The 142,656-nt window shown below is 50.0% G+C and overlaps 2 long non-coding RNA genes across 2 annotated transcripts; one reads left to right on the forward strand and one right to left on the reverse strand.

The window, feature by feature from the left end:
• The first annotated feature begins 48,067 nt into the window (after positions 1–48,067).
• Positions 48,068–100,805, forward strand: LOC137205716 (uncharacterized). The gene is made up of 4 exons (XR_010934272.1): positions 48,068–48,206; positions 66,842–66,943; positions 96,634–96,774; positions 100,703–100,805. It is a non-coding gene; the product is annotated as an uncharacterized lncRNA (long non-coding RNA).
• A 17,463-nt stretch (positions 100,806–118,268) lies between these two features.
• On the reverse strand, positions 118,269–119,994 carry LOC137205717 (uncharacterized). The gene is made up of 3 exons (XR_010934273.1): positions 119,782–119,994; positions 119,326–119,409; positions 118,269–118,651 (listed from the first exon to the last, which is right to left on the reverse strand). It is a non-coding gene; the product is annotated as an uncharacterized lncRNA (long non-coding RNA).
• Positions 119,995–142,656: the final 22,662 nt, after the last annotated feature.

Genomic DNA, 142,656 nt, shown 5'->3' on the forward strand with positions numbered 1-142,656 from the left:
GAGCAGGAGGCGGAGGATTTGGCCAGGTTACGGGCCGTGGGGTACGGGGAGGCCAGAGTGACTTTTCTCCGGTTGTTATAGGAAGGGAAGAGCTGGAACTGCTCTACACACTTGTTCCTTTGTGGATCTGGGGCTGCTGGAGATCCGTCTGGAAATGTGCTCTAATCGGCTTCTCTTAGAGGCTTGAAAGGGGGGACTGGGGGTAATATAATAGCCAGCCCCATGCCAGCATCAGGGTCCTAAATTCTCAGACCCCCACAACCGAACCTTGTAGATGGGGGAGCTGAGACCCAGGGGACGGGGATAAGCGAAGGTCACACTGCGGGTGGCAGTAGAGTGGGCGCTGGGGTTTAGAGTCTGGGTCACCCCTTTCTGCTTTCTGTGCTTCATCTCCCTCTCTTCTTCATCTGCACCCCAAACTGTGCCAGTCTCCGCAGTCCGTGCTTCCCCTCCTCTCAGCCTCATGCCTGCTTCCGCCTCCTGGTGTGCCCTGGCCTCCCTTGGTCCCTGGGACACCCCTTCATCCTCTGCTCCCAGGTTTGCTGCTCTCTGGGGCTGCCCCACCGCCAACTTCGACACCTCTCCCCCAGGGCTCACCTTCCTGCAGGTACGAGGAAGAGTCTCTTCTTAGACTGTGAGGGCCTTGCAGGCAGGCCCTGGGTCTTATTTGTCTCTCTATTCCTGGGGTGCACAGGGTGCCCCGTGAGTGTACTGGATAAACAAGTGAGTGCAACTGTCCTGGCCACGTGCCCTGTGTCCTGGCTTTGGTCTTCTTCTGGCCATGTCCTTCCCCAGAAGACAAGGGTTCAAAGCAATGCTCCCAACAGGAGCCTGGTGCCAGGAACCCTTCCCCCCAGCCACTGATGCCAGGGACCCTGCAACCTCTGACCAAACAGCCCTGAGACCTGCTCCCAAGCCCCAGTATGGGCAGCCCTGGGCCTGGGGCCTCACGAAGTCCCTCGCTGTAGGATGGAGCAGAGCCGGGATGGGGGAGGAGCGTGGGCCACAGGCTTTCACTTGTTCCCTTGCCCCAGGCCCTGTCCGTGTCAGAGGCGGGCTGAACGAGTGGCTTCGTTCTGAGTGGAGCTGCATATGTTGAGGACCTGAGGGCCAGGCTGAGGCCTGGAGGGGGTTTCAGGACAGTTGGGGACAAAACGGCAGAAAATGGTATGGACTGGGGCAGACGTGCCTTAGCCTTCTAGTGTATTGAATCTTTGGATCTAATCATACTCATACGAATAGGTAGACTTTAATGAGCACCAACTGTGGACCCGACCCCATGTTGAGAGTTTTGAGGCATTTATATGTTTGCATCTTCGCAACAGTTCTTGTGGTGGTGCCTAATACTGTTCCCAACTTACAGGAGAAGAGACTGAGGTTCAGAGTTACACAGCAAGGACTCAGGCTCCCATCTGTGACTCTGTCTGAGCTCTTGACCACCCTGCGCATCGCCCTTCAGAGGGAGGCCTGCCGTGGGTGTGCTTGGCATCGGGGTACCTCTGAGCCCAGCACCTGCCCTTGAGCAGGGAAGCTGCCGCTTACGTGGGTTCCAGGGGGTCGCTCGGCTCCCAGGGGGACAGTTGGAGGAGCCCGGAGGAGGGGGGCTCTGGCCGGGGCCAGGGGCTGAGGGCAGGAGGCCAGGCCTTACGTGGATCTGTGTCCTGGGCCTGTGGGGAGCTGAGAGCTCTCTACCTGTTCAGAGCATCTCACCGGGGAAGTCCTCACTAGAATGAAGCATCCTGCCTTCCCCTCAGTGTGAGTTGGGACCTCAGTATCAGGTTTTGGATTCTGTCTACAGGGGAATATCCAAAAGCCCAGTGTTTTTGCTGCACCAAGGAAGACTTCATAGTAACGATAGCATAATATTAGTATTATTATATTATCCTGATCCTTACCTTTGCAGTGGCCGCTGGGCCTGAATTAGCCCCACTTCCAGGTGTACCCAGGCTGTACAGATGTTATTCTGGTGATTTCCGAAAGTTAGAGCCATTTCCACAGTCTCTGCACTTTGGGAGCTCACTCCTGTTAGGTATCAGGTATTTATTGAGGTCAAGAAGAATGAGGGGCAGGAAAATGACAGGAGTGTGGCCTTTAGAAGTGGATGTGGATGCGTGAATCTGCCACTCACCATCTCACTGCGGATGCTGCCTGGGACTGGGCACTCAGTCTGCCAGAGCCTCAGTGTTCTCATCTGTTAAATGGGAATTCTTCCTGGAGGGGTTATTGTCGGACTTAAGTGGTGGCACATGAGTGATGTTTAGTGGTAACTTACAGTTATCATCATTCTCACTTTCCGGAACAGTTTCTTGGGCTGTTAAGGGGAAATTGTCCTTAGAAGTCAAGCCACCTTCTCCCACGTGGGGTCTGGGTTTTCTTTCCCAGCGGCACGGACACGTGGGGAACAGAACAGGACGATTTCTGCCCCCCGGCCTGTGTCCTGTGCTCATCTCACGAAGGAGAAGGGGGCTTCCCAAGGCAGTGGCTGGAGGCCTTGTCGGAAAGCCTGCGTTTCATCTGTGGGAAGGAGAGTGGCGAGTAGCACCACACTTCCCTAATAATCTGCAGATCGATCGTGGAGATTGTTACCCATTAGGCCTCTTTTTTTCCCTCACGGAGGGAAGGAACGCTGGGCAAGCCGGAGCACTGTCACGGCAGGCGGAGATTCATTGCCCTCTCTGCTTTCTGGGTTTCCTCCTGTCCTCAGCCAGCCTTGGAGAGGAGCGTGGGGCTGCAGAGCTGCCCACAGCTGGCTGGGTTGGAAAGGATGGAGGCAACCCTTTTGGCTTTGGGGCAGGCATAGCCTGAGTGTTTTGGACCATCTTTTCCACAAGCTCTGTTTAAATATCCACCAAGCTCAGCTTCCTGACACTCGGAACCTGCCATTGTGTCCTTGGTGACTCACTTGCACCAAACTCCCCTGGAAATTCTGGATAAAGTGGGTTCCAGGGACATTTTCAATTTTATTCCAGTGGTAAAGCATTTGGTGTTGGTCTCATGGTTCCCTCAAATCCCTGGCTCACCGGTGGAAACGGTTTTCTGCTGGCCAGGTGTGGGGTGGATAGCACGCTGCATTCCCTTCCCTGACTCTCCCACCACCCCAGACTAGGAGTTCCCCAAGGACTGGCAGGGTCCCACTCATCTCCGGGTCGCGGCACCCACGAGGTGCTCAGTGACCAGATGGGACTTTAACAGAGAAGAGTCAAGGCATGGCCGAGTGAACCCCAGAGCTCCTCCCATATCCTCCTGGCTGGACCCCGGAGGAAGGACAAAGCGGACAAGTTTCTCAGGCAGGTGTGGGGCAAAGGAGAGCAGAATGGGGGAGGGGGTTGCCCGGGGGCGGAGAAAACAGAGGATGCAGGGGATCCAGGGAACACCAGGACCCCGTCTCCTGTCCCTGGAGTGTTTGCCATCTTCTCTGCGCGACATCTCATTGGGTTCCCAAAACTTGGGAGAAGAGAGCAGCTGAAGCCAGCGCCAGGCTTGCTGCTGGCCTCCTGCGGGGAGCCTGCTTGGCTGGCCCTTCCTTCTCTCTCACTGGTTTAACCCCAGCAGCCACAGGGTCCTCTGGTTACTGGGTCTGTGCTGCTCTCAGAATCTGAGTCCGTCTTGGGTATCTGCTCCAGCTCCCCCACTAGTCCGAGAGCTCCTCCAGCGCAGGGCCATCAACTCCTCCCTCCCCAACCGCTCCCTCTGCAAGATTTTTCCTTTATTTCAGACCCCTTTTTGCTAAATAAGGCCCTGGGGAGAAAGGAGGTTATGAGGTGAGGACAAAGTTGGGTGGACCAGCGAGGGGGCGGGGAAGGAAGCCACCTGCTATGTTGGTGACTCTGACAGGTAGAAAGTTCTTCCTTTTACTTCGCAGATGTCTGACTGCAGGAAGCACCCACTGGCTCTGTCCTGTGAGGCTCTGAACAGGTACCATCCATCACTTTACCCAAGCAACCATCGACCGGGGCTCCAGTTCCCAGGGAGGGGGCGCGGCCAGTATGATCACTTTGCTCTTGGGGGTCTGGGGCTGACGCAGCCTCCGCTTCTTGGTTTCTTACCAGCTTGGGATCTGCTTGTTTTGTAAGCTGGGAACGTGTAAGCTCCGGAACTGCCTTCCTGGGCCGGTGGCAGATAACCCCTCTGAGTGCGATTGGACGCGGCCTCCAGAGCGGGAGCGCCTCCTGGCTGGGCCCAGGCAGGGCTCTCTTCTTGCTGCCCAGGTGATCTTCCGGAGAGTAGGGTTTGAAGACCGAGGGGCCTAGCCCCAGACCCCAGCTTCCAGCCTCTCACCGCTGTTCATCCTTCTCTCCCTCCCACCTCATTTGTATAACAGTCTTATGAACTGAGGACACCTCGGCCCAGGGCAGGGACGGTCGGTCTAAGACCACAGAGGAGACCACAGAGGCAGAGAGATTGGACCTCTGCTCCCTGGATTCCCAGCCTGAGGTGCTTTCTTTCTTCCTTCCCGCGATGACCTCACTTACTCCCCTGCCCCGGTTTCTCACCCCTGGAGGCCCTAGAAGCCCTTGCTGCCAGCCTGGGGTGAGGGCCCTTCCCTGACCACATGTCTACGTGAACAAGGCAGACGCGTCTGCTTTCACCCTCGGCTTCTCTTCTCACTGAGCTTCCTTTCTGATCCTCTTTTAATTTTGGTTTCCTGTTTGCCCCTCCAGCACCACTCCATCAGGTTTCAAAGTTGCAGAGTGAAACTCAGTTACCAGGTTGTTTGAAAGTGCTGTAGGACGCGCCGGGGCTGCAGCCCCAGGCCCTCCTCCCGGCCTGTACTTAAATCAGCGTGCATGTAGGGCGGCATCTTCTGTGACCTTGCCGGAGTCCCGGGGAAGGCACATCCCGGGGACTGGTGGCTGAGAGCTCCCGCCCTCCCCAGAGTCCTCTGTCTTGGGTCAGTCTGTCCTCCCTAAGCCCCTTCTTCCCGGGAAGCTCCTATTAATACGTTCCATTTCTTGTATCAAGCAACAGTCTTGCAAACAGCCTTGTTGGTAATTCGTAGGAATGGCTGTTATTTTTGGAGGCTGGCGCCTGCAAAGACCAGCCTAACACCGGCGACTGCTTTTTTTTTTCTTTTTCAGCTTTCCTCATATTATTGTAGAAATTACAGAAAAATATTTGGCTCGTCATATTCAACAATATATATGGCTGATTCCCTGTCATTGTGTTAATCCTAGAAAAATAAACCTCTTGGCATCCGGCAGATTTTTCCCGGGTGGAGAGCAATGCGGGTTCCCATGTGTATTGAAAGCTGTTAAATGTCTCTCTATGTAGCATTGTGCCTAGGAAGATACAGGCGTGATGAATTGGACAGGGTCCGTGTTACACGTTGTCATGTTTCAGTTGCGGCTGGGTGTTGGGGTGTGTTGACACTGTATACAGTCCTCCGGGGTTGGACGCTGGGACAGCTGAAGGCCCACATTCGGAGCTGGTTACGGGGGAATCAGGCAAGGCCAGGAGCGCAGCTGCATTTATTGGAGCAGGAAGACGGTGATCTGGCTTGCTATATACCAGAGAAGACTCAGGAATGTCAATGATAACAAGATCCCTTGGGGGCAGTTCTCCTGTTCCGGGACGTGCTATCAAGTGGTTTTTGCTGAAACCTTGAGGCTGTCTCACATTCTTTCCTGCTGCTGAGATAAGCAGGGCAGATACGCTTATGTCCATTTTATGGATGAGAAAATGGAGAATGACTTGCGTAAAGCCACGTAGGAACTTTGCGGTCAAGCAGAGACTTGAATGGGAGCCTCGTGATTCTGAGGGCAGCCTTCCATGCTTCTCACGTGGCCGCCCTTTCATTCCACTATCTCTTATCTGTATGACTGACCATTCCTTCCTCGGTGCTCTGCCCCGTTTTCTCTGCTCTTCTAGAGGCACCAGCGGACAGCTGTGTCCTGGTTCCGTTGACTTTCCCAGCAGGAACCGCTCTCTTCTCAGTGTCTGCTCTGCCCACGAATGAACTCTTGTCTTCCTTATGTGACAGATGCCCACCGTCACCAGAGCCTGGGTCATCCCCAGCCACCCCTGGACTTGGGGGGAGCTTGGCCTCTCAAAGCCTGCAGCCCAGATTTCCCCTAGCTCAGCCGGAAACATAACTCTTGTTTCCTGGCTCCAAGCTCTGTCCCTTTGAAGGCAAAATTGCTGTTTTCCTCTTTGAGAATCATCTGAACCCAAGCTATATTTCAGTTTATTGACTTGGCTTGAACATAAAACCGCAGGTGGGGAAAATACAACCTTCCCAGCTCAGGGCCCTTTCCTTTGGGAAAATGGGGAAGGAAAAACTGGTTGTTTCATGGCCACTGTCCTTCTGCCATGAAGGAAGGTGTTGCCAGGTCTGAAAGTTGAACCAGACTTTCCTTGGAGCCATTTGTGGCTCACAAAATTGCAAGAGTTTCCTTCAATTGGTTGAAATGTTCCTTGGAATTTACAGTCTGGGATGTTCCCCAGAGCACTGTTCTCTCGCAGGATCCCCACATGTGATCCCCACATAGACCAGGGGAGCAGGGCCAATAAGAGGCAAAAATGGGCACTCTGGTCCTCTCCCCAGTTTCCTGTGGGATCGTGTAGGGGTCAGCACTGTGTGTTCTCAAGGCTCTGGAAGTTTTGAACTTGGCTTCCAATTCAGCCCATCATTCCCAAATTATTTTTGTTTTTGTGGCAGCAGGCAGAGCTCATTCACTGAGTTAGGATGAAGCTTGATGGCGGGGGAGGGAGAGCTGATGAGTGTTTGGGGAACATCTATTTATTTTTAACCTGTCTCTTTGTCATTTATGTATTTATATCATTTATGTATGAATTAATTCTATCTCATCCATGTTTCCCCCTTCCCCTCTCCCTCCCTTCCTTCCTTCCTTCCTTCCTTCCATCTATCCATCCATCCATCCATCCATCCACATCTCCATCTTTAAGACCAGCTGGTACAGATACACTCTAGTTCATGAACTACATGTACTCAACAATGGCTAGTATTTAAACAGCTTCCAAAATGTGACCTGCATTTTCTTACTTCTCAGGTCTCATTTTTCTGGAGCGTACATTTGAACCCAGAAATGAGTTGACCATGGAGTGCTTTGTAGTTAAGAAGACCATTTTGTCTTTTAGCAGTGCCTCACACATGGGTCTCTGCTGACAGAGTCATTTCTTGTTTGGTTTACTGGTGTTTTTTTACTTCTTTCTGAATTATGAGCGTGGTTGCAAGGCCTTGGCCTCACTCTCCAGTTTGATGGCTATCAGTTCCCTACACACATGCCAAGCGTTGGTCATTATGCCCTGGTTATGGTGCACAGAACCCGACCTCCTCTTCCTTGCTTCCATACCTTTACGCATGCTGTTCCTGCTGCCTGGAGGGCCCTCATTCATCTGATTCACCTGAGGAGTTCCTTTACCACCTTTCAAAAATCATCTGGGTCCCACCTCCAATGTGCATCTTTCCCTGCTACCTCCAGACAGTGTTAGGGTCACCTTTGTGTGCTTATAGCTCCTAACACGTTACATTCTCTTATCTACGAGCTCCTTGAGGGTAGGAAGTGGGACTTGGGCATCTTTATCTCTCCCACCAAGAATCAACCTGTACCGACTAAAAACAAGTCAGTCCTATTGGAGACAGAGAAGATAACAGGTTTCAGTAAAAATGTTACATTTAAATCCCAAACCATGCCGTGTGCAGTATGTCACCCTGGGTCATGACGTTACCTGGCATGTGTAGTGAGTGTGAGGGTGCTCACCTGTGGCTCTTGGGAAGGCTCCAAGGCCAAGGTCTCTCTCTCTTTAGTCCTCAAGGAATTTGCTGCCAGGGGAGTGAGGCGGTGGCTCGCAGGAATGCGGGTACTTATAGATTGTGTCCAATTATTTAAATGAACAGTACTAAGAGCAGCACGTAAAATGCCCAGGCTCAGGCTTCCCTGGTGGCGCAGTGGTTGAGAGTCCGCCTGCCGATGCAGGGGACACGGGTTCGTGCCCCGGTCCGGGAAGATCCCACATGCCGTGGAGTGGCTGGGCCCATGAGCCATGGCCGCTGGGCCTGCGCATCTGTAGCCTGTGCTCCGCGACGGGAGAGGCCACAGCAGTGGGAGGCCCGCGTACAGCAAAAAAATAAAAAAAAAAAGTCCAGGCTCTGATGGTGAGAAAAGCCACAGAAGTAGCCCTGGCTTACCCCGCACTTCCTTCTACTGAGGTCAGCACCTCTGCCCTACATGGCTTTGAATGAGTTGGGGTCCTGGCAGGAAACAGATGGAGGTAGCAGGGGAGAGTTTAATGAAGGGACTACTGAAAAAGTGTGAGAAGGACAAGGTCCACGAAAGGGGTGACAAAGTGGCCTGGGCAAGGGGCAGTGGGGAGCAAGGAGCAGGGGGGAGCAGCTGAAGGTATAGACCTGCCCTCTGCTCTGGTGCTAGCACCTTCCACAGGCCAAACCCAGCTGGAAGCCAGAGGAAAAGGGAGCCTGTTTTTGCAGCCTCAGGCCAGCCTCCAGGGCACAGAGCAGGGTGTAGGGTGGGTCTGGAGGGGCAAACCCAATACCCAGCATGGGCTCGCTGCATCTGGGCAGCACCTGGCCACCTGCATGTTGGTAGGCCTGTCTGCCGATGTGCAGGTGTACTCCCAAGGACCAGCTGTGTCCCTGCAGGCGCCTTTCTGCAGAAGGCTTTGCTTTGTGCCCAGGTGGGTTCGTGTAGCGATCTGAGGAGTGGAGTCTTGTACAGTTCAGTAGAGGTCAGTAATTTCCCAAGAGGATGCGACGCCTGCCCAGATGGCAGTGCCTCTTTCACCTTCTGCCTCTTCCCAGTAGTTGCAGCTGGGGGCTTTGACCTCAGGGGTTGGGAAGGGCAGGAGTGGTGCGAGCAGACAGCCTGGCCACAGAGATGGAGGAGGCCAGGGATTCTGCCTAGTGGAACACCTTGGCACACCTGTAGGCGTGTGTGAACTGCAGGAGAACGGGCTGCTCTCTACCTGGACACAGAGTGTGGTGTAGTCAAGGCGTGGAAGCTTTGGGAACTGAGCCTGAATCCTGGCTCTAACACTTAACTTTAGGGTAGTTGCTTAAACTCTCTGAGCCTCAGTTTCCATGACTGTAAAATGTGGGTAATAATTCCGACTTTTTAAGCTTACTGTGTATTAAGTACTCATCAGAGTGCATCTGGCCACCGGACCTTGTCCTTACTTTGGTCCGTGGCCCCTTGGAAACATTTTCACCTTGCACGTCCCCTGGATGAACGACGTTGGAAGAAACAAAGGCAACTCAAAAGTTACGAAAATGTTCAGGCCCTAAGATGGACTTGTTTTTCACTTTCCCACAAGGCATGCTTCTTAGGAAAAGTTGAGGAAAATTCGATGCTCAGTTTACAGTCCCAAGAACATGAAAAAGCTCCTTTGCCAGTTTAAAAAAAAAAAAAAGATGGTTGTTGTTTCTGGGAGAAGGAATGTCCTACAGTGGCTCAGGCAGGAGATGGTGAGTCAGATGTGCTGAGAGCTGGGCCCCTCAGGCACCCCCGTGAGTCAGTGCTGCCTGCGAGGCCAGGCGGGCAGTGGGCCCAGCAGGCCGCAGAGCCAGGTGTGACCTCGTCCTCCTGGGAGCCGCCCCTGCACCTCGCAGAACGCCTTCTGCTGCTGGTGTTGTCAGCTACGGCCCGCTTGGGAGTTTGCTGACGTGGTCGCGCCCCTCTCCCCTTTTTTCCTGTAAAGTTTATCTGCTTCTAGATGAACGCTTCAACCTTCTTGTCCCGCTCCCCCTGTTCCTCTCCGGGGAATCTGCTGCTGGAGTGGTTGGTCTGGCTGAGCTAGAAGGCAATGTTCTAGGTGGGGGGCTTTGAACAGTGAGTTTCTCTGGAGCTAGAGGACTGTCCCCTCCAGCTGCCCCAGAGGGATCCAGGCTGCAGAAGATCAGGACGCGGGAAACCAGACATTTAAGTCCCGAGAGGCAGAAAGCCTCCACGGGTGACGAGAGGTTTGGGCAGCCTTGACCGGAAGCTTGTCCCGGGGAGGTGGATGGAGCCAGGACGGCAAGGTCCATTTAGGAGATCTGGTTCCAGACCAGCCTCCAGCCCTTACTTGAAGAAAGATTTACCTCTGATCCTATTTCTCCTCATCTGCGAAATGAAGAGCCAGCTCCTGTCTCACAGGGGTTTGTGAGAATTAAATCAAGATGGTTGATGTAAAGGTGTGTTGTGATCTACACGTTTAAAAAACAGAGGGTGTTACCACGTATTATGAGACACGGAAAGGAAGGATCAGAGAGGTCAAGTGCCTTGCCTGAGGTCACACAGCTAGTATGACCAGGACCCCAACACCAGTCTCCTCTTTCCATTGTGTTTTAATTAGTTGATCGTTTTAAGCTCAGGGTGCGGGTTCTTTGCGGGTTTGCTGGGCCCTTGGCCTCTCTGGCAGGTATGTCCCCTGTGCAGCCCATCACAGGCAGAGGGCGCTGTGGTTCTCAGGGGAGCCGTGGCCCCAGGGGTGGATTTCAGCCGTGGGTGCCGCTTCCGCCTTGTAGTTCCTGCCCCGGCTCCTCTGCGGCAGTTTGCCTGTCTGCTCCCTTGTCCCTAGCACCGCCGTTCCCTTCCGTCACGGCATGCGCCACGCTCTGCTGGGCTTCTTGGGTCTTGTCTGCTCGCCTCCTCAGCCCGCGAGCTCCAAGGGGGCCGGGCCAGGTCTTCCCCGTCTTGTCCTCCCCCTGCTGTGGGGAAACCCCTGACCTCGGGCCCGGCCTGCGGGACGTGCTGAAGCAGCTGGCTGAGCCGCGTAGAGGGTTTGCCCAGGTGAGAAGGGCTGCTTTCCGGGTAGATGTCCTGGGCTGGGTGCAGGTGGCAACCTTGCTTGGTGCAGAAAACATCTGCAATTGTGCATACCTTATGCATTTTCTGGGAGGGTGTAGGTGTGGGAGGGACTTCATTCGTGCCAGTTGGGGTTAGCTGGGTGGGTCAAAGAGGCCCAGTTGACATCCCCTACTCCGCTGTGAAAATACCTCCTCCTTGGAGCTGAGCTGATGACCAGCGCCTGGGTCATGTATGATCACAGCCGTCATGGGCAGAGCAGAAGCTGGCTGGTCCTTTGTCCTTAGAACCTTCAGAGGAAGGGAGGGGGCTGTGTGGTGTGGTCACCAGCCCTCCCCCAACCCCTGTTTCAAAGAGGACACCTCTGGTTTGTACTGGGAGTTGAGGCTCCAGGTGACCGTTTGAAGGCAGAGATCCATGAAACCACAAGTCAGAAAGAGATGGAACCAGTATGAGAAAATTCATGGAAAATTAGCACAGAGCCAGGGCTAGACTCCAGGTTCCTGTTGTCCAGCTCAAATACTATCTATCATCTCTTCGTTTCTCCCACCCGTTCATCCCTGAGGTTCCCTTCCTAGCGAGTCTGGGTTTGATGGGTCGACGTCCGGGTGGACAGATGCATGAGGGGTTTCCAGGTGACGCAGGCTGGGAGTCAAGCAGGCCCAGGTGTGGAGAGACAGAGCGATCCCCGTGGACCACAGATGGGGACCCCCGTTTTCTATCCTCACAGTGTTTTACTTTGGTTCCAGGAACTATGAAGGGGGGCAGGGCAGGAGCATGGAGCCAGGGAAGTAAAGACAAGTGGCTGGACTTGTGTTTGAGAAGCATCGCCCACACGGAGCCGGTGGTTGGAGCAGTGCGGAGGGAGGGGTCTGGTGGGGAAGATACAGCTGGGTTGGTTGCTCAAGCGCTGTCTGGGTGCTGCTGGCCAGCTCCCCGGGTGGTGAGAGGCTCAGCCAGACCGGCCTGCGCTGGCCATCAGGGAGGGACTTCCTTGGCCTGGTTTCCAGAGCCAAGGCACAGCCAAGGCCAACATGCTGTTACCAGCTGGGATCTTGGCATTGTTGTCCTTGGACCTCAGCGGGGCTGTCGGCCTTTCCCACAGCCTCCTTTCCTGCCTGGACGGAGCTTGGTCTGCAGTGATTGCTCCATTCCACCAAGAGATAGGCATGGAGCACCACCCTGGTCCCCAGAGAGGACAGCGGTGTCCTGGGAACAGAGTTTCCGCATAGGGAGCGAGTGGCCAGTGACAGATCCCAGATCCACTTTTACCCCAATGGACCGAAAGACCTCGAGTCCAGTTTCCTTACCTATGAAACTCAGTTCTTGATTCAGTTACGGGGCAGGCTGGCCCCTGGACGGGGCCATGATGGGAAAAGGGGCTGCCTCTGCCCTCAGAGAGTTTTTGGTCTGATGGGGCGGATTTGAAGAGGACACTGGTTTCTGGGGCACGAGGCAGAATTGCTTTAGGGGTAGGAAGGTGGCATTATCGATTCTCAGAGAGGGGAGGCGACCACACCTTGTCCTGCTAACCAAGGAAGCCTTCGCATGGCAGAAGGCATCAGAAGACGGCTTGATTCCAGTAGACAGAGGGCCTGTGGTTTAGGTAGAGTGTCCTGCATGAACGTAAGTTGGATCATGTGTGTGTGGGTGAGACAGGGTGTGGATGCCCCTTCAGCTCCCTGATCTCAAGCTACCGTTTATGAAGTAGCTGCAGTTTATCTCGCGCTTCCTGGGACCGAGGAACGGGCTCAACGTTATCTCGGTGGCTGCCCACGACACCCCATGGGGTATTCGTAGCATTACCTCTATTCTGCGGACAAGGAAACTGAGGTTCAACTAGCTTAACTTGCTCAACATCCCACGACCGCTAATCGGCAAAACTTGGATTCTTACCCAGGTTGATTTGATCCAAGTCTATCTTCTTAACCACTCTGCTTAAAGTCCTTTGTAGTTTTAAAACGCCTCCTTCTTTTTCTCTTCCTATGTCCAAGGACCTTTGAAACCTGTTCCTCGCCAGCTTTCTAAGACGCCTTCCTTTGCTTTGCTGCGTACACACTCTGTTCTTGGACTGCATGGTGACCCTCTCTTCAGGTTTCTGCACATCCCTGGGGCAAAACACATGGACGTGAGAAAGAGCAGGCATCAAAGGGACACATGTCCCTGCATTGTCCCTGCATTGTGTTTTGGCTGGATGTTCAGCTCCTGCAGGACGGCTGGGCTCTGTGCTGCTTTGCCAGCTCCCTAGCCTTCAGCCAGGTTGGAAATCTACTCAGCGCTCTATAGATCATTGCATGTGGATGGGTTCGAGATGCCACTTCTCTCAGTGGTGTTCTGGTCATTTCTATGGTTCCCATCCTGACCCAAGGCTGGGAACACAGTATGTGCTCAGTTGATAAGTGGGTGAATGAATGATGGGGTACCTTGACTGTCCACAATTGCTGCTTTCAGCAGAGTTATTGTACTGGAAATACATAAGATATGCACAATGGTAGATGTTTTCTGCACCAGATAGACAAGTCTTATTTCTGCTGGCTTTCTGCACAGCCAAGTTCTAAGTATCTTGTTGGACTCAGATTTCCTAGAACAGCTGGGGTCCCCCTAAGGTGACACTCTTTTTCAGTAATGAAGTTTAATTAATTAATCATCCAATTCATCCAATAGGTATTTATTGACATGCACCACATGCCCATCCCTCTTTTTAGGTATAGCAGATAGAGCAGTGGACAAAACCACATCCCTGTCCTCTTGGAGCTTACATTCCAGTAAAGTTAGGACCTGTCGAGCAGCTCCAAGTGTCCATAAATATCTGCTGGCTGATGTATCCTTCTGTAACGTGTTAATTTAGAAAATAGTTAAAGCTCTATTGTACTCATAATCTTTCGGCTATCAGGTTACTGCTCCATTTTTAGGGAAAACATTTCCCCAACTACAAAATCAGCAAAACTCTGCAGGGACACTTTTCTTATTCAGAAATACTCCCATAACATCTGCGATTCATACTGCTTATTTCATGTAAAGCAGGGGTTCCTGCTGAAGATTGAAAGCGGGTTAGATTTGGAACCAACTGAAGTACAAGTTGGGGCTGAAACCTCAATACTGCAAGGCCATAGCAGGGAAAATCCATTAGCATATTCACGACTCCCCCGTCTTCTGTTTATAGGTCGATTGTCAAAGCGAACGATTTTTCACTTTTGCGAGACCTATGTAGTTGAGGGTTCCTGCTGTAAAGTATGTCTGAAATCTACACACATCCTCATGGGTCTCACGTACTAACGTCTTCAGAAAAGGTAGGCCTTCTTACAATGGGGAAAAGACTGCTGGGACACAGAAACCCCGGTTCACGAATCTGCTCGTGGCTCTTCCCTACTTTACACAACTGCTAGCGTTGGGTCCTTCCCCATGGAGTCCAGAGGTGTGACTGTGAAATCACGATTCTGCTTTTCACGTGTGGCGTGGGTAAACGTCCTCCCGATGTAAAGTCATTATATTTTTAATTTAGTTGTTCCCCTGCCAGGCAGCTAAGATGGGGAAAGGCATCCAAGTTTCACTTTTGGCCTTGCGTGCTGGAGGTGTGACCTGCTTTGGGCTGTGGTAGCCGGGAAGTGTCCAAACATCTCAGTGCTTTCCACTTCTTGATTTGAGCAGTGAAATATTTCATGAGGCTTTATAGTTAACATTGGGGGTACTTTTTTGAAAAGAATAAAACAATCCCCTCCTCCCCCCCTCATTTTACTAGTTTGATTTTGCCTGTGAGTTTCACATGCCCACCCAGGAGCTGGGTAGCTAGCTTGCTCAGAGTGGGGTCTCCGCTCCCACCTCCTGGCTGTCAGCTTAAAGCATATGTGGGCTTCTTGCTCTTGGAGCTCGAGTGGGGCTCCAACATTTTGCAGCTTATGTGTTTGGAGCAAAAATGTTTACAGGCCCAGAGGAACAATAGCAACATTGCAAATGCTTTTTATTAAGACTAAAAATGGAGCTGAATTATAACAGTGTGAATAAAAGCGTGTGAGAGTCTTTTATCCTTATGGTCTTGAGGACTCAGATCTTTCTGTTCTGCTGTCTATGTGGCTGGAAGCTGGAGCTTAGATCCTAACTAGGGAAATTGCTGATGTTAATACAACTTGATGTTTATTGAGCATCAGAGCCATAAGACAGATTCAGAAGACATTCTTTGGGAGTTTTGAGAAGATAATAATCACTCATCGGGAGACGCAGAAGACTTCCTAGAGGAAGCTTCTGATGAGCCTGGAGGATGAGTGAGAGCTCAGCCATCAGCTAAGGGAGATGCTTGTGATGGAGGAAGAAAACTCCTGGCAGAAGAGCAAGGAAGGAAAGCCTGGTGTGACTGTAGCACAGAGTAAATGACGGGGAGCAGACAGGACACAGGCTGAAAAAGTGAGTTGAGCTGAGATTGTAGAAAGATTTACAAATGAACGTACGTGGTATCTGTAATGGTGACGGAGAGCCTTTAGCGTTTTGTAGGAGTCTATGCTTTGAGAGGAAAATTTGTTGGCTGTTTTTAGAAGCTGCTGCCGTGCGGCTTAGCTGTCTGTCAGGATGTGGAGAACAAAGTGCACATCAGGGGCTTCCCTGGTGGCGCAGTGGTTGAGAGTCCGCCTGCCGATGCAGGGGACACGGGTTCGTGCCCCGGTCCGGGAAGATCCCACGTGCCGCGGAGCAGCTGGGCCCGTGAGCCATGGCCGCTGAGCCTGCACGTCCGGAGCCTGTGCTCCGCAACGGGAGAAGCCACAACAGTGCAAGGCCCGCGTACCGCAAAAAAAAAAAAAAAAAAAAAGTGCACATCAGTCCTGCCAGACTCAGCATTAAGGGTCCCTGTTGGGACCGAGGTGGGGCCCACGTGGTCTGCTGAGTCCTCCTACATTGAGGAGTTCCTACCATGACAACATCTGAATGGTATTCTTCACTGTGTGACTTCCGGCAAGCTCCCCAAAGGATGAGCTAGTAGCCAGACCAAGCCAGTCCCGTGGGTGGAACGTATTCAGAGTCATTCAACAATGACGTTATCATCTTTGTAGTTTCCCGCGATGTGCAGGTACTGTGTGTACCACAGAGGTGGCTGCAAACCCTCCCAGCCTAGGGGGTCTGGAAGCTGAGCCTCCACCTTTGCTTGCGTGCTCTCTTCCAGACTTGCCACATCTTGGAGTGTGAGTCTGCCACACCACTGGCTGGAGTCATTCACTGACCTCATCTACTTTTCTCTGCATCTTCTCTAGTCTTGCTCTTCCATCATAGTTGGGTGAATGCAGGAAGTAGCAGAAAGGCTTGTAGGACAGACAGACAGATGTGCTGGCCATCTGGAGACTCACGGGAAAGCCTCTCGGCTTCAGCTGCCTGAAGGACCCCTGGGGCCCATGCGACGTCCCCGGAGGGATGCCGCCTCCTCTGCCAGTGACCCTGCTGACCCCGCCCCTGGTCCCAAAAGCTCGGGGGCTGCTTGTTGTGAGACTAAGTCAGTGGGCTGCAACCCCTTCACTCCAGGCCGCAAGCACTCTGCAGACGCGTCGTTTGCATTCCCACATCAATAGCAGTTATACCACTGAGCCATAATCCCAACGTGTAAGGTTTATCTTACGGATTCCAGGCCCACGTCTGGCCTTGGGCTGTGCACGGAGAAGGGGGAGCCGTGGATGGTCTGGGTATGACGTTCAACGTGGTGCTTATTCCAACCTGGGTTTTGTTTGGTTTGGTTAAATTCTGAGATGCGTGGTGATTAAATCAGAAACAGTTCATGGTACTATTTGTACGGGAAAAGTGCCTGTGTGGGAATTTTATGTTCTAACCTACTTGTAACAGAAAGATCAGTGTTCTCTCCATGATGCCATCAGCTATGACATAGTGGAAAGATTGCTAGAGCAGAGGTCCAGACTCCTGGGTTCCTGTCCCACCGTCACTCACTTGCTCTGTGACCTTGGATGCGTCTCATCGGAACAGGTTTCCGTTTTCACATTTGTATCATGAGGTAGTTGGATTAGGTGAGCTCTGAGGTCCCCTCCACCTGTGGGAGGTGGAGTGTGACAACACAGAATTTTCTTAGATAAACTCGGAAACGGCAGGAGGACATCTTAGAAAATGGATGTAAAACGTCCCTTTTAGAAAACTCTCCTACACAGACCTCATAATTAAATGTTTGACCAAACTGGTTTTGGGTGCGCTGAGGGTCAGTGAATCAGAAACAGAAACTTGAATTTGTCCTGGGAATTCTTGGTTGTCGGGCTTAAATGCCCACCTGAGTCCCTTCAGCCTGGCCTGAAGAAGAGAAGAGCAAAGATCAGAGAGGCTGAGGGACAGACTTTGTAGGACAATTCGGCATTTCTTTAGGGAGCACGTGCTGCGCGCCCAGCCCTCTGACAGGCAGCCGAAGACGGGCCAGACCTCATGGGTTGGGGACAAGTCGTGGTGCCCCATGACGAGGCCGAGGTGGCCGGGGGGTGTTGGGAGACTGGGCGGCCCAGAGAGCAGTGCCTCTGCCGGCTCTGGCGTGTGTTTCCATGGCAGCCGTGAGGGTTGCTCCATGTCTGAACGTCAGAGGACCCTTCTGCGGCCAGGGTGACCAACCATCCCGTTTGCTTGGCAGTAAGTGTTTTCCTGGGACATGAGACTTTCAGTATTAAAACCAGAGAGTCCCGGGCAAACCGGGATGGTCGGTCACCCTACCTGCCACTGATCTGGCTTAGAGGAAGCTGTGATTGACGGGCCTGCGGTAGCATTCACTTCATCCATGACCTCCCCTGGGGCTTGTTCGTCCGTGGGAAGAAGCTGGAAATCATACTGGCGTGGGTTTCTGGGTTCTTGACCCAAAAGCAATCCCTGTGGCAAATGCCTGTAAGTAAACAGACTCTCAGATAGTTTCCTGCGCCAGCTGGTAGTGACCTTGAAGCATGGTTGATTGCGTGGAGCTCAGTGGCCCCCTGCCATTGAGAAGTGTTTCATTATCCCACCTGGAGAGGGGGTTGGGCTCTGGTTGCCAGAGGGGGACAAATATCTGTGCTGCTGTCACATACAGTGATTCCATGGACCTCAACCCATTGAGGATCAAGCATCCCTGAGTTGACTGCCTGTCAAAGGATGTGCCAGGATTGGGCCAGAACTGGGGAGCTGCCCTGAGTAGGAGCTGGAGGAGACTGGGTTCAGACGGCTCCTACATTTAGGAGGTGCTCTACACAGTCAGGGGGAGCACAGCGCTACGGGAGGCAGGGGAGGGGGCTACTTCCTCTGGCTGCTCTCACCATCTTCTCCCCGTTTGAGATTTTCTCTTCTTGATTTTTGTTCACCGAACCACTGTGCCCCTAGGCATCCAGGCTAAATCCTGGGCATTGTCTTTGACTGCCTTCTCTCCATTGCTCCCCTTTTCTAGAATGCAGCTCTAGCTGATCAATTCTACCACCACAAGTTCTCTCTCCTACCTGTTTCTGCTGCTGCCATCCTAGCTCAGACCCCACCAGGACCACCCCAAAGCTCTCCCTGCCTCTGGCTTCCTCCCTTCTACCCATCCTCTACCAGATTGGTCTTCTCAAGGACCATCTTTGGCTTTGGCTTTGATCAATAACTGTTTGTTGGCATCCTCCAGATGAAAGCCAACCTCTGGACCCCTTGGCCTCCGGCCTCCAGCCTCCAGCCCCCTTTCCCCACCTCCTCTCACAAGCCAGGCTCACCCCGCCTTGCTTGCCTTCCTGGTCTCCCACTCTTGCTAATGCTGGTGCCTCTTACAGAATCACCTTTGCTGGAGAAATATTCAGGCTGCCCTCCTTGCTTCCCTGCAAGAAATGCTGCCTCCCTGCTCTAGGCCCCTCCCCTGCACGGTTGGTCCTAATTTCCAGGCTCTTCCTTGCACCCAGTCCTTTATGTACTAGCTTCCCCTCTGCATAGGGACTCCTTGCGGGCAGGACTGAGCCCAAATCCAGGCATCGACACAGGCTGGACACTCAGCTTAGGGACGGTGGGTCCATGAGGGAATCAGATCTTATCAATCCTGCAGTGGTACTTCTTGAAATACTTAGGCTTTCTGGGGGTACAGCCTTGTCAAATGTGGGCCTTTGAAAATGGCCAACACCATCTGGGTGGCTTGAGATGAGTTTTGTGCTCTGTCCATTGTTATGTGTTTTCCTTATGAGGCCCGTCCTATGGAGGCCCCGGAGAGTTCATGCACTGGCCAGTGAGACCTGTAAGAAGGTCCAGGCTCCTGTCCTGACCTCAGCCAACCCTGAGAGTCCGCACTCAGGTTAAGAAGGGGCGGGTCCAGTCACCGACTGGATGGGGTTGGGCTATGGCTCAGGAGACAGCAGACAACAGACTGTCTGCCTCAGGGGAGCTGTGCCCCAAACAGACCCATGACTATCTTGGCAGAATGATTTCATAAGCTGGGAGTATCCTTAAGAAGCAGCAGGCCTTCATTCAGCCAGAAACAAACAACACTAACCACAGCAGAGATAAACCCTTGCTTCTCATTGGAGCGTTCCTTCCCGTCTATGGCAGGTAGAGCACTTTCAGCCCATTTCCCAGATGAGGAGACTGAGGCTGGGAGGTGTACAAGGCCTTGCCCAGGGAATCATAGGTGACTGAGAGACCCTGGATCTGTCCTTCCCAGGACATCATGGAGAAGTAATCCTGGCCTAAGTGGTACCTTGGGATTAGAGGGTGGATTCTGTAGCAGGCATTGAAGCTCCTGGGCTCTCAGAGGAGACATGAGTGTGTGAAGGAAGAGGAGGGAGAGAAGAAGGGGTCCCTCTGGGACGTTTTGAGGATTGAATGGCACCATGTGGGCATCATTCATTCCTTGGGAGAACCAAGGAGCGTTTACTGAGTGCCCACTGTGTGCCAGGTGTAACAGGAAGGGGACGATTGATTTAAGGAAATGGGCCTTATTTTTCTCAGTTAAACAAGAAGCCCAGAGGCAGAGTCCAGGGCCGCTGCAAGGGTGTTGATACCACCCGTGTTCCAGGCACCTGCCCCGCGTACATAGAGCGTGACTTTCATCCTCAGGGTTCTTTCACGGTCAGAAAGTGGCAGCTGCAGCCCGACCTCCCATCCATGTCACAGGCAGGAAGATGCCTAAGGAAGCTTGTGGAGAAGCAGGCAGCTCGTGTGTCAGGAAAGGAAACTTTTTTTTTGCAGTACACGGGCCTCTCACTGTTGTGGCCTCTCCCGTTGCGGAGCACAGGCTCTGGATGCGCAGGCCCAGCGGCCATGGCTCACGGGCCCAGCCGCTCCGCGGCATGTGGGATCTTCCCGGACCGGGGCACGAACCCGTGTCCCCTGCATCGGCAGGCGGACTCTCAACCACTGCGCCACCAGGGAAGCTCAGGAAAGGAAACTTTGTGCACAGATGGCAAATGGCCTCCACTAAGGTCTCCTGGCCAGAGCTACGTCCCATGGCCCCTGAGCAGTAGGGGAGGCTGGGAAGGCAGGCTCCCTACGCTGAGCACCACAGAGTTTCTTAGGTAAGGAAGAGGGGAGAATGGATATTGGGTCGGCAATGAGTGGGGTCTGCCACTCCAGGCCTGGCTAGGCTAGGCTAGGGTTGCGGGTGTGAGGGGGGAGAAATTAAATGGTCACAGAGGCTGAGTTTCAGGGGCCTTGATTCTGGCAGTGTGTGTGTGTGTGTGTGTGTGTGTGTGTGTGTGTATGTACACATGCGAGTGCGTGTGTGTATATATACACCTCTTGCCTTCTCAGAGCTCACGTTTGATCGCAGAGACAAGACAATTACCCAGAAAGCTGAGCAATGATCGTTTAAACTGCAAGGCCAGGCCTGGACTCTGAGGCGCAGGTAATCCGGCCTGCTCTTTGCTGGAGATGCAGCAGTGGCTCCGGTGGTGGCACAGGGAGAAAGAGGGGCTGCACTGCTGGGTGACTTTCTCCTTCAGGAGCTGGAAAGATGCCTCAGAGGTTTGGAACAGAGAAGGGAGGATCCACCCATGAGCTGTGTAAATAGTTTTGGGGTGGGTCATAGCCTACTCTCAATCAACTTCATCGTCATCATCATCTCCTTTGTTTGTTCAATATTTTAATATTCCCACATACTTTCATATTTCATCTCATCTGCTTTTTCCCTCAGATCTGTGAGGTAGGCAGGCTGGGATATTATTCCCATTTTAGAGAATAGGAAATTGAGGCCCGGGGGAGGAACCTTACCCAGCACGGTGAGTTGCCAGGAGGCCTCTCTCCAGACACAGAGCCCAGATTCCCTGAGGCTCTTTTACTCAAGTGCAGGATGGGAAACTCCAGTTTCTGGGAGCTCTGCTTGGGTTTGCCTAAATCTGCCTTTGTGTTTGGAGCGAGGGGCACTCTACCCGCCAAGTCCTGGGGACCATGGGGGCTGATTTCCTGGGCTCTGACATCACCAGTGGGCGGGCCGGCACTAACAGAGGACTGCGGGAGGCCAAATTCTGGCCCCTCGGTCTCCCCGGATGCTCCCAAGGGTTTTCTCACTCTGGGAAGCTGCGTTAGCCCGGTTGTAACCCACTGTCCTTCCTGACTTCCGGATCCCACGTTGACCCCAAATCTCACTCCACACGTGGCCTTGTCATAACTCACCTGTCACCTCCTGCTCTGTGACTCTTGTCTTACCTTCCCCACCTGTCCTGCTAACAGACCCGGCCCTTAATCTGACCCCAAGTGTCAGGCTTAAGCTCTACCTCAGATATGCAAGCACTGCCCTGCCTATTGGTTGTGTTTTCTCACTCACTCACTCCTGCACACAGACACACACACACGCCTGTGCACGTTGACACGGACACACACATGTGCGCGCGTGCACACACACACACACACACACTCATTCATCCATTCTTGAGAGCTGTACCCTGAGCAGGTTTGGGGAAAGAGGGGAATCAAGGATCAGGCTGACACAGTCCTTGCCCTCCAGGGCCTCCCAGTCAAGGCTGATTTTGCCTGCACCTAAGCGTGAGTTCCCCCAGGATCTGGTCTCAGGCGTGAGCTCTGGTCTGGTCAGGAATGGGGCGAGACGGCCGCTGCAGAACTTCGAGGAAGATGAAGGTGTTCCTTGTCACTGGGAGCAAACCAGCCGCTCGGGATAAAGGACAGGTCATAATAGGAATCCTGGGCAGGGCAGAAGTGCCCCAGAGGGCTGGAATGACCTTTCCTTGTCCTTGGAGACCAGGGACAAAGGAAGAAGACATCAGTTTAACACTGAGGACCAGCTTATTTTGCTTGGTGAGAAAGATCATCGTGACTCAGCCCATGAGAGGCACTCCCAGCTCAGGAAGTACCAAGCCATCCCGACCAAGGGAGGAAGTGCCTCTTCCCTCTCTGCCAAACTCTTACCCATGCGTCTCGGCCCACTCAAATACGCCCTTCTCTATGAAGCTTATTTTCACTCCACAGGTAGACTGAATCTCTTCCATTTCTGTGCTTTCACAGCACTTCTGAAAATAATACCTTCATTGTAACTCTTTGTCTTATAAAACAATTGGGTTTGCTTGCTGGTATGTCCTCCCACCAGTCTCCTTGAGGTCAACGCTGGCTGTGTCTTTCTCATCTCAGTGTCCCTAGGGCCTAGCTCGGGCTTGGCACAGCAGAGGTGCTCGGTGAAAGATGTGGCCTGTAGCAAGATCTCCTGTTACTGCCAGAGTCTGTTACCTCTTCCTTCACCTGCAGCCCCCGGGGGCTGCACTGCAGCTGGTAGCTACCCTGACCACTTCCCCGCTCATTGCTTAGAGCCTGGACAGACTATCACCCCAGCGCAAAGCTCTGAGTTGCTAATAGCCCTGCCCCCAGCAGGGCCATTAGTAGATGCCCTTGGGGGTGGAGGGCCAGGAGCCCAGCTCCAGAGGCCTGACGGTACCATTACTGAGCAGGGATGTGTTTACCCACCCTCCGTAACCCACATGTGCTGTTCCCAGCTGCCCTCTGTGTGAACCTGGCACAGCGTTTTAGTGTGTCCTGTAGAATAATATTGAGAGAACGAACAAATCAGTGGCAGAACCTTCTGAGATTTGCCTAATTGCAACTCAAATTGTTCCCATATTGGAAATTACATGGCGAAGATGCCTTTTGGGGAGCTGAATATTAGGAGCCCAGGAAGGTCAGCCAACAATGAGTTGCTAGGTTTTTTTTTTTTTTCCCCTCCATGAACTCTTACTGAGACATTTTCCTGCAATGAGACATGTATAGGTTGACTCAAAACAGATTTCACAATCGCTTTATCCAATTTTGGACGACTTAATTCGGCAATTCACGTAACCCTCCTTAATCAGCCTCACGTCCAGGGGCCGTTGTGGTCTCAGACACTCTGACGTAGATGTCACTCAATGCAGCCCCCGAGTACAGAGGCTGTGGTCAGTCCCTGCTGTGCCGCTGGGAGCTGGGACGGTGTTTAGGACTCTTAGGGGCCCCGGATCTCTGCGAGGGCCCCGGCAAAGCAGGAGCTCTGTGATTCTGGTTTCTGGACGTGCACGTGCCTCACGCCCCATGCAGGGCTATGTCCAGGGACGGTGGAAGTAAAAGTGATTTGTGCGCCAAGACTGTTCTAGTTTTGACACTGTTGTGAAGAGTGTGGAGGTCTTTGAATTTTTTCCTCTGACATTAAGTAAAAATATTTGGCTGCATGCCTAGCTCAGAGTCCTGAGGGGGAAAGTCATTTCCTTTCCTTCCGTCTCTTTGCGGCACTGGGGGAACCGTATCCCTGGAATTAGATGGGGAAGTAGGTCCAGTTGGTGGCATCCACACTGTCAACTCTCAGGGGTTGAGGAAAGGGCAACGTCTCTCCTAGACTGCTATTTGTCTGGTACTTTCATTTGCAAGCCCTTAGTTGTTGATTCACACCCATCCTGTGAGGGGCTCTGGGGAAAGATGATCCACATTTGACAGATGGGGCAGCTGAGGGCTGGAACACTAAGTGATTTGTCCAGGGTCATTCAGGGAGTTAACGGCAGAGCCAGCTTAGAGCCAATCTCGTACTCCCGGCCCCGGAGTTTGTTTCGTTGTGTGTTTTGTTAGGGAATCTGCCTCTCTGTTGCTTCCGTAAAATACTGTTGAGCAGTTGGGGCCGTGCTGGCTCTGGTGTGGGAAGCATGGACGCAGGGGCGGGTGGCGGTGTCCGCGCACTGTCCGCAAGCCACCCCCGCGTTCAGGCAGCTTGTTCCTGGGAGTTTTCTCAGCTCCCCCGAAGGTGGCTGTTTATTCATTCTCTGCCCAAAGCCCTGCAGGCACTTGTTGTTCCTCTGGCTGATCGGTGCCAGACCAGGTGTGTTCAGGGCCTTGGTGGGGAGAAGGAAGGACCCTGTGTGCCAGGTTCCCGCCCAGGTGTTTTGCACGTATCATTTTATTTAGATGGCAGCAGAGTCAGTGCCGAGCAATTTCAGGGAAAGTGGAAATCGGTGCTGCCTGGATGGCGGGAAGTGAGTGAGTGTGTGTGTGTGTGTGTGTGTGTGTATTATGTATGGTGTGTTTAACGTATGGTGTGTTGTAGTGCGTATATGGTGTGTGTTGTGTGTATTGTGTGGGTGTGTCTGTGTGCACTGTGTGTGTTGTGTGTGTACTTGTGGTATGTCTGTTGTGTGTATAGTGCGTGTGGGGTGTTCATCTCTAGTGCGTGTATGTGTGCATGTGTGTGCTCGGAGGGCAGTGGTCAGGGAAGGCTTCCTGGGGAGGCCAGTGGCCAGAGCTGTGTCTCAGCTGGAGGTTGGGGGAGCATTTCCAGGAGGGCTGTGGGCAGGGAGAAAGGCAGGTGGTGGGTGGGCAGAGAAGGCAGGGGACAGGGCTGCCACGGTTGGCACTAAGGGGGCATGACAGGAGACCGAGTCAGAGAGGCGAGCTGCTGCTGTCCAGGCCCTGGGCTCCCCATTTTAGCCCATGGAGGCCTTTAAGCAGAGGAATAATGTGAGGAAAGAAAAGGATGTTGGCTGAAAGCAAGGGCACTGTGCCTTCTTACCTCCAGGGGTCGCTGTGAGGCTCAGGTGCTGTGAGGTGGGCAGGTGCCCAGAAAGTTTGACCACTCCTGCCCCAGTCCAACCATGTGCCGGCAACTCCCCAAATCTTATCAGTTTTCTCAACTCGAGCCTCACACACAATTGCCTCCTTGGTATCTCCACTTGGAAGTCCCACAGACTCTGACTTAAAACGCATCCCAGGCAGAGAACTCGAATATTCTCTCTCACTCCTGCTCCACCTCAATACATGGCCTCAATAAATGGCCCCTCCAACTACCCAGTTACTCCACTTGGAAGACAAGGCGTCCTCCTTCCCCGCCCCCTTGCTCATCCCCTCACTCATCTCCAGTTCCGTAGGTTCTATCTTCAGATCTTTTTCAAACGTATCCATTGCTTCACTGTGGACTCTGTCCTAGTCTAGCTGCCATCATCTCTCCCTTGAACTTCTCTGCAGTTCACGGATCCCATTGTTGCCAGAGCCTCGTCCAATCCACTGTCCCCAGGCAGCCAGACTGCTCTTCATCAAAATTAATCGGAGCATGGTGCCTCGCTGTGCACGGCCCCTCGTTGGCTTCCCTTTGCACTGAGACAGGATGTGCAGTCCTTTGGGGGCCTCCAAGGCCTCGTACAGGCCCGCCTGCGTCCCCCTCAACCTCACCCCGGCTGCTGTGCCTCTGCTCACCGCGCGTCCTGCTGGGGCTTGGCGCCCCGCCGCCTTGTCCAAGGCCTTTGCCCGACCACCCTTTCTCCCACACCGGCCCTGCTTACCTTCCACGTCAGGTCAGGTACGTTTCCGCCGGGTGCACCCACGACCCTCCAGTGCAGGGCAGCCTCTCCCCGCCCCCGCCCCTGCCCTCCCCGCAGAGGCCTCTCTTTCCCTTGGAAGTCCTCACCACACCTTGTAATTCCTACGGCTTCCTTGTTTGCTGCCTGTCGGCCCCACTAGCGTGTAAGCTCCCTGAGGGCAGGGGCTGTGTGTGTCTTGCTCACCTGACTGTGCTCAGTGCCTGACAAAGTACCTGACGTGTGGAGGTGTCTGATGACTGTTGAAGGACTGAATAAAGGATCCCTGGGGCTTCCCTGGTGGTCCAGTGGTTAAGACTCCATGCTTCCACTACACGGGTTCGATCCCTGGTCGGGAACTAAGATCCCGCATGCCGCGTGGGAATAGAAGAACAAAATAAAGGATCCCTGCTCTGCTCTTGGTCTGTGATCACGCTCTCCTTCCCTCATCTTCCAGAAATTTGTGGGCAGGGCAAGGAGGAACCAAGGGCTCCGGGGACAGTGCTCACAAGTGCCTGGCCCCTGCTCTGCAGGTAGGGCTGGGGCTGTGACCCACACAGGCCCCTGGAGACCCCACTGGTGACCTGGGATGGAGCCAGTAGCCAGGGACTTTCACCCCAAACCCTCCTCATCCCCCAAATCCCCTGAGTGACTCAGAGGTTCACTCCTAGTGTCTTACGGAGAACTGGATCCACCAGGGCTCATGGGTTTTCAAACAGCAATTCCCGTCTTTGGGTCAGAAAATAAGGTCACAGGAGGCTGATCCGGGACTGCAAAAGGAGTAGCCCATCGCCTAGGCTTTTTCTTTCTCTTATAACTTGAGATTCTGTCAGCTTCGCAACCCATGCACACAAACAAGGTCACATTAAGAGCGATAATCTGAACGTGTTACTCCTTTCCCGCGACAGTTTATAGGGTCGCAACTCCCTCGCGAGGTTCCCACCAAATATTTCTGGATCTTCCGGCATGTCTGGCGTGTGCTCATGAGCCTGTCTGGCTGCTACTTTGTGCCTCTACTTCTTCTAGGAACTGAGGCCCCTCTCCCTGTGTGTCCCTCTCACCACAGGGCCCTGGCATGCTGCCTGAGTGTGGCTTCTGACTCCTGTCACCTGTGGGTCACCACAGCCTGCTGCTGGTCACTCCTGCTGCCCTGGCCTCTCCCATCAGGAACTGTGTTCCCACCAGCCACGCAAGGCATTGGCGGGCAGGGTCCTCACGGTGTGGAAGCCGAGCCCTGGTCTGTGCCCTTTTTGGCCAACAGCTTGTCCTAAAGCATTTAAAGACTATAGACATGAATCCACAGGACTAGACAGGGGAGGGACACAACCATGCAGACCCCTCCTTTGCTAAGGTGTGGAGTCCTTACATCCAGGTCTACATTGTTGAGTTTTGCTTTAGGACAAACTCTCTACCTTAAAGCGGTTCAGTCTCTTATGCTCTTAGATTTCTGGGAAGTTTGCCCCAAGCGTGTCTGGATCCCCAGTAGGCTTGAGCTGGGACCCCTGCTATTTACCACTGTGGTCTGGGAGGAGCTGAACTCAGGGATCCCGGGGCACTGAAAGCAATATCCGTGCTATAGGCCAAGAAACTGGTCCCGCTTGCCTGCTGTCTGGGGGAAAGACACCAGGTGGACGAGGCAAACACTGGCTCCTCTGTAAATCTCTCTGCACTTGGCTTGTGCTGCTGGAACCCTTTCTGAGGAGTGGGATTCCACAATCCTTGTTTCTTCCCTTTGCAAATAGATGTTTTGCATTTTTGCAGGTCCGGTCGCCTTGTGGCTTACCTCACGGATTTCTCACCTGGACACACAACGTGCAGGAAAATCAAACACCCAAAGTTCAGGTTGCAGTGCCCCCTGGAAGCTGCAGGATTCCAAGGAGATGTCATGGATTTTCATCTTAAGTAGATTACAGCCTGAGAGCCCTCCAAGCTGTCTCTGGAACTTGAGTTATAAACATCTCTGAACAAGACGCATACAGCTCGACATCTGTAGGGGAGCCCAAGACTGGAGTCATGATTGGCATAAAGCTTTGGGGTTGGTGGAAACCTGGTTGGGGTTGGTGGGATCTGGTTGCTTGAGTCAAATGGGGAGACTTTGTTTCTGTAGTTGGTTCACTAGGCAGTGGCTTGGCCGTGACTAGGTGTGCGGTCATGCCTGAGGGTGAATCACCTGCTGCAGCTGGCACTGGGTCCCCCAGTCCCTCCCATAGGCTGGGGGCACCTTTGCTTGGCTCGCTTTCAATGGCCAAGCTGATGCACATGGAATGTTTCTTTCAGAGTTAAAGGCTGTTATCTCGCTAGGAGAGAGCCAAGAGTTTTCTCTGGGTTTCTAGCTCATGAGGGGGAGCTCTTCAAGGCGTCGCTCCCATGCTGTTGAGATCATACTGGGCTGTGGCTAGTAATGCAATTCAATATGCATGGAACTTCCTCCTCTGTGCCGGACTCCAAAGAAAATGATGGAGAAACAGAGGTTGTTCAGACAGGGTTCCTGCCCACAAGGTCGTCTTGGTCAGAACGCAGAGTGGTGGTGCAGAAAAATCATGCTGGCGGCACGGTAGACAGTGTCTATCCACTTTTGTGGGACCATAAATTGACTGAGATTCCGATGGAAGTAGTGGATCCACTTGTACAAATGTACAAATACCCTCCTCCCCACCATGTCTTATTGCTAGTCCCTTATTGCTAGACCCTTAGCAGGTGGCAGGGCTGGGTCCAGCAATCCAAAATCCTGAGCTAAAACTGTCCTCACCCCCCAAATGCTCTTCCCAGGGATCAGGCCATGGTCTCAGGCTCCACCAACTAGGCTGAAGCAACAGATAGTTTTGCAGATGAAGTCTTCCGATCTGCTTTCAGTTCTTCTCTGGAGGGCTTAGGGGATGCATGGCCTCCTTCTCAGGTGGTTGTGATGGGAAAACAGTACACAGACGTTTTCCTGGAAGACGCCATACCAGGAAGTAGGGACTGAGTTGGCTCTTTTCATGGCCGCAGAGGACACTTGGGCCCCATCATGGCTCTTGGTATGCTCAGAGCCCTCAGATTCTTCACTGAAGTCCTCATCAGAGCCAGTCCGTTCTGCTTTGGACCAAGGCAGCCAGGGTTGCCAGAGGGACCAGTCTCCAGAGGGACCCTTTCTTTCCTGCTCATGGCTTAGCTTGGCCACAAAACCAGGGCTGCCAATGCCCAGGTAGGCTCCTCTGGGGCTAGGAGGTGAGGGCTGCTGGGGACAGGAGTGTTGGCCTTCAGGTGAGGCTGTTGGGTACAGATGACACTCAGAGGGCCTGTGAGCACGGCCTCATGCTCTGGTGGGTCCTCTCAAGGGGGTTTCCTGAGCTGACCCAGTGCATATGGCTGGGACCACCCGCCTGGCCCTCAAGGGCAGCCTGCAGTGCACACCCTGTTATCAGGCTTCTGAAGTGGGAGGGTTGCTCTGTGACATTTACAGGTGGTGTTTGCCTCCTTTTCAGCTTTCCTCCCCTATAAGGGAAGGGAGAATTATGTAATTGTGTAAATAGCATGACTATATAGAAAAACCCTGATGAGGCATCTCTTAATAAGGAGAAGGGATTTCTCGGTGAGGGAGGAGGAAAACAATTCTGGAGAAATGGGATTCTGGATGGTGTGAGAGGGTGTTTTAGGCCATGGGATCCCCAGAAGCTTTTCTTGCAGGGGCACGAGTAGAGCGAGTCTGCGCCGGAGGAGAGCCACGCCTGCAGATTCCTAGCTTGGTGCGGACTGGGTCAGCAGTGGTCAGTACCTGGCTGCAGACTCCTGGACCCATCGAGACGCAGTACATCAGGCGGGGTAGGTGGGGCCAAAAGGTTCTGCGCTTTCAAAACCGAACTCAGTTCAGTGACAGGTGGGCTGAGGATTCAGTCCAATAATTATATCAGTCGTGATACAGCGAAGGGACCAGACTGGGTTTGTGCAGCCAGACATGCGGACCAGCATGAGACAGAGCAGAGAGGCACCGGGACCTGCGTGGCAGCAGAGGGGATAGGGGAGGCCAAAGATGGCGGAGGAGCAGCAGGCTGGGGAGACACAGGGGGGCACCTCCGCCCTCACTGGCCTTGGCTTTTACTTGTGCCCTAGGGAGGGGGGGGTTGGTGATTGATGCCAGAACCAGCTGGGATTACAGCATGCCCTTGTAGATTTAACAGTTACAGTGTTGACTAGAGGTCCAAGGCATGTGGTCATTTATAATCTTTTGGAGACAAGAGTTTGAATGGGACTCACCGCGAGGCTGGAGTGGACCTTGAGCCATTGGAACCATACAGTCAGACACAGTCATCCACATCTCCATGCAGTGCGGACTCTGCTCTCACAACACTGTGACCCTGGAGGAAGAGTATAAAAATGTGTGTGTGTGTATGAGAGAGAGACAGACAGAGATAGTGACAAAGAGACAAAGGTCACTCATGTTGCATTCTAACTGAATGGGCCCCGTAGAACTGTGCAGTGCAAAAACCTGCCCAGCTGAGCATATCAGCTCTGACTTAGCCAAAAAGCGGAATTTTGAAAAAATTTGAAGAGTAGACTGTTGAGCTTAGCACTGGCTCAGCTCTGTGATGTGGAAGAGTCCATCACACACTTGATCTGGGCCAATGGAGAAGGAATTTGGGAGGCTCTTGCAAATAGTTCTCCAACTGGTGTGCAAATCTGTCTCTCATCAAGTGAGAGATGAAAACTCCAGTGAAAGTCGAAAAGGCTATTCACCAGGATTTGAAGAGAGGGCATCAAGGTTATGGGCTCTTCTCAGAAACGTAACCCAGGCGAGAGCCAGGAGCCTGTTCAAACGTGTCTGCTGTCACGTATTCGTGGGTTGCTGAAGGTCTCTGGGAGCGTATTGTAATTTATTGACAAAGTCCTACTGTGTATGATATGTACAGACATGAGATAGGAACAAATTCACTTGGTGTCTCAAATTGTATGTGGAGAACTCTCCTTTTGTATGCATGTATGGTACACACTGACTTTAGAAATTGATCTTAAGATGCAACTTCACTGTTGCCTTCAGACTTTACCACACAAACAAATCTATTGATGCCCATCAAGGTTCTTGTTAGAAGCTTCCTATAGGGACAGAATGTCAGGAACCATTTAGAAAAGCAGATGCTCACTATACAAATTCCAGTGACCTGTAGGAATGTGACGGTAGATTGCACTGGGTAACAATGACATCGAAACAATATTAAGTCTTCCAATTCATGAACGCAGATGTCTTAACATTTATTTGTCTCCTTTCATTTCCTTCAGCAAAGTTTTATAGTTTCCTGTGTTCAAGTCTTTTACTTCCTTTGTTAACTTTATTCCTAGGTATTTTATTCTTTTGGATGATATTGTAAATGGAATTGTTTTCTTAATTTTCTTTTTTATTGTTCGTTGCTGGTGTGTTGGAACCAACTGTTTTTTGCGTATGCTGATCTTGTTTTCTGCGTATGCTGATCTTGTTTTCTGCAACTTTGCTGAATTTATTTATTAGCCCTAATAGCTTTTTTTGTGAAATCTTTGGGACTTTCTACATATAAGATCTTGCAATTTGTGATTAAAGATAGTTTTACTTCTTCCCAGTTTGGATGCCTTTTCTTTCTTTTTCATGCCTAATTGCTCTAGATAGAACTTCCAGTAAGTACAAAACCATAATATAACAAGCCTCATGGGATACTATGAAGGCATCGCTTAGAGGGAAATTCATAGCAGCAGATACCTACATTAAAAAAGAAAAAATGTCCTGGATGAATAATCTAACCTCAAGGAAATAGAAGAAGAAGAACAAACTAAAAGCAAAGCTATTGGAAGGAAAGAAACAGTAAAGATTAGAGCAGATATAAGGGAAACATAAAACAGAGAAACAATAGAATCAATTAAAGCAAAAGTTGTTTCTTTGAAAATACCAACAAATTGACAGACCGATAAAAAAAAGAGAGAAGATGCAAATAAATAAAGTCGGAAATGGATGTGAGGACATTACTACCGACCTTAACAAAATGAAAAGGATTTATAAGAGAATACAATGAACGATTTCATGTCAACAAGTTAGATAACCTAGATGAAATGGAGGAGTCTCTAGAAACACACAAATTACCAAAATTGACTTAAGAAAAAATGGAAAATCTGAACAGACCTATAACAAGGGGCGATTTAATCAGTAATTAAAAATCATCCAACAAAGAAAATTCTAGGACCAGATGGATTCACTGGTGAATTCTACCAAACATTTAAAGTGAAATTAACATCAATCCTTCTCAGACTTTTCCAAAAATAGAAGAGGATGGAATACTTCCTAACTCATTCTATGAGGCCAGCATTACCTGATACCAATGCCAGAGAAAGACATCACAAGAAAAGAAAATTACAGGCCAATATCCTTTATGAAAAAAGATGCAAAAACCTCAACAAAATGCTAGTGAACTGAACATAACAGCATATTAAAAGGATTATACACCATGACCAAGTGAGATTTATCCCAGGAAAGCAAAAGTGGTTCAACATAAGAAAATCAATGTGATACACCACGTTAACAGAACAAAAGGGAAAAAAACCACAGAGTCATCTCAATTGATGAAGAAACAGCATTTGATAAAATCTAACACCCTTTAATGCTGAAAAACACTCAGAGAACTAAAACTAGAAGGGAACTTCCTCAACATGATAAAGGGCACTTGTGAAAAATCCACTGCTAACATCATACTCAGTGGCAAAAGACTGAAAGCTTCCCCCTTTGATCAGCAAGAGAAGGATGACCACGTTCACCCTTGCTAGTCAACTTTTTTTTTCATATACCTGTTAGCCATATGTATGTCTTCTTTGGAAAAATATCTATTCAGGTCCTTTACCCATTTAAAAATTGGGCGATTATTATTATTACTATTTAGTTGTAAGAGTTCCTTATATATTTTGAGTAATATTCTCTTACCTGATAAATGGTCTGCAAATATTTTCTTTCATTCCATAGGTTTCCTGTATATTTTTGGATTGTTTTATTTGCTCTGCAAAAATTTTTTACTTTGATGTAGTCCCACTTTTGTTTCCTGTGCTTTTGGTGTCAGAGCCAAAGAATCATTCCCAAGACCAATGTCAAGGAGATTTTCCCCTATGTTTTCTTCTAGGAGCTTCAGAGTTTCAAGTCTTAAGTTTAAGCCTTTAATCCATTTTGAGTTGAGTTTTTGGTGTGGAGTAAGGTAGGGATTTTCTTACCATTTTCAAGTTGCCTTTTTCCTGATTCAGTGTTTGCTTGATTGCCGTAAGGCTTTGACTATTTCTCAGAGTTCTGACAAAGTTGGTCCTAACAGGTTCTGGTTTCTGTGAAGAGACAGGTGTTGGGAGCCTGCTACTCTGCCATGTTGCTTATGTCACTAACCACTTTCTTTATGAAGCTGTTCTGAACGCAACCAGAGAAACTTTCAACCTTCCTCTGGTCCTCTAGTGACATCTTGTATTTTTCTAAGGATTTTCAATTTGCATTATAGATAGATGACATTCTCATGATCTCTAGTAGGATGTCAGTGACTTTATAGATAGCTCTCATTTTTTTTGAAGAGCCTCCCACCGAGCCCTGTTTCTGGGAGACATCTGGAAATGTTGACCAGGTAAACAGACTCATCCTTATCCTTGGGGCTTGGTCTTCCCCGGATACTTGGCAGTGCCTGGCTTTGCCCCCATATTGGCCTGGACACAGTTTCCTTGCAGGGCCATGGAGCTTGAGGAAGGAACCTTGGTCTTGCATCATAAGAGGAAGCAGGACAGAGGCTGCAGGAGAGCTTTGTAATGGCCTCCTTGTCCCCTTTCCCTGTCCTGTTCTGTTTCTCCTGCCAGAGCCTTCCTTTCCAGAGAAATGTGACTCAGAATGGCTGGGTGCTGGCCTCTGGCTAGACCTGAAGCCCCTCCACTTCCACAGTGATTCCAGCAGCACTTACGCTGGCTTGGTGTCTACTCCAGTCATTTGTTCAATGCACAAAAAGCATAATGACTTTAATTAGGTTTTAGTGTAAATAATGAACATAATTACAGAACAGGCCCTTTTGTCACCCTCATGGAATTTATGATTGTTTGAAAAGTCAACACCCACTTCTAGCCACTCTTGTCCTTACTTCTTGGTCAATCCAGCATCCCATTAATCAATGGCATTGGCTTTTAATGCCTGAGTGGAAAGTCTGAGCTGGTCGTTCCTAACTTGGAATGGCAGCTCACCCTTCCTCACCTCCATGTCTACCTAGGCCTCCAGTCTCAGCCCGGATGCCCACCCCTGAGGGCCTGTGCTTTGAGAAAACACTGGGTAGATGTGACTCTAGGGCCAGGGATGTTGGAGGTGGTAGCTGCTGCCATGGAAGAAAGGATGGAGAGTTGTGGCCACCCATGCAGCGTCAGTTCCACCATGTCCTGAGCATCTATTATATGCCAAGTACTTTGTGGAGCACAGAGGCTCTAAAGCCTAGGGGATTTCACAGCAAGCCAGGCCAGACCCACCCCAGCAAAGCCAAGGAGGATGCAAGCCAGAAGCCAGCACGTGAGTAAGGTCTGGTGTGGGCCAGCAGCCTAGGGCCTTCCACAGGCCACAGCAGAATCCACAACCATTTGGGCGATGGCTGTGAGGTGGGCCTTGTGGGCTGAGCCACTTCAACTCCAGAGCACGAAAGGAGGAGCTTTGGGTTGCCCTTTGGGTTACCAAGTCTTCTCCATTCTCCAAGGGCTGAGAGGGCAGCTTCCATGGTGTGTCAAGGTCTCTTGCCTCCTAAAGTGGCTCTCATTCCCTTGTTGTCAACATCTCATTTGCTAACCTGGCATCTCCACCTTCAAAACGGTCCCTCCCCTGATCTCCCATCCCGTGGCCAGGCCCCTCGTGGCATAGAATTGCCAAGAAAGGGCACAGCATCCCCTTTCTTTCATCGACCATGGTGTGGATTTCCCTCTTCAGCTCTGATGGAGGCATCCTGAGGGTGGGGGACCCACATTTTCTCCTGGACCTCTCAGGCACTGAGGGGTGATGACCAAGTCCCCCTTCCCTAAGTACAGCCTTCACTGTCACCATGAGAGAGCCACTCATTTCCCTGAGCCTCTCATGGTGGTGCTTGAAACAATTAGAGCTGCCCAGCTTTCCTGGACAGTAGTGTAAGGAGGGCTTCTTTCTACCCGTGGACCTGAGGGCCTGGTTTCCAGATCCCAGAAGGAATCTTTTCTTGGGAGGAAAAGCCATGTTCTGATGAACTCCTTGCCCCTCTTCCCCGCTGTCACCAGACTGGCCCTGCATGTGGGACTGGCTAGGCTCGGGCTACCTTGCACGGCCCGTCCCCGCTGGAGCTGTGCTTTGGACAGGCTGGGGTGCGTGCGATGGAGGGGCAGGCAGCGCCCAGTGTACTCAGAGGATGGTAGGAGCCTAGGCCGCCCGAGGCCTCACTGTGGTGCAGCAGCCTGGAGGTCATCACGATCTCCCAGTTATTTATTGTCATAACATTAATCATGCTGAACTCACTTGGCATTAATGAGGACGTAATGTGTACTTGGAGGGGAATTTTTATTGTAGTGCAGCATTAACTAACTGGCCTATTATTTAAAGTGTTACCAGACCTGGTATGTACAAATGGTTTACTTTGCAGTCTCCAAGTGTTGAAACTTTGTATGGTTTGTGTCAAGAAAATATGAATATGGAACACAAAGGAGGCAGGGCTGAAATGATGTGGGCCCGTCCCCTGGCTGGCAGGGAGACAGCACACGCTGGACAGCCTGGGCAGCCTACCTCTGCCCGGGCCCATGCTCGTCTCACTTCTGTGTCTGAGCCAGGATGCGAAAAACTTAGAATGGTTTTTAAGGGCTTTGTGAGTCACTGTCTTGGGGACAAAAAGACACAGGATTTAGAGGTGGCAAAAAAGCCACAGCCCATGCTGAAGATCTTGTCTCCAGGCTCTTGTCTCCATTATGAGTCAAGGGCAGCTGCAGCGCTTGCCCCCCTGCACCTGTCCACCTGGGGGATCCACCCTTCCCTACTATCGGCCTACCCTGGTCCTCCTCGCCCTCGCCGAGTGTTGTCCCCTGAGCTTCCGGGCCTTTGCACGTGCTCATCACTTGTTTGCTTCATGTCTCTGCAGCTTTTGAGACTCAAGCCAAGCAACACATCCTTCCTGAAGCCTCCTAGCTTCCCCCACTCCCAAGGTGTTTGTCGATGCCCTTTCTCTGTGAACCCCTGTTACAGGCTGTGCACGCTAGCTTCTAGGGGAAATCACTAAGATGAGTGTGACATAGTTCTTGCCAGCTGGTGTGGAAGGCAAGCCACACACACACACACACACACACACACACACACACACACACACACCACCTCAGTTAGCCAACAGGGTTTGAGAGATCCAGCTGTGCAATGCCAATAAGCTAGAGAGAGAAGTAAACAAATGGACCATTAGGACAACAGTTACACAGAAGAGGGAGAAATTAGTCTCTGCTGGGCCTTGAAGAAGAGATGGGAGACAGAAGTAGCTGTGAGGACGTGGATAGGGGCACACCAAGACTGGGAGTGGCCTAAGGAGACCCCTACACTGTCCCAGCATGTCTGCTTCAGAGTTTACAGAGAACGTCCTCTTCATCTACTCTGATCGCCAGACAACACCACTAAGCATACAAGGGATACACTCGTGTCCCCATTTTACAAATGAAAGCATAACGTAACACATCACAAAAATGAAAGCTCACATAGGTTAGCTGATTGGCCATGGTCCCCAACTCGTAAGTGAAAGAGCTGCTACTTGAACGAGAACCGAGACTTCCTGCCACCACACAGGGATTGCTGGTGGCTGTACTGAGTTAAGATTGATTTTCGAATGCCAGTGCTTTGCTTGCAACTGTTTGCTCCACGTGGACTCAGGATGCTGTGCCCATGGATGCTGTTGGTGGAGCCCCGGGAGGGGCTGAGGACCATGCTAGTTTGATGTGTGGTGAATGAACAGAGTCCTTTAGAAGGACACAAACGCCATTTGAGATAGCCTTTGCACAGTGGTATGCACAGTAGCTGTTCAAACACTCTCCAGCATCCGTGGGGCAGGGAAAAGTCACAGGAGTAGAAGATCCAGTCATTGGGTGCATATAAAGTGTGAGGTACAAGGGCGGACAAGGATTTTAAAGAAGAATCCACGTGTCCTAAGGTTTCCCACTTGCTGCGTTCTCCAATTCATGCTGGTCCTCAGACCAACCATATATGAACAACTAAGGCTAATTAGAAGTAATAAAAAAGAGCTTTAAAAACACTTGTGCTGGAGAGAGAAGGGAAGGAAGTGTATAAACTTACAGTGAAACACACCTGGGACTCAATTAACCACGCCCCCTGGCGATGTGCACCGACTCCATGGTGTTGCTGCATTCCTGTGTGTGCGATGAATGTGTCCACGCCTCTGCTTCACGATCACAACCTGTGCTTCCACGATCTAACATTATAACATGTGGCCTTGGCGTTTTTTCCTTTTGACTTGGACTGATTTGGGATCAAGCTTTCTTTTCATTACTTCCTGCTGCCTCTTATGAGCAAAGGCACAGATTGTCACTGTAACCCAGGAGTCAGCTAAGCCCACAATGTGTGGAGCTGGGGTGGGGGGGCGGTGGCGATACAGCAGCTTGTCCTTGGGCACACTGCTCTTGGGTTAACAGGAGATATGATGTCACGTCAGGAGGCTCTGTCCCAATGGCAAAAGGACTGTTGGCAGTGGTCTCTCCAGACCTCACAGAGACGTTTCCAGGAGCTAGACAGAAAGTCAAAGCTCCATCAGAACTGGGAGTCAGACAGAACAGGACTCCAGTCCTTGTGAAGTCTTCTCAGGAAACCAGGAGTAAGGCCTAGGCATGTTAGTTAGCGTAAGTAATATTAACGCTTGTAACAAACACATCCCCAAATCTCAGTGGCTTACTATAGTAGAAGGCTTATTTCTCATCACACAAAAGTCCAACACGATGTTCCTGGGATCTCTCCAAAGTGGCATCAGATATGTTCATTTAGAGACATTACTTCCCCTGTCCTGTGATTTTGTCTTCCCCGAGGACTGTGGATGGCTCTGCTGGGTTTTCTGTATCTGGTGGACAGATGGGGGAAAGAGGGAGGATTACACACGGAAGGTTTTAACGTGCCAGGCCTAGAAGTGGAGCAGAGCACTTCTGCCCACGTTCCACAGGCCAGAACTCAAACGTGGCCACGCCTAACTGCAGAGGAGTCTGGGGAGTAGAGTCTGTGCGCCTAGGGGAAAAGGAACAGGTTTTAGTACGTCAATCTCTGCCATGCCTGGCATAGACTGTAAACAGGCACAACTATCACACCGTGAGCCCCACTGTGTGCCAAGCACTGTGCTGGCCCCTGTAGATACATTATTTGTATCCTGGTGCACATTTGACCAGACCAATTGGATACTGCGCATAGGACAGAATGGCCTCACCTTCTGTGGGGTAGAGGGACCTCATACATGCCCAGTCTGTTTCTCATCAATTCCGGGCCTGGGCATGGTCAACCAGAAGCGGCTGAATCTAAGGACAGGTGCCAGTGGACTTATAGGGTCTAAGTGGGGGAGATGGGGGTTGGTGGATCTGATGTTGCTGGTCTTGAAACATTGCTGCTGGGCCTGCTTCTCACCAAGGCCCTCCCTCCAGGTTTACTGGTCCAGCTGGGATGGGGTGGGTTTGGGATTTCACTGGAGAGAGCCACTGGCTGAACTTCAGACACCCAGGTTATCACTGTGTGACAGTTTCTGAAGTCTTTTAGATGCTATCTTTCCTCCCTCTGCTTCTCTGTTCCTTTTTTCTCACTGTTTCTCCTGTGGCCATCTTTTATTTTCCTCCTAATTAGCTTCGTGGACAAGGTCCACTGGTAAGTTAAAAGGGTTTATCCAAGTTGACGCTCTGTTTCTAATTTATAATTTACATTCCAACTTTCGCAAGGTCCTTCCATTTCTTGACTGTGGCCAGTGTGTTCTCTCTGCGTGCTTGGCGTTGGATTGTAGAGTGAGGAGGGCAAAGGTCAGGCCTTCAGTTGCCAGGATGCTGACGAAACCAGCGTCTGAATGTGACAGATGTGTGGACACCATGTGAGGATGTTTACTCGTCACCGCAAGTAGCAACAGCTTCATGATGTTCTGGAAATTCCCGTGCCCAGGGGTTTGGGGCATGCAGGATTAGCGAGCTGGGCGATTTTCCCCACACAGTCATGCACAGACCCCTGATGATGAACAGCCCCTTCTTTTATCCTTAATCTTGCCTTTGTTTACAATGTCTCCAAACTGTGATGGGGCTGGGGGCTGGAGTGCACACACAGCATTCTCTTCCAAGCTTTGTGCAACCTTGAGTAAGTCAGTTTTCCCCCTTTGACCTCAGGTTCATGAACTGTGTGGTAAGGAGATTGGGAAAGGTTATTTATTTCAGCTCTGACATACGGATCCTAATTTTCATTACCTTTAATAATCTCCATCGCTCTCCTCTCACACTGGAAGGCAGCCTGGGGGAGGAGAAAGAGTACGTTCTCTGAGCCTCAGTTTTCTCATCTTTAAAATGGGGATAAGATCCATTACTTTGTAGGGGTTTGTGAGGATCAAATGAAACAGTATGCATGAAGTGTTTAACATGGTACACGGCTCATGGGTGCTAACAAAGGATATGTCTTTTGTGCCTTTCACCCCAGAATTAAGTATGATCCACGCTCTCTGGGGAAGCCCAGCCTATCTCCGTGTGGACAGAGAACCCACATGTAGTAGATGGTTGGTCAGGCATGTGGGGCAGCAGTCCTAATTCTGGGACCTGGGACTATGTTAGACCTGGAACTATGTTAAACCAAGGGCCCTGGGAGGAGAGACATTCTCTCTGGAACCAGCACCTGGCTTTGCCCTTTGGAGCACAGGAGAAAACCCACATAGGCCACAGAGAGGGCAGGGTCTCTTCGTGGAAATACATGCAAATGTGTTTGTCATTAGGCCTTCCACGCCAATAATCCATATCTTCTTCTCTTTCCTTTGTTGCGTTTTTCTCTGGTGGCCAGAAGCCAGAGAAAACACACTGTCTCATCAGCTTCAACAGCCTACTCTGCCCCTCCAAGCTGAGTGGGGGCCGTGGGCACCCTGCCGGCTCTGTGTCTCCTCCTGAGGGCTCCGGCAGTTGACGTGCTTGGCAAAGCCAAGCTGGGGCTTCTGGCTGCTCCCTGAGACCTGGCCAGCTGTCCCTTCTGGGTATCTCTACCCCCAGCACATCACAGTCCAGGGACACTCCAAAGTACCAGCGGTCAGACCTGGGCAAGGGGAGCAAACAGAGCGAGGACAGGGCAGCCCTCAGATGCCGGAAGCCCAGGCAGGCAATTGGTTTTCTGAGGACAGAGCCTCAGACTTAGATCCATCCCACTTAGCTTGGCCCTGACAACCTCCCCTGGGAGGCCCCTTCTCCCTTCTCCCCACTCTTCCTCGTGGTTCCCTTATTCAAAATACCCGACCCCCTCGCCCCAGCACCTGATACCTGCCCACTCTGGGTCTTTGCACACACCATCCCCAGCCCTAGAACGTGGAGTCACCAGTTCCTTCCAAGCACCCATCCAGCTCCAGGCCTTTGCTAGTTACTTCATTAAGAAAGATGTCAATCCATCCTCCCCCTTCCTTCTCCACTTATCCAAGTCCCGTCCTTCTGTTGGATAAGGCTCAGCTCCAGCTGTGCCTGGCCATGTTTCTCCCGGCTCTCCCGCCCAGAGAGGCCTGCTCTGACCCCTGCTCCATCGCCTTCTCACAAGACCACTTGATATTGTTTTTCATCACCTTATATACAAGTACCTGGTTTACTGAAAAGTCTCCACTCATTCAGCTTTCCTTCAATAACGGTTTTTATTTTATGTTTTCTAGTCATGACTTTCAATGGAACCATCTGGAATCTCCTTTTCGCACAAGGTTGTGGCTCCTTTAACAAGATCTAGTCCAGATGCCATAACTTTTCAGTTACGCTTGGTTATCAGAAGAATCTCATTTTGTGAGTTAAGATTTATTCCTAATAATTAATAAGAAAAAGGAAACCCTTCAGTCTCAAACTTGACTCACAGCTCTTCCCTTTCTACCCAGCAGTGTTCAGTCCCACCATCTGGCTCCAGTGAAAGAGAATGTGTATGTGTGTGAGCGCGTGTGTGCGTGCATGTGTGTGTGCTCGCGCACGCACACATAGCTAACATTTAGTCCCTTGGATGTCTTGGGAGGGGATGAAGAGACCCTGGGAGGACCCCTACCTGGGGGAGGTGTGGTCTTCTAGGTCGGCTGTAACTGCTCTTCTAGCTCATGAACTGTGAGTGGCTCCAGTGAGCCCTGCTGACAAAGGCTCATTCCTGTGAGACCCTATGAGGCCCTGGAGGTCCCTTTGAGATTTGGCCCCGCACTTCTGATCCATCCCCAGGTGGCAGTATTTAGACTACAGGCCATCGATTGTGTATTTTTCTTCTTCCTACATTGGGTGTTTCTCAAACTCATGTACCTCCTGCAGCCAACCCCAGGGCAGCAGGCATCTTCTGTACCCCTTGGAACCCGGGAAATCAGGCAGACACTTCTGCCGCTCTCCTTTCCTCCTGCCATCTTCCTGCCATACAGCTCTCTCCAGTTTTCTTTCTTCTGCTTAGGTAGCGAAGGGGTAGGTCAATAAGTCTAAAGCCAAAGTGAATTAAACAAATGAATGAGATGCAAGTCTCCTGTTCTTGCAGACACCTCTGCATTAGATTCCCAGGGTGGCCCTAAGAAAGCACCACAAACCAGCTGTCTTAGAACATCAGAAGTATTTCGTCTCACAGCTCTGGAGGCCAGAAATCCAAAATCAGGGTGCTGGCGGTACGCTCCTTCTGAAGGTGTCAGGGAAGGATATGTTCCGGGCGTCTCTCCTACCTTCTGGTAATTCCCTGGCTTGTGGCAGTATAACTCCAGCCTCCACGTGGCATTCTCCCTGTGTGTGTCTGTTTCTCTTCACGTTGTGTTCCTTATATGAGGATACCAGTCACATTCAACTAGGAACCATCCTACTCCAGTATGACCTCATTGTAACTAATTTTATCTGCAATGACCCTATTTCCTAAGAAGGTCACATTTTGAGGTACTGGGCGTTAGTACTTCAACATATGAAGTTTTGGGGGTTTGGGGGCACAATTCAACCCTTAACAACTTCCAACCTTTACAAGTGATTCTTGGAGACTTTCTCTTCCCTTGCTTTGGCAGGAGGGCGTGGCATTTCTCCCTGAGCACTGCACTTTAAATATGTAGGCCACCCCATTTGTCTCTCCAATTCTCTTTGTGTTGACTGAGGCTGGTGGTTTGTGGTGGTAAAACTGGTTCTGGTACCTTGAAGCAAACGGTGAGGGGAGACGGTGCGTCTCTGAATTTAGAATATGGGCTGCTCGGCACCTTTCGTCCATCACTTTGGGCCTTAGCCACAATCCTGAGACAGCAGGTGAAGTCCCACACCCCAGCCTGGTAATGCATATTTTGTTTTCTTAACAAAATTGTGACTCTTTCGAGGTGAAAATAGTACCTAATGGAATACAGAGGTGAGAGACCTGATCTCTGCCATGCAACTGCCCATGGTTTTGTGGGGACAAAGAGACATGTTTAAAAAAACCCAACAAGATGAGAGTAGGGAACACACTGAGGCACAGTGTGGAGTCTGAAGAAATAGCACCAATACAGCTGATGTGGGAAACGCCCAGTTCCAGCCCCAGTTCAAGCATTAAAGACACTAGGATTCATCCTTCAGCATTTACACACACTAGCGACCAGTGTTCTTTCAGGAAGGGGTTAGAGGAAAAGCGCACCCAGGGCCTTAGGCAGCAAAAGACCCTGAATACAGTGTAGCTGATGCTGGCAAAGGTTTTTTGGAATTCATCATGGTAGTGGGGAGAGCTCATTGCCCAGAGTGAGCACTGAAAAGTGTAGCCAGGGCTTCCCTTGTGGCGCAGTGGTTAAGAATCCGCCTGCCAATACAGGGGACACAGGTTTGGGCCCTGGTCCGGGATGATCCCACATGCCGTGGAGCAACTAAGCCCGTGCGCCACAACTACTGAGCCCATGTGCCACATCTGCTGAAGCTCACGCACCTAGAGCCCATGCCGCAACAAGAGAAACCACCACAATGAGAAGCCCGTGCACCGCAATGAAGAGTAGCTCCGGTTCGCTGCAACTAGAGAAAGCCCGCGCGCAGCAACGAAGACCCAACGCAGCCAAAAATAATAAATAAATAAAAATAAATAAATGTATTTAAAAAAAAAGTGTAGTCAGAGCCACAGGCTCCCTGACAGTGTTGCCCAGGGGTGCCCTGTGCCACCTCATTCACCTGATCAGCCCCATGATGGTGAGCGTGCTTTGAACAGAAAGAGGGAGGAGCGGGGCATCAGAGGTCTGGGTCCTGGTGGGAGTGGTCTTTCCACAGAGCTCCCCTAGGAAAGGCCACATACTGTCCTGAACTTTCCGCCTGAGTAGCATTTTGGGCAACGAAGACAACCCAGACTCCCCCAGGTTCAGTGTTCACAGATGAACAGAGCTCTAACTTATGGGAACATCATGTGAAGTGGCCCCCTGGAGAGCTCAGGGCAGGAATTCGTTGTGTGGTCCCACTCTCCATCTCAAGTGCCCGCTCCTCAGAAAATAGTCCTGGGTCCCTTCAGGCATTACATATCTCTTTAACATAAGATTGCTTTTTTAAATCTCCTCTCAGGAACTGGAATATAAGTCTGTGATCTCCCATAACTAAGTGCTACCTGTCATTCACTTCAGCGTCTCCACTTCTGCTCTTTGAAATCATCTTAAGAGATTCTTGGACACTCATAAGACTTTAGGGTGTGTTCACAGTGGCTTGTGCCTGAAGAGCCTTGTTGCAGCAGTGCCTCCTCGGCTGGCTTCACCCTGGCTTTTGGCAGCCCCGTTGCGGGGCTGCATCTTCTGAACACACATGCTCAGAGAAGGCACATAACATCCGGTATCTTAACCATCAGGAAGTTTCAGAATTTGTTGTCAGCAACATCCCAGAATGTATAGCTTCCAGACAAGAGAGATTATGGAGTAGAAGGAAATACATTAAACAAATGTAAGAATTATTTTTAGCTTCGTTTTGTAAATGAGGTAATGGAAGCTTAAAGGAGTTGTATTGGACTGAATTGTCCCCCTCCCCAAATTCACTGAAGCTCCAATCCCAACTTGATGGTATAGGGAGATAGGGCCTTTGGGAGGTGATTAGGTCATGAGGGCAGGGCCCTTGTCTGATGGGATTAGTGCCCCTATGGAAGAGACACCAGAGAGCTTGAGTTTTCTCTCTCTGTGTGCCTGCACTCAGGAAAGGCCATGAGAGCACCCAGTGAGAAGGTGGCCCTGTGCAAACCAGGAAGAAAGCTCTCACCAGAACCTGACCATGAGGGCCCCTGATCTCAGACTTCCAGCTTCCAGAGCTATGAGAAAATTCATTTCTGTTGTTTATAAGTCACATAGTTTATGGTATTTTGTTATAGCAGCCCAAATTGACTAAGACATAAGTATTCTCCAAGGTTGCAAGTTTAGTAGAAAAGGCCAAGCTAGGAATAAAAATCCATTTCTATCTAAGCCTAGTGCATTTTCCTGACATGGTGTTTGTTCATTTAACTTGCCTTCTCAAATATTTGTTGAGCACTTGCTACATGTAAGGACTTATGTTCTCTTCTGCATTCTCCTCCTTTCCCCTCTTTTATTTGTAGCTCTGGTCCTTCTTCCTTCTATCTTCCCTTTCTAACAACACCAGTGTGACAGCTATTATAGCTGCTATGAGTTAAATTCCCATGAACATTCCTTAAGAGCACACATAAGAAGTGTTGCATTATTATGAACATGTAGTGTCTATTGCACATTGCTGGTGAGTGGTTCAGGAGGGGCTGCAGTAGGAAAAGTGGTTGCACTTTGTTCTATCACAGCTTATACGTTCCAGGAGGGGTTGAGGACTTTGGGGCACATGAATACGTTCCGTTCCCCCAACCACTTCAGAGCAGTCTTAAAAGGATCCTATCCCTATAATAATAACATCAGCTCTCCTTTACTGAGCTCCTTTATTAAACACAGGCAGTGCTTTCCATTTATTTATTTTGATTCTCCTGAGAATTTGTGAGGCGGGTATGTTTCTCTGCAATGCTCTAGCTGTCCCACCATCACCGTTGGGTTACTTTGGGCACCCATGGAGCCTGTTGTATTTTCCACATCCTCAGAGAGCCACATCCTAGATGGTTTGACAGGGTTTATGGTTTAGCTGAATTGTTCCAGCTTCACTGGAGCCAGTTAAACCTTAAAAGGAGCTGGTCAGTTTGGAAGGATTAAGGAATTACATGTGATTAAAAAAAGGTTCCGAAACCAGAAGCCCCCAAATGACACTGTCTGAGAAACAGGAGCCAACGACCAGTTTCTATTCATTTTTCAAGCTGAGATGAAGACAAGACTTATATTGGCTTTTAATTTGATACCACTGTGGTCTCCCATGCCAATCAAGGCTTCCCTGCTCGTGACCCGGGAGGGCTTCTGATTGGAGAGGCAATTCTGAGCGGTGCTGAGGGATTTGGTCAAACATACGGGGTTATAGCATCAGCCCCTTTCTTGAGAAAGGTAGCTCTGGCTTTGCCCTGGTCCTCTAACGTGTTGTATAAACCGTGTGTGTGAGAGTGTGTGAACGTGAGTGTGAGTGTGTGTGTGTGTAATCCTGTACTACCATATGTGTTTACCTAGGAGGATGTCCTTTTAATCTGGAGTAAAATTGCCTTTCTCGGATGATGCAAATGATACGTGGTGATAAAAGGGACGAGGTTGAGGCTATTTTTTCCCAGCAGAAATTCTCTCCTGAGCCTTTTTGGCATCTGTCTGCCCCACCGGGCCTTGTGTGTGACCCCAGGGCCCGCTTGTTTTGCCTCGTTCGGGCCTCTCCGGGTCTCCAGGAATTACTCAGGATCCACGCTCTCCGTCAGCTCTGGAGCGGAGCCAGTCTCATGCCTTCCTCTCTGCTGTCTTCATTAATACTGGGCTCACGTCCCAGCATTCCTGAGAAATTGATAGAGACAGAACATCAATTGTAGTTTAGCTCTACAACGGGGAAACTCACGGTGACAGGCTGGGGGATTTTTTTGCCAGAGAAGTCGATGGGCCCTTTCCTGGAGCAGCCCAGTGTTGAGACGCTCTGGGCCTTTGTGAGGTCATAGTGTGGGACACAGGACAAGAGCAACAAGCCGCTAATCTGCTAATTGCCGCCTGGCTAAGTGATGTTACCTTTGTGCTTGGCTTTCCTGGACTTGATGAATGGCTGTGTGTGTGGAAGGGAACAAACAAGGCGTCTCCTCTCAGGCCAGGGGAGAGCAGCGGTGTGCGATTTTGAACTCACGAGACCCGGTTTGGGGCAGCTGTGGCTGGACCCGGAACTCCCCTCTGAGGGAGGCTGCAGGATCGGGGCCAGAGAGGGTCACCAGGGAAGTGTTGGGACTCGGTGGGCCCACTCCATGGCCGCCAGATTCCTCCATTGTTTTCTCATAGCATTTGAGAAAAATACGTAGCTGCTTTTTCCTGTTTAGACCTCGCTGGTCCCCTTCTGTCCAGTGTCTTCCGAGGGCTGGGTGCGGTGCCAAGATGGGAACACATGAGCCTTACATAACCTTCAGGGGAGAGAGACAGGTGCATCTCTCCCAAATTCGCCTGCTCTTCCTCTGTGTTCCCCACCTTGGCAAATGCCACCACCTGCCCCCTGGCTTCCCAATTCGGAGAACTTGGAGTTGCCCAATACACCCACCTTTCCGCTCCGCATCAGGAGATGGCAACTCCTTTTCTCTTTCATATCTCTTGAAGTCGTGTCCACCTCTTCTTTCCCACCAGAATCTCCCTTATCCAGGCCACCATCATCTTTCCCACATGGACCACAGTCATAAACTCCCACTGGCCTCTCCTTCCAGTCTTGCCTCTTAATCATTGACTTATCCTTCAGCCGTAGCTCATCTTTCTAAAGTGCAAATCTGGCCTTGTCAGTATCCTGCTTGAAGCCTTCAATGGTTCCCCACTGTCTCCTGGATCAAGTCCAGACCTCTTTGCCTGACAGATGAGGTGGGCCTGGCCCAGCCTCCCGACCGGCTTTCCTGCCCCATCCAGCCTGCCCTGTCCATAACAGCCACTGGGAACCTCTTGTGATGCCCGGAACGTGCCAAGCTCTCTCTTGCTTCTAGGACATGGTGTGTGCTTTGCCTCTGCTTCTGCCCCTTGCCCTCTTCTCTTGGCTAATTCTACCCTTTTTCCTGGTCTCGGCTTAGATGTCGCTTCCCTTGGGATATCTTTTCCGTGTCCTCAATGTAAGCCTGTCCTCCTCTGCACCCTCATAGCATTCAGGACATTCCCACACCGTCGTCTGATCACACTCCGTAGTGAATGCATATCTGTGCAGAGGAAGGCATTTGTTCTTCATAAACGGTACAGAATTTCTCTCGAGGAAGGAATTGAATTTGTTGAGGAAAATATCCTGACAAGCCACTTGGTTTAGAAGGTGGAACTCTGGGGACCTGGATGAGCAGGAGGCAAGGACACGGAAGAGATCGCTAAACTGTTGTGTATAAGAACCATGTGTCAATACAGGTGTCAGTTTGGGGGAATCAGGCGGGAGAGGGTGGATGATCAACGTGATGGTCTGGCCAAGAATTTTCAAGACCAGCGTAACTCAGGTTCAAAGTTATGGGCATTTCTGAGATATAAGCCTCCCTCGCCTCCCCAGACCTCCTGTAAAACGTACACGACGCCCTAAGCACTTGTGTGGGTGTGTGGTTTAAATCCAGAGATGGAGGTGGGTTCGTGTCTGGGTCTCTTCCACGGTGGAAATAAACGAACAGCCATAACACACAGAGGGAAGAACAAGAATTCAGAGGAGGGAGAACGTCACAGGTGGATGAACTAACGCGAGGGTGTTTGTTTTCCTCGGAATACACAGGAACTTCAGAGAAGCCACTGAACTTTACAGAACGGGTGGGTCAGTTGGGTGTGTGCCCACTTTACTTCGATTTACAAGGAAGGAGACCCAGTCCATACCTGGGTTCAATTCCTTGTCTGTTTCCTTACTGGGGTAAACTTATGAAGGAGGCAGGTGTCCATGACTCTGTTCCCACACTGAATTTAAGAAAGGGCTGTGGAATAAAATAAGGGAGGGAAAAATAATGAAAAATCAGAAGTAGTAGGTCTGATTTGCAGGAGTTGTTTAAGCTTTCAGGAATATCCTGAGAAAAACTGAGGTCTCCGATCAAAAGGTCCCTGCAGGAGGTTGGAATGAAGAGGCTTAGGGGTCCGCTGCTGGCCCAGTTCCCTCCTGGTGCAGGAATTGCAGTTCCTCCTCTCTGCAAACACATGCCATCCCACCTGAAAATACAACCGTCTCCACAGGCACCAGGATGTTGGCACCAGGAGGAAGACCTGGGGGCCAGGCAGAAGGCCTGGCAGAAGAAGCAGGGCTTGTCGAGTGTGTCTGTGTGATCCGTCTATCTGAGCTTCCAGGTCGGGACTAGATGGCTGGAAACCCACATTGACTCATTTTTCCACATGACCCCTGCTCTCAAAGTACTTACTGTCCCTCTGGGAAGCAGGGCACAGATGTGTGACCAGAGAAGGAGCCACACAGGCTAGCGAGTGGGACTTCTGGAGCTCAGACAAGGGGCTGATTCTTTCGGATCCCATCGGAGCTGCTTGTCACGGCATCTGCTGGAGCTGATGATGGAGCTGAGCCGGGACCTGGCAACCACACGCCCTTGAGGCGTCCACTTTCCCTGGTGAGTTAGTCTTGGTTTTATATCTGCTGTTCTTTCATTTCTCCTAATTATTCGTATTTTGCCCATATTTTATATCTTCCGTCAAAAAATAAGGTTATCCTCCCAAATATTAGATTTTATAAATACTTAGGTATCAGAGATACAGATAAACCTGCTTTTGCTTTTCCGTGTGTGAAATTGGTGGGGTTTCCTCACTTTCCCTCTAAATTCAATACATGCTCTACGGTGGTCTTAATGAATTACATTTCACCATCTCTGGATATTTTTTCCCTGTTTTAAAAAAAGGGTCTGCCAGTGGAACAACCTAAATGAACTGAAACGTTCCTGCCAAGTGCACTGGCCCTGAGGACAACCTCGTAGTTGATAGACTTTAATCAGATCCCTCCTCTATGTTCCCTGGAAATCTTCCTGCAGTTACTTCTAACCCTGATCCCTGGGGGCTTCACCCCCTCGTAAGGCCAGCGGGGGAGTAGATCTTTGGAAAGCTGGACAGGGAACAGTTTGGTGAAGAGTGTTTGTCTTTTCCTCTCCAAGAAAGGTCATAGGAAAACCTTTGCTAAGAATAAGCTTTCTGGAAGGATTCTTGCGTGCTTGGGCCTGAGCCCTTCAGTGGGGACTGCACCCTCCAGGGGAGCTGGGGTGTCAGCAGCAGCAGCAAACCCAGCCTTTGGGGGCCCAATGCCACTCCACCTGGCTCCCCTCCCCCATTAAGGGATGCCCACCTTCCTTTGGCTCAGGTGTGGGCTTCTCTTCCTTAGGAATAGATCCGGCACTGGGGAAGACTCCCTTGCTCCCCCATCTCCCTCCTTCCAACATATCTCTACTGTTCAGCAGGGCAGCCCTCAGCATTGGCTTCCCTCCAGCAGCCCTGACCTGTCTCTAGGTCATTCTGCACTTCTCATGGTTCCTGGACACCTTGCCTTTGCACATACTGTTCCCTTGACCTGGAATGTCCTTTTCTCCCTGTTCCCCAGCTGACTTCCCCTCTCCCTTTAAGACTCAATTCAGTTAGCAGCTTTTGGGGAACACTTCCTTGGCCCCCAGGTTGAGTTAGATGCCTCCTCTGAGCTTCCATCATGTCCTGTACATACCCCTGTCCTACCTCTGATTGTGTTCTATTGAAATGGAATTTGTATTGCTTGTCTTCTTTACTAGATCCTTGAGTACAGAGGTGGCGTCTGATTCATCGCTGAATTCCAAATCTCAGCACAATACCAGTAGACTGGGTACTTAGTAAATATTTTTGTGTATGTTAGAGAGTGCGGGTGACTGATTTATTGATTTTGGAGGGCAGCTGTAGGGAATGGGGTATGATCTCCATGTTATACTCCAATTCACTGCTTGCAGACCCTCTTCATGTCCTTCTTTTTAAGAACTTAGTCCAGCCCCTATTTCTAGAAATTCTGCATTTCTACAGCTCCTCTGCCCGAAAGTTGCCTTCGCCTCTGAATTTTGGTGGTTCTAACTCTGACCTTCCATACTGTCTCTTAACATTCCCAATTTGTCATTGACAGATGTCCCCCCTTGGGGTCCTGTATCCCCAGGAGAACAGCAAGTGAATCGCTAGTCCAAGACCCAAGTGTGTCCCCCTGACTCCTCAACCTGGTTCCTGGCAAGTGCTTAGGGGATATTTGGAGTCTTTTCTTCCTTGGACTGGTCATCATGAGAGGCTGCTCAGGGAAAGTTGGGCCCAGAGCTGCACAGAGAACAGGAATGGGGGTTCCCAGAAGTGGAGTAGGTGGGCACTGATATGGGGTGATTTTAGGAACCTTCCATCCAATACCATATACCCCATCTGGAGTGTCACCATCAGTGAATCTTTCTTCCCACCGACAAGGAGGAGTAGCCTAAAATAGAGGGTCCTGCTATTCTTTGGGGCTTGTCTATGGCTAGGAGAACCCCTGCTATGCTAGCAGGTAACAGGTTAGGAGCTGCAACGAAAAGAGAAGGCACAGAGAGACCTTCCTCTCCTGACTTCTCCACTTCTGTGAGCTGGTCCAACTGCAGTTGGCTGGCAGGGAAAATTCAGAGGGGACCAGGCCTCCCTCCGCCTCTGCTGATGGAACTGGGATCACCCTTTGCAATCTGGAGAGGGCTTTGCAAATGAAGTGCTTATTCGGAAAGGTCCCCTGGAACCATCCTTGTGGGATCAAGATGCAGAAGATAGTTTAATGAGGACGTCCACCTGCAGGTGCACCTGTGCTAATTCTGACAAAGGCACTTACCTGACAGCTCAGAGAGCAAGGGGCCATTAAGTCTCTTTTGGGAAACATCAATCCTGCAGGGCAGACAGAAGCACCTCACTGAGGCAGGAGGCAGATGGTGAAGACATCCTTAGGACTCTGTCCCAGCAGCCCGCCCGTTAGTCTGCCCCCAGGACAGGTTTGCAGCATCTTTGGAACTTAGCAGCTGTTCCTCAGCAAACCAGGGCAGCAGGGAACCATGCAGGGTGGCGAGGTAACACCCAGAGCGTGCAGAGTGGGGAGACCCGGATAGAAAACTCAGACGCCGGGTGGAGAGTCTAACACAACGGCTTTTAGAGGTTTTTGACTGTGACTCACATTAAGAAGTATGCTTAAAATCATATCCCATTGCATCCTATGTGAGCATGCATGTACATCGATGTTTACACACGTATAACTGAAGCAAAAGTGTCATGAGACAATGCTTACCCCTACTAGGTAGGATGCACTTGGAACATTCTATTCTATTCTTTCATTTAAAAGTGCTTCTTGGGACCCACTATATTTATTTCATAAGTCCGCTAATGAGTTGCTTCTCACAGTTTAAAAAATGTGGTTCAGACACTTGTGGGCGTGAAAAAGTTGGAATGGGGAGCAGGCAAGGCTGTGGCACGGCCTTTCTCTCTCATCTGCTCAGTGGGAAAATAGTCAGACCCTCCTCGTTGGTTTGCTGTAAAATTTAAATGAGATAATCTGTGTAAGGTGCTTAGCACAGGGCTTGACATACAGGAACATCGATAACCATGAGAGATGACGATGACGACGCTGATGATGACATTGATTTCTGTCTTCCTAGACTGTATGTGCACACTGCCGTCCTCTGTGGCTCTAGCCTCCTTTCTTACAGCCATCTCTGCTGGTGTTAAGGCCGTCAGCAACTTTTACACCGATTTAAAAGCTGCAGCTCCTCAAAGCAGTGAGATGCACATTGAAAAATGGCAGGTGTGGAATCGGAGCTTTGCAAGGAGGCCAAGGTTGAGACTGTGATGTCATCTGATGTATTTGCAGCATGGGAAGGTTCTCGTGCACTTCCCATAATAGATACGTGGATGGAGACAAGAGATAGCAACACAGAGAGGCAGAAAAGACTGTAGTCAGAAATGGCCTACACTTGGAAGAGGCCACCTGGAAAGTAATGGGGGGGCGGAAGTCGGAGCAGGTAGCCACCGGATTGCTGCGTGTTTTGGGCAAATCTTTTTTCATGCTCATTTTCGGGTTCTTTTGTGCAATGGGGCACTCTGGGTCTCCCCTCTCCACCCCGGACCTGTCTCTCTCAGCTCTGACATCCTGCGGCTCTCATGGGAGGGGAGGAGAGGGCAAGGGAAGGGTACACTTTGGGAGTGCCCGGTCCTGCGCAGTGGCCAGAAGTGGAGAAGCCCAGGCCCGCTGCCTGGAAAGGGGCCCCTCAGGCCTGCAGGAGAGAGGCTGGTACCTGGCTCAGGGCTGAGCGTCCACAGCCATCCTGGACACAGCCAAGAGAACTCCTCCCTGGAGCCCTTTGGTTTGCACGTTCGGTCGCATGTTGTGGATTTTACGCGTTGTCAGGACAACTGGCTCCTCTGTCTTGTCCCCTCTTCTGTTCCATGTTGCACAGATGCTTCTGACTTCGCTCTTTTCCCTAAAGTGAGCCTGGGGTGTTGATGTGGGAGTGGAGCAAGGCCAGCTGAGTTGGAGAGAAGGGGGCCAGGCAAGGAGAGGTCTGGGCCTCTGCGTGGACTAGGCCTTCAGACCTGGCCCAGTAAGCTGCTGGGAGTGAGTCCGGAGGGTACCCAGCTCAGTACTGGTACAGATCTTCCTCGGTTTACGATGGGTCATGTCCCAATAAACGCATCATAAGTTGAAAGTATCATAAGTCGAAGAGGCGTTTAATCCACCTAACCCAGCAAACATCACTGGGCCTTGACTACCTTCAATGTGCTCCGAACACTTAACGTCAGCCTTCAGTTGGACAAAGTCATATGACGTAAAGCCTATTTTAGAATAAAGTGTTGAATAGCTCATCAAAGGTATTTATTGAAAGTGTACTGAAAGTGAAAAACAGAAGGGTTGTTTGGGTACAGAAGGGTTGTAAGCTTATTGGTTGTCTACCCTCATGATCGCAAGGCTGCCTGGGAAAATCGTTAAGTCGAGCCATCGTCAGTCGGGGACCACCTGTACGAGTGTAGCCAGCGATGCTGAGAGGGCAGTCAGGGCACAGGTAACCGTCCCATGGTTCTCCTGCTCCCTGGGGTTCGGTGGCCCTGCTTTTCCATCCTCCGGGGCATCACGATGACAGCTCCTCTGGGCTGGGAGACTGGCCGTGGCTGGGCCGGTGTCTGCACAGCTGGCTGGACAGTGCATCGTGCCGCCGACATGCAGGCCCTGACGGTACGAGTAACATGGTGCAGTGCGGAAGCCCAGGGAGTTTTTCTTTTGTGAGGTTTGAGTATTTGCCTGAGATCTCCCTCTTTGCCACTCTGACAAAATCCTCCTAGAACAGTTGCTCGTTCACTGCTCAAGTGCAGCGCCCTGCTCTGCGGACAAGCGTCCGGAGCAGCACTAACTTCACCAGGTGGAAATCGGTCCTGGGTTTTCTCATTCCCTCCATCTCTCTCCGCAGACCCCTGCCGTTTCTAACTGGAAGCAGCCAATGAGTAGTGCTGGCATGTGCTGGTCGTCCAAGGCAGCGGGGCAGGGGGAAAAGGGGTGCAGGACTGTGGGATTGCGCACTGGGACCGCGGACACGGGCAGTCCGGGGACCATGAACGGTCTTGGAAAGCCCCCGTCTTCCCCCCAGGGTGGAAACTGTGTCTTTGGGGCACCTCGGCACCTGGGTAAATTCTGCTTTGTCAATCATCTCCTCTCCGTCCTGCCCGTGCTGTGCCCGCTGTGTGGGGAGCCTGTAGTGTCTTGAGGAGATGCCTTGGGGAAGGGGCTCCTCTTGCTGGGGCTTTCAGGGGGGATTTGCTGGAAGGGGCAACCTGGCGCGGGTCCTTGTGGTGAGGGCGTCACCAGGGTGGGAAGTAGAGGGGTGTGTTGGGTGTGCCTGGCCGAGCAGGCAGAAAGGCTGAGAGCCCCAGATGGAGACGTGGAGGTGTGGCTAAAGCTCCCCTAAGCCTTTGCCCCTGGAGGCTAAGGGAGCCTCAGGGCAGGCTCTTCCCGCCCCACTCAAGGCGGGTGAGCGGCGAGGCATTGGAACCTGGGGTCTCGGGCACAGGAAGGGCACGGCCGGCTCGTGGGTCGGCTTGGGGATGGGGTGGGGGCAGTGTCCACTGGAGGGCACTGCAGCACCACCTTGGGCGCCTGTGCAGCCCCCCGGCCCCAGGGGCGGAGCTTGTCCACTTCCTGGCATTCTTGGTGGCTCTAGAGGGAGACAGAGATCGGCCAGGCTTGGGGGCATCACCTGCGGGGCCTGAGCATCCGGCAGCGCGCGCGCTCGCTCTCTCACACGCATCCCACATCTTCGTTCACAGGGACGGACCCACGTGTTCACTGTCACTCACTCATAACGCACCAAGTACACATCCATATACACGTGCACACCCACGCACAGACGCACTCCCAGCCACACACGCCCTCACCCGTTCTTGCTGTCATGTGCACGCTCACACCCATTTCACGCACGCCCCGGTGGGTGACTCACACACATGCACGCTCTCCCCGCGTGGCCAGTGTCAGCCATGTGCCTGACACATGCAGGCGGGCCCGGTGCAGCTGTTTGTGTGTTGAGGCTGATGTAATGTCAAGAAATTTCGCGTTATATTTAAAATGACACCTGTAAAAATAATCTTCAATTTGTGATTTAAATACTGTAATACTCAGTTACGTGAACCGACAGGAAGTGTCCCTGTGGTTTTGGAGAACAACATTCCTGTGCCCCCCGCCCGGGTCCTAGGGACGAGGTGGGGACGCGCCCGAGGGTGCCTGCCGCTGCCCCTCTGGCCCCCTCCCCCGTCCCCCCTCCCCCTCTCCCCTCCCCGGCCACCTGTGCCCCTCCCGGGCTGCCTCCAGCAAGAGCGCCTCCTGTGGGTTTACCGAGGTGCCCAGGTGCCCCAAAGACACAGTTTCCACCCTGGGGGAAAGACGGGGCCTCTTCCAAGACCGTCCATGGTCCCTGGACTGCCCGTGTCCGCGGTCCCAGCACGCAGTCCTACAGTCCTGCACCCCTCTTCCCCCTGCCCCGCTGCCTTGGACGCCCAGCTCATGCCAGCCCCCAGGTTACAGCCCCGCGGCCCCAGAGCACGCAGTGCCACTGCTGCGCTCCTCGCCCCACAACCCTCGGCCCCTTCGGCACCCAGCACTACAGGACAGCCCTCGACCCCCAGCCCCCGGCCCCCAGCTCACAGCTCTCGGTACTGCCAGCCCCTAAGCGCACAGTCTCAAGCACCAGGGCCCAGCCTCTCCCCTCCACCCACCAGCCCACAGCTCACAGCCCAAGCTGCAGCCCTGCAGAAGCCCCTGTCTCTGGACACCAGCTCGAGGCGGGCAGTCCTGCTGGCACCTGACGCCGAGCGGGTCCCAGACCGAGCGCATCATCGCTTTTCTCCCACCTGCTCCTCTGTTTCTCTCCTTCTGTGAGTGAGTACCGCCCCCTTCAGCCCCCAGCTGACCAGGCCGTTGCTCCTGACCGCCCCCCACCAGATCCTTCTCCCACCCCGACCCCAAATCCATTGGTTACCAAGCCCTAGCCCATCTCTCCTTAAATGTCTCTCCAATCTGATTCTCTCCAATCTCTACCTTAGCGCCCGGGTGGCACCATTTGCTCCTCTTCCATGGCCTCCTTGCTTCCCATTCACCTTCTGTACCATGGAAGCAGAGGGACTGTTCTAGAACAGAACCTTCTGGGATGATGAAAACGTCCTAGGTCTGCACTGATCAGTACTGTAGCCCCTAGCCAAGGAGGCTGTCGGGTGCTTGAAATGTGGCCAGGGCCTCTGAGACACTGCATTACATTAAATTTAATTTTTTTAATTAAAATTTTTTGTTGAAATATAATTGACGGACAACACTATTTTAGTTTCAGGTGTACACCACACTGATTCAGAATCATTGTGAAATGATTACCACAATAAATCTAGTTAACACCCGCCACCATGCACAGTTACAAAAATTTGTTTTCTTATCATGAGGACTTTTTTTTTTTTTTTTTTTGCGGTATGCGGGCTTCTCACTGTTGTGGCCTCTCCCGTTGTGGAGCACAGGCTCCGTGCAGGCTTAGTGGCCACAGCTCACGGGCCCAGCCGCTCCGCAGTGTGTGGGATCTTCCCGGACCGGGGCACGAACCCGTGTCCCCTGCATTGGCAGGCGGACCCTCAACCACCGTACCACCAGGGAAGCCCCATGAGGACTTTTAAGATCTACCTTCTTAGCAATTTCAAACATGCAGTACAGTATTATTAACTATAGTCACCATGCTGTACATTACATTTTATTTAATTTTAATTAATTTAAACAGTCCTGTGAAGCTAGAGGCTACCACATTGGAAAGCGTGAACCTGACCATGCCTCTGCCACCATGCCCTCCCGTTGCTCTGTGAGGAAAATTTAGCCTTCACAGCACAACGTACGTGGCCCTGCCCACGTGTCCCGTCTCATGCTGTGCAGCTGGCCCTTTGCTTTCTGTGTTTCAACCTACTGGACGCCTGGAAGCTTCCTGAACCTGGGTGCTGTTCTTCTGCACACTGTTTAGACTCACGATGTTTCCTCTGCCTGGAAACCCTCCCCCGAATGCATCCTCCGTGCAAGCCTCGCCCACCCTGGGCAGCTGCCCTCTCCCCCGAGGCTGACGTGGGGCCAGCTTTGTGCTCCCACAGCAACTGCTGGGGCCCCTCCCACCCCCAGTATAGTCACCTGTATCCTTAGCGCTCTCCTCCCCTCCCGGATGGCGACCTGCTGGAGGTGAGAGCTGTCTTCTGCCTGTGGCTGGGCCCCTGCTCGTGCCTCAGCACCTTGCACGCACTGGGTGCTCAGCGAGCGTTGGCTGAATCATTACATGGAAGGACTGGGCTTCCTCAGCCACGTATGTCTTGGGAAGCAGCTGGATGCAAAGCAGGGATGTTTCTGGATTCCTGGGGGTCTCCTCTCCTGATGGCATCACTTTGTTAGGAAAGGAGGGGGTCATGCCTTTTGACTGACAGCCCACCGTTTCCTCTTCTGTTTTTCTCCCCTTTCCCGCTGTGACTCTTGCCCAGGAGACAGAGTTGCGCTGGTCTGTGCCCTTGGATGCCATTCTGGGCCGCAGTTCCAAAGACTGACTTGTTATTTGGGATGTAATGCACCACCTGTCCTCCCCGCTGCCCCACACCCCGTGTCCACCCCACCTCTACCGCTTCCACCAGACTGAGCAAGTAGCCCAAACATCAGGGACTGTCCTAGGCTCCTTCTGGCCCATCCGGTGGTACGCGGATGGACCTTGGCTGCCTTTGCTTGGCTGTGCTCTCACTGACGTCTCTTACAGACTGGAAGGTGGGAGAGAAAGATGACATGGTTCCCAGAGGTTGGTGGAGAACATGGGGGATGCAGGTCGCTGATCAAGGGTCCCCCAGGCTGCAGACTTTGCCCAGCTTCTGAGACTGCAGTGTCCCTGAGGTTGGCTGGGGTTTCTAAGTGGATTGTAGGGTCACACGTGGTCAGAATGCCAGCGCACCACGGCCCTGGGGCATAGGCTTTGGACTCCGACAGTCCTGCATGTGTGTGTTCTGCCACTCTGACTGTGCGAACCCGAGCACTGGGTTTCAGCACCCTTGCTCTGGACACTGGAGCGGACGTCCCCTGCCTCCTTCACTTTTCACGAACGCCCTCGCGCAGGCTACATCTCTGAGCACAGTGTCTGGCCCGGAGGAGAGGTTCAGTGTATAGCACTTGCTCGTAATGTTTGCAGGATGCTTAGCGAACTCTTCCAGAAAAATCCACGTCTATGTGTATGGATTTTATCCGGCCAACCCAAACATTCTGCCACTTTCCCCCTCGAAAGGCTACCGAAGGCAAGAGTGGGTGAACCCTTTCCACAGTAAGGATCGTAACAGCTCCCAGTTACTGAAGGCCAACTCTGTACCAGATATTCTCTTAAAAGCTTCATAGGCACCTTTCTAATCTTTGCTGCAAACTTCGAGGGAGACCTTAACATTCCCATTCCACAGATGTGGAAGCTGGCTTAGAGAGAGTCAGTTTCCCAATCCACACAGTTAGAACGTGTTGGAGCCGAAATTGCCACCCAGGCTCTTCTTCTTTTTATAAAACACCAATATCCAAAGACCTTGAGATGGCATGCGTGCTGATCACGGCTGGGGTGCAGGGCATCTCGGAGCCCGCAAAGTCCTTTCACACTCATGTTCTCTGTGAAGCCCCCTATCACCCCTGTTAAGCGGGCAGGGCTGGGGGTGCTATTCCCATTTCACAGGCGAGGAAGCCCGGCTCAGAAGTAAGAGTTTCTCTCATGTAGGATTGAACGTTTTGAAAGTAACGGGGTGCCTGTGGCTCACTGAAAATCAGACTGTGTCCAGGAGCATTAGTGACGGCTGGGGGGCAACCCCCTCAATGGCTGTGGGGATCTCGGGGTTCCTTCCCGTCCACTTCCTTGTCCTCTTTCTTTTCATAGCACACTCAGCGGGAGAAATGTTTTTTGGACCTTGTCTTTTGGAATTCAGCATTTTTTCCTTATTCACACCAGACCCGGCATCTCTAGGACTTGGTTTTTCTTGGAAGGTTTGCCTGTGAGAATGGGCTTTTGTTTGGATTTCTCTCTCCCTGGGGGGGTAGGTGGGGAAGCTGGGAGCCAGCAGGTCAAGGGCTCCCCCTCCTCTCCTCCCGAGGCCTCCCTCTGTGGCTCTGTAGACGAGGCCCCAGGAGAAGAGCTAGTGCCTTCCCTGGGAGTTCAGGCCAGAGGAGGAGGGCTGCTTGCTTGAGGGCTCTGGGCTTTGTGCTGGAGTTTGGCTCCTTCGGGAAGACTGATTCTGGAAGCTTCTTGTCCAGGCGACTTTGGACCCACCGTTCTGGTGGGTTCCTTGCAACCAAACGTATATGCACTGCCACACATTGAAGACCCAGAACAGCAGGGGAGGAGCCCTTCCCTCTGTGTGTGTGTGTGTATGTGTGTGTGCGCACATGTGTGTGTGCGCTTGCGTGCAAAATGTGATTGACAAGGCCTAGAAGTGGTGTCAATCACTGGGAAGCTAGGCATGTGGACATTTCACAGGGTGCTTTTTCCACACCTTCATTCTTGAGAGAGGAGGTGCATCCTGCCTATGGCCACATCCTTAGCCCATAGACTGACGTCTGCTACATAGATGGCATTTGGTCAATTATTATTAAGTGAATGAATCTGTTTTTTTTAAACTGATGTAAAATGACATAATATAAAATATACAGAACTTAAGTGTACAATTTAACAAATTTTAGCAAATGTCTGTGCCCATGTAACAAACACCCCCATCAAGGTGCAAAGCATTTTCATCACGGGAGAAAGCTTCCTGTGGCCCTTTCCTTTATGTTCTCCCGCCCCATGGGAAAAACCACAGTTCTGAGTACTGTCTTCATAGGTTCATCCTGCCTGTTCTTGGAATTGGTAGAAAAATTGTATCAAACATTATGAACTCTTTTTTTTTCCTGGCTCCTTTAGCTGAGCATACTATTTCTGAGGTTTATTCACATTGTATCAGCATCTATTTCTTTTTATCATTGTGTACTATTCCGTCGTCTGAGTCTACCTCACATTTGTTTATCCATTTTCCTTTTAAAGGACCTTTGGGTTGTTTTGAGTTTGGAGCTTTTATGAATAATTCTGCTAGGAGTATTCACAAATAATCTCTTTGTGGACCCAAGTTTTTATTTCCTTTGAGTAATTTCATAGGAGTGAGAAATTGCTGTATCATCAGGTAGGTGTATGTTTAACTTTGTAAGAAATTGCTAGGACTTCCCCGGTGGCCCAGTGGGTAAGACTTCGCGCTCCTGATGCAGGGAGCCTGGGTTCGATCCCTGGTCGGGGAACTAGATCCCGCATGCATGCCACAACTAATAAGTCTGCATGCTGCAACTAAAAATCCTGCATGTGACCACGAAGATCCTGTGTGCCGCAACTGAGACCCCGTGCAGCTTAAATAAATAAATATTAAAAAAAAAGAAATTGGCAAACTGTTTTCCAAAATGGTTGCGCCATTTTACACCTCCGCCAGAGAAGTGTGAGAGACCCAGCTTTTCTGTGTCCTTTCCAATATTTGGTATTGAGAGTCTTGTTAATTTTAGCCATTCTACTGGGTGTGTAGTTGTAACTCGTTGTAGATTTAATTTGCATTTCTCTGATCACTGATGATGTTGAACACCTTTTATATGTTTATTAGTCATGTGGATTTCTTTTTCGTTAAGCATCTGTCTTTTCCTATTTTTAGGGTGTCTTAAAAATTGATTTATGGGGCTTCCCTGGTGGCGCAGTGGTTAAGAATCCACTTGCCAATGCAGGGGACACAGGTTCGAGCCCTGGTCTGGGAAGATCCCACATGCTGCAGAGCGACTAAGTCCGTGCGCCACAACTACTGAGCCCGTGTGCCTAGAGCCCGTGCTCCGCAACAAGAGAAGCCACCGCTCTCTGCAACTAGAGAAAGCCCGCGCACGGCAACTTCAGCAATGAAGACCCAACACAGCCAAAAATAAATAAATAAAATAAATAAATTTATTTAAAAAATTGATTTACAGGAATTTTAAAATGTAATCTGAATTCCAGTTCTTTGTTGGACACACATACTGTGAATATTTTTTCGTTTTTTATATGTCTCAATGAGCAGAAGTCCATGATTGCTTTTTCTGTGCTTAGTGCTTTTTGTACTCCGTCTAGGAAACTTCTGCCTACCTCCCAGTTCTAACTCCAGCCTCTTAGGTTTTCTTTTTCTCTTTATGGTTTTAGCTCTTACATTTAAGTTTGTACAAAACTCTTGAGTTAATTTTGGTGTATGGTCTGAGGCATCGGTCAAAGTTCACTTCACGATGGAGGAATTCTGCACATGAGCATTTGCTGGGCACCTCTTCTGCTGAGGAAGCGGGCTGGGCACCGGCTCCTTCATCGAGGGCAGCCCGAAGTGCAGCGGTCCTTGGCAGCCTCTGCAGGTGTATGATAATTTCTACCTTGTGGGTGCACTTCCAGTGGTGATAATTAAATAGTCATTATCCTGGGGTCATGGATGGCTCAAATGGCAACTTGAAGGAATTGCATGAGGGAGAGCCTTTCCTGAGGGTCAAGGAAGGCTCTTTGGAGGAGGTTCTTGAGATGGGCTTTGAAGAATGGAGAGGATTTTGGTGTGATAAATGTAGGAAATGAACTCAGATAAAATCAGCAGTACTGTACCTCTGTCCTCAGTGGGATACAGATGCACACATGCACACGCACATCTACACACACATACATATATATGTGCGTATATATGTCTATACACACATATCTATATCTGTAGCTATGTCTACACTGAATCTAAATAGCTATATCTAATAAAAATCTATATCTAAATCTAACTCAAGCTCTAAAGCAAAATCTTTATTTCGATATCTGAATCTATAATCTATATCTATTTTTAAGTCTCTCTTTTCCCTCTCTCCCTCCCTCCCTCTCTCTCTCATCTATTTACATATCTGTCCCAGAAATCTCTGGGCTTAGGAGTTACTAACAGATTCAAGCTTTCACAGAGCTTGACGGTACAACCTGAGCACTTCGATAGGGCCGGGCAAGGGACAGTTCTTCCAAGCTGCTGGCAGATTTGTCAACACTCTTCTTATCTAAGCTGTAGACCTATAGGTCAGCACTGACCAGGTCCTCTGAAATCAGCCAGGCGAAGCCTATCGTTATACAGATATGGGCAACAGGCCCATAAAGGGGAAGAGACTTGTCCCATGTCCCCAGGTTACTGGCCGAGCCAGGAGCACAGCCCACCTTGCCGGGTTCCGGACCTGAGCTCTCTCCATTTGCTGCCTCCCGCTCCCTTAGAGCCAGGGAGCCCTCCCTCCCTCTGCGTTTCAGGGGTCTTTCAATGCTTTTTGATGCTGTTGCCATTTGTGAGTCCTCTGTGGGGTTAGAGTAATGGGGCATCAGCCCTTGCTAATCTCCCTCTATAGATTATTGAAATCATTAAGCCGTCAGAGCCTCTCTCTTCCCTCCTAATAACTCATGAGTTGTTTGAGGACAGGAGCTGTGTTTTAGTGACCTCGGCCTCCCTGAATTTCATGAACCGACAGCTCAAGCCATTCTCCACCTGCTGCAGAACCAGCACGTTGCTGAAATTCTGCTTCAATAAGGAAACACTCAGGCCAACACATCACTCTAAGTCTGGCCAACAGCTCTGCTAAACAAACTTCTCAGGTTAAAGAACTTCTGCTTTTCTAGTGGCTTTGATGCTTTCTGTATTCATGTTTTCTTTTTAAGAACCCATTCAGCTCCCAGCCCTGAGATCCATGCTTTGTTACTGACGCGCATGCCACACAACCTTGTTTGAGGCGCAACTTTGTTGGATCCTGATGGAACGCTGGGGGTTCCCTCCTACAAAGTAGACCCTGCCAACAATCAGTAAAGGGAAGCCGGTTTGTCCAAGGAGAGCACAGGTGTTTTATAAGCAGGGCAGTTGGTGTTCAGGTGTCAGCCAACGCTGATGAGCCCGATAGAGGGGGCCCAGGTCGAGGCGAGATGGGGGCGGCTTTTGCTGGATCGAACTCTTGGCTCAGTGCAAGGCTGGAGTCCTCTGGCTTCTCTTTTGGGTTTTTGTGGCCACGCCCCAGAGCCCCTAGTGCCAGAGTGTCCGGGGGCAGGCCTGAGTGTGACTCTTATCACTTTATCATTGGCAGCAGTGCTCCTGTATCTGCTGGCACCGGAGCTGTGAGATTCCCACAACTCAGCGTGCCCTGGAGCAAAAGGACCCGTCTGAGCACTCTGTTCTTCTTCTTGGAGGCTGCGTGTCCCTTGAAATTAGATTCCCTTTGTTTATTTTCTCATAGCCTTAGTGATGGGTTCCTGCTGACTTAGAGAGAAGCTATGTATCCTGTGGAGAAGGGAGAGAAGGGCTGTTTTTTTAATCCAAATTTGGGGAAGTCTCCATGGCCCCCAGCTCTCTGGGGGGCCGGGACAGAGCTCAGCTCCTGTCCATCGCTAGAGGCTACTCGCCACTGGGGAGGCTCGGGACAGGAGGGTGAGCTCTGAGGTGCTGGCCGAGGTGACCGGGGCCTGGCCTGAGAACAGAGCTTGGCTCCACGGCCTGCCCTCTGGAAGCCGGTTTGACTCATCCACTGGGCTGGTCCATGCGTCAGCATCCAACTTGGGCTCTGTTGGCATGTCTGCTGGAATGCTTTCTCTCTCAGCCCTTTTTAACATTCAGACCTCACTCATGGAGACATGGCCTGTGTGACCTCTTCTAGAAAGTTTTCCCTGACTCCCTCTACCCAGTGTAATTCAATTCTGCAATCATATCGTGGCCTTATTATATGTCATCCTACTCCTCTCCCTACTTTGGCCTCCAGCAATATCTTCCATTTGGATTCCCCGGCCGATCTTTTACTTTACTCTGATGAGTGAGTGTTGTCTCTCCAGTGAGAGTGGGGCCTGAGGGGGCAGAGAACGTGCCTCATTCAGCGCTGATCATCCCGGGCACTTAGCACCTCACAGGAGCTTAGGGACGGTCCAAGGGCCACCCCCACTATAAAAGTTCCCGTTGCTTCCAGGTCAAATTTATCACTCTGCCCTTTGTGTCTGCTTCTCTGTGTAGATATCTCCCTAGCACTCATACACCAAGGCACTTGTCTGTTCACAGGTTTCTCTCCTTCTAATAATTTATGAAGCATTTGAGGACAGAGACTGCATTCTAAATCATCTTAGCATCCCTGTATTTTTTATGAACTGACAGATCAAACCATATTCCACAAGCATGGGAACCACCAGGCCGCTGAAGTTCTGTTTCAGTAGAGGAACTCCCAGGCCAACACATCATTCTGAGCCCAGTCAGCTGTGTCACCAAACAGACTCCACCGGCTGGACCAGTAGGTGGTGTGGAATTTGCTCTCCTGCCTCTTAGGGCCTGGCTGAGCTCTGCTCCTTCTGGGAAGCACAAGTGAGCCCTTCCAGGTGGAACAGAAACAAATGTACCCCCAAAATCTGCCTCCTGAGCCTTCCAAGGCATCCGCGTCCCACCTTGCTGCCTGGGCTGTCGGAAGCACTGAAGGAGGAGGGGGGCATGCAGGTGCCCAGCCTGATACGTGACCCACGGTGGGTGCTAAATGGAGGCTGGCTGCCTCTGTCTGCATCTTGAGGGCAACAAATGAGAACATACAGCCACTGGCCCCTGTGGGTTATGATTTAACGTTGAGGCAAGCAGTGAAGTGTCGTCTAGCTTAGCAAACTGATCTCATCACGGTGTTTGCTGGGGTCTGGAGTTTGTGGATTTCCTTTCTTTGGTCGCTCTGCATTCTCCCTTCTCTGGTCCCTGGGATGTCCCGCTTAAGCCCTGGACATGTGTGGTCTGGGCGAATCTTGCCTCTCTGTCTGGGCTATGAGTTCCTGAAGGCCGAGACCCTTGCCAATTTCCAGGGCCCCGGGCACAGTGCCTGGCCCAGGACAGTGTCTTGGACAAGTGTGGGGTGAAGGTCACCGGCGCTGATCTAGTGGGCTATCTCGTGTCCCCTAAGTTTGTCTTCCCGAGTTTCCCTCAGTCAGGAGCTTCCCATACTCCAGATGACGTAAGTGGGGTCGGCCGGAGCGTGTGGGGATGCGGCGGCATCACTGTACTTCCACGGAGCGGTGGCACTGCACACGGAGCAGTGGCCTGGAGGGCCTCGCCCACGTGGCCGACAAGGAGCTTCCTGACTTCTAGAGACCCACTGACCTCTGGCCAGCTCAGGCTGCTCCCAGATCTCTGGCAGAGCTGAGTTTGTTCTGGGCTTTCTAGAATGCGCCTCCCATCAGCCTTCCCACAGCTCACAAGAGCATTTGAAGTGGGGAGCGAGTTAAGCTGATACCCGCTGTAGCTCAGGGCCTAGTGGGGCCTCGCGGCCGGGCCCTGATTACACAGGCCCACTATGTGACCAGCCACACGGCTGACATGCAGGGGGACCAGAGCAGCTTGTGATTCCCAGGAGGAGAGAGCTCAGGTCCAGGGCCTGGGCCCTGATGGACGATTGTTATTGCAACGTGTGTGCACTTGAATGACATCATGCTAGGGAGTGCAGGAATTTTTTTTGTCAGTCTTTTAACACAAGTTTATGTTTTTCAGACCTTAAAGCTGCAGGTCATTTTTTACATTTGCTATTGAGAGCAGATGTGACTGATTCCTATCGGGTTCTACTGAAAAACGGTGGGTTGCAGAAGGTCAAATACAGAATGCCTTTCAATCTCCATTATTATTTCCTCCACTCAGTGGCCTCAGCAGGAAGCCCATGCTGGGGAATGGTGGCCTTCTGAAATTTCTAGGCCTCCTAGCCCCAGCCCCTGACCATTGGTGACCCCCATGCTGTGAACCACGTCTAGCCTCAGCTGTCAGCCAGGGGCAGAGAGCCTGGGCTCGGTGGCAGGAGATCTAATGCTCTCCGGGTCTCAGTTTCCCCACCTGTACAATGGGAGTGTGGGTTGGGAGATAGTGACAAATGTTGTGATATCCTCATGACACTGCCATGCTTTAGTTTTGTAACTCTTGGGTTTGGAGAGGCCCAGATGGAGAACCGTGTCTTTGGCACTGCTATGCATTGCTCCAGGGATTCGGGGAAGTTCAGGGAGGTGCAGGTTGAGTTGGCTGGGGGGACAGGTTTGCTGTCCCCTAGAAGAGCATTGTGAGGTGTGTCTTCTAGGTTCATATCCAACACTGGGGTCGTGTGCCAGCTCTTGAGGGCAGCTCTGTTTCACAGGCTGCTTTTATGGGAAAACTTCCATCCCACACTTGGGAAAAATTCACTACCCCCAAAATCAAATTCTCTTCCTCTTGGAAGCGCTGGGGGCGAGGGTGGGCTTGGTTAGAGGCAGGCCCAGTTCAAGGCCCCTGTTTGGTGTCCACAGTTGAGGTGAACACTGACCTCCTTAAGAAACTGAGTTCTGGATCCTGATGCAAAGGAGGTGGAAAAGGTCCCAAATCTCCGAAGATGACCCTTAAGGAGACTGCAGCCCCCAAACAGAAAGACCGCATTTGCTTCTGAGAGCAGAGTCAAACTTGTGCCAGGCCGGGGTGCCAGAGGCAGCACCAGCTGATCCCCTCCTTGAGCTGCTGCCACGACAATGTAATGAGGTAGTTGTGGCATTCCAGGGAAGGCCTTTTGATTCGGACAGCATGTATGGCAACGAACAAGCCCCAGGGAGATTAACTTTCTGACCACCAGGGCTTCGGTGCTGCCACGGGAATTAATTCATGCATTCATTCATCCACCCATGGGTTGATCGATTGATCCATCCACCCCCCCCACCCCCTCATCCACCCGTGTATCCATTTATTTAGCAGGCTTTTCTGGAGCATTTTCTTGTGTCTTTCTCTCACTAGAGATATAAAGAGGGACGAAACAGTCTCTGCCCTTGAGCTCAGAGTGAGCCAATGAAAGAATGCAGCTGGAAGTGGTGCAGGCAATGAGGGCGATGGAACAGAAGTATAGCTCCACGTGTAACCTGGAGCGGAAAGCGATCGGAATGCCGCAGGCCCGGAGGGAGAGAGAGAGCTGGGAAGGAGTGGGATTCCAAGGAGGCAATGGAGACGCAGTGGCGGCAGGAGGCTGCTGGGTTCAAGGGCACTAGTGACTTTTCTGTCCTCCTTCCAGCAGTGCCCACATTCGTGGTATGACGTGCGGCCACCGTTGTGTTGTGTGCCCTTGAAAGGGGCGGGCATTCAGGGGTGTGTGTGTGTGTGTGTGTGTGTGTGTACATGTGCGTAGCAAGTGGGAAGGCTTGGGGCCTCAAGGCAGCACTTGAGAATTTGAGCATTTGGAAGAAAAGTGGTTGGCATTAAAGGAGATTCTATATTACTTGTCTCACTCACTTTCTTTTCTTATAGTGTATATTCTTCTGAAGAAAATTATCCCTCCCTTTGACTCGGGAACATCCTTTTGCCCACAATGCATGTTCTGGGGAACGTGGTGCACAGTGGCTACTCAGAAAGATTTGCTGCCTAGATGAGGCCGGTTGTGTTTTCCCAGCTGCTGGGATCTCAGCACTGAGGCAGGAACAGGAGTCCCAGGATTAACCAGCTTTGTCAGCGGCGGCAGGAACGGCAGAGCGTTCATCTTGTCTCAGACTCTAACTGGGACCCTGAGAGCCACCTGACAGCTGAGGCCAGAGCTGCTTGTCCTCTTTCCAGCTCGTGCCAGGAATACTGTTCTTCTAGCTGTTTCTATCTACATCTCAACAGCGGCAATCCTGAGACTGGGCCGCCACGGCTATAAAACCGTCCCTGTCACACCTGTCTTTCCCCTGCCTCACAGGCACCGTGTGGGGACCAGATGACCTCGTGGGATGCGCTCTGAGAAGATATGAGGTCCAGCCTGTGTACTCAACCTGGCGTGCGGCATGCGAGTTACAAAGAGGTAAATGTTTTGGCAGAAAGCAGGCCCTTCATTTTCCGCGGGGAACCTTCTCCAGACACCTCTGGTTGGCCCCACTTTAATGAGGGTGCAACAGTTTCTAGCGCAGGGCTCCAAGCAGAGGGAGGCCAAAGGGAGTCCTTCCTCAGGTCTCATGGGAAATTTGGCAAGCAGTATTAATAAAGGCATCTTTTTTTTTTTCCTTTCTTCAATGTAAAATGCCAGGTTACGGTTGGCTAAAGCGTTGTAGCATTGGAGCCAGTTAATCTTCTGAGTCCATAATTTTTATGGGCACCGCGGGAGCTGCCCTGGCTTTTTGTTTCCAGCAGTGGGATATCAGGATTTGTATCCTACGGTATATCCAAAGAATAATTCTCCTTTCCTTTGATGTTCCTTGGACATCTTGAGGCACTTAGGGGTACATTCTCAGGGAAGGTTGAAGGACAGGGTTGCAGGGCCTTCATTATGTTATTAAAATAGATCCAGTGAAGGAGTTCTCGAGCGGAACGCTGCATCGCTAAGTGGAAGGCTGTTCAGAAGGCACTCCTTGCCCTGACTTCTTGAACCAAGAGCTCTATTTTATTGCAGTTTGGGCAGCGGTAAGATGCTTTGCAGCCCGTGTCATGGGTTCACAGTTGGAGGTTAACATGGACAGTTTTTCCCGACATTTAGAAAATCGTATCTTAATGAAATGTAGTTTGGATTAAAAAAGACCCCACCCAAACATTGTCTGTTCATAACTTTGAAATTTGTTAAACAAAACCGCTGTTCCTTCGGGGTGATTGTAACATTTGAAGTAGCATCTCTTCCTTGGTCTTTGCTCACCCATCCGGCCAGCGCAGCCCAGCCAACGAGATTTTCCTGGGGGCTACTTCTCATCGCATAGTTCTGGTCAAAGGGCTTCAGTGGCTCCCCACTGCATCCAGAAGAAAGTACCATTAGCCAAATCAGGCAGACCCTCCTGACCAGCCCCGTGAGCACTTCCAACCCCATCTACCAAGTGGGGAGCCTCCTGCAGCCCCAGGGGTCTCTTTATTGTCCCCCTAACACACCGGGTGCTTCTCAGCCCTCTTATCTCTGTTCCTGCTGTTACCTTTCCCAGCATTTCTCCTCCGCCATGCCCTCACCTCCACCCATTTTCATCCAGCTCACTCCCTTGTCCAGAACAAGTCTCACCCCTCTCGAAAAGCCTTCTCTGATCATCTCAGCCCCATGTGTTTCCCTTCCTCCTTCCTGATTTTATGCTGACATTACAGAGAGGCAATCAGAGTATTGGGAAGGGTCACACAGCCCTGGGTTTGAAGCTTGCTGTGGGACCTCAGGTGACATTCTTAACCTCTCTGATTCTCAGTTTCCTCATCTGTACAATGCGGACATACATACCTACCTTACAAGTTGGCTGTTCAGGTTCATGAGACAATGCAGATGAAACCTATTAGCACAACATCTGGCACCTGGCAGGTACACTCAGAATGTTTCTCTCCCACCTTCAAATAATTATGTGGCACTTACTACCTTCAAGTAGTTACATTTATCTGAGGCCCTGCCGTGCCTCTGCTCATAGGCTTCTTGCTCTTGGCAGGTGGGGACTCGTCTCATATCCTCCACAGTGCCTCGCACAGGGTGGATCGAGAGACACTCAGCTCAAGTTCCTGAGTGGGTGAACGATTGCATAGAAGGAAGCCTGACGGGCTTCCAGGTGCAGGGCCCAGGAGGCTGACACATCACAGCCAGGCCCATGGAGGCTAAGCCAGTGCACTCAGGCCTTGTGTCAATAGAGCTGACTGAAGCCTCTCGCCTCTCTTTCCTGGATGGCAGCCAGGGCCCTCAGAGCCCCCGCAGGACTGACAGTAGGGAAGAAGCTGGCTCCAAAGCATGGCCTAGCCCTGGGGGCTCAAAAACATGGTAGCAGTGAGCCTAGCTGGGACCCTCTTAACCAGCTGATCTAACAGTCTTGCCCGCATAAAACCATCTAAGAGTACTAGGGTTGTATGAGGGACTTTAGCTCTTTGCAAAGGGGCGGGTAGCAGGACATTTAAGAGAGGAGGGAGAATGGAGTCAAGGGCAGGAAGGCACAGGGAGGCTGGGCAGCCAGGGTTGGTGGCTGGGCTGTGGCTCTGGTGGGCGGACAGTGGGGAAAAGAGCTGGGGGAGTGACCTGCACCTTGTCTGCACAGTCTCGTTCTGACGAGCTAGGCGGTCCCTCACCAGGTGTCACGATGAAGGTCCTATTCAAATCCAATCTCAATGCCCCCCTCCAAGCCTTCCCAGATCCTTCATTCAGAGGCGTTTGCCCTGAGTCATGCTGTCCTCTCTGGGCTTTTCCTTGCGTTCACATGGTGCCTGTCGCCCTCACCAAATGCCAGGACTCAGAGGCAGATGCCCTATCTAACGCACTTCTGCCTCTATCACCCTCCTACCTAGCAACATGGAGGGAGAATCTACTGTGTTCCAGGTACTGTAGTAAGTACTCGACATAGATTTTCTCATTCAGTCTTTACAAGACATGCAGGAGGTAGGTAGTATTTTCAGCCCTATTTCATAAACAAGAAACCTGAGGCTGAGAGGTTGACCGATTTGCCTCATGTCATGCAGTCTGTTATGAAAAGGAGCTGGGATGTGAACCCAGCCTGGCTCTGGGATTTTCACGCCCACCCACCGTGCAATCCTGTGTCACGCTGTAGCTAGAGGCACCCCACAAATGGCAGTTGTTTTACCGTAACTGTTGTTATTGTAATGATTTCAATATTGATGCCAATGGTATGCTACTACTTCCTGCTATGGCCACGACTACTGCTGCTGCTACAGGATCCACAGCCAGGACGACTGCTCTCCCTTCCCCCTGGCTGGGCTAGGGCCTCTTGGAGGGCAAGGATCAGGGAATTCATCCTTCGTTCCCATTCTTTCCCTCTGCCGAGAGAGCATGGTTGCAGGCGTGGGCTCTGGAGCCAGGTTCCTGGCTCTGTCACTCACTAGCTGTGCAACACGGGGCAGGTTACTTACTCTTTCTGTGTCTCCATTTCCTCCCTGTAAATGGTGGTCATACTGGCATGTCTGCCTCACAGGGTTGCCGTGAGCATGGAGCGAGTTACTACACGTTGAACAGACTGGGGACAACAGCTGGCACACAGCAAGAGCTCCAGGGGGTGCCCCTTTCATTCTCCTTCCTTCTCCTCTGCCTCCTGCACCTTTTCTCAGCAGGTTCTCATCAATTCTTACTGGGGAGAAGCATCAGGAGTGGTGAGCGATGTGCCTGAGGGGTTGTCTGGGGACCTGGGAACACAGGGGCGTGAGGACACCAGCTTTTTCAGAAACCGCCCCTGAGAAGCCAGTGCATGCTTTGGGCAAGCAGCTCTGAGCTTGGCCATGACGGAGAATCCAAGGCCATTTCCTGGAGACCCTGAGGTGGGGTGCTGGTTGCATCCTTGGGTTATTGGAGGAGCTCCTTCTTGAACTAGATAGGGAGGAGAAATAGCGCTGGGAGGGCTGGGGGTGCTCCCACGTAAGCCGAGTGAGGGCAAGTGAAGACAGGCAACTGAGCACGGAGGATGGAGAGGGGGCCCTGACTCTCGGCGGCAGGGGATCAGAGGGAAGATTAGGGGGTGTTTCCTGAAGGATTCAGGGCTGCAGCGGCAGTATTCCACAAGCAGATGGGAAAACAGGCCAGGCACGGTGTCCCCGATCGCCTGGGGAGAGACGAGCTTGCCCCTCTCAACCCTTCTGACACTTGCAATCTCTCTTGCCTCTGTGGCAGGACCAAGGGTTTGACGTCAGAGGGAGCTGGGTTCTAAATCATGGCTCTTTCACCCCAGCGGTGCGATCACAGGGTCTCAGGCAAGTGCTCACGTTTCTTTGATCCTCAGTTTTTTTCTTCAGTAAAAACGGGAACAACAACACATACTTCATAGGGTTTCTGTAAGGATTAAATGACACGATATTTGTAAAGGCTGTTTTGCATAGAAGACCCTAAATAGAGGTATTTTTTTATCCTCTGACACTGGTTCTCAATGTATGGTCCCCAAGCTGGCAGTACCAGCATCATGCAGGAATTTACCTGTTGTGCAGATATTCAGGCTCCATCCCCCACCTACAGAAGCTAAAATCTGGGGTGGAGCCAGCACCCTAGGCTTTGATGAGCCCTCCAGGTGATTTAAGGCCGGGAACCACGGATCTGATACGGGCCCAGGGAGAAAGGAGAGAATTCACGGGAGGCTGCTCAGCACAGAGGCTGTACACAGTCGGCGCTCAGTGTCTGACAGCTGTCCATCTTCCCTCCTACCTGGGCAAGAGTCTTACCCGAAGAGGTTAATGCTACCGCAGACCTCCAAGAGGTGAAAGGGCCTTGTTCCCCTGGAGGATAGACACATTATGACGGCTTCATTTGATTAAAAGGGGATGTTGATCATTAGTTATGACCCAAATTTCTTCTCTCCCCAGCAATCACTCAAAGTGTTCCCAGATGCTCAGGGGGCTGTTGGTTACCTGGGAACACAACATCCCTTTATAACGAGGTTGCTCAGGCTGAGGGAGACGCTCAGGGAAGTCTAGCGGCCTCCCCGCACCCTCGGGCCTGCCCTGCGTTTGATGGAGTGAGTGATGGAAGGGAAACATATGCATTCCAGATTGGACCCGCCAGAGCGGGGCTTGGAGTGGCCGCCTGCTTCCAGCAGCAGCCATGGGAAGGGGGGGCAGCTCTGCAAGTATTTGTTGTTCCCGTGGGGCTAATTATTGACTTTTAGAGGCAAGCAGCCGCCCCAATTTCGGTTAGCACTGTTGTTCGTTACTGCATAATTAAGAGGAAGGGGGAGCAGCCTTGGTGGGGAGCAGGCAGAGGGAAGGTCAGATGCAAATAACTCCAACACTTCTGTCTCAGAACACCGGGCAACAGTGGCCTCGAATATTCAGCTCCGGGCACGGGGCTGGCAGGGGGAAGCCTCCATTGCTGGCTTGGAGAGGAGGAAGCAGTCCTGCCTTAGGTGAATTTGGGCGTCTTCAAAGGATTGCTGCCCCACTTGCCCTAAGGCAGGTTTAATTTTGAAAGAAGAATGAGCTTTGCTTCCGAGCTCAGGCTGCAGACTGGAATCTTCCATCTGCAGCAAGATGGGATGAGCCTCCCAAGGCCTCTGATGATATGATGATGATGTTTAAAGGAAATTCACTGATGGTGGGAGGTGGCAGGGCCCCAGTGGCATGGGAAGAGAGGCAGGGTTTGCTCAGCCCTGACCAGGATCCCGAAGGGGGTCAGGGCACGGGGCTGCTGAGGGTTTAAGTCCTCTGCTGGACCAGCTGCAAGGGTGGGAGACAGGAGGCCGGAAAACTGAGTTTTCTTGAAGGGTGTGGTTACGACAGCTCTTTCTTGCCAGGAGCTAATGTGTCCTAAGCCCTTTGCGCCTCCTGCTTAAACCCAGACAGCCTCAGGCCCTGAACCGTGGGGGAGGGATTGAAGCAAGATGACCCGCAGTGGTGGGAGCCCTGGGGGAAGGGTGAACAGGTGAAGGAGATGGGAAGGGCAAGGGGAACATTAACCTTGTGAGCCATTCCCCTGTGTTGTGGGGCTTGGAAGTTTCCAGAAATCTTTGGTTTGAAGACCGATTGAGAACAGAACAGGGGTATGTAAAGCCTTCGCCTGGGAGTCCAGGGCCTGGAGTGCTAACTGAGCTCTGCCATCAACTGGCTCTGGGACCTTGAGGAAGTTCCTGCCATTTCAAGGCCTTACAGCCTCACCAGTAGAAGCAAGGAGGGGGATGAGTACACCTAAGGGCCAGTTGGAAAAGGCTGGCTCCTGGCCTACACCATTCAGTAGAGAAAATGGAATTGTGTATTTTTTTCTCTTTGCTTATAATGTTTCCCTCTCCCTCGGTTTCACCGGTGGGTGGGAGGTAAGTGTGAAACAAGAGGCATGGGTACCCAGGCCTGTTGATGTCTGGAAAACAAACTGTCCCAGGCTGAAGGAGAGTTTTGATTCAGCCATTACCTTTTTTGGGGGTGTGGGGGTGCTGGTGAGGAGGCAGAGGTGGAGAGGTCCAAACTGCAGGTGAACCCAGTTCATTCATTCCACAGAGACAGGCTCGTGATGGACCCAGTGAAGTCCGTTAACTCTTTCCTTGCTGGGTGAGGCTTAACTGCCTTTAAAACATCAACATCTCAAAACAAGGGGTCATGATTTGCTTACCAGGGGGTTTTCCTCAGCAGAATTTATTGTCTGAGAGATGCCATAAAAGGTTTCCCAGACTCTGGACCCCTCTTGCCTCTCAAGCCTCTTTTCTAGTCCTTTCCATAAGAATTTTGCTTTCAGGTTTCATTTGTTTGCTTTTTCTTCTGCATGGCTAATTATTTTTGGAGCTTTGTGGTATAAAAAGAGCTTCATATAAATAGGAGCGTCAAGGAGTTTGTACAGTAATTTGGCTTTCTCTCTCTTTTTTTAAAAATTTTAAATTAGGTTTTCTCTTCCCCTAATAAAAGCATCAGATGTTCCTAAGGGATTGGTGGTTTATTTCTCTCATGTCCAGATGTCCTGAGCCAGGGAGAGGGGTAGGAATGTCACCCATCAGTGGACGTGGGAGGAGGTGGTCACCAAGTCTCCCCACTAAGGCGGGGCTCTAGCTCAAAAGGCTGCCTTTCTTTTCCACTGGCTTTAGATGGTGCTTTCGGTAAAATGGTCAAACAGCCTCTGCAGAACTCTCGGCTGTAAGTGGAAGCCCATCATTACACAGCTAGATTAATTTGAGAGTTTCTTTTTAACCTAATTAAAAAATCCAGCATGTCATATTGCAGTGGGGAAGAATATTTCTTTTCAGGAGAAGAAATGAAATGGTCTGATTGTGGGAGACAGTGGGCCAGACTCATGACCTGATCCTGGGGGACTCTGAGCTTTGAACTTGAGTCTTCTGGTCAGTTTGCTGGTGTGGGCTGTGTCCATGGTGTGGTTGGTGGGCCAAGGATACCCCACTGCCCTTCACACCCCTGCTTTCTCCCCACTATCCCAGGGTCAAGCCTGGTAAGTACAAGGCTCTTCTTTCTAACGGGTCTGCGGTTTTGCTCCTGCTAAATTTCTAATGGGGCCTGTTTTTAAGTCAGAAGTTCAGTTCTATAGGACAGCAGCCCTGTCCAACAGACATATAATGGGAGCCACAGATGCAATTTAAAATTTTCTAGTAGCCCCATTAAAAAGAAACAAGTGAAATTAATTTTAATAATATATTTTATTTAACCCAATATATCCAAAATATTATCAAGTTGACATGTAATCTGTACCAAACGTTAACAAGATATTTTATATTCTTTTCTGGTACTCAGCCTTCAAAATCCAGTGTGTATTTTATACTTAGAGCACTTTTCAACTCAAATGCAAAATTTTTCTTGGCAATACCTGATCTGTAGGTAGAGGTCATAAAATTGAGTGTTGAAGAAGCAGATTCACGTACCCCAATTGTTCCAAATATAGCTAAACGTTTTCTGATGACTCGAGTATCAATTTTTAATTTTGAATTAATTAAAATAAAATGAGAAGTCCAGCTCCTCAATTACAGCAGCCATTCAAGTGCTACCTAGCCACATGTGGCTGGTAGCTGGACTGGGTGGTACAGATCTAGGACATCACGCTATAGGCACCAAAGCAAACATATGATTTGGGGCTGGAAGGGGCCAGCTGTGGGAAGGGCTACACAGAGCCCTCCTTCTACTCCTTGGTGTAGCTGCAACGGTGATTCTGAGTTTGTGCCTTACTGCCCAGTGCTCTCTGTGTTGCTAGCAGGCCAGAGTCCTGTTCCTGGGGCCTTCATTCTCTTGTGTGCAATCATTAATTCACACATTCCGTAAGATTAGGTACTAGGTATTTCGCTGGGTTAAACAGAAGAGTCTGAGTTCACTGAAACACTGGAGGGGCCTGACAGTATGTAAGCAAATGAATAAGCAAGACCATATCAGATAGTGATGATTACTACAAAGAATAAGCGGTATTAAGTGCAGACAATCCAGTGGGTGGGCAGGTGGAGTAGAAATGTCTAGAGTATGGTCAGAGGGGCCTCCCTGAGGATGGGCTACGGGAACTGAGACTGAGGGGAAGTGAAGGTCTGCGGGCATGGTCATACCAGTCAGAGGGAGAAGTCACAGTACACAGGCCAGGGGGCACAGAGACAGTGTCCAGAATACAGGCAGGAAGCTGCTGTCTGAGTCCCTGATGCAGGGGCCCACGGAGCAGGTGAAGGACAGGCTGGTTGGACTGGGGGACCGGCTCTCCTTGGCCTGAAGGCCCAGCCTCCACCGCGAGCCCATCCCATTCCTCCCGTAGCGCTTGTTTGTTGACGGGTTATCATGGCAACAGGGGAAGACAGAAAAAGTTAATTATCAACAGAATAAAATGGAATAATTTGGACTTTGGTTTAAAATTAATTAAACTTCTGTCTCTGGTGTTTCTCTCAGGTCCTGGCTCTTTTCTTCAGCCTCGGGGCATCTCTGTGTTTCTTGCCTCATAGAATAAGGTAAATTAAAAATAAACTTGCCCCCCAGCTTTAGAAAAACTTATGATTTCAGTTTCCCACATAGATCGCATGTTGAGGGAAGACCCGTTCTCCTGGGAGTTGAGGGGTCAGAGGGCCTTGCAACCCAGCCGCTGCTCACGCAGGGCCTGGAGGGGGAAGGGCTGTGAAGAGCACATGTTGTCATCATCGCTTTGTTTTTAAAACCCCAATCAAGACCCTCCAGTGTACAATGTTGCCAGCTGAGCGTTCAGAACGTCCCAGAGATGAGGAAGGAGGCCTAAGGAAGAGGTTTTTCCAAGATGCTAATTATTGCTGCGTGCGACACTCGGAACTTTGATTGTGCTCACAGCCAAGCACGAAACTCAGAATGGAAGGCTCAGTCCAGCCCTGGAGCTCGCCTGTCCTCTGTGGCTTGGGAGAAAGATAATGTGGCCACACACGTTCAGAAAGTGAAATGCTGGGACTTCCCTGGTGGCGCAGTGGTTAAGAATCCGCCTGCCAATGCAGGGGACACGGGTTCGATCCCTGGTCTGGGAAGATCCCACATGCCGCAGAGCAGCTAAGCTCATGTGCCACAACTACTGAAGCCTGTGCGCCTAGAGCCCATGCTCTGCAACAAGAGAGGCCACTGCAATGAGAAGCCCGCGCACCACAATGAAGAGTGGCCCCCGCTCGCCGCAACTAGAGAAAGCCCGTGCACAGCAACGAAGACCCAATGCAGCCAAAAATAAACAAATAAAATAAATTAATGAAAAAATAAACTGAAATGCTGGTCCGAGGTAGCTGGTTCATTTGTTCATTTATTCACTTGTTAAACAAATACCTATTGCATGTCTACTACCTGCTGTGTGCTGCTCAGGCCCTGAGCATAGAGCAGTAAGCAACGCAGCCACAGCTCCCAGTCCTCCGCGGGGCCTTTGTTTTACTCGGGCGGATAATAGGATATAAATTCAGTGTGTACGGTCTATTAAATATCAGTACGGACGCTGATGGAAAATAAAACAAGGTGGTGACTGGGGAGTGTTGGTGTGTGTATGGGGTTCGGTTTCAGGTGGGATGGCCAGAGACAGCCTCACTGAAAAGTTGACATTTGAGTCAAGATCTAAAGGAAGAGAGTGTGTGAGTCTCGGAGTCTCCGAGGAAAGAGAGTACCAGGAAGAGAGAGCCGTAAGGCAGGACACGCCTGGTGTGTTGAAGGAACAGCAAAGAAGTGGATGTAGCTAGAAGGGCACGAGCAGGAGGTGAGTTCAGAGCGGTGCTAGGTGCTAGGTGGGGTGGCGGGCAGATTGTCTAGGGCTGTGTAAGGAGGTCAGCTTTGAGTGAATGAAATGGAGGTCTCTGACCAGAGGGTGACATGATCTGCCTTGGGTTTTTAAAAAATCACTTTGGCAGAAACAGGGGGCCCCGGCAACAGGTGTGGTAATCCAGGTGGGAGATGACGGTGGCCCGCTCTGCGGTGGTGAGCAGTGGAGGTCACACAAAGCTGTCAGTCTGCGCACAGTTGGAAGGTTGAGTTGATACCATTTGTTGTTGGATTAGATCTCGGGTGTGGGAGAGAGGGGTCAAGGCCGACCTCAGGACTTGTGACTTGTGTACTAGGGTTCTAAGAAACAGAACCGTTAAGACGTGAAGGAATTGGCTCACAGGATTATGGAGGCTGGCAAATCCAAAATCTGCAGGTAGGCCGTCAAGCTAACGGCCTAGGGAAGAACTGATGATGCAGTTCAAGCCTGAAGGTCACCTGCTGGCAGAATTTTCTCTTGCTTGGGGCAGGTCTGTTTTTATTCTGTTCAGGCATTCAGCTGAGGCCCACCCACCTTAGGGAGGGCAATCTGCTTCACTCAACATCCACTGACTTAAAGACTAATCTCACCCAAAACACACCTTCACAGGAACATGCAGAATAATGTTTGAGCCTATAACTGGGCGCTGTGGTCCAGCCAAGTTGACACATAAAATTAACCCTCCTAGCTTGGCAGCTAGAGGAGTGGTGTTGCTGTTTACTGAGAAGGGGAAGGCTTCAGGAGCACAGGTGTGGCTGGCTAGGCAGGGACATGTTAAGATTAAGATGCCATTAGACTCCCAGGCGTCCAAGTAGGCAGCTGGTTAGTTGGGTCTGGATTTCAGCAAAGAGGACCAGGCAGAGGATAGGTATTTGTAAGTCATCAACTCTCAGAGATGGCATTTAACTAACTAATTAATTAATTAATTAATCCATTTATTTATTTTTGGCTGCACTGGGTCTTCGTTGCTGTGCGCGGGCTTTCTTTAGTTGCAGCGAGCGGGGGTTACTCTTCGTTGCAGTGCGTGGGCTTCTCATTGCTGTGGCTTCTCTTGTTGCGGAGCACGGGCTGTAGGCGTGCGGGCTTCAGTAGTTGTGGCACGTGGGCTTAGTAGTGGCGGCTCGTGGGCTCTAGAGCACAGGCTCAGTAGTTGTGGCACATGAACTTAGTTGCTCCGCGGCATGTGGGATCTTCCCGGACTAGGGCTCGAACCTGTGTCCCCTGCATTGGCAGGCGGATTTTTAACCACTGCACCACCAGGGAAGTCCCTCAGAGATGGCTTTTAAAGCTAGCAGGAAGGAAGTCACTGAGGAAGGAAGCTAGAAGGAAAAGTTCTTGTGGGCAACCTTCTTATCAGGAGCATCGTGCCCCAGGCCCACCTGCCTGGCCAGCGGAGGCTGTGCGGCGTCAGCCCCTGGGCCCTCTGTGTCCGTCGAGCTCTGCCAGAGATGGCGGCTGGAGAGGTTGTGTTAGTCCTGGGATCACTGGGGGGGGGTTCGGGAGGGAAGCTCTAAGAACCCACACTCCAGTTTCAGATGCTCCAGGCCTCAGCCCTGAGATGGGCCCGGGGGCTCTCAGTCTGATGGATTCCTTCACTCAACACCCTCTTACTGAGTACCAGCTCCACTTCAGGTTTGCTCTCTTCCATGGATGCACACACACTGTCTGGTGGGGCAGACATGGAAATGTGAGTGAACCAGGGGGGCAAAGGCAAGTGGGGAAAGCGTGGGGCTGGGCCAGAGGAAGGACAGATTGCTCACTGTCATCTGGCTAAGAGCCCAGCGCCCTCCTTGCAGCTGGGCTCTGCTGCTGCTGCCCCCCGCCGCCATCCACCCCTCGTCACTGCCTCTCTTGCCGCACGCACGTCCACCTTCTGGCTAAGGGTTCTGCACCAGGCACCTGGACCCACCCGCCAGCAGCGCCTGGAGTGGAGGCTACGGCCTGGGCGCCAGAGACCTTCGGATGCTCTGATCCCCAACTCGGGCCATGCCTCCTGGTAATCGCGTCCCTGCGTCTCCAGCCCAAAGCCGTGTGCTAACTCCCAAACTTGGCACAGCTGGGAGCTTTGTCACCATGCTCAGCAGTTCTCTCTCAGGCTGTGCCCAGCATCACACGCCTAGGCATCTCCACCTCAAATGCCTATGCCCTCCTTCCCAGACTGGACCGTCATCTTGCTCACATTTCAAGGGTAATTTAATCCATCTGGCCCTGATTCGTGTACCCCAAGGGTGCCTGATGGAGACTCAGATATCGAGATTTCCCCTGCAACTGGTTCCAAGCAGCCCCCAAGTGAGCCTCAAAGCGGGGGCCCTTGTGTTTTCTGGGTGAGAGGCTTCCTACCCACTGGCACACGCAGCGGCCTTGTAGGGAAGGTGAGCTCTAGTTGCTGGGAATGCCGCGGCCCAGAAGAGTTCCCCAGTCAGCGAGAGTGGGATTCAGGGCTGCGGATGAGCCCTGAGTCGGCGGCGCAGAGGGGACGGGGCTGGGGCGGGGAAAGCAGTCTGGCATATGCCTGGCTTCATTCTTGGTGGCATGTGCCTTCCTCTGGCCCTGCTGGCTGCTCTTCAGCATGCGGTCTCTTATGCTGGTCCCCTGGGGCGAGGAGGATGATGAAGAAGACTCAGCACTGCGGGCCCAGCCCAAGCTCCGGGACTTTGCCTGCCACCAGCGAGGCTGCCGCCTGCGCTATCCACCAGGCGAGCACTTGCTGTGCAAAACCCCCAACAGGCTCCTGGGTAAGACTCTCTCCCTGCCAACCCTGCACTTGAATCCAGCGAACAGCTACAGGGCAGCTAACCAGTGACCTTGAGCTGAGGTGGAGTATTCCCTGGCCAAAGCCCTAGGGGTTCTGGATCCCCTTCATCCGTTACATTGGGTTCAACCAGCCACTCATAATCACTCACTCTTTCCGCAACCTGGCTCCACCCGAAGCTGGAGCCCTGGGGCATCTCAGAGCACCGGGTGGCCGTGAAGGCGCAGATGACATGCTCTTCTAGTGATGTCATGTCAAGTGGCAGAGACACTAGACTAAGCTGGGTTCACGTGATGGCGGAGCTGGGATGACAGGAAGGGGCTGTGAGATACCAAAGGATCTTCGCGTAACATTCACTGGGACCGAATGACTGAGGAGCATGCAGTTTGGATTTGAACATTTTGCCACTTGGTGTGGGTCTGAGGGGTGCTTCCTAAACATGGGAGGAGGTTGACTGAGCAGGGGCTTTGCCCTCATGACCTGAAAAAAATTTAAAGTCTATACTTTGCTTATGTTTGTGCAGGCTTGAACATTTTCTGTGTTATTTTATTGTCTGCTGGCTTATTTACACATTAAAAATAAATAGCACATGAAGTCATTTCTGTGCCCACTGTGCAAAGTTTGGATTCTGATCTAACTTTGGATGAATAAGGATACACTTTGGAAGAATCTGTCCGCGTGCATACAAACAATGGATCTGCTAATGAGCATGGTCCGGTCTGCTCGGTAGTCAGACACTCTGTTCTCCATCTGACCTCCGCCCCACCGCATCACCCATACATATTGGTAATGCTTTATCCACCCTCTTCCAACAAGTCCTGGTCAATCGGTTTTGAACCATAAAAGTCAGAACTGCTGTCCCTTATGTGGCAGATTTAGTCTTATGCATGAATAATTCCGAGAGGTTCTCTGCCAGCCATCCTGTGTAATTTGTCTCATGGACTGGTGGAAATATTTTGGGGGATGTCTGGAATATGGGTCCGAGAAGGCGGGAACAGCACCTGTCTTGTTCGTTTTACCCTGAATGCCCAGCATGTGTTGGGGCTCCGGACCGGTTGAATCAACGCCAGGAGAATATGTGACTTTCCTCCCAGGGTGCGGCTTCATTTATCCCAAGACTTAGCCTGAGTTGTGCTCCTTTTTCTTGGAACTGATGCCGAAAACTCTGCCCCTGTGCACTGGTGCTGAATTGAATCTCGGAGACAGAGTTTTGGGTGAAGTAGAAAAGAATAGCTTTATTGCTTTGCCAGACAAAGGGGCACACAGCAAGTTCCTGCCCTTGAAAACTGTGTGTCCCAACCTGGGAGGACTTGGTGAGCAGTTTTATAGCAATATTTAAGGGTGGGGCTGCTGATGAGATTACGGTGTGTGCAGGGCCTGCGCTCCTTTATTCTGGCCGCAGGTGGTCTCCTAATCTTGATGGGCTTCTCTGGTTCCTTTAATCTGGAATGAAGAATACTAACACCTTTCAATTGTTGGGGGTTTTTTAAGTTCTGTAAAGAGCTCAAAGATATTGTTATGTGTATCCCTGAGGTGGAACCAGGACCCTGTCCCAAGGCTACACTATTGTTTTGTTTTTTGTTTTTTTTTTTTTGCTGTACGCGGGCCTCTCACTGCTGTGGCCTCTCCCGTTGCGGAGCACAGGCTCCGGACGCGCAGGCCCAGCGCCCACGGCCCACGGGCCCAGCCGCTCCGCGCCATGTGGGATCTTCCCGGACCGGGGCACGAACCCGCATCCCCTGCATCGGCAGGCAGACTCTCAACCACTGCGCCACCAGGGAAGCCCTAATCAAAGATTTTTAAGTCGGTTACACACCAAGAAGGAATGATTTGCTAAGGAAATGCAGCAGAGGGAAACAATGTATAATGGTATTATCAGTGGCTTTTATCTTAATTCCAAGGTTCTGGGGGCTGGGAATTTGGGAATAATACCACTGGGTGCCAACTGGGGTAGTGTTGTTGGGTTTGGGGGCCCAGTCTTGTTATATCTCAAAGAATTGTACTGCCAATGGCGGCATTTCATGGATAAGTAGGTACCGGTGGTAGGAGGCATTAGGGTTTTCAAGAAATTCTTAAAATTCTCCCCTCCTCTCTTCTCTCAGTTAGAGCTTTCTCTGGATCTCTGTGCCTTGCCTACAAAATGCCAGAGACTGTTCTTGGGACAGAGACCCACCCTGCCCCGACTTTGTAGCCATTCCAGTCCTTACTTCTAGGTAAGGGACACACTGGACATCCCATGGATAAAGTGGTTGTGTCTCAACTTTTGTATACCTTTCTGGTCCTCTTTGACATTATTCTGGAGTTTACCTCTTTCTAATGAATAAGATCTGCTTTCAGAAGTTGCTCACTCTCCTTAGGAAAAGCGTTAAGTGGCTGTGCTCCTCTCTCCTGTAGGCGTGAAGCGGCAGCCCTCCTTGGGGAATTCTCCATCACCAAGGCGGGTGGGCGTGGTGGGTTCTTTCAGGGCCTCTCTCTTGCCTCAGAAATCACATCAGTGTCCTGGCAGTCAGCACGTCAGAGGCCCAGTTTGTACAGACAACAGCTTTCCTCCCCTCGCCCCCCGCCCCGGAGTCAGAGGGTGCCCCTCCCTGCAGCATCCCCCTCGGTGCTCTGCTGTTTCTTCCCAACAGGGTGTGGTCCTCCATTTCCAAGAACTCGCTCTCCAGCCACCCAGGAGGGAGGCTCCAGATAAACGAGCAGCCTTCTGACACCAACCAGACTCATTTCCTACCCTTCCCCTTATGATGCCGGGACAGGGCAGGCTCCGGGCTCCCTTACAAGCCTGTGGGTAACCCACAAGCCAGGCAAATGCCCACCTGTGGAATTGGGTGATTGTGTAATTGCAGATAGTACTTTCTCTACAGGATTTTTAGTTTTTAAACATGACGCTCTCTAAGGCTGGAGTGCTTGGAGAGTGAGTGGAATCATGATCTCCTAGATCCTGACTGTTGAGGGAGGGGTAATCATTATATCCCCATCTCCAGCAGCTGGAGAAACCAGAAAGGGGTAAGGCCAGGGCCAGAAGAGCAGCAGAATGTTCCTCAGACTCTGGACAACCTGAGAGTCCTTTTGAAAGGTCCAGCCCCTCCATCTGGGCTTCCCTGGGGGAGGGTGGCTATGTGGGCAGGGTGTGGAGAAGAAATGGGGCCTGGTGAGCTTCTCACACCCATGACCAAACTCTTCTCCTCTTTGAGCAGAGGTTTCTCCTGGAGCAAGGGAGATTGTATTTCTTTGAACCAAGGAAACTGGGGAGACCATGAGGCTTGCGCAGCAGAGTTTCCACGGTGAGCCGAATCCTGGGACCGGACTGGAGGGTGGCTGCCCTCCCAACGAGAGCTGACCTTGCACCTGCAGAGTCAGCCTCGTAGCAACCACTGACTCTGCCATTCCAGTGCCTGGCTGAGTGCTGGCTTTTCCGAGGAAGACTTTAAAGGAGGGAGGGAGATTGGCAGAGTCCTGGCAATGAGGCGGTTCAGTCCCCACAGGTGGGCAAGGGTCCCTGTAGGAGTTTCCTTGCTCTGCCCTTACAGAAGAGAGACCATTGTCCTGTCTGTGGGCCCATCTGCTTTAAACTCTTTCAAATGCCCTGCAAAGTCATAACGTATTTTAAAAAGTTTTAAAAGCCAATGGGATTCAGTGAAAAGAAGTCTTCCAAATGTGGTGAGAGGCTGTCCATCTTGCCGAATGGATGTTTACATCTTGTGGTGTGAACAGGCAGCGCCGTCACAAATGCCCAAACCACTTCCTTGGCTGGCGGGCACCTAAATTCTCCGCCAGCCGGGCCACTGGATATGATCCTCTGAGCCTATCTCGTGTTTGACCTCAGAATCCCCCTGCTTCCCCCTCAGGCTTTCCCAGCAGCCTGAACTTTCCCACGTTTCCCTCCTGGGAGGTTCCAGCTCGGCTCACTGGATTGCTGGGATTCAGATGGCACGTGGGGGTGAACTGGCCAAGGTCGTGGGGCTGGGGGTGTGTCTGGACTTGAGCTCCATGGTCCCTGGCTCCAGGCCTGGCACACAGAGGATGTTCAGAATATGTACCAGCTCAAGTGGGTGGAGAAACCCAATTAGGAGATACGAAGTCTCCCACATCCACCTGGTTCTCAGGGAGGCTGTGCGGTAAGTTGGGTAATGCTCACTTGTCACAGATGCCTGTCAGGACGTTTGGCAATGCGGGAAGGGGCTGGAGGAGATGCCAGTGGAGCAAAGAGGGGAGCCCAGGGCCATGAGAAAGATTCAATGAGAGAACAGGAGAACAATACCTGCAGCGCAGTAAGGGTTACAAGAGTGTGGCCTGCAATAGAGATCTGGAGTGAGACAGAGCTGGGTTTAAGTGTGAGCTCCGTTTCTCACCAGCTGTGGACCTGGTACATCGCATACCGCTCCTGCACCTCGAATTTGCCATCTACGTGGTGGGACTAATAATCACGACCCTTCCTACCCCAAATCTGGGTACTGAGCTCAACAGGACCTAATGAACATTTGTGACTCAAATGCTATGCATACTGAGGAATAATAAACCTACTCTCCTTCTGATGATTGTCAATTCAAATATATGGTTGGCCCAGGAAGCTGTGGGCCTCACTCCTGAGTTTTCTGGGCACCAGTTTTCCCCACTTCCATCATCTCTTCTCATCCCTGAACTTTCCTCTTCTGTATTTGTCCCGAGAGCTAAAATTACTATTATTCACTATTACTTCCTCAAGCGCTTCCAGAGTGTCTCTGTGGGAGGAGAGCTTTCATCATGGGGCAAAGGCAGAAAGGAGAGGTGGTGGCTGGATGGAGTATCGGTCCCCTCTGCAGGGAGAGAGATGTCAAGTGCTACTGGGGGGCGGTGGTGCTGGTGTTTTGACACATGTCAGGTTTTGATTCCGGAAGGTGCACGTCAGAGCAGTGGGATGTGTTTGGATAAATCAGAACAAGTCTGAATCTGAACTGTTTCTTACACCGAACAATGGGGCATCTCTTCTTCTGTCATTCTTGTTTCACGTCTGCCTGCTCACCAGGGCCGGAACATCCAGGTTAGAGCAAAGCTACCTTCATTCTCCTCTCTGGGCAGCGGGTCTCCTCGGAGGGGAAGTGGGGGTGAAAGGTGCGGGGTGGAGAAACAGTTTCCTCCAGGGGGTGCTGAGATCAAGCACTATCATTTCCGAGACTTCAGCGCAGAGAGTTGTAAACGCTGCATATTTCCTTCCCATCCTCTTCCTCTCCTGGGACAGTTGTATAAATGCGTCCACAACCCAACATTCCCAGAAGTTTGTAAGGAGGGCATTGGACATGCCAATGGGCTTAAAAGCCAGCAGCAGAGGGGTTGGGTCAGATTTGTACTTATAGATCTGATAGGGCCTGTGAGTGTCAAGCAGAGCAAATGCTTTGGTCACGCTTGCTGACCAGGGAACTCCAGACAGGACCCACTCTGGAATTTTTTAACTGCAGAATTATTTCTGGAAACCACTTTTCTCAGGAGATCCTGGCCTCCTGGTTACCCATAGCACAGCCCTGGTCAGATTTGCCCATTTATCGCACAAACACGAATTGAACTGAGCCCCTACTCCTTGTCATGCCCTGGGGCCACAGACATGAACAGGCCTGGGTTCCAACAGTCAGAAATTCATCCTGTAACAAGACAGACTAATAAGCAGACACGTTATTTTGACACAGGTGATTTTTCAGGCTAGAGGTAGGTCCAGGAATGTGACAGGAGAGGGGAAATATACTTCTGGGGGTGTGAGGTGGTCTTGGAAGGCTTCCTGGAGGAGGCGGAGGAAGAACTCATGAGTGAAAGATGAATTGGCATCAATAGCAAAAGGCAGCGGCAGGGTAGTCAGCTATCCCAGTTTGCTGGGGAATGAGGGGTTTCCCAGGACATGGGACTTTTCAGTGCTAAAAATGGAAATAGTTCACGGCATGTGGGATCTCAGTTCCTCGACCAGGGATCAAACCCACACCCCCTGCTGTCGAAGCATGGAGTCTTAACCACTGGACCTCCAGGCAAGTCCCGGAGAGACCAAGACTTTTAAAGTTGGAAAGATCTTAATCTGAATCCCAGCTCTGCTACTTAAAAGCTGTGTTACCCTGGGTTAATTATTTAACCACTCTGGACCCTAATTTCATTATCTCAAACATGAGGACATATATGCCACCTTCAGAGGACTCTGCCTATCCCGTAGGTTTCAGTGAGAGGTAGTTATTTACATGGAAAAAACAGCATTTTCAGATGCCAGGCAGAATACAATTGGAGCAGAGTATGAAGAAGGGTGTGGTAAGAGGCTGGCTGGAGTAGGGGCAGAAGCCAGATTGAAAAGGGTCTGAATAGCCTCCTAAGGAATTCAGATTTTTTTCCCTTAGGGCGATGGTTAATCACTGAATTAATTTTAGAAGATGAGTAAGACAATCAGATTCTTGCATTAGAATGGTTGTCCTGGAAGCAGAGGGGAGAGTACGTCAGGAGTTGAATCTGAAGGGGGCAGGGAGGATGACATAGCAAAGTGACTGGGAGCATGGAGTTATATTCTGAGAAAAACAGGAGAGCTAAGCTGAGAATTCCAAAGGAGGCCATCAGTCAGCTCAGTCAGGCTGGAAGCCCCAGAGGTTAAAAGTGACGGGAACCTCTTCTTTGGAGGTTAGGTGCTGCCTGTGAGCTGTCACTACATGCCGGGCCGGGCTGGAGGTTGTGTGCTTTCGAAACAAATCTGACACCTGGGAAACTGTGTGTGAGGATGACCTCATGAGCTACTTGGGATGTTTTGGGTTCTCTGGCTTCCTCTCTTCTCTCCATCTTCTTCCTTGGCTTCATCCTGCACGGGAGGCTTCTTGCCAGTGCTTTGACATCTCACCATCTCCATGGTGATGGAACAATGGTGTCCTAAACACATGACCTCACTGTGTGGTTATGCAAAAGAGTGAGCTGGAAAGGGAGCTTTGGGGGTTGGATGGGTCTGGTTGGGATAGGAAACCCTCTGGATCAGATGCCTCTGAAACAGGTCCCCAGGCCCCGGAAAAGGATGGAATAGCCCCACTGTTGAAGTAACTTGGACCAGACCACTCAGGGTGGCCTCAGTCCCCTCAGCAGTTTGGGACTGGGAAGGATTTTCTATAGATAATAATAATCAAAAGAAGTTAAAAAAGAAATGTGACTGAATTAACAGATCTCATATAAATAAGTTTTTTTGCGGGGGATATAAACAACTCAAATAAATGAAAAGGTGAAAGACAAATTTGGGAAATTATTTGCAATAAATCTAATGTCCAGACAGTTATTATCTTTAATATGTAAGGAGATATAAGGAGTTAAAAAGACAAATTATAGTAACTAAGAAAAAAAACGCCCTAGCAGAAAAAGCGACGAAGTATGTAACCAGAAAATTTATAAAGGAAAAAAGATTCATTCATTCATTCATTCATTCATCCTTCCAATAAATTTATAGAGTACTTACTATGTGGCACACACTATTCCAGATGCTGGAGATACAGCAGCAAAGAAAACAAACATCCTTGCTCTCATGGAGTTTCAGTGCTTTCTGCTATCTTTCTATATCCTCTTCTAATAAGATTTTCATTCATTTAATTCCAGCTAAACTCTTTATTCATCCGGAATTATTTTCACATAAGAGTGAATTGAGAATTTATCCCCCCCTCAAAAGTAGACCACTAGCCCTTACTACTAATTAATTAACCCTTCCCCTCCTCACTGATGGATGCATGATGCCCCTTTTATCAACTAATACTTTGATATAGTCTTCTTTTTTTTTTTTTGGCTGCGTTGGGTCTTCGTTGCTGCACGTGGGCTTTCTCTAGTTGCGGCGAGTGGGGGCTACTCTTCGTTGTGGTGCGTGGGCTTCTCATTGCAGTGGCTTCTCTTGTTGCAGAACATGGGCTCTAGGCGCACGGGCTTCAGTAGTTGTGGCACGTGGGCTCAGTAGTTGTGGCTCGTGGCCTCTGGAGCGCAGGCTCAGTAGTTGTGGCACACGGGCTTAGTTGCTCCGCGGCATGTGGAATCTTCCCGGACCAGCGATGGAACCCGTGTCCCCTGCACTGGCAGGTGGATTCTTAACCATTGTGCCACCAGGGAAGTCCTCATATAGTCTTATGTTTGGGGTTATACCTTCTGTCTGAGTGATTTATCTAACAACTGTTATAGCAGCCCCACACTACTTTTATCACTGTGGCTTTATGCCACATCAGATGGTATAGCCTTTACACGGTGGGGAAAGATTGTGACAGCGATAACTTGGGCACCACTATCAGTTGCTTTCTCCATGAGATGGCACTCACAGCCTTACTCATTTAATTTCCTACCTTAATGAATCACTAGTGATTTTCGAACAGTCACAGAGCAAAGAGAACTTATGGTTCACAATTTCCAAGGCTGATTTCAAGTATTATCATCGTGTTTCATGTTCTATCATGTTTCTAAAGCTTACTAACTTTCCTCTCTCAGGGACACTAAATCTTTACACATGGACGTGGCTAGTGGGGCCTGTTCTCCTGTGCCAGCGTGAGGATGTGAGTCCCTGTGAGAACACGGTCTGCAAGACTCACTCTTCCCCTCCTGCTGTGTGTAACTCTTCTTGAAAAATGGCTGGGAAAGAATTTGAAAAAAAAAATTCAGTTTTCCCCCTGGAAACATGGTTTTTCTTCAAATCTGCTTTTTGTTTCACAGTAAAGTTTTGTTTGTTTGTTTGTTTGTTTGAAACATCTTAATTGAAGTATCAGAGTAAAGTTTTTAAAAATATTTTTAATAGACCTTGCATGTCTTCTCATTAAGATTACTTTTAGGTTTATTATTATTATTTCTCTGCTCATTTAAATAGAATCCTCCCCCCCCACCCCCCCCCCCACCCCCGCATTATATTGTCTATTAACTTTTGACTAGCTGTTTCTGGCATACAGGTAACCTGTGGATTTGTGTATTTTTAACTTGTAATTATTCATCTTACTAAATGTTATTAGTTTTGGTAGATTTTCTCCTAGGATTTATTTTACTTTTTTTTTTTTTTTTGGTAGAATATAGTATCTTCTGCAAATAATGATAATTAGATCTCCTGGACTTTAAAAAATATCATGTTTCTGTTTCATGTTATTAGTTAGAAATTAATCATGAAAGTGATAGAAATCACCCTCACCTTTTTTCTATTTTTAACGGGAATGCAACCATTGTTTCACCATAAGTAGGATGTTGATTACAGGTATAAGTTCAAGGCTTCTAGTTTGTTAAGTTTTTTTCTTTTTTAATTCACAAAAAGTATTACATTAAAAAATACATCCTTAGAATCTTTTATGACCTTTTTTTTTTCTGTGACTAATTGATGTGAACTAGAATATGCTTCCAAATGTTAAATCATCATTACATTCCAGGAACAAATATAGCATTAGTCATATTGAGTTATTTTTTTAATAGCCCTTGGATTTGATTTATTGGTTTTTTTTACTTAGGATTTTTGAATCTATACTCATAAGTAAAATTGGTCTGTATTTGTATGTGTGTGTATATATGTGTACGTGTGTCTACACATACAGTATTACATGTATAACATTATACATGTATTTGTATATTATCTTTGACAGGTTTCTCATAAAATTTTGTTAGCCTTATAAAAGGAATTAGGAAGTTTTCCGTTTTTTTCTCTGCTCTAGAGCAATCTGAAAGAACTCATCCATAAAACTGAACTCATCGCCTTTTATAGAGATAATTCTTCCAAAATTTTTTTCAACTTCTTTCATGGTTGATGGTGTATTCAGAGAATAGTCTTCTTGGGTCAATCTTAGTAACTTTTATATTCCTAAAAAATTGTCTGTCTCATCAAGAGATTCATTCTAATAAACATAGCCGTTCTGACTGAGCACCCTGGTCCTGGATTTACCCTGAAAATCAGTTTACCCAGATTTTCCCTGGAGCAGCTGGGGAAGACTAGACATTTCAGAAGACAGTGACTGATTACTCATCAGTAAGAAAAGAACAAGGAAAAATGGCACGGAGGATTCCAGAAGCCATGGCTCTTACAGCACGTCCTCCAAGTTCATGGCTTCTGATCTCTGTCATCTGCCTTCTGGTCCTAAAGAGGTGGCAGTTTCTCAGACACCTTGCCTGAGTTCTTCAGTTTCTAGTTCTAGGTGGACTCTAACCAGAAGATTCTATCTTAATAAAGGAATTCCTTCCTGGACATCTTCACATTCTTGTGGCCAAGGCCACGTTTGCCAGGGATACTCAGAGCCTCTCCCTGGCCCTCCTTCCTTTCCTTCTGGTCTTAAGGGTGAGGACACCCCTCTCCCTGTCGGTGAGAACAACCTCTCACACCCAGGGGAGGGAGTGCCCTGTGGGAGCCCTTAAGGACCTTCTTCACTGAAGAGGTAGATTGAGCTGTGAAGGGCATATGATATTCTTTCTTTGAAAAGAGAAGGTGGGGTGATGGAAGGGAAGCTCAGGGAATAGAGAGTCTGCCCCTGAGTCTGGGCTGAAGATGCACGAAGGGCAGGTTGGGGTGGAAGGAGGAAAAGCAAAATGAGGCCAGATTGTTCTGAAGCCCTTAAATTGTAGGTGAAAGAGTGTAGCTTTCTTCAATAGGAGACAGAGAGATGAATGAATAAAAGTTGCCCCGGTGTTTCCTTTTCTGGTGGAGAAGCCATAGTCTGGGTGAGTGCCCTGTGCCGGGACTTGAGTCTCTTCCAGTGGAATTTCTAGAACCCTAGTGGGGGACCAGGGCAACAATGAAGGCCAGGAGCTTCCACAGTGCTCTTGAAGTCCCCCTGCTTTTACAGTCTTCTCTCTATGACTGTTTGTAAGATTTGGCCCCTGAAGTAAGTTTATACAGGAAAGTGTAGGTATGGAAGCCGGGACCCTAGAGATGGTCCAGTCCAAAGTCTCATCTTAGAGAGGTGAAAAGTGATGTTCAGAGAACTAAACCTTTCCTCCTACATTTAGGTTGTGCAGATGTGAAGGAAGTAAGATGAGAACCAGGCCTCCGGACCCCTAGCGCGTGGCTTCCGCACTGCTGTCCTAAGGGCACAGTGTTGGGAGCAGAGGCAGGCCTGGCTAAGGCAGGACCCTGGGGGACGCAGGCGGGGCTGCGGAAGGCTGAATCACGATGCTCTCCTCAGCCCAGACTGTGCAGTGCTCTCGCGCTGTTGAAGGTGGAACACCAGGCAGCAGACCCGTGGATTTCAGTCTGCAGAGCCTGTGTGTGCTGCCGGCTGCGTACGTCCTCAGTAAATGCAGGCAGAGCGGCTCGGCCCCAGCCTCTCAGGGCAGCTGCTGAGGAGCACACTATCAGCACAGGCAGGGCTGCCTTAGGCCTGGTGACTTCTCAAGGACCCCTGCCTGTCCCCGGGCCTCGCTTGTCCCACCCAAGGATTCAGTGAGGCTCACCTCAATGCCGTTGGGGTCTCACAGCTGCCAACTGCAGGGGAGGGGAGCTGGCGCCTGGGGTGATGGGGTGTGCTCGGTCCAGAATTCTGCTTTTCCCAGAAGACCACAGCCAACTTGATCTGGATGTGGAAATGAGACGCAGCTGCCTGAGAACACACACGTCATCCTGCCTGCGAAGCTGAGCTGGTCCGCAACAGGCAGCGGGGCCTGGATGCTGCCTTCGGTGCAAACTGGTTCCACTATCGTGGGCATCGGCTAATTTATGACCAGGTTTTCAAGCCTGTCTCACCCCACATAAGCCACTGAGAGAGGAGGAATAATCAAACCCAGGCAGGGGATCAGCTCCAAGTACCATGGCCAACACTTCCTGGTGGCCTTTGCTGAAGTGTGTGTGTGTGTGTGTGTGTGTGTGTGTGTGTGTGCGTGCGAGAGAGAGAGAGAGAGAGAGAGAGAGAGAGAGAGAGAGAGAGAGAGAGAGGGAGGTTGATTGGCTCACACACTGATGGGAGAGGTTGGGGGAAGTTTTCCTGGGTATCAGCCTCCCCGGGGTGTCTCAGGATTGACTTTCCACTGAGCCGATTGACAGGGACTGCGCCAAGGGCTAAGGAAGGTCAGAGTTTAGGATTCCTCTTCCTGCATCTCAGCACGTGTCTTTGGTAACAATTAGGAAGCTCAGGGTAAGCACAGACCCAAGTGCTAACTTTATGTGTTTTGTTTCAGTGACACACTCTCTCCACCATGGGGTGGGCTGCAGTCACAGGTGGGCTCGGACACATGTGCACTGCCTGTCGCAGGCATCTGACAGCTGGAGCCCATTTGTTGGAGGCAACGCGAGACAGGGGCGCTCTGAGCTGGCTGGCTGGCCCAGCTGGAGCCTTCCTTGGCAGTAAAGGGCTTTTAGTGTGGCCAAAGTATGTGTGTCATTGGGCTGAGGACTGAGTCGAAGGGATTAAAGATCAAAAATATCACCTGACGGTTATTAGTTCTTTTGTTATTTTTGTGTGTCTGTTCGTCTACTTAATAATATAGTAACTGTTTCAGGTTTAATTGATTGCAAATAGTTTTATGTTTTGTTTATCGAAGAAGTACAGCTAGAGGGCTAATGGAAACACTGCATCTTAAAATGTCAGAGCTGGGAGACCTCTCAGAAGTTGTCTGGTCCCATTTCCCCCATTCGATGTATCAGGAATTGGGGCCTAGAAAGGTGGGCTGACTAGCCCAGGATCATGGAGTGAGGCTACAGATGGAACTCGGGTCTTCCTCCTCTCCCTACCCCGGAGTGTGCGAGAACTCTGTGTGCAGCCGGTGTAGACCTGAGGTTGTCCCTTCGGCAAGCCATCGTGGCTGATTTGGGAGTTCAGCCTCATTGGCAGCAACCAGAGGGATGGATTCTCTGGTAAAGATACCTCAAACGGTGGCTTCCAGCCATGATTCCATCCCATGTGCATGTAGCGTTACAGTTTGTAACGGGCTGGTATGTATGCATCATCCTCTCTTATCTTTCCCATGACCTTGTGTCACAAGGGTTAGCCCCATTTTATAGACGTGGGAACTCGCGTCCTGGAGGTCAATCCTTAGGGGCTCCTGAACTTGCCAGTTTCCTTGAGATGATCGCCTTTCCATCAATTTCCTCCCTCTCCCCTCCATCCTTCTACTACCAGGCTCTTTCCAGGAGACTCCTCTCTTGTTCTGTGCTCCCCCACCTCTGCCAATTTCAGCTCAGTCCCCTTGACACTTGGTCAGCTCCTGGAGTGAGTGTGTAACCAGGAAAGGAAAACATTGCAGGGCCAGGAGATCTAGTTCCTTGTTTCTTCTGCTTCCCGGACAGGCAGAGAAGTTATGAGCTTGGGCAATCACACCATCATTCATGTTATCCCTTTGCTTCTTCACTGGGTTCTCTTAAAAATAAAAACTTAAGCCTTTCCCCTACCCAGCTGGCCCTCATGCTACCCCATTTCTTTTCTGACATTCCCCCAAATATTTAAAAAGTTTACGTTTCCTGCCTTCAAGACTTAATGCCTTGCAGTCTGGTTATTGTGCCCACGACCCAAGCGTGAGGGTCACTGATGACCACTTGTTTGCCAGACTCAACAACTTTTCCTAGTCCCCATACTGCAGCTCCATTCAGCACTGCTGGCCACCATCTTCCTTCTAGAAACTCCTCCATTAGCGTATCGGTCAGGAAAGGCTAGGCTGTGCTGCGGTTACCAAAAATCCCAGTGGCTTAAAGCAAAGAGGTTGGTTTCTCACTCTTGATGATCTCTGATTCTGCGCCATATCCTCTCACTAATGGACCCGCAGAGCAGCCCCTACTGGAACTGTGGTCACTGCAGCAGAGGAAAAGGAGCTCTCGAGTGCCTCACATCAGTTTTAAATGTCTGGCTGAAAGCGACATATTGCTTTCACTTACAGCTCATTGGCCAAAAACAGTCCTTTGTGTCCACTAGCTACAAACAGGAGTCAGGAATGCCCGTCCCACCTCTCTGGATGCCCCTTCTTCACCTCCTTTCCTGACTTACTCGGCCTTCTCTCAACTCTTAAATGCAACGTTCTCCAATATATTCCAATATGCTCTCTAGATGCTTTTCTCCTTCATCCATGCCATTCCATTTTCTATCTTTCTTTGCAAACATTTCCCAAATACGTATCTCCACCCTGACCTCTTTCCTGACTTCCGGTATTAACTAGACATGCACGAAATCAGACACTTCATCTGTCTCATCCAAAGTCAGTCCCTTCCACCTCTTTTCCTACTTCAGAGATGCTGGAGGCCCAGACTAGTCTCTCTGCTGCAGCTGCCTTCCCATCAGCCTTCTGCCACTGGAAGTAGACTCCTGGATTTCACCCTCTCTGCTCACAGCTGTGCTCCTAGCGATCAGAGCTCTAAGTCCCCGACTCTGCTGTAGTTGACCCCAGTGAATGGGGTGTGTGCCATTCTGTTACCAAACCCAATGTCAGAACTTTACTTCGGTCCCATACTCTGCATCCACTGGGAGTCTGTACCAAAAGGTAATTCTAGGGAGGCTTTCCCTTTCTCTTTCTCAGCTCCTCTTATTTCTTGCAGCAACCTCTGAGAAGCAATTCAGATCCAGGCCTCTGAACCCCTCAGTTCTTCCCCGAGGTTCAAAGTCTCCTCCTGTTCTCAAAGCAGGGCACTGAACTGTCTCTATAATCTCATAGCTGTAACAGCCCTTCCAATGGTGACTTTTGGACCGTATCATTTTATAAGAAGGGGAACTGAGGTCCAGAGAGAATCAGTGACTTTGCCATAATCCCAGTGACTCATCTAAGCATCTTCTACTAGTCCTTTTGCCTCTGAGAGTGGTTTCAAGGCTCCAGTTTGCCCATGGCATGGAAGACGTTTATTTGTGAGAAAGAGGAGAAAGTGGGGACGCTGAAACATGGCGCCGAGCTGGGCGCCTGCAGGCTGAGTGTGGTCACTTGTCACTGCTGGTTTAGGTCAGCCACCACTTGGCCCCGCCAAGCAGAAATCTTGGATGGCAATAAATAGAACCATTTAGCTATAACAGGCTGAGCCCAAGGAGAGGGTGAGGCTTGGGAAGAAGATGGATCCAAGGAGCTCTTGGCACGTCTAGGGCCTGGTAATGCACTCTTTTCCGTCTTTGTGAAGGCCTGATTCAGTTACGCGTGAGCACTTGGGGAGCATTGCCTCAGATGCCTCCTGCAGCCCCTATGCCCTGGCAGTCCTGGTGTCAGCCTGCCTGCTGTCTGATTGGCCATGCGGAGCCTAGCCAGACGGCCGCTGGGTCCTGGCTGCTTGGGAAGTGAGAACTCCACCTCCCGGGCCTGGCTGGCCCCTGCCTCGTGGGCGCCAGCTTTTGATTGGGAGATCCCAGGAGCTTGGATCTGTAATCCGAGGTTTCTGGGCCTGGATTGAAGGGAAGAACTTCAACATGGTGAGTTTTATAATTCAGTTCTTCACATTGTCAGCCCTCCTGCCAGCACAGGGCTAGGGGCAGGGGTGAGGCGGGATGGTTTCTTTGGGGGTCCAGAGAATGCAGCCTGTTGTGTTGTGTGGTGGCCGGGTCCTGGGTCTGCTGGCCAAGTGGTGGGGACTGAAGGCGGGAGGAGGGCTACCGGAAGCCGAAGGTCTACGCGCCTTGAACCGGCAGGGGAAGCACCTGGGGCTCTAAGCGAGGGGCCTGTGTTCCACCCGACTTATGCGAGGTCCTGCCTCTCGGGCCTTGGGTGGAACTCGCTCCCTCTAGTTGGAACAATTTATTCCCCTCCGTCTCCTCTCCACTGACCTCCCCCCGGCTCATTCTGTCCCAGTCACAGTGGCGCCTGCCGCTCCCCACAGGTACCACACGTGTCCTGCCTCAGGGCCTTTGCTCTGGTTGTTCCCTTTGCCTGGAACACTGTTCCCTCTCTGCCCACTCGTCTAAAACTCTTCACTCTCTTCGAGTATTTGCTCAAACAAATGAAGCAAAACCCGACCACCCTATTCAATTCTGCAAACTGAATGCTCTTACCTGCCCCTTCTGTCTTTTGTCCACAGTACTTATTACCTTATAATGTACTGTTTTAATGTACATATTTATTAGACTTATTTTTTAATGTCTTTCTTTCTCCACCAGAATGTAAGTTCCCTGAGGAGGACCTTTGTTCTGGTCACTACCAGAAGCGTGCCTGGTACATAGTAGGTGATCAAAAAATAAACGAATCTGTCTTAAGAGGATTGGATGGTAGTTAACCCCACCTCACGGGGCGCTGGAGAATCTACTGGGTATTGTTTGGAAACATGCTTTCCAATAAATGAGGATCCACTGTTTTTCAAGTTCACGCTCAAAGGCTGAGGACCTACTACGGGGAGAGTGAGGTTGAAGAGGCTCTGAACACAGGACCGGAGGGGAAGTCTTGGTGGAATAAACATGCGAAATAGGCCTGTGCCATCGGCTGGTGGAATCAGCCACTCAAATGGTGATGTCTGCCATATTGGGCATCACAAACTATTGTGAGCTGAGCCACGGGTGGCTTGTTAATGACAGTAGTTAACCTGCTGAAGTGGACAAACTTTCTTGGGCAGAAGGGTGGGGATGGAGGTACAGCTACATGGTGGGAGGTGGTATGGCCCTAGTGAATCCCAGCCTTGCTGTAGCCTGTAGCCCACTGGAGTGTCCATGCAAATGAATGACATATGTTTAGGGTCTGAAAGAAAACATCTTGCCCTCCCCTGGGTCATGCCTCCTGTGTAGGCTGCTCTGGGTTCAAAGTGCAGAATGGGAGAGCCATGGAGTCTGATGGGCATCAGAGGGCATGTCACCAAACTGCTTATGACTCAGGCTTTTTGGCTGCCTCTTGCACCTTTGACCCTCCTTTGCCCCCCACCCTGTCGCTCTTTCTCAGACCCCTGTTATCCGAGGCCCTGGGTTCTACACAGGCATAGAATGTGTGTAATGTGACCTAGCTGTGAGTGGGGTTGCTGTTCAGCCTGGCTAATCGCTCTCACACACAATCCCAGTTATTTTGGAAGGGGGTGTGCACGTGATCAAGAGGGGTGCCCACGTGACCAAGAGGGGGTGTCCATGTGATTGGCATGCCTGTGTGTGACAGGGCAGGGCCCTGAATACAGTCTGAGTGTGAGACGTGTCATCCTTCTCATTAGGATTAAGCAAGACGAGTTTCTTTGTTTTCCCTGTTAGTTCATAACTTTACACCTCTTGGCAAAGGTTTATTGTGAGGTGATAACATCAGTGTCTGCGCATCAAGTATGTCATCCCATTTTTCTTCCCGTTTCCAAATTAAATCGAGCTACAAATTTGTATTGTACAATAACAGAAGACTCCATTTTTAGGCCGTTTTCCTCTGGAGTCCATGCAGGGGCACCAGGCACGGAGGAATTCAGCTGCTGAGACCTTTCCTATTGTCTCCAGAACCCCGCCAGCAGCGCCTTCAGCCGCAGCCTGCTCAGGATTGCGGAAAAATCAAGAGCCGGGTGCGTTTAATGCCTCTTCCTCCCCAAACCCCCAAAACAGCTTCCTCACTGCAAAACCAAACCAAGCTCAGGTGATTGGTAGTGCCTGGAGGGAATCTGGGGCTGGAAACAAGGGACCCGAGGCCAGTGGTGTTCACACACGGGCTCTCAGTGCCCCTGGGGGGCCACGACGCTCAGGCAAGCTCCCTCTAGACTCCCTGCCTCTGGCTTCTGAATTTGTCACCAAAGCAGGTTCATCTGGCCGAGGCCCGAGGTTGAGCTAATCTTTACAATCAGGAGGGACTTTGCAGTGATTAAAGAGGCATTTCCTGCTGACATGTTGGTGCTAGCAGCTTCCAAGTCATATAGAAGAGGAGCTGACATGTAGAGCCCTGGGAGAGTGGCTGGTCCTCGCTGGGGCAGCGTCCAGGGTGGTCTGCACAAAGCGTGCAGCTCTCTTGTGAGACCATCCTAGCACTTTCCTCTGTAGTGCGTGCGTTCACCGTCATGGTCAATGTAGGTGGCAGGGCAGGCTTGAGTTTGAGTAGAGACAGTTGTCTTGTGTGAGGTATGGTTACCTTCCAATTATTTCCAGAGCTTGGAAAAACTGGAGGATCCAGGAAGGAGAGAGCAGGCTTTCCTCCCTTCATGGGAACGCCCCCACGACTAGAGGATGGATGTATACACTTCAGGGGGCCTCCTTCTTATAGAAGGAGGAAGAGAGCCCCCGGGAGGTCAGGCCTTAGCTGAAAACAAAGAACTTGGGGAAAAAATGGGTGTGTATTAGGATACTGTCAGATGCAAGTGATAAAAATGTAACCCAAAATATCTTAAGCAAAGTAGAGAATTTATTATTGGCTGAAGGTCCTGGGGTAGAGGTCTGGCTCAAATGGCATCATCGGGGCTCTGTTTGCTCAAGTCCTTGGCTCTGCTCCCCACTACCGCTGGCTTTGCTCTGCAGATAGCTTTCGCCTTGGGCTGCAGAAGATGGCTGCTGACAGCCTTAGACTCATATGCTCCCCGCTTGGCACCAGCATTTGATCAAAGCGACTTCTATGTCCCAGCTTATTTAGAGAAGACATAAGACTGGCGTTGCGTGGTCATTTGCCAGTGGGCTGGGCCAGGAGAGCGTGGTCTTGAGGACATGCCTGCTGATAGAGCTCCATGACCGCGTGGAGACGAGTGCCCCCAATGGGAGCCAAGAAAATACTCAGCTTCTTCCTTTGCCCTCTCCAGGGGCCCATCTCTCTTCCATTTAGCACTCCCCAGGGCCAAGGGCTAATCATTTGGGCTTAGAATGAAAAGGAGAAAACTTATAGGAATAAATGCAAATTTTTACATTTTAGATCATTTGTCCATGTAGCTGAGAATTGTGCTATGCGGCTGCTTCCTACTAGGCAGGGTGAATACACAGGGATATCAGCTTGGTGCTTTGTGACCGCCTGGAGGGGTGGGATGGGGAGGGTGGGAGGGAGGGAGACGCAAGAGGGAGGAGATATGGGAACATATGTTTATGTATAACTAATTCACTTTGTTAGAAAGCAGAAACTAACACACCATTGTAAAGCAATTATACCCCAATAAAGATGTTAAAAAAAAAAAAAAGACACCCATCTGGTGGGAAGCAGCCGCATAGCAAAGGGAGATCAGCTCGGTGCTTTGCGATGACCTAGAGGGGTGGGATAGGGAGGGTGGGAGGGAGGCTCACAAGGGAGGGGATATGGGGACATGTGTATGCATGTGGCTGATTCGCTTTGTTGTGCAACAGAAACTAACACAGTATTGTGAAGCAATTATACTCCAATAAAGATCTACTAAAAATATAAAGAAAAAAAAAGATGCCCACGATGATATCTCCCATCCACATGTTCCTTTTGCAACGTGACGTCACGGCCCACCAGGAAGGGGCAGGTCTTTGTCCTCCTTCCCTGAACCTGGGTGGGGTTTGCAACTGCTTCAGTGAGCAGAGTGTGGGGACGTGGGGCTCTGGGCTTCCAAGGCTAGATCATAGTGGTTGATAAAGGTTCAGACTGGTTCTTCCTCTTTTAGGACACTTGCTGCGGGAAGCCCAGGCTGTGTGAAGAGGCTCCATGCAGGTGTTTTGGCTAGTAGCCCTGGCATCAGTCGCCAGACATCTGAGTGAGGAAGGCTCCAGCCCAGCCCCCGCCTTACTAAAACTGTGTGAAAGAACCACCTTGCCGAGCCTGCCAACCTCCCAAACTGTAGGTGATAATAATAATAGTAGCAGTAATAGTAATAATAATAATAGTAATAATAATAATACACGTTTCATGTCACAAAGTTTGGAGTGTTTTTTACACAACAATGAATAATGAGGATGCTCGATATGAAGGTCACAGGGAAGTCTTAACCACCTACAACCTGGAGATGAGCTTGAGCCACGGCTACTTAAGCTCTAAAATACATTTTAAGAACAACAATTTGGGTTGGAAGGAGCTGCCTGGAGTGTGGAGTTAATTAGGGAAGTCAATGTAGGCATTAAACAGATGGTTGAACTTTTGGGGTGGGAGAACAGAGGCAGTGGGACATCTTGGCTAACAGTATTATTAACAACATTGCCAGGAAGAGCCAATATTCCTCAGAAACTTCCCTTCGGGGGGTGGAGATGAAGAAATAGAATTGCCAGTTCTGTTTCCCACGTCTCCTTCTGCTTGGGGCAACGTCTGGCTGGTGGGGAGTATGGCGTGTGAACCCTAATGGGAGCTCTGTCGGTTCTCATGACTTGAGTCATTTTTGCTGAAAATCTGTCAGGTCTCCCCAACCCCTCCCACCCAAACCTTCCCGAATCGCCCGGTTCTCACTGGTCACTCTCACTGCAGTTAGCAGCCATCCCACATGGCTTAGCCCTTCACTGCAGCTTTTCCCTCTGCTGCCCTCAGGACAAAAGCCTGACTGGGCTGCTCACTAGCTCACCTCCCTTCTCCTGGCTGCATTCCTTGTCCGCAGCCTTCCAGAAGAACTGACAGCTATGTGAAAGTACTGTCCCTTTTCTTGGGCCCTTGCAGATGCTGCTAATTCTTTCAGAAATGTTATTTCTCCCTCTCTCTTCCCTGCTCCTCCCTCCCTCCCTCCCCACCACCACCTCACTGGGAAACACACAACACTCCTCCCCCACAACTTCCCCTCTGTATCCCGCCCATGCCTAGCCACCTCCCAGATTCCCATTAAGAAGCCACTTCCTTCAGGAAGCCTTCCATGCTGCTTCTGGGACTGGGCTAGGGTTCTCCCTTGCTTGTGCCTCCCCTCCTCACACATTGTTTTGCTCTTAGAATTGTCCGGTTGCTGGTTCCATCTAGAAGGTGGCCTCTCTGAAAGTGGGGACTGTGTTTGGTTCATCTCAGAACCTGTTTTTGTCAGTTTGTGACCCTCCTCGGCCGAGGATTTCCTTTACGCAGGGCCAGGCTTTGTCTTCACACCTCATGGGGATGAGCACACATTAGGGCTCTGTAAAGCTTGTTGACTAGCACCGTGATAAGTTTTGCAGAGAGCATTCAGAGACCTAATCATGCATGAGCTTCTCAGTCTAGCATAATGGACAAGTATGTGGGCTCTGGAGTCAGCAAAAGACCTGCTTTGAGCCACGGCTTCTTTCTGTGACAGTCACGGGGGTCGGCTGCTCAGACTTCCGGCCAAGAAAGAACTTGTCACGGAGCTGTGGGGAGGGCACTTAGCTGATGGCCTCACGCTGCAGCACCTTTGGGGCCCTTCACAGTGTTTGAGGCCAGGCTGCTCTCAGCCTGGGCATCCCCCAGCCAATGACTGAGTGCAGTGGGGATGCTGGGGCCTGGACAACTCTGCTCAGTGCGAGGCCCTCTGTGTGCAGCCTTTGCTGGAGTTACCTGTTGGGCTATTGAGATTTTCTCAGATATGTACCCCGGTGTGACGCTCTTCTGCTCAATCTCCCTTCCTCTCTGTTCTCCTTTCACAGGTGTCAGGACTGCATTGCAGTGTGAAGACTCCCCTCGTGCTCCTGCCCCCGGCCCTGTTTATCTTTCACAGGCGTTATTCCAATAAATCTCTGGCATTTCTGACTTATCTTGGCGTCTGCTTCCCAGAGAACCACCTGACACACTCTGTGACCTTAGACAAGCTTCTTAAATGGTCTGTGCCTCAGTTTCCTTATTTGTAAAATGGGCATAGTAACAGTAATGATTTCATAGTTTAATAGTGAGGCTTAGTTACATGTTAATTACGCGTTAAGTGCTTAGTTTCCTTTCTGCCACATAATAAGCACTCAGACAAAAGTATTAGTTACAGCTACTTAATGCTCATATACATGAGACTTGGTGCTTCCCAAGAGTCCAGCACCCAGCACCCAGCTCAAGATCCGGCATGTAGTAGGTACTCAGTAAACACTTGGTGGGTGAGTGGAAGTCAGTGAGGCTAAGCAAGGTTTTCCAGTGGAGCACCAAGTGCAGTCCCTGACCAGTCTCTGCAAATGGACCTGTATCCCCAGATAACCCACCTGAGTAAAGTCTCCCATCAGCTGGGCCAGGATGAAAAGACCCCCACCTGCCCCTGGGGACCACCAGCAAGGCTTCTTTGTCCCAGTTAGTCCTGCCAGCAAGTGGGTTTCCAGAATCCAGAGCAGCCCCATCACAGGGCAGGGGGAAGGGGCAAGTGGGGGAAACCCCCATCCCTCTCTGTAGAAAGATGTCCTTCATGTCGCTCCTGGAAAAGGCCAGGCTCTGGTGTGCTGGGCTGAGCCCTGTCTCAGAAGGTGTGGGTAGGTGTACGGGCCTGAGGGTGGCACCTGACCTTGATTCAGAGTCCTTCCATGGCCAGGAAGTTGCTATTCTCAGGGCTAGGATTTCCAAAGAGCTAAAAGAAAGAGGTGGAGGCAAGTGGAGGCCAAGGAACACCCTTTTGTCTGCAAGGTCACAGGTGGTGTGCTGTGTGACCAGTTTCTTGGTCCAGAATCGCCGTGCTCAGACATCTGCCCAATGGAAGTCTGTGCGTTGCTGCAGGTCAACATGCATCTACCCACCCTGGCCCGCTGGCAGACAAATCTGCAGAGCTAAGTGGCTTCAATTAGCTGTTGTTTGGACAGTTCATTTATGAGGTGAATATTTGGAAATGACTTTTATTGAGGTATAGATGTCACAAATGTAATTTTCACCTGGGAATCTTTTTTGGCATAAGGGACACAGAGCTTGCCCAAGCTGACTTCTAAGGCTTAGAGAAACAGGTTTTCTCTCTGATGTCCTTGGAACTCAGGGCCAGGTCTCAGAGAGTGAAGCTGTCAGTGATACTGCAGCCCCCGTTTACAGAAAACTTCCTATGAGCAGGGAGCTGTGCTAAGCGCTTCAGTGAATACTCACAGCAGGTCTCTGGGGCGAGCATCAGATCCCCATTCTATAGATGAGGAACCGAGGCCTCAGAGACAAAGTGACTTGTAGAGGCCACATAGCTGAGGGGCCAGGGTTTCAATGCCTGTTGCTCAATCTCAGTGTCAAGTGTCCTATCTTTTCCTGTCAACATACCCAGAGGGAAAAGGACTCAGGGGGCAGGAGACTGTTGTTTAGTATTGATGTGTCAAAGGAGCGCGGGGATTAACTGAAAGCGGTCCCAGATGTCCCAAACCTGGAACGTTTGAGCAAGAAAATAGAGTGGTATTGGATTATAACCCAGAGTATAAAATAAATATCTATGAATTCATACCGATATAAATACATGATTAAATACAAAAATAAATGGGGAAGAACAGACAAATCTTCTGTGCAGAAGAATTCCAAATAATTTACATAGATACCACACCCCGAAGGAGGTGATACACAACTCTACATCCCTTAAGTATGGGTTGTACATGATGACTTCCCTCCAAAGAGTAACAAATGGAAAGGGGAGAAAGTAGAGTCACTTCTCAGTGGAGAAACCTGGCAAGCACGGCATTAGCCAGGTGATCAAGGTCAACATCTACCGCGATAAGTCTTGCGCATAGCGTGTCCCTTTCAGATGATGTGATGAAAACGACATCTTACCTCTATGGTCTTCCTTTCAGTAACCCATAACCCCAGTTTAATCATGAGAAAAACATCAAACAGAATCACAATAGAGGACATTTGACCAAATACCTAACCAGCACTCCTCCAATCTGTGAAGGTCATCCAAACAAGGAAAGTCTGAGAAACTGTCACAGCAAGAGTTGCCTAAGGAGATATGACGACTAAATGTGACATGGTGTCCTGGATGGGATCCTGGCACAGAAAGAGTTATTGGGTGAAAACTAAGGAAATCTGCATCAAGTGTGGACTCTAGTTAACGGTAGGATATCAATATTGGTTCATTACTTGTAACGATTGCACCGTGTTAGCGTAAGATGTTAATAATAAGGGAAACTGGGAACTCTGTACTATCTTCACCATGTTTTCTGCAAATCAATGACTATTATAAAAAAAAAAGTTTATTAATAAACAAAACAAGTCACCGTAACAGGTCAAGAAAGAGACTGCAGAAGAAAGTCAAAAGCTTTGTATTTTAGCACTTTTAATAGCACATTTTTCGTGCTTTTTGAAAAGGGACTTGCATTTTTATTTTGCACCGGGTCCCACAAATTAGGTAGATGGTCTTGGTGCCAGGCAGCAAAGCTGGTCCTGGAGACAAAGTGGGGTTTTCTGAGGTTGTCATATTTTCCCTGGGGCCTTCCTCAGCCAGGACCACGTTGCATAGCAGGATTGTTCTGGTGGAGGGGTATTCTCTCCAAGAGGGTATAACCTGAGGGCCTTGTTCACCAGTTAAGTATATCCTAGGCCCTCTGGTAGTCCTGGCACCAAAGTCCAACTCAAGTGCACCTGCTGGGTGCAGGGCACAATGCTAGGAGGAGGTTGTCCGGCAGGACGGGAGCTAGGTTTAGGCTTTGCCCTCTAGTTATCTATGGCCTCAGCGGAAAGGCGAGAAGACATCTTCACAGACAAAGAGGATGAGACTAACTGTGTGGGAAGGAGAGGTGGCACCGCTCAGCCGCTGTCAAAAGGAATCATGGTTAGGAAAGCTTCCAGGAGGAGGGGGACGAGAGGTTACCGCTGAGCCTTGATGAGAGGGTGGAAGTCAGCGGTTAAGATGAGGCCCAGGCAAAGACTCATTCAATGGCATGGGGGCTTGACTCGGAGGAGGCGTGGGGAAAAGGCCAGGCAAATGGGTTTGGGAGAATGAAGAAGAGTCTTGCAAGCCCTGCTAAGCGGTTGGGACAGGACAACGCTACGACTCTTGAGCAGGGTTGTGACGGGGCCACGTGTGGGGAATGGAGAACCTCCAGCTGCAGCAGGGAGGGTTCACTGGGGTGGGGCAGTGAGAGAACTGGATTCCCCAGGCCTGCTGGCAGAGAGGGTGAGACCCAACTCGGGTCACTGTGTCCTTGCACAGTACGAGTGTCCACACCTGGCGGCAGACCACGGATGGGGGTGGTGGTGGTAGTAGTCTGTCTGGGCAGGGAGGGGGCTTATCACCGACGTTGCTGAGAGCAAGGTAATAAGAAAAGGAGAGCCCACCAAGAGTCGATTTTACATTGTTTTTGAATTGTCCACAGACGTATGTACGTCTCCTAGAGATGCAGCTTGGTGAATAAAGTTGCCGGTCTGGTCGACCTGCCTTGGTCCAGCATAACCCACTTTCTAGGGCCTTCTGTGCCCATGACTAGCCCTGGGAGAGTAGGGGTGGGCTAGCCTTCAGCTGGCCAGGCCAAGCTAATTCAGACGTCACCATGGCACCTAAATGGGGTCAGGAACGGTCAGGAAAAGGCGGTAGTGAACCAAACTCTGAAGAAGCAAGTACAAGCAAGTTTCAGGATGTGAACACAGGCCCCAGGATTTGATGCGCCCCGGTATTCAGAGCTGTCCCAGAGCCTGGTCATTGCACACTGGCTGCCAGCTCGAGACCACCATCCTTCCAGGTGTTTCAGGTGATAAATGGAATATTTATAAATGGAATGGAATGTTTATAAACGGAATATTTCCTGCCATATCAATAAACGATGTCACAGTCACCAACGATTGCAGCCCTCCAAAGTGAGCTGGTGAGCCCTGAGGAAACTCGGGGCTGAAAAGAATGCCCGCCATCTAGCAGCCATCGGACTGCAGCCACTCCCCGCAGTGAGCCCTGAGGAAACTCAGGTTGTGAAAATACAGGCCCCAGATAGCTGAGGTGCATATCAAAGGAGTGATTGCCCTGAGCCCAGACTCTTGCATCTTCCCGTACCTAGAAAAGCCGCTAAATGCCTTAACTTGAGATATCTGGTTTTCTTTATTTAACAATAATCTTTTGACGGTCCCAATTACCTGCTGTTTGTTGCAAAACCCCTATTTATCCTGGCTCCTCCCAATGCCTCCTCAAGCAGTTTCTCTGAGTTATCTGTCTCCCAGGCTGCAGTCCTCACTGTGCGCCGAATAAAACTGAACTCGCAACTCGCGCGTCGCGCATATATTTTTTTTAAGTCAACACAGGGGTCTTCCGGCATCTCCCTGCTTCTCCTGAGCACACCACACCCATCATATTCTCAACTCCGCCCGATGTTCCCCCCTCCCCGACCCCCATTGCCCACCCGCACTCCCCCATCAAAGGTGAGGCCCAGGACCATCTTTGAGGGAGCTTCACCTGGCCCCCAGACACATGGCTGTCTGGGCCTCCCTAGTGCTGTCTGTCTGTATCTTACCAGTTACCCCGTGTAGTTTAGGCTCTTGTAGAGTTTAGATTGGGAGCTCCCTGAGGGAAGACGGAGCCGGACAAGGTAGTCCTGTAACCGAGCAGGACCCCGTGTGTACCTCCGTCAAGTTTATGATTAACCTCCTTGTCTGAACCTTTAGTCTTTTCCTTGTTCAAAACTTGTTCTCCTCAAGATTGAGGAGTATCTAAGAAAAGGGGGGAACTGTAACGGAGCAGAGGACCCTATGCGCCCTCCCGGGACTGACCTTCCCCCATATCCTCTGCTGTAGTTCCCCTCAGGATGTACCTAGATAATAGCATTTGACGCACATTTCCTGAGTTGTTTTACAGATGTAAAAACCCCCCACCAAATGGAAGATGTTAACTACTTGATGACCCTGAACACAGAGCCCCAGGCCTCCCGGAACCGCAGGACGGATAAAGTTAACACCTGTGACACCACCCTGATCCCTCGCCATCAGCCAGTAAAAGAACTGTGCACGATCTGATCACGTACCCTGTGACCCGCCCCCTCCCTCACCTGGCTTTCAAAAATGCTTTGCCCAAACCCTTCGGGGAGCTCAAGGCTTTTTAGGGCATGACCCACCCATCTCTTTGCTCGCACAGCCCTGTGCTAAACCTTTCTCTGCTCCAAACTCCGATGTCTCGGTTTGTTTGGCCTCACTGTGCATCAGGCACCTGGACTTGCGCTAACGGCCCCACATCCCTGTTTTCTACCTCCCAGGCCTGTGGGTCCTGGCTCCGGGGGGACTGCAGCAGCCTCAAACGTTCCTGATCAAGATTCGTCTGTGCTCCTGGGAGCTTCGTGTGGGCAGAAGTTGGGGCCAGGGGGCTGAGGTATTTGCTGGAGAGTCTGGCTTTGGGGCTGCTCTCGATCCCTGGGCTTACGGGCCTTACCTTCCTCCCTTCATCCTTTCTTGTGCCCCCACTTTCCTCTCTCTCATCGTCAGGTGCCTGGAGCTGCTGGCTTTTCCCTGTCAGGCAGGAGACCCCGGAGCTCCTCCGTCCTCTCTCTTCTCTGTAGGCCAGGGAGGGCATCATTGGATCCGTGGATGAATTCACTCCTACCAGGATCCTGCATCAGGATCTTCCTGAACTTTCCCAGAGGCCTCCTGAAGCGAGCGCCCTGAGGTAAGACTTAATGCGGACGGGCTTTGGCTTGGGTGGAGAGGTCTTCCATATCCCTTAAAATTTCCTTCTGTCTCCATCCATTTATTCAACCACCCCTGTCTGAGTTTCTATGTTGCGCAAGGCATTAAGAATAGAAGGGTATAAGAGGCAGTTCCTACCCTCTAGGTGCTTATATTCTAGTAGGGCAGAGGGCAAGTGAACAGATAAATTTAAGACAATGTCATAAATGATGTCATAAATATTACCTAGGAGGTTTTAGGAGAACAGCAGTAAAGCCTGTAACCCCGTGTTGGCGGGTCAGGAAATGCTTCCCTGAGGAAGTTACAGCTGAGACCTGTAGTGAAATTTCTCTGCCAAGGGGGTGCCAGTCCAGACTCAAGTCTTCTTTCCCTGGAGCAAGCGCTAGAGAGAAGCAGGGAGGACGAAGGACCCCAGGCTCGGAGGAAGCAGGAAAGGGAGGCCGATGGAGGGCTAAGTGCAGTTACCAGCACCAGGGCCCAGGTCAGAAGGGGACAAGTGGCCCCGCTGACCGGGCTCTGAGCCCGTGTGCTGCTGGCTGGGTGCCCACCCTTCCTTCCTTCGCCTCAGGATGAGGCTGGGCTTCCATGGGGGCCTCAGTGACCCCAGCTGGAACCAGAGGCTGCAGGGCTTGGAGCCATGAGCCTGGCCTTTGTCATCAGCTCCTTGGCAGGGTCATGATAGCAGAACAGCTTGTCCTGTCTCAGCTGGAACACTTTGGGAGGGTGGGGCGGTGCCGACCTGCCAGCCCAGCCGCTGCTCTCCACTTTCCTCCCTGGATCTGATCAAGTGAGAATAAATACAGCACACTTTTAGTCCAGCCTTGTGGAGCCTTGGTGTTGACCTACCCAGGGAATTCCTGGGCACCCTCCGCTGCTCTTTTTAGCCAGACTGCTATGTTTTGCAAAAAGAGGTTGAGGTCATTGAAGATCCGGTGTGGATACCCTGACCATGGCTCTGGGGAATGTTCTGGAGGCGCCGGGCCAGAGGGCTGTGTGTCCTGTCAAGGCTCCATAGATGTTCAAGAGCTGTGGACTTTTAGGGCTTAGAAGAGACTTTGGGAGCATCCAACCCAACTCCCTTCTGTGAGGATTCCCAACAGGGACACCTCCCACAATGACAGACTAGAATCGCTTGGGGGTGCAGTTTCAAATTACACCCCTCAGTGATTCAGACCGTCTCCCTGGGTGTGCGTGTGCCTGTCGGGGTGGTGGGCGGGAGGTGTAAGAGTGTGATGTGGGAGGGGACACATGACTGGAAACCATGGCCTCAACATCCCCTGTCTCCCAGCCCCTGCCTGGATGCCTCCAGTTAGGGAACTTCCTGCCACGTGTGGTATCCGTTCTCGTTTGTAGAGGGCTCAGTCGTTAGAGGGGACAACTGCCTTCCAGAATTTATATCATTGGTTCTGGCTGGAGGGAGGAGAATAAGCTATACAGTCAGACAAACCCAGATTTTTATCTCCCTTCTGCCATTGAATGCACGTGACCACCTCTAAGAACCACCTTCCCCCTCTGTGAAATGGGGATATCTGTGCCTGCTTCTCAGAGTTGTGGGGATTCCAGTGAGTGTAAAGAGCTTATCCTAAGGCCTGACTCACTCAGTGTCTGTCCCTTTCCTCCGTCCTCTTGGGCTCCAGAGAACCAAGTAGCTTCCCTGTCTGTGAGGCTGGGATTCGGATGTGTGAAAGCTCTCACATCCCCTCTGTTTCCTTACAACAAATGAAAACTTCAGTCCACTTTCATTAAACACCCAGAACAAGCAAACCAGGTGTGTATTTGTATGCTCGGGCTGCCGTAACAAAGTACCAAGACTGCGTGGCTTGAACAATAGAAGTTTATTTTCTCACAGCTCCCGAGGCTGGAAGTCCAAGATCGAGTTGTCATCAGGGTTAGTTTCTTCCGAGACCTCTCTTCTCTGCTTGTAGGTGACCATCGTCTCCCTGCCTCTGTACGTGGTCTTTCCTCTACTTTTCTGTGTCCTAATTTCCTCTCCTTATCAGGACGCCAGTCATATTGGACTCTAATGACCTCATTTTAAATTAATTACCTCTTGAAAGACCCTATCTCTAAATACAGTCACATTGGAAGGTAGTAATGGTTAAGACTTTAACCTGTGAATTTGGGGAGGGGGGGAGACAATGTAGCCCATAACGAGATGTCACGGGAACACCCAGATGTTTGAAAGCTGAGTTGAAGTGACAAGCTGAACCCGATCCTTTTTTGTTTGCTGTTTGTTAAGTTTCCCTGTGGTCTTGTCCCAAGGTCCAGCTGGGTGGAATCTGTCCGCCTGGGCCCGGGCCACTGCCGGAGCTCAGCCATGTGTGGGCAGCTCTGCCCTCTGTACTGCGCAGCCGTAGACTGTGTTTCTATCACTGATACTTCGCAGTGTTTTGTAGAGGTAATTCCTGCTTGTCAGCAGTCACATTTCTTACTCAGCTGCTCATTCATTTCTCTAAAGGCTCTTGACACTTCTGACTAGCTCCAGAGCACTTGGTGTGGCGCAGATACTCGTGTGCTCTCAAATCCAAGTGCTCTCACACCTTGGGACCCGGCCAGGATTCCCGGCTCCTTCCATTATTCTTAGCCTTGAAATGGTGGGAGCAAGCGTTTCAAAACCAGACTTAGGTTTCTGCAAACATATTTTGGCCTTCCTGCCTCCCTATTTTTATTTCTTTCATATTTGGAGAGAGAAAATTCCCAGACATGGGCCTGGGAAGCAGGCTGTTCTCAGGTCAGCCGGTGCCCATTGCCCACTTCTGGCCTCTGCCTGTGCCAGGGAAGCGGTGCTTCAGCTATCTGTACTGAGGTCCACCCCCTCCAACTCCAGGGAAGGGTCTGTGTTCCTGCATTCCTGGCCCCCTTTCAGATGAGTCGAGGCACAAAACTGTCCAGGCAGCTGCCCAGGTGGAGGGCATGTCTAGACCTGGGTCTTGTCCTATTGTTTCTGTTGGAATCGTGCTCCCCACGTACAAGACCCTGCAGACTAGCAGGTTGGTAGCTGCCAAGTTCATCCAAACTCCATCTCAGGAAAGTGGGCAATGTTCAGCCCTGTTGGCAGCCCCTGCCTCTTTTCCACCTTGCTGTGTGCTCACTGGCCTCGGCTACTGGAGCATAGACATGGCTCCTTCCCTCTTAGCCCCATAGAGCAGGGGACATGAACCCAGAGGAAGGGTCCCTGCCTTGATGTGTCTTGCCTGGGTGCAAAGCCTGTATGCTTTGGTGGTGCCTAGGTGACATCATCTGTGGGTGAGGGCAGAGGGTCATTTATCTTTTTCACTGTACGGAGAAGGCTTTGGCGGCTGTGGCGGTTTGAATGAAGACTGACCCCCAGCTGGGGGAGTTCCTGTAACCCCCATCCATCAGCAAGAGTGCTTGGGTGTGAACGGGAATCAAACAGCCCAAAACATTTGTTTGGCTTTTACAAACATTTGTTTGAACATTCTTCTTCTCTCCTGCTGTGTGATTTCTAGATTCAGGCAACAATGTTAACTTGCTTCCTCTCCTCTAGCCCTTTGCAAGGGTGGTGTCTTTGAGGGTAAGTGTGCATTTATTTAAGGAACCATAAGTATTAGTGTTCTCTTCAGGGAAAAAAAAAGTCACCAAAATGTCCACCCACCCTCACTCCAACCAAATTTAGTGGAATGAACACTTTGTCTGTCTTGATGGGAGGAACAGAAGCCAATAGCAAGCCTGGACCTAGGAGAGGGTGGGCGTCAGTGGTGAGACCTGTGCTTTTCTACAGCTCTTTCAGATACGGCTGATGGGATAGTGAGTTCTCCTGAAATCATGGCAGCCTAGGGCCAGATGAAGGCTCTCAGATGGGTGTAGCCTGGAGAATCCTGGGGTGGCAGAAAAGCATCTTCAGTATCTCAGGGGCCATCTTGTGGCCACCTCTGTGTGGCTCCAGTGGGTGGAACTAGGACCTATGGGTGGCCATCGTGGTGTGGCCCATTTCTGCCCTCTGGAAGGACTGACTTGCCGGTGCAGAGCTTTCCACTATGGGTGGGGAGCTGGGCGGTCAGAGGCTGGCTGACCACTCGGCTGGCATCGTGTGCAGGTGACCGACTGCTGGTCGTACCTCTACCTTTGAGTTTCCCCCTGAGATTTTGTGTTTAGCCTGGAGCACAGCAGCTGGGGATCCTTCCTCCCTTCCTCCCTCCCTCTCTCCCTCCGTCCTTGCCTTTCTTCTTTGCTGTCCTTCCTTCTTTGCTCCTTCCTTGCTGTGGGGACAGAGCTCTGAGACAGAGCTGCAGACGGGCATAACTGCAAGGTACAGTTGGTTTGTGATCAGTGTCTCCAGCTGTTTTCAGGGGTCCTCCCACCCCCCACCAAGCCCAGGCCTCAAGTCTGGCCATAGCCCCCACTAGCAGCCTGTAGATCTGCTCTCCCAGGCGGCAACACCCTGGGCTGTGACCTTCTCCAGGGGCTCTTGCTGTGGGACTGTAGCTAATGCAGCAAACCCACCTGCCCCGCCTTCCAGTGTGGCTTCAGGGAGATGGAGTGCAGAGGTGGGCAGCCCGGGGGTGGGGAGAGAGCCGGACATTTGGGGCAGAACGGCCCCTGCCTGCTGGGTTGGTCCAGTTCCCTCTGGAGAGCAGGTGGTCTGCTCAGCTGAAACAGTCTAGATCAGGATTCTCTGTCCCCTCAATCAGCGCCTCTGAAAGCTGAGGCCAGAGGAAGTTTCCCCACTTCTACTCACATGCAATTTCCATTTGTCTTGATGTTTCCTACAAGGGAGATCTTACCCTGTCATTTTCTCCTCTACCCCACATCTCCCTCCCTCCTGCCCCTTGCTGCCCCTCTCTAGGACAGAGTGGAGTCCCCCAGCCAGGGGCTCAGGGGACTCCGGGCTCTGGCAAGGCCGTGCCATGCCTGGTGGGGATTTTTCCTGCCGCTTGGGCCTCCTGGCCTTTACAGAGCACAGCGAGGGGGCTGGACCCTGGAGAAGTGCAGCCTAAGGAAGAGATCAGGGTGCAGGGGCCACGGCACAGCAGAAAGAAATCCAGGACTCTCTGGCATGGAAATGAACCTGGATTCATAGGCTCTGCCCCTCCCCTAGGTTCTGGCTTCAGGATCCCACACCCTGCAGCTCAGAACACAGTGGACCTTTCCAGAAGCCAGCATGCCCTAGCTCCAGGCAGAGGCCCATCGGCTGTGCAGGGCCTGTAACTGACAAGACAGGGCAAGGAGGGAGTAGCCCAGGCCCCAGTGACTTTGCAGCCTCATTTCCCTGAGAGCTATGGTCTTGTCAGCTACTGAGATGGGCTGAGCTGGCTTAGAAGGTTCTGGAAGAACTTATATAACCCAGAGAACAGTGGGGTGGCACAGGGACAGCAGGGGCTGTGCCTGTGGCCCAGGATCTAGGCCTCTTCACACCTCATGGAGTGCTCTCCTTCAAATGACTATCACAGGCCAGTGAGGGGCAGAGGGGTGAGAGATGAGGGATGTGGATGGGACAGAAGCACAAGCAGAGAAGGGTTAAAGTGTTCGTGTGGTCCAGTGCCCTTCACGTTGTTAAATGGCCTGAGATATCGCTATACATTTCCCTTTTCTGTTTGAGAGACTGGTATGATGTTTATACTGTCACAGATAAAAAAAGAATGAAGGCTCAGGCCATATTTCACAATTTATGTACTTGACTTCATGTCCACTTGCTATTCCGTTCTAACATTTATATATATATATTTTTAGGTGACAGTCTGAGGAGCATTTTCTCCTACTTTCTGATGCAGCATTGACGGACATAAAGGAAGGCATTTAGCTGATGGGTAAAGGTGACTTTCTCTGATGGGCTTAGGGCTGACCTAGAGTTCAGACCTGGACCCTGGCACCCACAGGGCTGGAGGAGGGGAGTCGTAGGCGGCCGAGGCTCAGCGGGGCATGCTTCTGAGATGGGAAGAGACCACGGTCATGGAAACCGGGAATGCTGCTGATGGATATTTGTGAGAAATGCCAACCATGCAAAGAAAGGGACCCTTTAGAGTGAGACTAGAGCTATACTGAGGCGAGGAATGCTGGGCCGTGGTTAAAGGTGCACAGACGTCGGTACAGACATGGAGAAGCAGAGTCGGGCATCACAACAATGGACATTTTTATGGAGACCCTCTCCTATGCCGGGAGCGTTGCACGATCACTGCTCATGGAGGATGCAGCATCATTCCCAATTTCTGACGAAGGACAGTGGCAGCGTTACTCAGTGGTAAGTAAGTACCTGGGATTTGAGTCCGGTTTATTTGATTTTGAAGTTCTTGAGCATTTCACGCAGTCTCTAGTAGACTCCGAATGCATGAGTTCCATGGAGGGCTTCTCGGAAACAAATGAATCTGTCCCTCAGTTTAGAGAGAGGTAAGGAATCTGAGGCCCAGAAGAGGGAGGGGGAATTTCCTAAAGCTATCATGCCAGAGAGTAAAAGGAAAGAAATCAGAACCTAGTTCTCTAGACTTGTGGTGTAGTGGAATGTCAGGATCCCAGCCTTAATACAGAACGCTCTAGATTGCCACACCTGTTGTGTACCATTTTTGATGGTTATTATCTCTGACAGCTCTACATTGACATGAATAAATTCTACATGAATTTTAAAGTTCTTTTAGAATGTATTTATACATTATTCATAGCATATTTATATAGCCAAGTGAAACCTAGAGCACAGCTTCTGCTTTTTTGGCCATGACCCTACATTTTACATTGTATCTCATTATACACATATGTATGTGTATATATACATTATATGTATAACTGAAACATATGTTTTCTCAAGTAATACTTACCCTTACTACGCGTGATACACTTTGATTTTCTATTCTCATCTACTCTATTTTGGTAAAAATATGCTGGTTGTGAACTGTCTAAATCAATTTCATGACAAATTAATGGTTCACGACCCCCAGTTTGAGACACCATAACCTAAACTGTGTCTTGATCAGACATGGTTTGAGAAAAAAGTCATTACAGAAGTGACGTAAAGCTGCCAATTATCTTTGGTCATAAATGTTAAAATAGTAAGCTTTGAGTTTCACAGCATCAAACAAGAAATTACATACATGAGAAAAATCAAATGGCACAGGCTTGGATTCTCTCCAGCCCACAGCTGATCTGTGATGCTCCTGGTAATGTGTGATGCTGCGTTTTATTCTCTGCCTGGATTTCTGAACTAACTGGATGTAGCTAAAGATGCAGATGACAGCGGTTGTTACACTGCAAGGCAGTAGGCTCTGAGCTGGCATCTCCCTAACCTAGGCATCTTGCTTCTAGTTTAAGGCTCTAGGAATTTACCGACGTGTGTACATCAGACACTCAATTGCATATGCTGGTGTGTAATTAAGGTCTGGTGCTTCGTATGTTCTTAGGAACGTGATTGTAGGCACTGGACTCTCTAGTACGCCTCCACAAGCCTGTTCTAATTCATTTGATATGGCCAGCTCCCTAAGGTTTGCCCTATTCCATCCTGTACTCTCTCTTCTGTTTTAGTCGTTTTTCTCTGACAGGGGCATGGAATGGCTGCTCCCACTGACTCCTGGAATTCTCCTTCCTTTGATATAGTGGCGTTCTACCTCACAGCAACCAAGTTTTCTTTCACTCCATTTAGGATTCACATCCATCCATCCAACCATCCATCCATCCATTCATCCATCTATCCATCCATCCATCCATCCATCCATCCATTCATCCAGAAGTGCCTGGAGTTAGGAAAGTCCTCTCTTAGAGATTAGTGTTTAAGCCAAGACCTGACTGATGAGAAGGAGGCAGTCATGGGCAGATCTGGCAGAAAAACACCTCAAGAAAAAGAATGGCAAGTGCAAAGCCCTAAGACAGAAACAAGCGTGGTATGTTTGAAGAATGAAAGAGGGCCAAGCTGGCTGGTGGCCATGAGGAGAATGGTATCCGATGAGGTGAAGAAGTGGGTGGAAATCAAAGTGCACAACCAGCATGACATAGGTGTAGACCGATCAGAAAGGAATGGCTGGGTAGGGGCCAAATTATGCAGGGCCTTGTGGGTCATCATAAGGACTTTGGACCTGACAGTTGTTGTAATGGGAAATCTTTGGATAGCTTTAAAAAGAGGAGCAATACGATCAAATGTAGGATTTTAAAAGACAACGCTAGAGGACTTCCCTGGCGGTCCAGTGGTTAAGACTCACGCTTCCACTGCAGAGGGCATGAGTTTGATCCCTGGCTGGGGAACTAAGATCCCACATGCCGTGTGGCACGGCAATAAATACATTTTAAAAAATTATTTTAAAAGAAAATAAATAGAACTCTATAAAACAACAAGATACCACTACACCTATTAGAATGGCTAAAATCCAAAACACTGACACTACCAAATGCTGGCGAGTAACAGGAACTCTTATTCATTACTGGTGGGAACGCGAAACGGTGTGTAAGACAGTCTGGTAGTTTCTTACAAAACTGTACATACTCTCACCCTATGATCCAGCAACTAGAATTCCTGATATTTACCCAAATGAGTTGAAAACTTACATCCACACAAAAACCTGCACACAGATGTCGACAGCAATCGCTAAAAACTTGGAAGCAACCAAGATGTCCTTCAGTAGGTGAGTAGCTAAATAAACTTTGGTACATCCAGAAAATGAGACGTTATTCAGCAAAAGAAATGAGCAATCAAGACTTGACAAGACATGGAAGAAACATAAATGCATATTGATAAGTGGAAGAAGCCAGTCTGAAAAGGCTACATGCTGTATGATTCCAACTATATGATATTCTGGAAAAGGTAAAACCATGGAGACAGCAAAAAGGTCAGGGGTTGGGGGAGGAAAGGAGGAATAGGTGGAGCACAGAGGATCTTTACGGCAGTAAAACTATTCTGTATGATACTATAATGATGGATAGACGTCATTTTACATTTTTCAAAACCCAAAGTGAATCCTAATGTAAACTATGCTCTCTTACAACAACAAGAGCGAACACTAATATAAACTATGGACTGTGGGTGATAATGACATGTCAATGCAGGTTCATCAGTTGTAACAAACATACAACGGTGGTGCGAGATGTTTACAGTGGGGGATGCTAGGTGAGCATGGGGGCAGGGGTACACAGAAACTTTCTGCTCAGTTTTCCTATGAACTTAAACTTTTTTAAAACATAAAGTCTGTTAAAAAAAAAAAAAAGACCACTCTAGTCATTGTGTGAAGAGTGGATTATGTGACATCAAGAGAGGAGCAAGGGAAGCAAGTTAGAAAGAATTTACAGTAAACTAGGTAAGAGGTGTCAGTGGTTTAGACTGATATTTTGATGATACACAGGGAAGAAGTCAAATTTGGGATATATTTGGAGGTAATGTTCCCAGAACTTGCTGATGAATTAAATACGGAATATGAAGGAGAGTAATCAAAGGTGATTTAAGGTCACTGGTCTCAGCATCTGTGTAAATGATTCTGCCGTTGACTAAGATTAGGACTTGGGGAACAGCAGACTTGATGAGTGTGTGTGTGTGTGTGTCTCTGTGAAAGAGGGGGAAAGAGAGAGAGAGGAAAAAGATGAGTAGATCTTTTGGTGCCAGGTTAGATTTGAAATGCCTGTAATCGTGGAGCTTTGGGGTCATCAAAACAATGATGCTGTTTAGGACCATGAGAGCGTTTGAGATCACCCAGTAGTTGGGAAGAGATGATGGCTGCAGACAGAGCTCTAGGTTGGGCACAGCAGGAGGTTATGGCAAAGGAAAAGGAGCAGTCAGTGAGGTAGATGGAAGACCAGACAAGAGTAACAGCCCAGGAATCTAGAAAAGAATGCATTTCAATTTCCTGCTACTGAGAGGTTCATTATCACGAGGAGAGAAGACTTACCGGTGATCCTAGTAAAACACAGGTCGTGGGTAACCTCGATAAGAGCCATTTTTGTTAGGTGGTAGTGATGGAAGCCCAGCCGGGGTGAGTTGAAGAGATAATGGGAGATATGGCGATCATTACAGGGGCAAGGTCCTGAGAGGCTGAGAGGCAGTCGAGTCAGAGAAAAGAGAATGGTTTGCTGTGCTTGGAGAAGAAATAACATACTTTGTCCATATCCCTATGGCAAGAGGATGAAGAGGGCCACCTTCTGAGAGTGAGGGGATTTTAGACTTTTGAGGGGAATAGAGAAGATATGAAACAGTTATCTTGGGGACTTGGAAAGTGAATTGAGTAGGCAAGGAAGTCAGATTATTGGCAGTGTGGAGATTTGTACTTACACATCTAAAGCAAATCCAGTTAGCATGACTCTGATGTGATTTTTCCTGCAGTGGTGGCTGGTTGGGTACAGACACAGACTAAGCAGGTTTATTGAGGTTCACGTCTCTCCAGGCTGGTGTGATATATAGAGAAAAATGGGCAGAAGAAGGAAACATGTGCAAGAGAGTGGATACAGTGCTGATCAAAGAAGCTGAGCTGGGTAAGGAGGAGGGTGAGAATGTGTGTGTGTGTTCTCGGGAGGGAGGGTAAGAGACTGGATTGAGCATCTCAGTGAGATCAGTGTTGCTGGAGCGGTTGCTCTGGATAAAGGGAAGAGGTAGCCAAAGAGTGGAGCTGCTTGACATTTCAGAGGTGATGCAGTTATTGGTTGAAGTAACTGTTTGAAAAGCTGTAAAGTACAACCATGGGAGGTGATGGCTGAGGTGGGATGGAAGAAGACGTTATTGAATCTGTTGGGACCAAGGAAAAGGGAGACCAGAGTGCCAGGGACAGACCATCCCTGTGGATGTTAAAGCTGCCAAGAACGACAGGAGTGGCGGTGGAGGGGAAGGCCGTAAGCCAGGACAAGTGCTGAAGTCGTCAGTAAAGGAGGAGGCTGACGCCAGATGGAGTGCTGGGCGCTGAGGTCTCATGACTTGTGCTGTAAAGAAGCAAGGGCTTTGAAGGAGGAAGAAGAAAGGACTTGGAAGAAGCAATGAGGGGCGAAGAGGACACCTACCTCCTTCAAGACCCCACAGTCCCGTGAGAGAAAAAACTGTTTCTAGTTGAGAGGATTCCAGGGGAATTGATGTTTCGGGGCAGACAGAATGTCCCCAAAGGAGGTGATGGTTGAGTAGACTCTGGAAGGAGCAGACATAGTAGTCAACTAGGCAGATAAGACAGGCGAGGGCTTTCTATACAGAAGGAACCTCATGTGCAAATTGGTCAGAAACAAGAAAAAGCATGATGGAATTGAGAAAGCAAAAAGATTTCCTTAGGACATGGATTTCTGGTGGATATAATGAGTGGGAGTGGCAGGTCTAAGACTTGGAGAACTTGGGGCGCCATGTTAAGGAGCTGGGACTTGGGTGCCATTTGAGGGTTTGGGGGAAAAACACTGTTTCAGAAAGATCACTTGGGCTTCAGTGTGGGGAGCGATGGGGTTGGGGGCCATGCTGAAGGCATGGAGATTGGGTAGGAGGCTGTTGCAATAGTCTCTAAGGACAGCTGGGAGGGCTCATCTCTCAGGCTGGGAATATTTTGACGCTCTGTGCCTGTCTCAGCTGATTTGGGGGTAAATTCCAAGGCTGAGTATTCCCACTGGATTTACAAAATGGATTCAATTGTTCTTTGAAATTCGTTTTTAGGAAATTAGTTAATGTGAAATTTCTTCTCTTTTTATTCCCATGCCTGCACTAAACAAAAAAGATTAAATCAATGAAAAAAAATGGATTAACTCTAGTTGCCTGCTGAGAAGTGGACTAACTCTGCGTTCAGTAAAAAAGGGTGGGTGTCCACTTTCAGAGAAAGAGAGAAGAGACGAGAAGAGGGGTACAAGAGTGGACTTTTCTTCTCATCCTGCCTCCCGGATGGGACTTAAGGCCCCCAGCAGAAAAACAAGCACAAAGAACAATGGATTTGAGGTAGGGGAGAGAAGAGAGGCTGTCGAAGACATGAGCACAACTCAGCTGTGTCATTACGGGCTTTTCCATGCGTTTCAGTGTTGCTCCACGCAGAAGGGTGCCGGCAGCTTGCCCCTCGTGGGGCTGACAGCTCTCTCTGACCCTCCAGTCTCTTGCTGGCATAAGTTTCTTGGGTTATTCGCTCCTGGCAGTAATTTTTCAGACGTTTTCTCCTCTACATGACTCCACATCTGAAGCTGTCTTGGTTTGCAAGCTGTTTTGAAGAAGCAATTTGTCGTGTTGCAGTTTTAAATGACAAGAGGAAGGCATTCCTTCTTCAAAAGCCAATTATGAACAGCTTTCTCAAGCATTTGAAAATGTTGGATCAGGGTCACCTCAGAAGATCTTTGTGACTCTCTGCGTCCTGCCCGTCACCCCCTGGGCTCAGCCTCCAGAGGCCTCTCCCTCCCCCCACTCCCAAGCAAGGACTCTCTGAACAGCGTCTTGAGCCGCGAACACTGAGGGTTGCTTGCTTGCCTTAGGTTGGCTGGAGTGGGGGGAACACACAGAGGACACAGGTTAGCCACGAGAGCGGGACCAGAGAGCCAAGGGCCTTGGAGGCTGGGCCACGAGATTTGAATCTTAAGATGATGGGATTTGCCTGTCTAGGAGGGAAGAGACGCGACCGGAGCCTGGCTCCTCCTCTGGGACAGCCCTGTGGCCTTTGCACGAGACCCTGGGCAGCCTGCCTCGGTGCCTCCTCTGGCCTCATGGAAGGGCCATCTGTCACTTGGGAAAGTAGACTATGTCTCCCTTGGGCTGAGGTCATTATTAGTGATAATGTGGCCCCAGGGACTGAAGCTACGTTTGTTTCAGCCGCAGACTTCCCTTGGGCCAAGGGCTCCAGTGTCTTCCCCAGGCCCTTGATCCAGAATTGGAGTTGCTTACCATTTTGCCTCATTTGCTTTGCTTCAGTCACCTTGGGCACAGGCATCAGGTGACAGCCACCTAGCTTCTCCAGCCACCTAGCTTCTCCGAGCCTCTGCACGGAGTCCACTCTGCCAGTGGCTTCCCCAGCAGGAGCAGCCCTCCTGCTCCTGGAGAGGGTCTCAGAGCCCAGATCTGGCCAATCCCAGGGCTGCTTTCTGGTGGCCAAGATGTCATTTGGACACACACCCTCCCAGCATCCTCCTCACCCTCCCCAGTGCCCAGAGCACACCAAGCCTCAGGCCACCCACCACACCACACTAATAGATCTCACCCAATATGCCCCACAGTCACCACACACCACGCTCACACACTGCACGATCCTTCATATCACACAGATCACAGAGCACACACAGACCTCACCCAAAGTCTCAGATACCCCCGCATCACACATAACCCATGTCCTCTGTCCTTCACATACCCTCTACATCATGGGCTCCCGTTTACCCATGAAGTCTCATGCCTCAGTTTCTTCAATTCCACCTGACATGCACCCCACCCATAGGTCCTCACGCGACCACACACATGGCTCCCTCAGGGCATCACACAGAGAGGGACTACGTCACCAAGCTGCTTACAGGTGGTCTCCACCAGCAGCCACCCTCCCTCAGCCATGCATGCCCAGCCTTCTGCCAGAGTTGGGCCGTTAAGGCTGCCTGCTGGCAGGCCCGGCCAAAATTGTCAGGAGGTTGATGACGTGTCTGAAAAGGAAAACAAAAAAAAAAAGAGACATGATTTGGAAAGTATTTCCAGGATTTGAAAACAAACGTATGATATTTGATCTGTTCGTGATCCATTTGTGGCACTCTTGTTGCTAAATACTACTTGATGGAGAAATATTTGGCAAGATTGCAAGTTTTATTTAGAGATTTGGGGGGAAAAGAAGCTGCTTAGTAAAGAGTGAGCTGGTGTGGCCAGGAAAGATAAAGGGGGATGTATGTGGCAGATCTGAGTAGAAATGGGAAACCAGGGCCCAAGGAGATCCATCAGTGAGCACTATTTCAGTCAAAGAAGGACTAAACTTTTTTCAAGCTGGCTTGGGCAGACCTGCTCTGTCCCGGTGCTTTCTCCGCACTCACCTGTAGGTGGCGTCTTCCTGCTGATTGCCCTATGGGCATGGCAATCATTACTGGCATCAACAGGAGGGAGGCATGGGGGCGGGGTGTGGAGGAGAGGAAGCCAAGGGGTACCTGAGGCCTTCCTTTGCCTCTCTAAAGGCTGCTGGTTTTTAAAGTTCCACCCCAGGCCACATCCCAGGATGCTTTCCCTGCCTTCTGCGTTCTCACCATAGCTTCTCAGAACTTAGCACCCACAGCCTGGATCCTGGAACTTGACAATTCATCCAGCTCTCTTCTGTAAGCACCATTATGTACCTGGAGCTGAGCTAGGGCTGGAGGAGAGGGCATTAACCGAGATAGACATGCTTCCTGCTGCTGTGTGGCACAGAGATAGTCAATGATAATTTTAAAAAGTACAGGTGGAGAAGTGAAGGGTATTTGTATCTGCATAGTGTTTGTGCGGTAATTTTCAGGGGACAGGAACTGTTATAGGAGGGACAAGTGTTACTCTTTATAACAAACAAAAGTGGGGAAGAGTAGAAAAATCTGAATGACACATCTGTGAAAGCAGTGTCATTTTTTCCAAGTCAGTTCAGCCTTTTCAGATTTGCAGATGTAGGCTCCTGGTGGAAGTGCAGTTCTTTCTTTGATTCTGCGGCAACTTTCGGAGCAGATACCCAGGACTTCCCAAGAGCTAATGCACTTGTAAAGTGGTACTGAACGAACACAAGCCCGTTGGGGCCAGGATGCCAGGGTGCCGGTCCGATGCTGTGCTAAACAGAAGCAAAGTAGCAAGACTTGCTGCATCTTCCAGACTCAGCAAGACATGTGGCTCATGACTGCAGCCTGTACTTCACCATTCAGGATAATAGTAGACCAGACAGAAAGGTTCCGAGGACCTTTCTCCAAAGAATGGAAGAGTGATCTTTGTATCGGCTGAGAAGTGGGGAGGAGCCCCAGGCCACTCTGAGGATGGATGGTGACGCTTCTTCCATGCTGAGAAAGGCCTACAGTGAGAAAGACCGAGTTCTTGATGATGCTAAAAGGTGCTGATGAAAGCAGGGCCACTTGGTTACCCTCGTGCCTTGTAAGCTGGAATTCATCCATCTACGATGATCCACTGTCTCCCTCACCGCCCGGCTTCTGGCTCCCAGTGATTTTGGAGTGTGTGTGTATACTGGAGAAAAGCCTGCTAAGTTTTAGAATCTTAGAATCGTAGACTTTGGGGGCTGTGGAAGTATCCTTAGAGATGACAGATCCTACCCTTCTATTTTAGATGGTGACTTGAGGCCCAGGGAGGAAAAGGAACTTGCCCAAGTTCACACAACAAGTTAACAGCAGAGATGGGACTCAGGCCTCTCACCTCCCGGGACAGGGCTGGCTGACTTTGCCTAATTACACAAATCCGTCCCAATCTGGAATGAGAGTGTCTGGCCGTGCCTCTGACAGCATTCCGGAACCAAGTCGTAAATCCCCAGCCCTGCGGCCACTCCGCTCTGACATTTGTTGTGCTTTTACTGCCAAATGCTGCTGCCCGGAGATGCCATCTCCGGAGGGAGGAATTCTTGAAAGAGACACCCCTTTCTCCCCCTTTCCAAATTAGGAGTTAATTAGTACCAAAATGTGCATGGAGGCGGGGGAGGGCACTGACTGGCCTTCCAATGGGTTCCTGAAACAGAGAACTGTCTCATTTTGAAAGTGTCTAATTGTGCCTGCATCTCTGTTTGGAGAAGGGAGTCTCTGCGTCTGGGCCAGGCACCCTCAGGGACGGATCTGTTAACTTGCTGTCACCTTCTTTCGAGATACCATCATCTTGTAACTCTGAGCAATAAAACGAGTAATCGTGGGCCTTTTGAAGCAAGGCTGTGCACCCTGGCCAGTTTGTTTACCCTGAAAGGCCTTCCGTGGGACCAGTGGCTAGCCCGTCACCAGGTCATCCATCTGCCCACTCTTCCAGCTCTTATTCCTAGCTTCAGACTCACAGGAACCCCTTTCCTCCTCCCCCTGCCTCCTTCTCTCCTTTTTTTTTTTTCTGTGTTCAGAGCTCCACATTTTAGAAAAGATTGCTTTCACCCAAAAGTCTTGCTGTTTGGCCTAATGAAGCTCTCCTTCCTCAGAGGTGTTCAAAGAAGGGCTGTCTTTCTCTGTTGGAAGGCAAACTGTCCCCCAAATCTGTGCCCTCCCCCTCCACCCCCATTCTGTCCTTGGTTCCTCCCCAGCGGTCCCATAGGCTGGAGCTGGGGGTCACAAGCCTAGGGCAGCGCCCCCAGGAGGGCAGCCATGCCTCCCTCGCAGGGCTCCGGACGGCATTTGTATTACTCAGAATTTAAATGAAGTTCTCAAAAGACAAAACTAATTAAGATTTACTAAGGCTGCCATTGTCTGATAATTCAATACCAGCTCGTTATTAAAACCACATTTATTGAGGTTTAATCACTCTGAAGCAGATTGCTCTGGCATAGCCGTCAAACCGCACAAAATGTGTTCTTAATAATTAATCAGTACAGTATCTTGTCCTTCGAGTATTCATCTCGGGCTTGGGTGTGTTTTTAAAGGGACAGTCTCGATGTACTTTTGAAACTTCATGGTCTTTTGTTTTTAATGACTCTTCAGATCCTTTAAGCAAGGGGAAAGGAAAAAACAGTTTCCTCCACAAATCCTGTCCCCAAGCAGTGTGATGAACCAATCGAGCCCTGGAATGTGATTGAAGCCTTCCTGGGAGCCAGGGCTGAGCTGCTGACATTTTGTTTTTCAAAGACAGAATGCCCGCTCCCCCCGCCCCCCCAAACACACTCAGTATTTGCTTCCCTGGCATGGAATATCCAGGTACCAAGGGGATGTTGGGCTAGGAGGGGGCTAGGGAGCTCCTCCTAGACCGGATCTCCTGTTCAGACACCCGGACAAAGACTTTCTGAGCAAGCTGCTCTCTGCCCACAAGTCCAAAGGCTGGGTTCTCGGATGAAGCTGTGACTCTCGGTGAGGTTGATTGAGTGAAACCTGCATTCTGCCTTGTGCTTTCCCCACAAGGGCTGGCGAAAGTCAAGGAAGAACTGGGCTCTGTCTCTCCTAGGGCCCCCATCTCACCCTGGCTACCTTACAGAGGTGTAGTGAGGATCAGATGAAATCACCTACATTCTGTTCAACGTCTTCCCTAAGCTCACGGCCAGGAGATGATCATCTTTCCTATTAAGATGGCTGTTGCATTGATGCTTAAGTGCGCAGGCTCTGGATTGAGCTGGCTTGAGCGCCGGTCTTGGCTGCAGTGCCAGCTGTCCGATCTTAAGGAAGTTGTTGGTCTAAGTCTCAGGTTCCCCTCCTCCAAGATGAGGGTGACCTTCATCCCTACGTCATAGAATGCTTGTGAGCGCCCTGAGATGATCCAGGCAAAGAACCCAGCACCCCGGGGGGAGCACACGCGCCCGCAGGGAGTGTTAGTCCCACTGTTGTCCGTGGATGAGCCCCTGGCCCTCCTCCCGCCGCCACGCCACTTCCCCTTGGTCTTAGAGCTCATTGTCGTGAGCAGCTGTTGGCTGAGTCCCTGAGCAAACTTGCCGCGGTCAGAGGAGACGCTGAGGTCACAAGCCCCCATTTTGGGGGTCATCCCCCATTTCTACCTGCTCTTGTCTAAGGAGGTGGCTCTCATCCAGGGACTATTTTGTCCCCCAGGGGACATCTGGCCATGTCTGGAGACATTTCTGGTTGTCACAGCTGATTGTGAGCAGCTAGTGGGTATCGACCAGAGATGCTGCTGGATATCCTACAATGCACAGGACAGCCCAACAACAAAGAATTATCGGCCCCCGAGTTGGAGAAGATTATATTTCTTTGTTGATTTTTTTAAAAATAACATGTAATAAAAAAAGATGCTAGCAACGTTAAAAAAAAAAGAGAATTATCAGCCCCAAACATAGTACTGAGACTGGCAAGCCCTGTTGTAAGGGGTTCAGGGTTGCCACTGCCAGGAGGCTCTGTATAAAAGGGCCTGCACCTTCACTCCGATGGTGGCATTCCCAGGCGGGTCACAGAAGGTTAAATAATTTACTGACACTTCGACCCTGGCACGGTAGAACAGTTCTGTGTAATTCCATGGCCTCCTGTGACCTCTGAAGTGTCCATGGTGGGGAGCGTGGACTCTCTTCCACTGTCTGCTCTACACTCTCTGCCGGCGTCGGATTTTCTGGCTAGATGTCAGGGCCTTACTGTGCTTTGCTGTCCCCAGTTTCCTCGTGAGGCTGCCTCCTGGAATCCCTCACCTCTCTCACTGTCTCCGGGTACCCAGCTCCTGGGGTTGGGCTCTGACATTGATAAACGGCCCCATCTCCACTGAGTGCCTCAGAGAGAACTCTGGCAGCATGGCCTGTGTGGACCCCTTCTTAGCATTTGCGCTCCCGCCGGGGCCGACAGCCCCCAGGAGACCTGCAGCCCAGGGTTTACTTCCCCCACTGGGACCACTGGCTCCTCCCCGCAAACAGCTAAACCGGAGGGTTATTTCCTGTAGCAGAGGATCCACCCAGGGTGAAACTCAAGGTATAAAGGAGAAGAGCTGGTCCTGCTGGCTTAGAGTGGTTTGCAGATGGCAAATTAGAGTTGAGCCCCGCTCAGCCTGGGGCATGTGCCACATCAGTTCCTGAGGGAAAACCTGCGCTCATCGCCCTGCGGCCCTAACTGGGGTGGAGAAAAGCTCCGCTAGGGGTTATGTTGGAGGGATGACACGTGCCTGGCAAATAAGCAAAGACTCAACATGGTGCGTTCTCCTGGGACTTTTGCAGCCACAAGCTCAGGTTGCAGTTCAGTACAACTTGATTTTCCCCTCCCCCATCCCATGGTGGCCAAGGTACAGGTGAGAAAGGGATGGTTGTGTTCCCCGTGCTCAATCTATCCAACCAGGCAGAAAGCATCACATCTGATGACTCCGCCGCATTGTTCCCTCCTGTGAGCCTCTTGCGGTCTCTACGAGGTGGGTGGTTAAATGCTCTCACAGATAAGGAAAGAGGCTCAGAGAAGACAAACGCTTTACCCAAGGCCACACAGCTGGCGAGCAACAGGCCCAAGGCTCAAAGCCAGGATCCCACGTTTGGGGCCTTGGGAGGAGCCCAGGGCGACCCAAACCAGGACAGCTCCAGTCAGTGCCACCGTGTCCTGGGCAGTGCATTTTAGCGGACTCCACTTGGCCTTTGCCTCTGCGCCTCCTGTCCACGTCAGTTTCATGGATGGCACACGTCCATCCCTAGCCTGTGTCCTGCTTCCCCCTTCCATGCTCCGGCTGCCTAAGACGTCAGAACTCCCTGTGCCAATGGCCTTGATCCTGTCTCCAGGGCCTGTGCGGCCTCTCTTTGGGGAAGCAGGCCTGGCTGCTGAGATGCGTACCCCTAGACTCCAGGGAGGGGTGGCTGCTTGTGGGGAGCACACGAGCTTGAACGTGTGGGCCAGTGACCACGGGGACTAAGCAGAGTCAGGAAGCGAGGCGGCCAGGGGTCGTCAGCTTTGCTCGCGCTGCCATGTTCTGGGGCAGAGGTCTGAGGAGTCTGAGAATTCCAGCTGGAACCTGGCCATCCAGGTTGTTTTGAGGGAATTCTTGTTAAGGAGGAGGAGAGAAGTGAGTTATTCAACAGTGTATTGGCGTGATTCACAGCCATTAACTATGTGCACCGTGGTCAGTGGGCCTCCTTTCGTATTCTAGCCTCAGGCCTTGCAATGTTGGGGGTGGACTCGGCCAGCTACAGGCCTGGAGGCTCCGCGGTCTTTGAGCTGCACACGGCCTAAGCCTGCACCATCAGTGCCACCACCCACCCTGGCACCCTCCCCTTCCCCGTCTGGGCCGTCACAGCCGCAGCCTCTGACCACTCTCCTTGCCGCCAGCCACAATGTATTGGGAGGAACATATCAGCTCCCCTTGCCAGCAGCTCTCAGGACATTTTCCGCCTTGATGACACATGTGGGCTTGTGATATTCTCCTGAGAAATCCTTCCACAAGCATCTTCCTCAAAGGTTCAGATCCCAAGCCCGGGCCCTCACAGGTCTCCCCTCCGACTCTGTCCTCACAGGTTGAAATGTGTGTTTCTAGTCCTGGGAACACCCATGACTGCCTGCTTCCTAGGATCTTGCTGGAGATAGAATGACCCACCTCCTGGCTTGCCCAGGACTGCCCTGGGACGCACGATTTGCAGTGGGAAGACCAGATCTATCCCAGGCAACCTGTAACGCATGGACCTTCCCAACGCTTCTCAGCCTCTAGGGTGCCAGGATTATTTACCTGGACTCAGTACTGACTGCCACCAGTTACCCCCCTAAGGAAAGACATCGGATCCCTGCTGAACAGCTTCCTTAGTTCTGGTAGCGCATGAACCTCGTACGGGTCCTCAGGGGAGGTTGGCTCCTTTTGTGATCTGGGGCCCACCTTCCCGTACACTCTCATCTCGTGCCCTGGACCTTGAACTTTGCCCCTTCCTGGAACTCCTCACCCTCTCTCCCATGTAGGATCGCTTTTGTCAAGAGAACCTTCCACTCCTGGCACACTCTCACTCATCTCTCTAAAACTCGTTCAAGTGTGACCTCCTTTAAAAACAGGAAAACTCCTGTCCCACCCTGTCCCTGGCGTAAATAATTGTTCTCACTTTCCCAGCTCTCATCGCACTTGGCACACATTCACCCACTGTTGATGCGGGAGCTTGGAACTGTGCTAGGTCCACACTTCTCTTATAAAGCTCTTTATAAATGACATTACAATTATTGACTAGGCTGCGTCTCCTGTTTGACCAGCGGTTTCTTTTTTTGCAAGGGCCACAGAACCCTTGGAGAGTCTGGTGAAAGTTCTAGACCCTTTGCCTAGAAAAGTACATAAACATAAAAATATATAACTTCTGGAAGTTCAGAGACTCCTGGTGTCCACAGAACCAGGATGTGAAACGCTGCACTGCATTGTAAGTTGCAAAACGAAGGAACAGTTTTCCTCAGGTGACTCAGCTCTGCTGCACTGGTGAGGCCCGAGGGTTCTTATGTTCAGGGCACAGAGGTCTCGTAAACTACGCTGAGAAAGAGCTGGAAAGGCAAGGAAAGGTGCAGGCAGAGGAGCAAGGCCATGTGGGTTACCTGGGGGAATACATTGTGAAATCTGCTTGTGAAAACAGTCGGAGATGGGGATTCAGGCATACTGTTGGAGTCAGAAGAATGGGAAAGCTTCTGGAACCTAACTGAAACCGCATGTAGCCACATATTGTTTTCCCCAGGAAAGGATTCTAATCAGGTCAATTCCATATTGTTCTTCTAGTACTGGATGCACAGTAAAAGGGGTCCCTCGGCAGTACACGAACGGCCTGCAGTTCTGAGAAGGCTGGAGGAGGGGCGGCGAGGCCACCTCGGAAGAGACCCCTTTGTCACAAGCCCTGCTACCTGGGGAGCCACACTCAGTGCTGCCTTCTTAATTCCTCAGCACCCAAACACAAACATGGGAAGCCCGTATCAAAGAGGGCAGGTGTCTTGTTCTTTTCATTTCCGGTACTCTGAGATCGGGGGCTCTTTTCCTAATTACTCCCCGGCGACCTTTCCTCAGCTTCCATCTGAGCTCCTCACATACATCCCGGCACTGGGGCCTTTCCACACAGGCGTCCTGAAACCTTAGTTTGGTTTCAGGATCTAGGTAAGCAGTGCTATTCTGCAAAAGGAACCATTATGTTCCCCCAAACACACAGAAGCATCAGAATTCACAGCGTGCACTTTACAAGGGCAATAAAGTTTTATATGCAGCTCAGTGAAATACCTAATACAGACAATTATCCACCAAAATAAACTGATGGGAGAGAGAATGGCTATATTTGGCTTAGACTTAATTATTTTGCATTTGAACTTCTCAATTCCATGTAATAAAATTCCATTCTGCCCTTATTTCCTGGTTAGGTTACTTAAATCTCGACTCTGGTAACTGAGTCCTTGAGTGGCGTAGACTGTCCAATGTCAGTGGTAAGAAAATGTGAAAGGTTTGACATCAATTACAACATTACACACAACATAAAATTTAACAACTTGAATCAGGCTTTCATTGCTCTTTAAAGAGATGGTATGGCTTTTTAAGGTCTAAAAATTAATCAGTTTCTAAGAGTCATACCTTTTTGGAAGTCCCAGATCTGACTCTTAGCTTAAGATGTAAGAGGGTATCTCTCTGTCTCTGTCGCTCTCTCTCTCTCCACATCACCCCTCCCCCTTTTATTTGAAAAAAGTCTCCCCTTTTATGTAAAGAGGCAATTTCAGATTTTCAGTTTGTATTTTTCTAGGGAAGAGATTTTCCTTTAATGAAAGAAAAAGTGAAAAACAGAGAAACTGAATTGTTCTCCTAGGGGTAAAATTCTGCGGAGACCACAGTAAAACACAAGGACTAACATTTGGCAACTGTCACCCCATTGCTCCTTGTCACTTGATGGTCTGGTAAAACACTACATGTAATTCCACAGTTTCGGCCTGTAACAGGCCAACGTCGGCAAGAACAGGAGTAAATGACCTCCCTCCTTTAATAAGTATGGTCTGTGCGGGTCCGCCCCAGGTTGACGGCTGGGCATCGGGGGCAGACGGGCGGCAGCGGTGAGTTCTGACCGAGCACGGGGGGACAGGCCCTGGTGAAGGGCTGGGTTGACTTATCAGGCCACGAACAGCAGGGAGATCGGTCTGCTTTCGTTCTGCTTCTCTCAAGGGGGATGATGTACAAAGATTAGAAGCTGACAGAGCTCAGGTTCTGTGCCCTATGTGCATTTGTACCCCCAGCCTAACTCACCACGGGCACGTGGAAAAAAATGAATGAATTCATGAATTTCTATAGCCAGGGTTAGAGCATCACCTCACTGCTCTGATATCTCCATCCGGTCATGGAAAAGCACAAATCAGGAAGTTTCTGTGAACCGCGGGCTGAACCCTGAGCACTCCTTGGGGAAAGAGGATGCGTGCCAGTGTGTGTGTGTGTAGGGGGTGTGGGAGAAGTGGAGGGCTTGGGTGGCCCTATCAGGGTCCATCCTCACCTGTCTTATTCCTGGCTTTTCCCTGTGCTCTCTGCCCACTTTGGAAGAAATAGGCATGTTCTTTGTGTGATGCTCTTCCCTGTTGGGTACCTCCTCCCAGCATGTCATTTTCTCTGGCCTTGATTACCTGAGGATCAGCTCTCAGAAAAGATCAGTGCTCGGGTTTCTCCTTTTTCCTCCAACCTCTACTTGGACAAGAAAAAGGGAAAGAGCAACATGGTACGTACTCTCATGCCGAAGATGCAGTCCAGAGAGCAAGTTCCAGCAGACACTTTAGGAGCAGCTCAGTCAGGCCAATCTCCTTCTTTGCTTCCAGTCTTGTGTGTGGGACTCTGGAGAGATGAATGTCCTGCAACCAAGCAAGTATGGAAGCTGCCACACGCTCAGTGCCAACCAGCGCTGGAGCATTTTAGAAAGATTTCCAGCATGTGGTGAAGCGGTGAAAGGGAGGGAGGTTTAGGCTTAGACCACAAATAGCCAGAAAATGAAATTAGCCCCTAGTCCTAACACTCACACACACACACACGTGCACACTCACACACGCGTGCACACACACACGCACACACTCACACCCACACAAGCACACGCACGCACCGGAGAATTTTTTAAATAGACGTTATTTTTTTAGAGCAGTTTTAGGTTCACAGCAAAATGTTCCCTCAACCTGCCTCTTCCCCTATACATTTGTTACAAACTGGTATGTTTGTTAGAATCACTGAATACACATTGACACATTATTATCACTGAAAGTCCATAGTTTATATTATGGTTCACTCTTGGTGTTTATTCTATGGGTTTTGACAAATGTATAAGGACATGTATCCACCATTTGAATTTAGTTATTACTTAAATTTGGTTATTATCTTGTAAGAGGTAATTCTGGCAAAACTCTCTCCCTGCCCCACCCTGGCAAAAAAAAAAAAAATCACAAAAATCAAGAAATCTTGCCATTTAAAATACTTTAATTAAAGAATGTAATATGTGAGTTTCGTGACATTCCTCTTGAAAACATATTAAATCAGTGATGGAATAAATAAGGAAGATGGACAGTAGTGGTATTATCCATTACAAAACATTTAACCCATAGCTGGCAAAATTAGAGGCAACAAAACCATTTTTATGTCCGCACTTATCACAAATCCGCTACATAATTTTATGAGGAGGTTCATTAAACGAGCAGTTACTGCGTTATCTTTTTCCTTGGCCCAATTCTGAAACAACATTAGTTTTTCACACTTCTTTACATCTCAAACATTAAAAAAGGCTTAACTGATGCTTTTACATAAAAAGCAAAGGGCTAAGTTTCCCATCATAAAACATTATGCCGTTTACACAAAAACTGCAGCTAACCTCGTAAAACTCTAGTGATTTCCCAGTGGGGTCCTGCAGGGACACTTGGCTATGCTAGACGTCACACTGATTTCTAGCGCCGAAGCAAAGCGGACTTCCCGCGGAAAGCTCCCAGCCCCGGCCGTTACTAATCAGACTTTTCAGTTGGAGTGCACCGAACAGGCCTCCTCTCCCCATCCCAGGTCTCCAAACACACCTCTGAGCAGCTAAGAAAACAAACGTGAGGTGGGAAAATCCCACACAAGTATCAACCCCCTTGTCCACCCTCCCGACACTCCAGAGTTCCTACCGCCACGACCTCTCTGGAACCTCTGCTAGATCCTTGGGAGCAGCTTCCAGGACAACTCTCCTGGATAGAAAGACACCAGGGGAAGACCTGCCCACGGGTATCACACCTGCCTAGAAATCATGTTCTTTCAAAATCTTTCCTTAGGTGTTAGCGACTCAAACTATTAATGGCAAGATTTTTCACTTTGCTTCCTAAAGTTGAATAGATCAACCAAGCCAAAATCCAAATCTAAAACTCAGTCATTGACTGTTCTCGAATGTCTGGCTTTCTAATGGAAATCAGGATAAATATTTAAAGGTTAATTGCTTGCTTCCTCTATTAGGAAAGATATGAACCATTTTTATAGTTGTTAAGTTTGAAGATTGGGCAGTTGCTTGCATTCATGTAGAATAACAACATTTATGCTTCACATAAAATAAGTTTACAAATAAGGGATCCTTTAAGTATCGCCCTGTTTATTTTTACCCCTGTGGCCATTTTCTTCGTGGAAACTCACTCAGGAATCTCATTAGATCACCCCTTATCGTACGGGGCAGCTATGGGGAGCATACCACAAGGGTGTTCTTGGGGAAACTGAGGCAAGAAGGATTTAGCCTGCATTATATGATTCCACAATGTTTAGATGTTGAGGACTTTAGGGACTCAACATTGCTTCTTTCGAGCCAGGATTAGAACACAGGATTTCTGACTCCAGAGTCCTTGCTGTTAACCATTATGCTATCCTGCCATCAGGGAAGGGAGGAGAATCAGGTTTAGTCCTCCTCGAGATGGAATTTAAAATCTTGGGGATATAAAACAGAAATGCATGTATGATGACTAAATAATACAAGGTAATCGTTGATAGAATAACATAGTTAATAAGTGCTGATGATAAACAAAGAAGCTAAGGTTGTCAGAGATGGTTTACTGGATGACCTGGGATTTGATCTAGATTTTGAAAGATTAATATGCTCTGGCTGGGCAGAAGAAACGGGAAAGGCCACTGAGGGCCCTGCAGATCATATAGGAGACCCCTGGAGCTTAAATATGGAAAAATAGGGCAGGGTCAAATTATGGAGGTTCTTGAATGGCAACCTAAGGAGTTTGAAGAGTTTGGAGTAGATGTCTGCTAAACTCTAGTCTCCTCACGCTTATTAAAAAAAAAAAAATTATCACAACATTACTGTGCTAGGTGATAAGGATTCAAAGATCAGAGGAGAGAAGTTGCATTTGTGCCGCTGTATTCTGGGCACCACCTATGTGCTGGTGCTCAATAAACAGTTGAAAGGGTGAATGATTGCATGTCTCCAAAGACCTCACGGGCTGGTGTGGTAGAACACTGTGTACAAATATTTCATAAGGTACTCGTAAAAATGGAGATGTGCAGAAACCAGAAGACAAAGTGACTAGCTGGATGGGAATAAAAGAAGGAAAAGCTTAATGGAGGAGATGGCACCTCTGTAAGGGAGTGCTGCTCTGTAGTCCATTGCAAGAGTGGAGTGGGGAGATAGAGGGAGAATCAGGGTGGACTTGGAGGCCTAAGGGGCCGGATCGTGATGGTCTTTTGAGCTGTGCTAATGAGCTTTGACTTATACAGAATGGAATCCATGTAGATCAGCGGCTCTCCAGTGTTGGTGGGCAACAGCATCACCTGGAGGGCTTCTTAATACAGATGCTGAGGGCTTCCCTGGTGGCGCAGTGGTTGAGAGTCCGCCTGCTGATGCAGGGGACACGGGTTCGTGCCCCGGTCCGGGAAGATCCCACATGCCGGGGAGTGGCTGGGCCCGTGAGCCATGGCCGCTGAGCCTGCGCGTCCGGAGCCTGTGCTCCGCAACGGGAGAGGCCGCAACAGTGAGAGGCCCGCGTACCGCAAAAAACAAACAAACAGATGCTGAGCCCCACTCCGGAGTTCGTGATTTCGTAGGTCTAGAGTGGGGCCCAAGAATTTGCATTTCTAATAAGGGCTTAGGTGGTACTGATGTTGCTGGTCTGGGGACCATGCTTTGAGACCCTCTGATGTAGAGGGTGGATTAGAAGGGGTGAAAACCGGAGATAGGGAGACCAGTCAGGGAGCAATGGTCCACATCAGAAAAGATGCTGGTGTAACTGTGCGGAGAAACTGCTGCTCAGAGCGGTCTCAGTGCCAAGACTAGAACCCATATCTCCAGACTCTTACTCCATTGTCTCCAGTAGGGAGAATCCTGGCCCAACAAGCATATGTTTTCTTTAAAGTTCAGTCTTTATTAGAAAATAAAGTAATTTGGATTTATACAACTATGAAGAATACATGTAGGAATTCAGTTTTATATTTTAAGAGATTTTTACTGTTTCAGAGAATGGTATGAGATTCTTTTTCATCTGAAGTCCACAGCCTTGGGGTCCTTGAAAGTGAACCTGGTCTTGCTTGAATCAGATTTTCACTTTAAACAAAAAGGCTCCATGATTCCTCCAAGACATGGAAAGACAAGAGATTCTAATCAGATGACCTCCAGCTTGATTTTCAAACACAACCACTCTGCTGGGAAGCTATTCTCACAAATCTGCGAAGGAGATTCTGAAAGCTGAAGGGAGTTAGACATGGAAAGTTGATTCCCAAAATGGTGAAAGAAAGATTTCATTATTTTGTTACTTTTTTTTTTCCTTTCGGTAATAAAGAATTTGGTGGAGTTAGTTATTTGGCAGTACATGCTTGGGTTGAAAACATTAATTTCCTTTGTCAAGCTTCCTAAAAACAGTCTTTCTTCAGGCAGGGGCCATCTCAACATGAGCTGTGTTCATTCGAGGCACAGCGTGTTTCATAAAAGTAATTACCTATTAACCTGAAGATTTCAATTGCAATGAGACAAAGAATGTAGAATTACACTTCTTGCAAAGTTATGAGCTCGTCTTGTTTTGTGTATGTAACAATAAGTTCTTTCATGACGCGACATCATGGCAGTGGGTGGTGAAATCCGATACCTGGCAAAAATACAGTGGAATTATATAATACCGAAAAAGTCAATTGTTTTTCCCTTTGCTAATTAACTCCTTTGAGCAGGGAAGTATTTGAGGATGAGATCACCTCGTGGCTTTTGTTCTCCGGCTAGTTTCCATGCCGTTTTAGGCACTGTGTAGTACGTTTTCAGAAATGGAAGAAGGAGTCTAGTGACTATTGGAACAGACCCTGAAATGAATACTGCCATGGCTTGGTAGCAGCTTCACTGACCCCATGGAATTTGTCTTTCCTGGGATCTTACCCATCACTCAGAGTTGAGCCAATAAGTATGTCCATGGCTCTGTTCTTACTTTTCTCCAGTGACCTTTGTACACTGGTATATTACAGGACAGAGGCTCACAGGATTCTTTCCAAAAAGATGTTGCCAACTGTAGGTCTGACATGTGAAATCAGGTATAAATAGATAGATACAGATATAATAAATAGATAGATGTAACAACCAGTGAAGGAGTTGTTGTCCTTATAGATGAGAAAATGGAAGTTCAGAGGAAATAAATATCATGTGCAAGAAAAGTAAGCCAGAAGGTTATAGAGATAAGATTCAAATCCAGATCTTTCTCCAAAGCTCAGCCCTGTCCCCTATGTAACATATTCCTTTCAGTGATGTAGAAAAGGGCTATAAATAGGGTTACCCTGATTCCTTAAAGGATAAGAATTATTTTTAAAGTGACCTAGTAATGTACTGATTTGTTTTCTTTCTGTTTTTCCTAAATCTCATGTAATAATCATATATTGGACTTCCCTGGTGGCACAGTGGTTAAGAATCTGCCTGCCAATGCAGGGGACAGGGGTTCGAGCCCTAGTCCGGGAAGATCCCACATGCCTCGGAGCAACAAAGCCTGCGCACCACAACTACTGAGTCTGTGTGTCACAGCTACTGAAGCCCGTGTGCCTAGAGCCCATGCTCCGCAACAAGGGAAGCCACCACAATGAGAAGCCCGCACACCGCAACGAAGAGTAGGCCCCGCTCGCCGCAACTAGAGAAAGCCCGTGCACAGCAACGAAGACCCAGTGAAGCCAAAAATAAATAAATAAAATAAAATTTTTAAAAAATGTCTAATGGTGGTTACACTTGCAGAGGAAAAGCAGTGGAGAGGGAGTAGGGAGGTGACTGACCGTAACTGTAGTGGCTTATATATTTTAAAAACAATTGCTTTTTTAACTTCAGCAAAAAGCAAAGGTTGCTGTTAAATTATTTTAAAACAGTTTTGTACATGTTTAAGTAATGAATTACTTTAAAATTAATAATAAAAATAAAATAAGAAAGGAACAGATTGGAAAACAATTTAATTGCTATCACCAAATAGAAATAATTTCATAACCTGGAGTATGATGGAAAGCTGGCCTGAATTTTTTATTTTAGTAGAGACAATTTAGGCCAGAGATAAGGAAGAACTTATGGATCACGAAAGCTGTTTAGACACTGATGCTGACTACTGTGCAGTGTTCTGTATATCCTTTTAAAAGAACTTGAAAGAGAGAGTGAATTTCCATCTGTCTGGAATGGTTTAGCTTAAAGCTTCTTATTTTGAGATTCTTCTGATTGAAACTGTGGAGCTCCCCTGGAGTGAATTAGGCAGGTTCTGCATTTCCCAGGAATCTGAACTGGGACTGATGTACAAAGGCCACTAGGAGATTCATCACCCATGGGATCAGGAGCTGCGGGTCTATGGTGTTAGTGGTGCAGCGCCTCACTTTACAGATGAGGAGGTGGAGGAAGGGGCGTGTGGATGGTGGGGAGGTCAGCCAGCTTGTTAGGAGCAGAGCCAGGGCAGGAAATCCATGGATTCATTCATGACAAAGTACACTGTCTCATTTGCTTGAGGCAAATCCTTGGCACTCTTTTGTGCAGAGGTAAACTTTTTAGCAGTCCCTTTGCAAAAAGCCAGGTTTATTGATTGAGAGTGAGTGACAAGTTGTTTTCCTCTTTGAAATTTGTAATTATGAAGATACTGCCTTGACAGATGGACTTGTAAGGCACAGAAGTTATTCATTTTACCCAACTAAAGAGCTAATTACAGAGGTAGAGGGGAGGGGATTAATGTCAGGGAATCAACACAAGCTCCATGCCTACTTCCAGAATTTCCTCATCTTTAAATTCACTATATGGTGAGTTTGAAGAAACAAGTATATGAAAATATGGTGACAAGACAAAGGTGATAAATCAAAAACATAAAACTACCGAGAGATGGACCCTGCATATCAAGCTGGACTTTTTCTTAATCTGTGTCCTCTCCAGAGTCACCAGGAATGACTCCCTACCTGAAAGATGACCCTACAAGTCTAAGTGTAAGTCCTGGGGCACAATGTTTTCCGTGTGCCAAAGATTTGGGGATTTTTACAGCATTTTAATAGGTGCCTGAAGTCAAATTTAGGGTAGCTTTACCACTAACTAGCTGTAAGACTTAAGGCGATACAATGGCTTTTTTAAGCCTTAGTTTCATCATCTGAAAATGGAGATGAGAATAGTAGTTCCTCAAACCGTAGTTCAGAGCATTAGTTGAGATGATGTCTATAAAGCCTAGCTCATCATGGGCCTATAGCTCATACTGAGTACTCAGAAGTAGTGGTGGTAATTATTATTAATGTGAACTTAACACGTTTGAAGCAAATTCCTACATGCTGGATTGCCAATAGCCCTGAACAAGGGAAGTCTTAGAACTCCTACTGCAGACATTCATGGACTATCTTCTTTCTCCAAATGGATCTCTCTCACCTCCATCTTTGCCAGTGTTTTCCAAAGTCGGCTTCGAAGACTTCCTGCCTAAGGTAGGATAGTGCTAGGGACTGAATTGACTATCCCAGCACCCCCCCCATTCAAAAGTTGAGACCCTAACCTCCAATGTGATGGTCATTGGAAACGGGTCCTCTGGGAGGGGGTGTAATTAGGGTTAGATGAGGCCCTCATGATGGAATTTGTACCCTTACAAGAAGAGACACCAGAGAACTTACTTCCTCTCTTCCTTTCTGCCATGGGAAGCAGCCGTCTGCAAACCAGGAAGAGAGCCCTCACCAGAAAGCAAATCAGCTGGCACCCTGATCTTGGACTTCCCAGGCTTCAAACCTGTGAGAAATAAATTCCTGTTGTTCAGGCCATCTAGTCTATGGTATTTTATTATGGCAGCCTGGGCTGACTGACACAGATAGGAAAAGTTCTGTGATCAAAAGTGCTTGGCAACTAAAGCCTACTGTGTGCTATTCTTGAAGAGTCACAGTGCACATAGCAGATTAAAGGTGCTCCTGTAAAGGAACGAATTCAACTTTGTTTCACGTGGTGTTTCTAAAACTAACTGAACCAGGAGAATCCTTTTGGCCTAATCGCTGTTACTGTGCTCTAGACCCTGAGTTCTTACTGCCCAAGACCCTCAGCTCTGCTGTCTATTTGTCTGCTGTGGTCATCTGGAGCCTAGAGATGGGGCTGCTGACGGAGAGGAAGCCCCTGACCCCACTGGCACCTTGGTGGGTTGGGCTTGTGCTCGGTACTCCAAGAGCTTTCTCATGCCCCCCTGCACCTCAAACCAGCAGTCTGCAGCAGGCTGTGCTCCCCAGATGTTTGCTAATCCCCTCTGAGCGTGCTGATGTATGCAAAGCATGCTGGTGTCACTCTGACGGGAGATTCAAGGAGACCATATGTCTATGGCGCAGGAGCAGCAATGGGCAGGATCAAAGGCAGATTCTGGGGTTGGCTCCCACACTGTGGCTCACTGCATCCTGTGCTCCAGGCAGCTAATAGCCCGTGCACATTCCTATTCTAAGGAGGCCCGGATCCATCTGTGTGGCAGTAAGCCCACAGCTCTGCTGGGCAGCTCTGGTCCCTGCCTCTGTCCCCTGTGGTAACATGCCCTAGGGTGGATTTTTTTCTTTGTCAGGTTATAATTACACCATGCTAAGAACTACCTAGTTGAGTGTGTCTCAAACTTTAATTTGCATACAAATCATCTGGGGGATCTTGCAGATTCAGAAAGTCTGGGATGAGGCTTGAGATCTGCATTTCTCATAAACTCTGAGGAGATGTCCACGTTGCTGATCAGCTTAGTCCGGGGGCCACATCTTGAGTTGCGTGAGCTAGGTCCAGAGGCAGGCTTCTCCTAGGAAGGTGTTGTATATCTTGTCTAAGGGTTTCCAGGCACTAAGGAAGTTGACAGATATTTTCGCTCTTGTTAGCATTGCACAACATCCTGTAAGGTGGTCTGGTAGGATTCTTGTATCCGTTTAGAAAATGATGACCTTGAGATTCTGAGACACTGACTAATCTGTGGTCCACTGACGAGAGGGGAATCCATCCAGGGCTCTACTTACTGCTCATTTAAGGCTGTGGGAAAAGTTCTACACACTGGCCTCTGAGTTGCCATTGTATTATTTACCCTTGCTCGCCTTCTATCAATATTATGTATAAGTCCATTACCACCCTAGGCCAACTAAAACTCTCTGAGGCTAAAATTACACCACATATGTCATCACATCCCCAACAGCTCTTGACCCTGGGATTGACAGTATGCTTGTTGAATAAATGACTGGATATCTGAGGGTGTTTAATAATTGTTAGTGGAAAATAATATGTTCTGTGATTCTTATGTTTGTAATGGCTCCTCATTGCTTCCATCAGTGGTTCTTAATCTTATTTGGGGTCAAAAACTCCACTGAGAATGTGATGGCATCTATGCTGCCTCTTCCCAGAAGGGTACGCATTCTGTGTATGTTGCACATAATTTCTGGAGTTTCACGGGGAACCGTAAAGTCGGGTTCTGTAGACTCCAGTTAACAGTCTCTAGCTACTAGGGTTAAACATAAACCCTGCAGCCTGGCATCAAAGCTCTAGCATGGAGGAAATATGCTTTCTCCCATGATGTACTAGTTGGGGCTCCTTCAGGAGCAAGTAAGAGAAATCCATCTGAATTAGTTTAAACAAAGTTATTTTCATTTTTATTGATAAGGGGAAGGTTCCTGGGATGGCTCACAGAATAAATGGGAGAATTAGAAAGGAGCAAAGTAAAAATTCATGTGCAGTGCCCAAAACTTTAGTGTCTAGAAGCAGGGGCTTGAATGATGTAAAGATCTTTTTTTAAAAAAGTTTATTTTATTGAACTATAGTTGATTTACAATGCTGTGCTAATTTCTGCTGTACAGCAAAGTGACTCAGTTATACATATATATATATATTCTTTCTCATATTCTTTTCCATTATGGTTTATTACAGGATATTGAATATACTTCCCTGTGCTATAGAGTAGGACCTTGCTGTTTATCCATTCTAATATAAGGATCATTTTCTCTCTTTATTTATTTACATTACAGGGACATGGCTGGGGGCAACTTCAAGTTCATATTTCACAGCCTGTACCAGAGAGAAAAGGGCTCTTAAGATTCTACCAGCTTTAATAATAATAATAAAAAAAAATCCCAGGGAAAGTCCCTAATTGGCATGCCTTGGCTCAGTGCCCATCTTTGGGCCAATTACTGTGGCCAAGAGGGTGGGGTAGGATGTCTGGGTCACACGCCCACCTCACAAGTGCCCAGGGAGGAGGGATCAGGGAAAAGGAAGGCAGCTCTGATTTGCACCATGTGGGTGGAAGAGTGTGGTGAGAGGTAGAAAGTTTCCCTCAAGACAAGGAAGTACCATGGGGTCCCTGGGGAAATGAGGTGTGAGGTGGCAGCTCTGATTCGTGTTCCCTAGCATTCCTTTCTGAAATTCTTTGTTTTAGTTGGGTTTTCCTTGTCCCTCTCATGCATTATTCATTCCAGCCTCTGGGCCTCCTAGGGTTCCCTCCCCACTCTGCTTGTCCATTGGAACTCAGCCTCTGTATTAAGTTTCTTAGGGCTGCCGTAACCAAGTACCACAAGCAGATGGCTTGAAATAATAGAAATTTATTCTCTCATATTCTGGAGGCTAGAAGTCTGATGTCAGGGTGTCAGCAGGGTTAATTCCCCTGAGGGCTCTGAGGGAAAAAAATGGGCCATGCCTCTCGCCTCGCTTCTGGTGGCAGCTGGCAATCCTTGGCTTGTAGACTCATCACTCCATTCTCTGCCTCCATCTTCACATGGGGTTTCCTTGTGTCTCTGTCTTCACATGGCCATCAGCTCTCTGTGTCTCTCTCCTCTTCTTCTAAGGACACTAGTCATTTTGGATTAAGGGTTCACCCTACTTTAGCATGACCCCACCTTAGCTAATGACATCTGCAACTACCTTATTTTCACATTCTGATCACATTTCTGGAGGTTAGGCCTTAAACATACCTTTTGGGGGACATAATTCATCTCATAAGAGCCTCCCAGCCCAGATTAAGCCCGGTTTCTCCTGCAGACCTTTGGTGACCATCCCAGGTCTGATCTGTTTCTCCTCTGAGCTCCTGCTTTCTTGACTCTCTGTGCAGCTGCACCACATGGTGGAGGCTTTAGCCTTCCTTGCATGTCTTGTGTCATCATGAGACTGGGAGCTCCTTGAGGGCAAGAGTCCAGAACTTTTCCATATTCCCTGTAGTGCCTAGAGCAGTGCGTGATGACTAATGTTATTTGTCAACTTGACTGGGTCACAAGGTGCCCAGATATTTGGTTAAACATTAATCTGAGTGAGTCCCTGTGGATGTTTTTAGATGAGATTAACATCTGAATTAGTAGACTGAGTAAAGCAGATTGGAATGTGGGTGGGCTTCATCCAATCCCTTGGTGGCCAGAACAGACCAAAAGGCTGAGCAAAGGAGAATTCACGCTGTTCTTCAAGCTGGAACATCAGTCTTCTCCTGACTTTGGACTTGGACTCGGGCTGGAATTTAACACCATCATCAGCTCTCCTGGGTCTCCAGCTTGGTGACTGCAGATCCTGGGGCCTCTTAGCCTCCATAATTGTGTGAATCAATTCCTTATAATAAATATCTTTATATATATTTATATGTATCTATATTTAGATATACATACAATCCTATTGGTTCTATTTTTCCGGAGAGCCCAGACTAACACAGAATGTGAGGGCTCAACGAAAGGCTGAGGATGCATGAGGGAGTGAATGAATGGTAACTGAGCGCTTGGGATGACTCCCAAACTCTCCTCATGGGCCTGCCAGGAGATGCCTCAAAGAGAAACTTGGGGGCAAAGTGATACCAATCTTCACTCAATCGTCCTCAACCTCAGCCACATGTGGAGAAGCACTTGAAGAGCTTTGAAAATTCCCGTACCTGACGCCAACTCACTGTGAACTTCTAGGGAGGGGACCAGGCATCAATGCTTCTTTTATTTTTTATCTTTATTTTTGGCTGAGTCACACGGCTTGCAGGATCTTAGTTCCTCGACCAGGGATTGAACCTGGGCCCTCGGCAGTGAAAGCGCTGAGTCCTAACCACTGGACTGCCAGGGAATTCCCAGTGGGTCTCTTTTAAAGCCCTGCAGTGAGTTCACCACACCCTGGAGGTTGAGAACCCAGGCTCAGGCAGTGGGAGAGCCCCAGGCTGCAGGTTCATGCTCTGAGCTTTATCCAAGTGAGACCTCACCCACACCAGTCTTTGGACTTACCTTGGGGCCAGGAAGGCACGATGATGGCGCAAGCCACTTTGTAGACAGGTGTACATTTTTTCTTGATCCACTAGGCCAACACACCTCCTAGGACTCTGGAAACCCAGTGTTTGACATTTGCTTTGAGTTAATGTCCTGCCCAGACCCAAGCTCAGATTCTTGGAGAAGGGCCTCTGAGAAGAAGCAGTTTCATGCAAAGGGTGGGCAGGCTCTATGTCAGCTGTCAGCACGAGGAAGGGCAAAGGGCCAGGAGTGCTCTGTATTTAGCTGGTGACAATGACATGTCACGAAGGGCTATTTGGGGAAGAAAAGCAGTCAGCTCTGGCAATGCTGTGTTGGGGTGCAGGAGGAACCCAGAGCCCCCCTTCCCTGTCCGGGTGTTTTGGAGAGTTGTATTTCAGGCCTGTGTGGGAACAGGCAGCGACCTTGGTGACACAGGGCTGCCAGCAGGAGATCAAAGCCTCGGGGCGCCGCGGCTGGGGTGGTGGCTGACCCATAAACCATCTCTGACAGAGGGGCATCTCCAGCAGGCCGGCAGTGCCGGAGGGAACACATGCGGCCATATTTCAGCCCGGATACCAAGACTTGAATGGGAGAGCGTGCGTGTCTGGGGCTGAAGTTTCTCCGAAGCTGATTTGTGGCTGTCTGAATTTACGGCCTCGGAGGAAAGCAGGATCGACCAACTAGACCCATATGTGTTCAGTCCCCAAGGCTGGGTTTCAGAGAGCATGAGGGGGAGGACGGAGGGTGGAGGAGGAGAGATTGTTATTATGTTCCTGGCAATAGGTGGTGATATAGGGCCTGTCAAACAACAGTTTTTAGAGGCACTTTTAGGACATCTCATCTTCTTCCTTCTCTCTCTCACCCAAGGTTGTCTGTACAGCCTTGAGCTGAAGGAACTTGCAGAAATAATTCAAACCCACAAACACATTCCACACTAGGAGACTGACACTTCAAGGTCACCTCCTTAGTCTGGCAGCTCCAAGAACACTTATCCTCATGATGGCAAGTCCGTGCTTCAAAGAGAATGGAGCTCAGCTTCCTTTGGGAGTTGGGAACTGGATGTCTTCACATCTGGACAAGTTTCAGGAGATCCTACAGCAGGACACAGGGCCT

This window comes from Pseudorca crassidens, chromosome 14 (genome assembly GCF_039906515.1).
Source record: "Pseudorca crassidens isolate mPseCra1 chromosome 14, mPseCra1.hap1, whole genome shotgun sequence".
Lineage (NCBI taxonomy): Eukaryota > Metazoa > Chordata > Mammalia > Artiodactyla > Delphinidae > Pseudorca > Pseudorca crassidens.